The following is a 144179-nucleotide window of genomic DNA, read 5'->3' as shown; positions in this document are numbered from 1 at the left end:
GTTCAGTAGTAAAATTGGATTCATCATTTAATTTTTAACTTGGATACAGGTGGGATCAGTTGCTACACTAATGTTCTCATGGATGAAGTATTAGTTTGGGTGTAAGTATTATAGTTTATTGGTTATTAGTGGTAACCTGTCTGTCGATGCTCAACCAAACCAGTTTCCCCTAAATAAGAGTGTTTTTGATGGACACTACTGTTGAACAATAAAGCACCAATACCAACTGATGGAGACTCACAGATGACATTTTTTTTCAGCAGCATTTCTTTGATTGACCTCTGACATTCCATCTCTAGAAAGTACAATTGATCCATTTCTTGTATACTAACATCCAACGGTTGTATGTAGTGCATACCTTCTATTTTTGGCACAGCTTTTTGTTGTTGTTGTTATTGTCTATCAGAGATCAGCTGTCACTCTGTAATATTTCTCTCTGTGAGTCCAGAAGTGCCTTCATTACTTTTTCTGCCGTGAGTGCCTTTCCATTTCTTTCCTCCAATTTGAAAATCCTAGAGGAGCGCATATTCAGGCCTTGCACGGTATATGTGATTTTATGTTTAATGCATCGTCATGTACGTTCCAATGAATGGATGGGAAAGGAGAGTAAGGCTGGTGTTCATTGGTTTGATGCATCTCCCCACCTTCCTGCATTAGACCTGACTCTGTGTGTTTACATGGTCTGTGTGCTGGTATACCGTGATAGTTGGAGAATGGACTGCTGTAGTAATTACATTAAGCACAGCAGATGGATAAAAGGAGAGCCCATGGGAGCTTTACTTGATAACACTGGTGAGAGACTCTGGAGAGTCGTGCTGCTCTTTCCTCAGGAATGTCCTCCACTCCCCTACGGTGGACTACCAAGCGCCATATGGTAGCAGAATAGCATCCATTTATTCTTGTGTGTGTTACTGTGCACGGACAAGCAACCCAAATGAGGTCAAAGCATGAGACCACCCAACTGTGCTTTTCATGAAGTAGCATAAAGTAGCTCATAGCTCATATTTCCCATGAATACAGAGAAGGTTAGTTGTCACTGATGTGCAATGTGACCTCAGGGTCAAGGACCTTGAAGGGGTTCTTTCTCTATTGATATCTCTTATCTCCATTCTGCCATTTTCCCTTCATCCACACTTATCAGCTTTTCTGCTCAGCCCACCAACATATTCAGTGATAAACTACACTATACCACAGAGAGAGGATCATTCTCTGGAGGGTCATACGCAGTGAGATTAGATGCATTTGTTCCTTTTTAAATTGTAATCTCAAAGATCTGCGTTTCGTTCTCTTTGGCGACACATTTGGTGACGAGCAGAAATATACACATTCCACAGATCCAGACTTTCACCTTTCCTGTCGCCACAGAAACAAAATACAAGGGCTTTCATCAGTGGGTCAAAGGTCCAATCACCATTGTGTTAAGCCGGTACTACATGGTGACAGACTTTTATTTAAATTAAAATCTTTGATAATCTTATCTATGGGTGTATTAGACCATTATGGGCAATGTTGCAAATCAACAGAAAGCACTGATTTATGGCAATGTTATAACTTTGTGAATTTATGTGATAATGGTCCCCTCCGACTTTGTGTTTTTGTAAAAGCAGACGCCTGTCTTTCGTTGCAATTGATTCTCCGGTATATGTTTTATTCATCATGTCTCCGTTAAGTAACAGCGCCGCCCATGCCTTGAACTAATCGTGGTCCTTGTGGGGAGAGTGTTTTCTATCATTAGCTTCACCTATACCTGGGCTCTCCACAGCTACAGATGCTAATATAACACTGATGAGGTTGGAAACACAACAACCCTGCATGTATCCGTAACTGCGGGTTGAAGGATGAGACATAATCACCAAATCAAGCCTGTCATCTCCTCTGCTCTTGCCGAAGGCGAGGAAGTGCCAGGAGTCCCTAATTGCGAATCAGGCATAACTAGAGTGCTATGGCGAGGGCTCGCTCAATGTAAGAAAGTACAAAGCAGACTGGAACCTGGCTCAGACAAATGCAGGAATTCAGGCTTGGCTGAGGGGAGTGAAGAGGTGTTTGTGTTGCTCTATGTGAGGCTGAATTGAAGCACACTGTCGACGGGAGTAGCTAGGTCTCCCCCCTTATAACCATCAGACTGCCTTTGATGTCTTTTGTGCAGCGGATCTTTATGTGTGATGCAATCCCAAACAGATTCTCCTGTTTTCTCTTTGCATTTGTATGTGGGAGTTGCATCATTACATGGAATTACAGTAAGGGCTTTGGACAATAAACGCCTTAAGTGTGTGGTTTCATAGTTCTGACCATTATTCTTTTGGTTAAGTCAACACTGAACTGCAGGGGCACAGCGACATTACTACAACAGCACTACACCGACTGCTGTTGCCGACTTCTGCTGCCCATTTTCTCTGCAGCTGTATTTCCTGTTAAGCACTTTGCACAAGGACTCTTTCAGATGAGCAATGTGTAACGTTATTGTTATTATTATAATAAGACACAACACTACAACCATGTCCAGTGGGCCAAGCATCATAATAGATAATCAAAATGGTCAGACAGCTTGTTAACTCATTCGCACTCCGTCCATATTTTGTAAACCGCATCATTTGGAAGCCGTGGCTACGGTGTTGGCCGCATCCCCAAAATATGTAATGAACAGGCTGGTGATGCAAAACCTACAAAAACACAACTCGTGTGGAAAATACTTTGTCTTTAAAAGATATGGCCCATAAAATCACACTTGCACTGTAGTTTTTCATAAACATTGCTCAAACACAAGAAAATAGTGCATTTATTAGAGACTATTTTCAGCGGCGGAATAATAGCTATTTGGCATCTAATTAACTTTATGTTGGATTGACTCAATAGAAAACTACAGTGTTTTTGTTCATCATAATAAAGACACAGATGGGCTCACTGATGTGTTTCTAACAGGTTTTCATACAACAACAGAGCACAATGCCACAGAGGAATAAGATATATCAGGCTTTAGCCGAGACAAAACCTGTTGTTATTGTTGTTTTCATCATTTCCTGGGATTTGTTGACAATAATCTATACATAATCGTAAATCTGAAACTTGGCTCGGTATTCAGCTAAAACACTTCCATCTTCTAACAGCATGAATCACAACGTGGAGCTATAGAGGAGAGAAAACGATAAAACAACAACATATTTGTCTGTCCACCAACATAAGGTGACAAACGGAGAGTTGAGCAGCGATTCCAAGCGGCATTACAAACAGATATGAATTAAAACTCTCTGCAAAGTTTAAAGCACTAACTATAAACCAACCAATAGACTGAAATAGAAACCATTTTACTGAAGGCCTCACATTTCATCCATCTCTGAAATCTGTTTAAATTACAATTACAGGTCAAGTATCATGTAGTCTGTCAGCAAATGTCTTTCTAGACACAAAGGAGATTATAAAAAACAGTGAAAAGAGATTCAACAGGGTTATTCGTGGAAGCTGCCTGTGCTATGCTAATACCGCTCCCTTCCAAATACTCTAGATGAAGCTAATGTGAGGGATTAATATCCAGGTCTCATATTAAACAAGAAATGGTGTTTGGGGTGGCGAGTGGGTGGAAGGAGATCGTGAAACAACTGCCATGTTGATGGTTAACTGCACTTAGTCTTATTGGGCACTGGGATTTGGGGAATTATGGGTATTCACGTACTGCCTGAAAAATCCTATTAAGTGCTCATTATCTATTCTATTAGCGATGCAACGAGCTCTTTCCTCTCTACCTTTGACTCTTGTAAAATGATTTACATACACACTCATTTATACCTATGTTTTATAAATGTTTGTTAGTCGCTTCAAAGCACAATATATTGGTTATTATCTGCACAGTATTATTTTTTATAAAAAATAAACAAGGAATATTATTTCATTAGTATCCAACACTTCCCTCAACAACTACATACTTGCCCTAAAATTAGACATCCATGCTAGTTTGATGATGAATACTAATAACTTTAGTCATCCCCTGACTTTTCATATATATATAAATTGTGTGTGTTTGCTTCTTACTTATAGTTAGCTTATTTTTCATATTGTTTTGAACAACACCGCTCATGATATGGAATATGTAAGCTTTTTTCTTACACATCTCCCCTATCTCACACAAATTGACTGCAATACTGTAATCTTTATCTTTATGATGCATTTGTCTGGAACACTGAAATCCAAACACACCGTTAGCAAACACATTACTCCAACTCTGCTTTTTGAGTTTATCGTTCTCTGAGTTTTCTGTTCATATAGCTTTCTATAAGGCCTGTATGATTAATCAGTTATTGACTGTAAAGGTTTTTTTATTAAGTTAATATTCAATTGGTTACACTAGGCAGTGTCCATATCAACAGACACTTTATAGGTAATTGAACATAACGGGGCTCTGGTGCTTTACACTTCAAAGGCTTCTATAGATTGGCTATCACTCGGCTGTTAGCCGGCAGCTGAGATCCACTTCAGCGTATATACGACAATAGAGTGACTTCACACACATCGCCCTCAAAATCCTAAGCATTCGCTGAAAAGCAGATGCATTCATGAACATCTGTTTTTTTTATCTTTTCATCTTGGAAGTTCTTGAACTGAGAATCATAAGCAGAAAGCATGCAATGATACAAGTGTGGTGAACACATACAGCTGTGATACCAATACATAAAGCCTCCTATTATTTCAAGGACCCATAAATTATCCGGGTCGGGTCACGTTTCTAATTTTAATTGAAGCCTTTCACATAATGCCATGGCAGAGTTTGCTGTTATTGAGTTAATAACCGGTCGCTTGACTGTTAACACCGTTGAACACACACAGCGAGGTTGGGAGGTCAAACCTCCTACGTTGCCATTATGGAGAGATCCTTATAGAAGCAGAGGATGTCACTGTGGCTGAATGTATTGAATACCTATTTAGTTTAGGATGAAAGTGTCTTTGGGGGTGGAAATAAACCCACCGCTCTCACTCTCAATTATCACACTGGCTAATATTGATAAGATAGAACTTTATTAATGCCGAAGGGAATTATTGTGCGAGATGTTTCCTAAATATACAAAAACAAAGGATAGAAACATTAAAATATAAGTAAAAATACAACGATACAATAAAGTAGTATACAATAAAATTAAGATCAGTATTAAAATGATTTACACAAATATATAAAAAAGTAGTATACCGGTATATGTAAATATTATATGCTGTGCAGAAAGCAGAAGAGTTATACAGTTTGATGGCCACAGTTAGGTAAGACTTCCTGTGGCATTCTGTGGAGCTCCTCGGTTGCCTCAGGCTACGACTGAAGGTGCTCCTGACCCCAGTGTGGCATGCTGGGGCTGAGAGAGAGCTGTTGTCCATAATACTGAGAAGTTTCCTCAGCATCCTTCTCTCAGACACCTCCACCAAAGACTCCAGATCCTCTCCCAGGACAGACCTAGCTCTCCTGGTGTGCTTGTTGAGTCACTTAGCATGAGCTGCTTACACCCTGCTGCCCCAGCACACAACAGCGTAGAAGATGACGCTGGCCACCGGGTGATAAAACATCCGGAGCACGGTTCTGCAGACATTGAATTATCCGAGAATTCTGGGCGGTTCTGACCCTTGTTATACAGGGCAGACTGGGTTGAGACGGGTCCTTTTTTTCCCTTAAATCCACCTCTACCTTTATCTCTATGATGTTGAGTTGCAGGTGGTTTCGTCCATACTGCTCCATAAAACTGTCCACCACAGCCCATAACGACAGAGCCATTTTATTTTTTTACGTAGCATCATTTACCATCAACACTGATTCAACCTCCGCATAAAAGGTGGCAAATTTTCCCTTTGAAGCTACGTCGAAACAGAAATGCAGAAATATTGATTATTTGCAAATTGATTGAAAACGTTATTTCTCAAGGCTGTCATTTTACTGCAATACAGACTAACCATAGCCAAACAGGAGTATAAGATATAAGTCCAACTCTACTTTATGCTATGTTTTAGTTCTATAAAGTTCTCTTTCTTTTTGCTTCACATTTCCTCTATCCTCTCTTTCCTCTCCTCTCCTCACTTGGGACTCACTGAGCTCCAGGATTAGATTAGCTATCATTTATAGCAGGCCTGGGAGGCTGTGAAGAGCAGACTCCATCAGATGGAGAGATAATGGTGCTTTATGATAGATCCCAGCTAATGAAATGCCACTGTCTGTAATGAGATCAGTGAAAAGTGAGCTTTTGACCCTCTGAAAAGGGCAGGCAGCATGTTGAGAATATCTACTGAGGATGTTCTTACTAAGGGTGGGTAGAAATCGATTATTAGATGTATCGCGATGCGGACGTGGACGATTCTGAATCCATTCACAAATGTCAAAAATTGATTATTTTTATTCCGTATTGTTTACTGAACGCAAAAGGCGGAACTCGGAAATGCAGCTCCCAGACAGTCTGTGGCGTTGCACATAACAGAGACATGGCGAGAGAGAAATCCGACCCACCCGCTGCATTTACACCGATAATGTTTCATCACTCATGGCCAAAATAAACACTATTACTGCTTTGTACATGTTGTGGAAGTCCCAGACACACCGGGAAACTAAACTGCATTCACAGCAGCGGTCGCTATCAAAAACGACGTTGTGATTTCATTACAATTTACAGATAAAGAGTATGCTGAAGTTACGACAATTAGTAAAAAGTCCTACGTTATGGTTTGTAAGGTCTGTCCGTTAAGACGATACGAAAATTACTTTAAAAATGCTTGTTTTGGCGTTAAGCTAGGCTAACACGGTAGCGGCTACGTAAACACTGAACATAACGCTGTCTCAGCATAAATACGGCAGCGACCTTGTTGTTTGTTCCACGGACAGTCTCTGGTTTTACTCAGTTTGTTCGGTCTCTGTATTAAACATAAGATACTATCCCACAGACCGCTACACTGTGATGTGTTGAAATGCAAGCTGCATTGATTATTGCATTAGAAGCTTTTTATTTGTATATAGGCTACAGTATACTGTTTTTCTCTCGGGATATACTCATTGCCTATAACAGGAGGATTTTGTGTTCATATATTGTGACAAAGAAAAGCATTTTCTTTAATAAAATATTAGAGAAGGTAATTAACCTGCTGATTTTCTTTAATGATCATCACAAAAGTAGGACGTGACTAGCAAACTTAAAGATTTAATTTTTTTTTTTTGCATGCATGCACACAAAAAAATTGTTGCATCAAGATGCATCAATAATCAGTTCATATTTGAATCGTTGACCTCTGAATCGTAATCGAATCGTGATGTGCCAAGAGATTGCCACCCCTATTCATAACGTCTAAGATTTCTACCCTCCTGTTCACGACACAGTCCTTCTGAACTCACAGCAGAATGAAACTGTGAAAATGTCTCACAGCGATGCAGTAATGCAGAACATTGTCTGCACACTGGAGCTGAAACTCAACACAAATCACACATGCAAAAACAAACAAACAGTGGAAATACCAAAATGCTAATGCCAACATTTACCAGAGGCTGTGAGGTGGGACTGTTCAAACATTGGGCAGTGTGTAAGGTCAAGGGGGGGATTACTCATTCTCAGCGTGCCTCGGAGGGCCACACATCTGTGAAACAGCAGAAATACACAAAATAATTTCTCACAGCAGCACTGAGAACTTGAAATTAAAATCAATTTTCCAACATTGATTTATAAATGCAAACCAGCAAACTGCCCTCGTTAGTTATTGATTCATAGTTACATTGGGTTTGTGGTTTGCAGAACTGACTATTTTGCATCTCTTGCTTGTAATTAGTCACTTTCATCTATCATAACCCACAGTACCTCTTTTTGAACTGAAATGGTCTCATATGGAAAAGAATTTATAGGATTTAGTGTAAAAAAGAAGCGAACACATGAAATTACAAGTTTATGGAGTACCAACATGCAACGTTTGTTTATTTTGTCTTATACATTTGTACCTATTTCGTACAATGTTGCACGTATTTTATGTTTAATAAAATGGGGCGTTAAACTAAACTACACAAAGTAAATCGTCTCATTATTTTATCTACATTCTGACATAGTGTATATTCTGTTAAAACAGCCCCTTCCCTCCATTTTTTGATTTTTTTCTCAGTCATGATGAGCACCTCACATGAAGAAGCACCATGAATCTATGAATAAGAAACCAGCACAGCCTTCCGGTTACATAATGACAATTTTCTTGATTGCCTACACTCTCCATCTCTTTTTCCTCTTCAAAATGTTCCTCACTTTTCGCTTTGTTTTCTTCCTTTATATTTCACAGGTCATCCACCTCTCCTGTTCCCTCTCATTTCCGTCCACTTTCCTGCTTGCTCTCAGTAAGTCAAGGGGTTGTGTGACAGCAAAATGCATCTGAAAGCTGTCATCTTCGCCCTCTCTCATCATCCGGGGGAGCTCGGTTGCATGTTTGAGTCTCTGAAGAGGGTTCAGGGGTCGGGCGAAGTCATCTATAGATTCAGGAGAATTGAGAGAGCTGCTCATATGCGACTGACATGTTTTCATTTACACCTTCTCTCCTCTCACTCAAGATCATTTTTTCATCGCTGCTGTCATCCCATGGGGAACAGAACGCAATTTCTTGCACTTGAAAAAATGTGTTTTGCATCTCAGAAGGAGAATAAATTAGATTTATTTTACTCCCGTACACATTATTTTATTAAAAGCTTTTTATTGTTTATGCATTGCCTGTAGATATTTCATTATGCCGGTTACATACATTAATCCACCTGGCTCTCATTAGACATCCAGCTATTATTATTTAATGAGATCAAGTCTTTAACCACACATACACACACAGAGAATTCATTTGAAACATCTGTTTTACTTTCACAGTCTGTCTGTTACTGTGAAGAAGCTCAGAAGAAAAACCCAAACATCCTGAATCATCTCTCTTCTCTGTTTTAATAACATTTCTATTATTGCCAAGAAGTCATTTCTGTGGCTAATCTCCTTTTGAAAATGATAGAGAGAATTCACAGAGAGTATGTAATATGCTTTTTTTTTTTTTTAGAGTTTATTTTAATTGAGGAGTCATGACAGGATTACATTTTATTTGGTCCAGGGGAGCAGCCGGTCCTGCTGTGGCAACAAAGGAAATTGATTTTGTGCCCCACATCCTTTCCTGCAGCTCCTGGCTTGCGTTTGGATGGCAAGGCACAGTGCCATGTCAGGGCGGGCAGGGACACAATATAACTTCATGCATTTCTTCATCTGTGAATGTTGACTATCTTGCTGTTTGGAGGTATAAAACATGGCAACAGAGAAAGGGACAATAGAAAAAGACATTGGTTTTGAGGATTTCTTGAGGGTAGGATAGTGTCTGCCTGAGGTCTACACACTAGGGACACAAGTACACATGCATTATAAGGATATGAACATGAATGTGCCCTGAAGATATGCAAAAAATAGTAGGGGCAATCCCAAAGTGTGTATAAATGGCCAAAGGAGCTTTTTCAACTTTTTCTCCCCAGTAGCTTTCACCTACGTTTGAATCAACACTTGAAACAAATTGAATTGTATCTGGCTCTCTTCCCATAATAAACACGACCTCCAGTTTTTCTTGAAAAATTATGCAATATGGCCCCAGAACTTTCTGATCTATTTCTATTAATATTATTAATATTAATTTCCACCCAGACTATTTTAGAATTCAAACATGTGCTCACCCCTCCTTTTCCAAGTGTGTTGGAGAGCTAGAGCGTGAAAGGTCCTCACTAGAGCCAGTGTTTGGTTTGTGGGTTACTGTGGAAACATGGCAGTGCAACATGGCGGCCAGTTCCGCGAATGGGGCCCGCTACCTACCTAGACACCGCTCATTCTAAGGTAACAATAACACAACTCTTAGTTTCAGATGATTATACATTAATGAAAACCTAGTTATAAATATGAAATCAGCTGCTCTGCAGTTGAGCCATGTTCCGATTGCCAGAGGACTGGATTTGAATTTCAACTATGCCATACATCTGAGGAATCCCTTTTAGTTCCATTGAGCCTGAGGAAAGACTGGCCTGGGTGGACACCTCCGGGCAACTTGGCATACTCGTAATACCGTGGTCAGCAGTCACCTGGGGTGTTGCTGTCGGGTTAAAATGTGCTAAGCTGACCTTTAGCTTCTAATTCAAGTGTGTTTCGTGTGGCCAGATGTAGCGAAGCAGCTTGTATTGTGTCTGTGGAGAGGCACTGATTTCCTGAAGCTCCTGTTTCAGTAGCAGCACGTCTCTTTAGCTCATCTGCCTCACTGTCACCTCCTTCACACTGCGTTTTGCTGCTTTCCAATCGTGTAAAGTCCTAACACCCTGCTGAGTGCTGAACTGGGCCGCGTCCGGGAGGAACTTTAAGTGCACCAGTAACACAACTCCAACGGGACCTTGGACACAGCGATGAGTGGAAAACTGTACATTCAAATTACACACACACACATAGGACACACATTCACAAACACATGCCAAACACTCAATTTATTTTCTTCATGTCAGTGGGAGCTGTGAATTGGACACCTTCTCACCAGAGGCCCTGGCATCCTTCAAAAAGTTGTCTTAGGGAATGATCTGTGTGTTTTGGGAAAAGCACGTAAGAGTCCATGTGGATGTCGTCACCAAAAAAGAAAGGAAAAAATGGGCTTCTTCATTATTTCCTTATAAGGAAGAAATCTGATTCAAGGTCCTGGATCTATTACCCTTTCTATTAAGGGTTCAATGGTCGCATGATTGCATCAGCAGTGGCATTAGTATTAGCATTAGTACGCTCCAAGTCACTCTGAATGGAAATAATTTACAACTCTCCTCATTCTCCAAAGATATTTGCAAATCCAGTAAAAATGTCTATTTGAATAGCAATTATTGTCTTTCATGTCTCATCTTTTGACTACAAGCTGCACTTTGTGGAAAGCAAACTGTCATTATGCATACTTATATATTGAACAATAAAACTCCATTACTACTCGTTGCTGTGAAGATTAAAAACTGTAATTAAATTTGCGGAACAATAGAAACAAATGACGTTATACTGCATAAGTAAAAAGTCTGAGATGACTGCTGTTGAGACAATATTGAATAATAATAATACTATTTGGCTGGTTTTTTTTGTGGTAAAATTGCAATTCAAGCCTCTTGGCAAATAGAAGTAATTTTTTACAATGTTGAAATGAGATCTGTTTGGAGTGTGTGTGTGTGTGTGTGTGTGTGTGTGTGTGTGTGTGTGTGTGTGTGTGTGTGTGTGTGTGTGTGTGTGTGTGTGTGTGTGTGTGTGTGTGTGTGTGTGTGTGTGTGTGTGTGTGCAATTAGTAAAACAGCCTTATCATCCTGGTTGCAGGAGAAAGCAGAAAGGCTCTGGTCAGCGCTGTCTGATAGGGAAACTAGCTCATGCTTCTGACGGTGGTTGTGCTATTTGTTGGCTCTTAAAGGCGTCAGGCGAGAGAGATTACTTTTAAGAGTCCTCACACATAATACAAAGCTGTCACTGGCGAGTGTTGACAACTGATCGCTCTGTGGAAGTGTGAAGCTCAGAGAAGCAGAGGGGACTACGATAGCGGTTGTCAGAGAGGTTAAGGGTGGACACATTTTCCCACCGTATGATTATCACGATCCCTCCAGCTGTCCTCCTCCGGCAGCGCCTGAGACGGACAATGCGCTGTGACTTCACCTGCCAATAATATCCTTCCTGGATGATTGGATTATAATCGCACGAATCCCATTTTAAATTCAGGCACAAAATCACATCAGCTGATGTGATTAGCCATCATGTCCAGGGTTGGTCAGACACACACTGGCAATAGCCACTCTCTACTATCATCTCTTTTCGGGATAACCACGTCTGTTTGAAAATAGAGACATAGAGTTTTGCATAGAGTTAACTAGCAGGGTAGCTGACTGGTAGTTTTGTGTCTATAATGTGTAACATAATATTTAATGGAAAGGTGGGTCCACTACATAGTATGTGTTTGTGTGCTATCCAAACAGATACCCCTCCGCTCACCCCTCCCTTTCCAAGCGTGTCAGAGAACTACGGGGGCTTTTCTGGGATACAGTAGAAATTTGGCGATGCAACATGGAGGACCCCTGAAGAAGACACTCCCTATATAGATATAAACCGCTCATTCTAAGCTAACAAACACAATAATTCTTCATTTTAGAATTCATTCTCAGGCATTACTCCACTATACTGTATCTTTAGTTGTTTGCTGGTTAATATCATAGAGAACCTTTAATTTCCATTATTGAAGTTGACACGGTGGTGTGCCACTTACTTTTTCTGAAACCTTTATTGAACCAGAACGTACCTGAAGTGGAACATCCATGCTTTATTTTTGACCTAATGTCATACCAGGGGGACAGTCGTTAGTCTAAGTGGCCACAAGGGCCCCTCTGCTCTCTTAGCTCATGATTGGTATTATTTTCACAGCTGTTATCTGGTGTTATACCATGTATCTGGTATGGTATTGAAAGGCATTAAACTGACTTGTCTTCTAAACTCGTAAAGGGTTTTGGGACGTGAACCTTTTGCAACTCGTTTGTTTACAAAAATTAAGGCAACCTTTATCTGCATGCAAACGAGATGGCACCTTTATTTTTTCTTGTGGAGTCCATACACATTGTTGATTACCAGAATGCATTCACAAAGATGTGTTTCTTCAGTGTATCTGACACTATGGCCTCCTATGCAAGGGTTAGGAAACATTTAGGAGACATTTGATTAAACTACTGACGCTGCGAAAGGTGTTCATTACTACCAATTCTGCTTGGTAGTAATGAGTAATGATTTGTACACTAACAAGATTAACTGATTTGCTGCTCTTTAAAGAGATCACACGACTTCTTGCGTGTGCATTGAACACGTTTCTAATACGGAATTGTATAAAACGTGCTTTAGGTTTAAAGTTCATAATATGACTTTTCCTTCCACACATCTCTCTTGTCTGCATGGAAGGACTATTGTTGTATTTTTCCATCCAGGATTAAATCACTCAATCAATTTACTCATAATTAGTGCTTGCACCGTGCTTCTCTTTTTATTTGATTATTTAATTTCTTGGTTTTGCAGAGAATCAGATGGAAATGGAGCTCTGTTTATAATCACCTATACACAGCATGAACCCTCCCAGACACACACGATTACCGTGTCAGTCAACTTTTCAGTCAGTGCTGTTATTTTTCCTTGTTGTCTGCTTATGTCTCATTATCATATCACTCAACATCGCTGCTCCTACACCGGGAGTCAGCAGAGTTTAAACGGGTGAAGGCCTTTCTGTTATTATTAGCAGTAAGGTCAGAGCGAGTCGGTGTGTGGCAGCCAATGGCAGGCCGGGTCAGTGTGCCCCAGGTTGTCTGGAGGCTCGAGAGTCTGACAGGGAGAGCCAGGCAGACAGTAAGCAGAGGACAGGGCATCGCTGACTCCTACACACACACACCAAGGGGAACTGGCTACATTAACTCTGTCCATTAGCGCCTGTCTCTTGCAGACAGGAAGTGACTGATTGAGGCAGATGTGTGCGATTTATTTATATCCCCGCTTTTTTAGCTGCTTTGCTCGCTGGTTACTTGTCAGCCACCACATTTGAAATCATGTCCATGGGATCTATGACAGACGGCGGAGCAGGGAGCTTGCATGTGTGTGTCTGTGTGTCTGTGTGTATGCATGTGATTAACATGTGAATGTGTGTATTTGTATTTATGTGTGACCGTGAGCGTGCCAAGAGTACTAAATTAGCAGACACTCACTGGTTCAGTGCTCTGTTCTTACTGCTTTTCTGCATAACTTATCTATTAAGTGCCACGTCATGATTGCATTAAGAAAAGACATAGACAAAAGGATAAAGAGGAGAGTTCCACCAGATCAGCCAAAAGAATTAGAATCAGCTTCTAACATACCATTAGCAGGATTGTGTGAAAACAAAGAAAAGGCTGCCAGGCCAGTTAATTACCTAACGCTCTTTGTTACTGTGACTTTATGACTTCATGAGATCGCCTTAAAGCTAGAGTAAGACCTATTATTATATTAAATACTATCGAAAAGAACCAATTACTGACTTCTTTCCTCAAAATCCAGATTATGAAAATCATATGCATAAAACTAAACTGTAATAATCTCACAAAACTGCGTCTTGATGTGCATAACGTTCCAGCCCCGGGGGGATGAAAGTGGAAATTATGAGTCACAATTATCGCAAGGTCATGACGTATAACAGTTGACGGAGGAGTTCTAATGCGAAAGACTGAATTCAGTCCTCCCATTTCAGCTTAATGGTTCTATACGTGATCTGAAACATTTATATCCAAGTAAGGGTGCTGACATTTGAGGGCGCTCCGCTCCCCCGACCATGTACCTGTCGTCCTCTAACCGTCCACCAGATGCCCTCAGACTCTCTTGCCAGTCCGGGTCACCTGACATCCCCTCCCGCCTACACAATGTTGCCATATCCCTCATTAGCTCTGCCTGACCTTCCCCGCCCGCATCCTCCCCTGCATCTCATTCACACATCAGCCTGATAGACCAGTTCACCTCCTTTTCCTTGTAAGACCTTCTTCTCTGCTATGCTGTTTCTTATGACCTGCCTGCTACCTGTCTGGCATCTGCTACCTGTCTGCCTGCTGGGTCTGCTTCACTCACTTCCATTTGGCTCCTGATCACTCTGCTTTTGAAAATAAATCACGGAGTTCATCCTGTTGCCTCCTCATCTGCATTTGGGTCCAATCCCAGTTTCCTTGCATCACCAATGGGGGGACAGGTTTTCCCCTAAAAAACTAAGTAGACTGCAGACACTCTGCCTGGATTTTCACGCATTCTAGAGGAAGTGAAAAAGGCGGACAAAGTGCAGAAAAACAGGAATTTAGTGAGGTGGATTTGGGGTTGCCGAGCAGCTGCTGGTAAGCAACCTGACGCTTACCACAGCCAGACCACCTGGTTCTCATGAATGCATTGAACACCTCCACTGTGTGGGTGAGATGGACCAGGAAACTGACCTTAAAGAAAGCTATAATTTGAAACTGAAGGAAACGAGCAACCAGGAGAGACATAAAAAGCCATAAACAAAATATGTCATTTCACTATTTGGGGCCGAGCCTTGGGGTTTCTGTGAGTGATGGTCGGCCCACAAGACACTCGTGTGTGTGTGTGTGTGTGTGTGTGATGCTTCCCAGTTGCTCTGCTCCAGTTCAGGAACTGTTGATGTGAGAGGACTGTCCCATCTCTTGGACACACACACACACACACACACACACACACACACACACACACACAACACACACACACACACACACACACACACACGGAGCAGATAAACACATCAGATCAGACCCAGCACTGCCTCCCACTGACCCAAATACAGACTTACATCGGTCGCTCCTGCTAGACTGAAGTTTGGGGAAATAAGGTTGGTGTCTTAAAATGCAAGACAGACTATGTGCACATGGAGAAACATGTTGCCCCACCCAGCTATGAGGATCTGATACAAAGCATAGGTTGAGTTTTTGCTTTCAATTCTTATTTCTTGTTATGTATTTTTTCTAAATTAAAGTTGAAAGATGTGCGATTATCCCCAAACTCTAGGTGTGATTAGTAGAGACACATTTGTTACCAGCATATTTACATTTCCTTGATTTCCACACAATATTCTGTTTAAAGTGTTTTCATGAATGAAATGTAAGCGATGCGTTGCCACTGCAACCACAGTGGTAAATAGAAGAGCGTAAACATAAATATTTAATTTGTTGAGACATTCGTCATCAGTGTACATCATCATGTTGACAAGCATGTTAAGATGAGTTTGACATGAATTTCCAGCGGGGACGTTGCAAACAATGTTACAATCACGTTGGTGCCGCTGTTTGATATAAAACCACGTTTCACGACAGTCTGGTTGTGTTTCTTCTTCCATCTTGTTCTCTCTGTATTGACAACCATTGTGAAACACTGAAAGAAAGAATCTGTGGAAATATGACAAGCTTTTGATAATGTGCAGTTTTTTTCCCTCCTCTCTGCCCGGGGTGCTCTCTATCTCTCTCTTTCCTTTAGTCTCTCGGTCTTTCTCTGAATCCTACATCCACAACCGAGCTACAATATTCTGACAGCTTCTTTTTTTAGTTTTGTGCTCAGACTCGGCAGGAATTACCAGAGATAACGTTTCCCCTTTTTTATCTTGCTTTCTTGAACTTACACTGCAAACCTTTGTCTCTGTATCTATGAATACATTTGAATAAGGACTATTTCTTTTAGCACGCAGGGCCCTGCTCTTGTATAACAAAGTTATTCAGATTACATGTCTGGATGTTTTGGTTCTTCAAAGATGGTTTAAAATTCATGTGGAATGGTTGTCACAGCAACATGTCCTTAAACCAAAACCTGCAAAAGTGCAGACTTGTTGAACTTTAGACCGCAAACTCCACACATGAACGAAATTTCAGATAGACATGACATTTGTAACGACAGAGGGTTGATATGATTATGATTTTAGATGCAGGTTATTGTTTATAAAAGGGAATGTGCTAAGAAAACCGCTGTTAGCAGCGGCTCCAGCTGAACACTTCCTCTGAACAGAATCCATAAATCCTGCTGTTTAGTTCCATTAGCTGTTAGCTGTGTTAGCCAAACACACTGCAGGACTAACGAGTGTCTCGGTGTGTAACAGTTCGTAATCTCTAGCAGAAACAGGAGTCCAACCTGAAGCAGTTGTTGATCATTTGTGGCCCCTCCAGCTGGTTAGGAGTACTGAGAAGCCAGCAGTCAATGACGGTATTAAAAAGTCGATAAATATGTTTTCAAAGAGTGTTTCAACCAACCGTGTGTTGACGAAAATTAGATGCAAATACATACAAAGCAAACACCAATAAATACATACGGACATATGGAGTCAATCAATCAAATGCTAATGAGAAGAGGTGGGACTTCAGCAGTGGTTTAAGTGTTTTTGTGTTCTGGGCACTTTTTATGTGAATCGGTAGGTGGCTTTTTGCGTCTAGTCATGAATGCACACAGACACATGCACACACGCACACACACACACACAACTGAATACATAATCTTCTGGTGGAGGTAATAATGAGATTTATTTCCATGAATCCTGAATTTTTGATCATGGATTCCATTTGAACTTCATCCAGGATTCACAATTCAATCCTCAAACTGCCAGAACAAACATTAGTTAAGCTTCATTTCAAGACCCGGGCTCAGATCTCGTTAGATTGCCTTTGGCATAAAGGCCAACGTCTGAAAGGCTTTAAAACAAACCAAAGCTGCTTTTAACGTGAGGCTTACTTTTTAAATTCTTGCGTATCAAGTTGGTGTTACAATCACGTAATGCAATTGTGTGATTTTTAAAGGAGTTCTGGTTGGTGTGTCCTGCTCTATTTTGGCGTTGTATACTTTTTCTATCCAAAAGTGCAGCACCGATCATCCTGCACTATGTGGTCTGTGCAAAATGACATGTGATTAAGTTTGATCACAGGGTTTGGGGCTGAGCCCTTTGATGCTATAAAAGCTGCAGGTATGGCTTAGAAGTATGTATTTATTTTTTTAACAAGATCCGTCACTAAAGGCATGGCCTATAGGATGGACACTTGTCCCTCCTCTTTATTCTCCTTCTCTTCTTCCAGAATTTAAGGATGTCATTTAGTCCTGTTGTGATCTGGATTCTGTGTCTGGTAAACAGTTATATCTGATTCTGTGAGTATTGCTATTGTAAATGACTTTCATTATTACCTATTTTACTGTACCAGTTCCTTTAGAACTGAAAAATAAATAATAGATACAGTATATAATCGCTGTAAGGAGAAAGGGACATTATTTGTTCTTGAGGCCAAAAAAGCCAATTACAAAAGAAAGAGTGTGATAAATACAGTCCACTGTAGTCATATGTGAGGTAGACTAGATATAATAAGCTATGTGGGACTACATTTATTAAAAAAACAGCTTTTATGTCTCCCCATGCTCCGCCGCCCACACCCACAAATTCTTGCTTATTCTTTGATTTTCTTCCTCCAAATCGCTGTCTCTTAATACGGTCCAAGTTGTGAGAGGTGCCACAATGCCTCATTTTTATCTGTCAAACTTTAATGAACGCTTAGGCCATGAATGTTGCAGGAGAGTTAGCTTATGCATACTGAAGTCTGTCCCACGTAAGAATCACGTGATTGAGTATTTTTTATTGCAGAGTTGTGCATCCTTTATAGAATAAAGTATCTACATAACTGAGTTTACTCAAGAATATTTGGATGTTCTGAGTAACACTGATTGTATAGTATATCATGAGTTGGTAGTGTATCAACATAATTGGTCTTTACACTGTTTTATCTTAGTAGCTTGGCTTGATGTCTGATACAGTTAGCACCAGGGGAAGGCGTCTGCACACAGTGTATTAACTGTGTTTGACAGGGCTAAATGCAGGAGAGCTGCGGTTTCGCCTCTCTCCACGCGGACCTGTCAGCATCCTGTGGAAGCCGCCTCTGTTTTGCAGTGAGGCACCTTGTCAGTGACTCAAACGCTGAATTTCGCTCCCAGTGGAAACATCCTGCCAAATGAAAGTCCTCAAAAAGATGCAATAAATTAATAGTTTGTTTACTTTAATCAGGCTCTGACTTATACAGTGAATAGAACAGCACAAACGGAGACGGAGCTTGTTACCTAAAACCCGCTTTGCTAAATAGCTCTGAGCTGCTCTCGTTCCGATGTGACAGATCTACCTGATGGAAACAAATTGGACTGGTGCATATTTTGCTCCCTTAAGACACACATCTATCGAGAAGAAATGAAAAGAGCCACTCTGCACTAATGAGTCTGAGATATTCAGAGGGGTGCCTTTCCTGAGACAGAATAGAAAATGCATAGTTTCATGCCCAATGTGAAGACCCTTAGACCTTTGGAAACATGCTCTCCAATCAGTTCAGAATACCCTCCAGTGTGCACTTAGCAAACCCAGTGGAGATGTGCAGGACACAGACCTGCATGTGGCTATGAAAACATTATCACTATTTTGTTTTTTCAGAAAGTTGCTCCAAAATGTGGTCATTTGTTCGGGTTTATAGAGGTGAAGTAAAGAGATGTGCAGCATACCAATTATTCCAAAGTGTTTTTTTTAATATATGAAAATCTGTACATTTACATCCATACATCCTTCCTATACATGGAGTTTGTTGCTCTTTATACTTCCTGGTTCACAATTAAGTGGATATCATACATATTGGGAGATCAAAATTGGGTAAAAAAAAGAATCAAACAATAACAGAACAGAAACTAATGCATGTACACTGCCATTATGCTGAAATTGTTGTATGCCATTTTACTGTCTTATAATGAAGTCAGAAAATCTATAACATTCACTATTAAAGGGACTTAGGGCAGGATCAAGAAATAAGACTCAACAGTGACACGACGGCCGTTAGGGTAACTGCAGCCATCTGCCAAGCCGGCGCGGTAGCGCGCACGAACTCTTCAGTGCAGCTGATGCTGTGACACGGTTATTTATTTACTCGCTGTTCACGTGACTGTTTACTACAAGCCCTCCGCACATGCCTCCGCGGAACTACGTTGGTAGCATACATCTGCGAACCGCATCATGTCAAGCCACGAAGTAAGTAAACAAGTGTTTATTTTAGTGTAACTTTAGGATGACGAATTGCCGCTGATAAAACCTTCGTTTTCTTCTTGGTATTACTTTTTAGTGGACTTTGTGTGGTGGTGGGTCGTTTTCCGGCCGAAGCAGAGTCCATTACTACACATACAGTACTTGAGTCCACCGCGCTTGTCTTCTTCTGGTCTCCAAGCCGTCGAGTACGCGCATTCAGCGTCATTTGACGTCACGTCCGCCGGACTGCGCGGGAAATTCGGACCACGAATTGCAGTACATCATGCAGCACACAGCCTGTTCAAGGCAATGGGGAGATATGTGTGTGGTCTCATTCTTTTTGGTTTTGAACGCTTCATCACCCATTAGCATTAAAAGACTTAAAGTGAATGTTTATTTTTTCACAAATCCTGCCCTAAGTCCCTTTAAATATTACATATACATAATATTAAATTACATTTAGTCTGAGCTATCAATGTCATGTATGAGCTCAAATGTGTCCAATTAATCTGTCTCAGTTTGCATTTCTGCTCAGCCTGTCACACGAGCATCTCTAATGCAACAAAGTCTACCAGCAACAATTAACCTCCGCAAATGTAAGCTGACAGCAGCATCATCTGTTATTAATTACTTATCATGAATTAGAGTCTGTCAACTCATCAGAGGCGAAGATTAACACTAATATACATGAATCCCTTCTGACTGCGCTCAAGCTTTCAGAGAAGCTTATTAATCCTGACTGACTCGCTTTCTGCACAATATTTCCATTTGCACGATGAAAGTGGCCCCTAAATTGTTTGATGAGCTTAATAGTCACACGTAGATCATGTTCTAACTGTCTAAACAGATGCAAAATAAATGAATCTTCTAACCCTCAAAACAATTAAGAGAAATCACCGCTGAATATGAAACAGCAAATCAAAAGAATGAAAGAATTTCCACATATTAAGCAGCTGTTTTCTTGCACTCAAAGCACGGAAAGTCTATAAAAGAAGATTTTAAGAGGAGTTTTAGATGAATGTAATGATCAGGTTAACACCATATCCCCAGACAGGCATTACCAAGCTACAACAGAGCTCAATTACACTCTCTCCACATTTTTTTGGCACAACGCTTCCATTATTTTGACGGGAACATTCCGTTTTTTGGGGGAGAAACAGCGATAACAGGGAATGAAATCAACTTTCTGCAGTGTTATCTCCAATCAACTGATTTATGAAAGTGAACAAAAGCTTGTTTTCATTGCATTATGAGTACCTATCCTCACAAGGCTCATCATATGTCAAGACGGGTGTGAACGCATGTAAGTGTGCGCTTGCCGGAGTTTGTGTTTGTGTCCCTGCTGGTAAATGTCTGGCACTGAAAATGAAATGTCTGGAGAGCCATCTGTCTGTCTGCCAGACAGCAAATGTTTTCCTTGTCTCCGTAAAACACCAAAATAATCAAAAGACTGTTCCTGGGCCGAGCCAGGTGGAACCCCATCATCATTTTATCCATGGTTTTTACTTTATTTTCCTTTCAAACAGGAAGAAACGTATTCCTTTTTTGTTGTCGGGGATGTGGAACTAACCAGAAGCATAATGGCTCTGAAAGGAGTAGTGTGACTCAACATTCACTCTCACTCTTTCTTCCTTTGCTTGTTTTGCTGTGGGTCACATGAGGAATTAATCAGGAAGTGTTTTGTCCACTAACAGTGTTTGTTTTCTCATTCAGCTCGGAGACAATAAACCATGAATGTCAAAGTGTCAAAGTTTGTATATGTTAAACAAACAAGATATATGCTGTTAATTAGTGAGCCTTGGAGGTGCTGGTTGCTACATTTTGTTACTTTTGGACAAAGACAGGCAGGCAAGCCGTTCCCCTTTGTTTCCAGCCCCACGTCTCGTTTACCATGCTTGACTGTTTGCCTTGCCTTCACCATTCATCTAACCAAGATCAATCAGTTTGCTCTTAAAGTGCACCACCTTGATGCATTGTGTGTTACATTATGTGTGTTAAATTATTGTCTTTCTAAATGCACATTGGATGTTTCCAAAGTCAATGTTCTCTTGGCAAGAATGTGAATGAGATTATTTCCCAAAATGTCGCACTATTCCTTTAATGTTTTTTTTTGCTCCAATTACTGCAAGAAGAGAAAATTGAATAAGTGATGAAGTGAAATGCTTGAATCGTATGAAAGGAGTATGAAATAAAGAAAGGATTGCCTATGATACTGATAAGGCATCTATGGTGAAATCTAATTGCCATCAGGGCCCTTTTCGTACCGTTTCATTTTATTTAATCATATCTCATACATAATGCAACTAATAAAAGAAAACGTTAGCGGCAGAATCCCCCTGCAGGGATCTGTACTGTGCTTGCAGAGAATATTGTTTCCCACCTCCAACCCCAAACATGCTGCTGATATGAAAACAGAGGCAAAGATATAAAAGGTGCACATGTAGAGAGAACAATACAAAGTCTCCCACTGAGCACTAGGCCTCCTTTCAACCTCAGCTCTGTGCTTTATCTCTCATATAGACCGAGATTTAATAGACTATGTAAAACCTGGATTTAGACTATATTTTAAAAACAATTTAAAATACATAAAAATTATACATAAACTACTACATTTTCACTTTTAAACCCTGAATAACCAAATTTTAAATTTGACTTCTACAGACATATATATCTATCAAATGTATTTTAGACAACAAATTGCTCAGGGAGTTGCTCAGATAGCTAACCTGGAGTGGGCGCCCGATGCACTGAGGCTGACTCCTTAGTGCAGCGGGTCTGGATCCAACCCGTGGCCCTTGGCTACTTGTTGTCCCCTCTCTCTTCCCCCCTTTCCAGTCCTTCACTCTCTCTATGTTATGAAGGTGAAATGACCCAAAAATAATCTTAAAAACTGCTCAGCGGGACAATGCACTGTACTTCCTTTGTCATCCCTCTCTAGCTTACTATAATATGGTGCTGGTGACGGGAAGTCGCAAGTTATGAGAGGAGGGTGATTACAGATCTAACATGACATATTTTACTGACACGCTGCTGACATATTTTGTCAGTGGTGTCAACACAGTACATTTACCGTGTTGTAATGTGTCAAGGAGAGGTCAGATTACAATACAGACTGTCAAAGAGAGACAGAAGGCGCTTCTACTCTTCTGTCAAATGTCCCTTTCTGTTCCCCGGGGCTCTGAACTAAATGGGTGGCAGATCACTGGACTGAAGGCTGAGTCGTGATGAGCCAGGTGTGAAAGGAACCTGGTTCCTTAATCTCATAATAGAAGTCCAAGTCTGAAGTACTTAAGAGTAAGAGGAATTGACAGAAATGGAAATTATCACCCATTTTAATTATTCATTATTCAGTCATTACAACCAGGTCTGAAGTCCATAAAGCTAAGCTGTAAGTCAACTCCAGTATTCTACTATTAGTTTGTTTTACTGGAACATGCTGTTGCTAGTAGCATATTTAGATCTTACCTCCTAATTCCCTTTAAAAAAACAACACTAGATATAAGCCTCTGTGTGCTTATTGACGTACAACCTTCTTCAAAGCCGTGGTGCGTTGATTTTCTGATGGCCAACTTAAATGCGTTGAGAAAAGCGTCCATCGGATTAAGCTTCTGCTCATTCTCTCTTCAACAATGTTGTGTGTTTTGTCTTTGTTATTCTCACACACTGACGAGCACTACATTCCACTTCCTGTTTAGTTTACCAAAACACCAAATATAGAACGTGTGGCCCCGATGCTGCAGAGCCCACTATGAAGAGACCGGTGAGATTTAATGAACCTGCCAGTGTGCCTGAGAATATCCGGGTCTCTTTTCAACATGCGAGTTGGCAAGCTGACAGACAGGCAGATGTTCAAACAGAGCGTGCATTCTTCTTTTGTGAGGAGGGGGGTTGCCGTGTTTGGGTGCTTTTTAAAGCAGACGCAGCGTGATGGAGATTAGGAGCGAGCTGTGCAACCGGTGTGTAGTGTTTGGGTGAGACGGGCGGGGGCCCGATTTTACATATCAAAGCCAAAGAAACAGAGGGAAGAGAGTTCACATCAGACGTGGCGGTCGCGATGCATGCTCATTAATTACTTACTTCAAACTTTGTTGTTCACATTGTGGGAAAATGTCTTTGGCTTCACCACAATTCATATTGATTGTGTTGAAGGCACATTTTTTCCACATTGTGGACAATCGAGCTTTAAGTATGTAAGTAATGACATAAGAGACCAGGGGAGAGAGTCTCTGTGAGGATAATGATTGGAAATGAGACAGCGTGTGAGGAGAGCTATGATATAAGATTCACTTGTTGCAACAGATTTATGCAACAAGTGAAGTGAGCCTCTTTATCACCAGTTGACTTATTTGGATACGGTCCTTATCTTGGCTGAAACACCTTGTTTCCTGGTTACTATTGAATAGAGGTTATCTTTGTTTGTGCAGTGAGTCGAATTGGGTATTAAACTTTAACTGAGATCGAATTCAAAAACATGGTTCTGTTTGTACTTGTTGGGCATCTGAGTAATATTGGCACATATCACATGTATGCAGGTTTTGGCTGAAGGAAATGCAATTCATATTTTAACAACTAAAGTGAAATTGAGAAACTCATACCCAGTAAATATTCATGTTCAATAACCAAATATATTAAGTAATTCCTGAGTAGCAACTTTTATTTTTTTACGAGGTAAAATCGTAAAAATACATTGGGAAAAAAAAGGACAAAGTATTGGGCACTACATCACATTTTGTTGAATAGAAATACATAACTGTGTACATTTTACTTTTTACTCTCTTCTATACTTCTGTACCAAGTTTGGCAAATGTTCAGCTATTCTACTGACCGTAGATAATGATTACTTAGCTTACTTATGAAAATGCAACAACTCATGCAACAATATACCTTTTTGCGACCATTGCTGGAAATATTCCCACAGTGACAACACTGTACTATTTACGTAAACTAATGACCAGATGGACTTCCGTGACACCATTTTCTTCAGTTTTAGTGAGTCAGCTCCAGTCTCAGATCCTCTGCTACAATGACCCTGACATTGATGTCTCCACAGGTTAAAAATACCTGGAACATGAATACTTAATAACAAGACAATGCATGGAGAGGCTCATTAGGAGCCTGTCTCGCTGACTCCCCTTCGCTGTCCTCCAACCCAAATCTGCCTTTGACATCGCACATCACTCTTAACTTAATGTCAAAAAAAGAAAAAGTATAGTACATTATTGCCCGTTTCCATCAGATAGAAAGGGTTGGGGATGTTTTGATGTATAGCTCATTCACTTATAATCCACATTAAGCCATTTCTTTGGGTTGCACCAACTGGGAATGAATGACTAATAAGGCTAAAAGGGAAGTGTGTCTGACTGAACCTGCTGTGTGTGTGTGTGTGTGTGTGTGTGTGTGTGTGTGTGTGTGTGTGTGTGTGTGTGTGTGTGTGTGTGTGTGTGTGTGTGTGTGTGTGTGTGTGTGTGTGTGTGTGTGTGTGTTAGTGAGTTATTCCTTCGTACACGTGTAATGTGAGCCCCGGGGGAAACGGGCAAAAGAAAGAAAGCAAATAACACCAGCGCTCATCTTTCTGCGGAGCATTTTAATTTCAACATGTCTGCTCTACAGTGGAGACAACGACTGTTGACATGCTTTGAAAATAATGAATGGCTCGCTGCATTGATTTTTCCATGCATATATTACCATATTACTCGCCCGTGGGCCGTGTGTGGGGAGTGTGTAAATATCGCTTCTTGAAAGCTTGCGACTGGGACTACACTGAAGTGTTGGAATGAAGGGTAATCCGAGCATCCTCTGGGGACGCCGCTCCAATTGCTCCGCCTAACGTAACCAGGCTAAAGATCGAAGGGCCGATCAATACCTGTCTCACTGCTGCAACCCTACCTATGACCTGCAATGCAATGCATTGCCAAGAGGCTTGGATAATCACTGGGCTCTGCAGGGACAGCCGGTGTCAGGAGGGATTGGGAGATGGAGGTCCACCCACAGCTCCGAGAGAAGTTTGGTGCAAATGTAGCGCAATGACCTGATGTCACCTTATGAGAAATCAATAGCTGTGAGCTCTATTCATCACTCAGACACGCACCAATGTACTTTTCCTTTATGTAACGTCTTGGACAAACAGCGGGATGTGTATTTGTGCTCTGTTGTCGTGTGCGTATGTCATCACAGATCGGCATGCAGCTGTGTTTTACGATCATGTGTTTGACGAACATTTGGTCTTCTTGTGTGCAGTGAGCAAATAGAAGGAATTCATTAGCTAGCTGCAAAACACAGTTTTCAGTGTCTACTGTGATTTTTTTTTTTAATTTTTTTGTATTCAATGAACTTGATGATGAAGATGATGAAGGCTTTGGGATTCTAAAGCAACTGTTGGGGGTTTTTATTAATAAAAGTTCAAGCCAACAGCATCATTCATCAACCATCAATCATGTGTGAGTGTGTGTGGGTGTGTGTGTGTGTGTGTGTGTGTGTGTGTGTCGGTGTGTGTGTGTGTGTGTGTGTCGGTGTGTCGGTGTGTGTGTGTGTCGGTGTGTGTGTGTGTCGGTGTGTGTGTGTCGGTGTGTGTCGGTGTGTGTCGGTGTGTGTCGGTGTGTGTGTGTGTCCATTTGTCAAGGCATCTGAACAGTGAGTCCATGTCCTTCTACATCATTGGATACAGGTTTGTCTTCTCTAAATGAAAACCTGCAAACATGAGTAATGGCTTTCCTCATTCCTCCTCCATTTTTCTCCTCATCCATGTATTTCTTATTGGTCCGTTCTGCTGTTTCACCCACCCAAGTAACATTTTTTTGCCCAATGAGCACTTTTCCTCCTCGTTTGTCTGACGCTTCCTCTTCTGTGAAATTGTACTTGTCACATGCAGCCGTGCATTCTGACAAAATATGATTGCACAGAATTCAAACGCACACACATTTCAACATCAGAGGCTGCCCCCCCCCACACACACACACACACACTCACTTTGTTTCCTGCCTTTCTATTCCTCACTTCACAGCCCTCAGCCAAAGCTGGAGAAAACGTTTCGCTGAAGTATATTTGAAATCCATCTGTGGATAATGAAAAGTATTTTACTTTTTAATCATGCTCTTTCCAAGGACTTTTAATCACGCTGTTCCTGCAGTGTGCAGTGAGTGAAAGCCAAGAGAATAAAAAGAGACCCCATCATTACATGCAGCCGTTCTGTCGTTCCATTAGAAAGAACAAAAAATAGCCCTTATCACCCTGTCTTCCCTACAGAGACATGATTGGGTTTTCAGGGGGAAATTTCTTCGGACCTAAATTGCATTTGTTCCGTCTCCTTCCAGTGCTGCCCTGCTCAGCCCACCCCTGCAGCAAACAGTCCGTGTCGGCTCCACTGGAAATGATAATTCCTGTTGTCACACACTAATGGTCATTGCTGCATAACTACGTCGCCGCATGGAGAATAATGACATTAAGTCTGTGGCGATGGGTGCCGTCAATTTATATATGAGGCTAATCTCTTGGGATGTAAAGTTGGATGTGGTTGTGAAATTATTAAGAAAGTACCGAATGACCCATCAGTCTTTGGATTGCCTGATTGCTTTTTGTCCTCTGGTAAGACTTGACACTTGACATGTGGTTAATCACTTCAGTTAAAATAATTGAAGGATCCATTCATGCAAGCAGGGAGGTAATTGTGAGCACGGTTGGATTAAACTGCATAAGGGCACCAGATATAAATGAGCCACTATTGATACATTAGAGGGGCATTATTTAAACATTTAATTATATGAGACATAGACACATACTATACTGCTTAGAGCTCGAGTTCAACTGTCTTAATTCCCAAACAATTGCATACAATGGCGAAGAGCATGTGTGTGATTGACACAGCTACAATATACTACATACATCTTCAATAAATGTACATTATCTGCTCTAAGCAACCACTTATGCAGCTGCCATGTCAACTGAATGTGAGGCCTGTGGGAGACACGAATCATTCCTTTTGTTTGGCTACAGCAAAACAAAATACCCCCACAGAACCGCTGTCAGAATGACTGGCACGATGAGTGTAAACATTATTTAGTTATTGAATATACACCAATCACATGAAGAGCATGCATCAACGTGTATTTACTGGTAATTGCTTGTTTGGGGTGCAATATTGGCACTTCATCTATACATCAGGTTACATTTTACGGCTCTACGTGAAAGTGGGTGGAGCTGAGGAATATTCAATCGGTAGGTTTTTGATTGTTTTACATAATATGTGACAATATATTAGGTAATACGGCTGAACTAGTTTTCTTCTGCAACAATCTGTGTGGTATTTTGGGTGCCCAGTTATAACCCCTTATGGTTGTAGTGACACACTTTCTCAAAACACAGTTTACTGCCTGTTTTACTGGCTGCTTGTTTCCCAGTGGGAGGACAGTTCGTGGAGCGTTTTGGCTGCAAATGAAACTACCAGAACACACACTGCTGAACCTCACTCAGCTGCTGCTACACGGGCAGACATATTGGTGAATTTTATTTTGTATATGGCAATATAGTCTTTTATGATGACTTAGATCCGATTAACTGCATTCATTACAGCTCGTTTTTGATTTTGAATGAAGTTTGTTTTATGACAATAAATAACTTGGTGTCTTCGACCAATGTTTTAGCCAACTGTGTTTTGTATTCAATCACACAATACAACAGAGACACACCTGGTGGGAAGCTGCACTCTGCTGATTGCACCTTTCTAGTTGAATCTGTGAGTCTTGTAATTAAAGTAATAATTAGCTTTTGGTAGATGTATAAAACAATGGGTCACCCTCATCTTTATACACAGTTTCTTTATTAACTGTCTCTATGTTCCGTCTCTGTCTTGTAATGAGCCTATTTCTATTCAGTGTTGGGTAATTTAGCAAATCATACACAGCATGCGTGTTGTGAGTAAGTGTACAAACACACACAGGAGGCTAGAGCAGTTGTAATGTAAACTGAGAGGGTGGTCGAAGCTGCAGCTGCATAATTGGAGGGGGAGGGTCTCTGTGAGTGTGCAGTCGAACCCGGGAAAATCTCCTTCTTCCATTGATTTCCCCGTCCTTGTGCTGCTGACGTAGTGTTGGAATTAAGGCTTCAGACGTGATCCTGCTGAAGAAGCATTTTGTGGAGTGAGATTTGTAGAGTGTGGTGTGTTTATACCTGGATTTAGTTTAGCCCAGCATTAAAAATTGCCTATTAAAACTGCATTGCACTGGAATGCTGGATTACTTCTAACTGTTGCTTCTTTTTTTTTTTTTTTTTTGGTGTGACAAAAATGAAAACACAAGGGAGAGAAAGATCAAACAGCATTTATTATCATATTTCTATCATTTATATTTGGAGAAAACTAAGATCAACTATTAAGTGTAGTGATGCATACAACGATTGAGTGTATACATGCACAACTCTTGCAGAATGATAAAGTGTGCGTTAAGCATGAAGTTTGTGTTTTCTTTCTTGTTTTAGCCTGCATGAATGCCTCCGCTATGAAACACAGAAATCACAGTTATTCCAGTAAAGGTTGTGTCTTTAGAAACAAAACCAAACAATAAATTGTCAGAATTCCTACGAAAGACTCCAAGTGCATCACTGTATCAGTTTCCATGCGGGTATCCTGTCTGTCTGTAGCCAGAGGTCAGTGGGAACTTGTTGTTGTGGTCCTGTCTGGGTTTCAACGGTCAGCATTCATCCTCCGCAGTTTGGCTGGCAGGTTGTCCTCTGGCCTCCCTCCGCCTGAGAGCAGTGGGCTGTGCATCGGGACCGGAGCAGAGGAGAGTGTGGGCGTGGGCAATAGGCTGTGCTGGTACAGGTCTCCAGTAGACTGGGTCATGGGTTCAAAGCCCACCTTGAGGGACTTGAGTTGCAGTCGATCTGTCTCGGGTCCTTGCGAGGAGCTGAGGCGTTGCAGCTTTAGGGGCAGGTCTCCTGTGCTGCAGGCCTTCTCTGAGTGCTGGGAGCTGAGCAGAAGCACCTTCCTCTGCAAGTCCTCCTTCCCGGAGGAACTCATCCTCTGCAGCTTGCTCGGCAGGCGACCACCGGTCCCACCCCTCCTTTCGTCTGAAGTGTTGAGGCAATCCACGGAAAACACCCGGTCACGCCGGCCGCTGTGGCTCTCAGTCAGTGCGGGGGTGGGTGTGGATAGAGGTGACGGCAGTGAATTCTTCTCTTCATACTCCTTGACGCTGTAGGGTGGTGTAGGTACCTCGAAGTTGCTATGGAACTGAGAGTAGTCCACCCTGAAAAAGCCCTCCTCGAGGGACATCACCGGTAGGAAGCGATGGCCCCATAAAACCTCATCCTCGGTATATGACGTCCGTGCCTGGCATGTCATACCTACAAGAGAGCGACAGGGTATTATTATTATTAAATAAATGGGGTTTAGCTCCAATAAACCCATTATTGGCTGATAAGGAGGAATGTGAAAGGGCAGCATTCCTTCCCAATATCTCTTTTCTGCTCTGCTCTTCTTTATTGCTTAAGGAACGCTCCGTGCTCCTTCCTGTGGGATCTGCCACCGAGTCCCATTTAGTCGCAGTTGGAGATTGGATAAAGTGATTTACTGTATGGGAAGGATTCTTGCTGTTTCCTAAATGGTTCAGGATCCAGATACACATTATTACTATTCTATGTCTTTTCATATTTTACGCATGTCACCTCTAATGCACTAAAATAGAATAACTATATGAGATAAAGGACATCTTTATGTACCATTTTACAAAGTAATATTATCCGTCTTAAAAAAATCCTTCCTAGAGGTCAAATCAGAGCTGTTTGTTTCCATGCAATGCTGAGCGATTCCTTGTTGTGTGCCCTTAATATAGGTGAGAGGTGAGCCATGCTTGTTATCAGTGTGGCTTGTGTTGGTGGTGATAATTGCCAGGTTAAATCTGGTCAACATCACATGCAGTCCCCCAACGCCTTTCACACATCAATACATCAATGTCAAGAGCCGGGTCCTGTCTGTACACGTATGTATTGTAACTTGTAGTGTAGATTGTGAATTGCACTGGCCTGTTCATCTCAAAGACAAACTGATAGCATGTTCTTTTGACGGTTGTTAATTATTGTTTTTTTAGTAACCTTATTGTCTGCTATATACAGGATTATGACAGCCTGCACTCATCTTAAACACATTTATTCCATTTGAACTCTTAAATAATGTTCTTGATATTTGGATGTTTGTCAGAGGTCGATCAACAAGCACTTAGTCCATATTCTCTGACACATTGGCTCTGCCTACACTCCCGTAGAGGGATATGTGTAATGCTATGTCATAGCCGAATGCTATCCTAGGCTCACTACTCATCTTCATCCACAGAAAAGTCAGTTCTACATTTACACAAAGGTCATTTTTATTCCTAATTAGCCCAGAGCGTTAATCACTAGGGTGAGTCCAGGATCATTTCCAGCTGTATTCTTTTCACTTACCAGGACAATGACTATATTTCTGCTGACCGTAGATAAATAAAGCAGCAGTAATGCCGGTGCAGTGGGGCTTGTGGGTTTAGAGCCTGACAGGCATGCCCCTTTTGTTTCATCATTCAGGCGTCATATGGGTATTTAAGCAGCTGGTTAATGTTACAGCATCTTGCATAAAAATAAAAGCCCTCAGCAGAACTATATAAACTATGAGAAGTCTTTATGTAAAATTCCTGGCCGCAGCCTTACTGGAATTATTTACGGAGTGCATTATGATGCTTTGCACTTTTGTGGGACTCTATTTGAATCTGGTAATGTAAATGAAGGCATTTTAGAGAGGTGTGTGTCATCAGCATCTTGATGAAAGTGTAGCCTATAGATGAAGTTGATATGCCAGAGCAAAAAGAGTCAAGGGACTTAGACCCAAGGCATGTTGACTACCCTATACTCAATGGTTCACATTCTGTCCTGGTCTGTTTAAGTGACTCCCACAGCTTTACGAACAAAGAGGTTTTAAGTCGATACGGTGATGATGTTTTGCCTAGTTTATAGAACATACAGTGTTGAGGAAAATCAAAACTCAAACACCAGTCTCTTTCTGTTTTTATCTGACATGTAAAAACAGTATCACTGCCTCTAAGACGTGAACTAAAACTGACAAATACAAGTGTGACTGCATTATAATTTGTCTGCTTGAAAAATAATTGCCATGAGTTAGGCAGACAATTAACCAGCTGCAAAGCTGTGTCAGCAGCTGCTGGATGTGAGGGGATACCTCCAGGTTAATGGGATGCGTGTTAGTGTAAGAATGACGAAATACCGTGGCCATTGAACGTGACACTGCCGGAGCTTCCCTCCTTTACTCCTCCGAGTGCCACAGCACTGGGACACTAAACTTGTGGCTTCACCCGATTGAATGGTATTATCAGCGGAGCACAGTCTGCATGGCTCTATGCTTCCCTGCTGATCCGTCCCCTCGACTAAGCCTATTCGGCTCTGTGGTTTCTCCTACAGCAGCTGCAAAGTGAGGGTTATGGAGGATCGGTAGCAGCGGAGCTAAAAAGACAAGAGGATTCATTTATTTGTCTTGGACTTGAGGGAAGCGTCTCTCTGTTACATATACAACAGAAAGAACAGTGTTGTCACTGAGAGTACCAGCATGGCTGCCTGTAGTTTACAGCGCCGGCTGTATAACAATGTCTCACAAGCTCAGAATTACCTCTGCTCTGTTATCGTCTGAAAAATGGGAGTGGAACTTCGACTAAAACCATTCATCAAAATGACACACGCATCTATGACCATGGGCTTTTATTATGCATAGGATGGGCATAAACCGATTCTGTAGTAATAAAATATCCCTCATAATTCAATCAGGGTGTCAGTTTCATGTATGCAGTCTCACTGTTTTCGGCTGCTGTGTGTTCTTCAAATATGCCAAACTGAGAAGGCTGGGAAATGAGATTTCACAGAGTTTAGATTACGAGTATCTATTAGATAGGAGTGTTCCGTGGGTCCATATTAATATAGGAATTTACATTTAGATTGAGAGTGAGAAGACTAAAGAAAGGAAGAAATGAGAATGATTTGGAAGTAGATACAAAAAGCATAAAAGGAAAGAGGTGGAAGGAGTGATGGGAAAAGTTTAACTTTGATGAGAATCCCTCACCAGTGGTCTCCACGATGCCCTCGAGGATAACGACAATCTCAAACTGTTCGTTCATGAGAGAGCGCTGGGACAAGTCGAAAAAGGGGCTCTTGGGATTTATTTCATGGCAAATGGTGAGAGGAGACACCAAGAAGAGCTGGTCTGCACCCGTCCCAAAACCAACATCCAGTTCACACTGGTCCAGAGGCAGGAACTCGCCCTCGGGTGTCTGACGAGACTGAAAGACAGTTGAGAGAGAGAGACAGAGAGAGTGAGACGTGGACAAAGACAGAGGAAAGAGCCAAGAACGTGAAATAAATATAGAAAGAGACAGAAAAGAAAAGATTAGATTTATTTGGCACCGCATGTCTTCTTTTCATCTAATGGACGACACAAATCTTCATTCCAGTAACAAGTTCCTTGTAATAGCGCAATGTAAAATCACCCCATTACAAGTGCATTTCATCACAAATGCATCACAAAGTCTAAGTAACAAAATGGATTTAAAGTATCAAAAATAAAAGCATTATTCTCCAGAAACATGGCACATGAATGATGTATTATTCAATTGTTAATACATCATTTGCCTTTTGCTGTTGGGGTGAGGCTAAGTAAAAAATGTTGCAGAAAATAGAGCTACAGCAAGAAGTACAAGAACCTCAACATTCAGTCCAAAGGTCTGATGGGTTGATTCTCTAAAAATATATATAAACCACTCTCCTGTTAAGGTGTTGGAAGATGTTTTCTCTCTTGAATTTCTATAGAAGCCCTGTTTGCACTGGCCACAGATTTGACGCTTTCCATTGATTTCTAGAAGAACTGGCAGGCGGACGTACGGGAAAGCTGTGTTTGGACAGGACTTGCCTACAGAGTTAACTGGTGCGGAAGCATTTAATTGCCCAGATGACGTTGGAGCTCAGCACCGAGGTCCTGGATGTATTTTCTCCTTTCCTGTCGTAATCTGTCCAATCAATCCGTTCACCTTTTCTCTTCTTGTTTGCTTCCCTCACTTAGCCGTCTCTGTGTTGTCCTTTCCCGCACGCTCCCTTAAAATGACATCCTGCTGTCAGAAAAGCTTTTTGTATGTATTAATATATTTTAATAGTTACAAATAATGGTTATTTATGTGTCATTTAAAAAATAATCCGACCTTTAAAGGTCAAGATAAAGTTAACGAGGAGATAAGATTATGTTGTAACGTAGCAGTAGGTTGTCGTTTCTACTTAAAATAGCATCAAAATAATTCTGCCTACTGGGGAAACAAAAATAATGTTGAGTTGATTTACTCCTAAAGAAGTGAAAAGCAAAAAGTAATTTTTATACTTCTCTTTTTCTTCATTGTTTCAACTCCAACCAATAATTGGGCACTAGCCGCCCACCACCCACACACACACACACACACACACACACACACACACACACACACACACTATTCCTCCACCATACACAGTTTCATAATGATCTCCCACACATAAACACACACAGTCCCGCCCTCTTCACTACAACCCTTTCAGCCATTTGTGTATCTTTTGTTCTCGTTAATCTTAAAATAATCGACACATTATTTCTGCAAAGGCGGTTTCCTCTTTCAGCCTTTATCGCTGAGTCAGTGTCATCCAGGTATGTTTGTTCAGGCCCAAAATGTGATATACTAAAATATAAATTGACATCAGCACACACTGTACCTTCTATTGGTTACTGTACCTACAGTCCACCATGGTTTCAGTTGCTACGCCAGATTTGATTAGATGTAGCAAAGTGGACTAGCATCAGCTAGCTAGTGAATTGGTTGACAATGGGTCTCCATTGTAAAAAGAATCAATGCTCATGACAGCTACATCAGAGTAAATGATGCAAACAGATGAAAATAATGAAAAGGAAAGAGAAGTATGGAGGGGAAAAATATAAAATATTGTTAGCCAGACATGCTAAATTGCAGTATATGCCGCATATGATGATAGTGACCATACGTCCAGGTTTGTCTAGGATTGTCCCGGTTTCAAGCTGGGTGTTCCAAGTCCTGAAAATATCTGTAAAACACAAGAATGTCCTAGCTTTCAACAGTCAGTACCAAGTTGTTATTATTGAAATATTAATAATAATGTAATACTTTTTTCAGCTCTTGTATTGAAGTTTATCATGTATTGTCCCACTCATTGTTACCTAAGCCATTATAAAAACATAAACAATGCACCACCCGTATGAATACAACACTGATTCATCTGTATGTGTGGTAATCAATCAATCAGTGTGTCGTTGTCAAGGTTGCTATGACACAACCTGTCAGAACACTCATGGTTAGCTGTCATGCCAAACAGGAAGTCGGTCTTTTCTAAAGAGCTCCAGGAGGCTTACCGGCACATATGGCAAGAGTTCTTCACACCTGGTGGAAGTGCAGATGTGAAATATTATATTATGACAAACAAACGTATGCACTGAAATATTTGTCCCCTGTCCTGATGGTAGCATCATAATCTATTTATAAGAACTGGACGTAGTCATTGTGACATCACCCATCTCCCATTTGACTAATACAGAGCGGTGTCAGAGGCTTCTGGTGTGAATGTGGTAACAAAGTTAGCTTCCATAATTTCGAGGCAATCTTTGCAGCTAAGTGTTAAAGTAATCTTCGTAGTATTTGCATTGGTAGCCGCGGTACATGCCTTCTCTATCATCAAAACTACTCCTGCAGTGCGGCAGCTGCCAGTCACAGCTCCACTTCATCCTGACCTCCCAGTGACATCCCCCTTTCTTTTATCCCCCCAAGAAGCCAACTGTGAATGAAGTGTGAGTAAACAGGCTTTGCATTGCCAGAGAACTGTGAATATCAATCAGCTGCTCTTCTGGATTAATGTCAGAGAAGCACTTGCGTGTCATTGTTCAGGTGCTTACAGGACGCTGAATACTGTGTGGGTGGATGTGGGTTTCCTAATGTTGGCGAAGGGCAATTCTACATTTCACGTTCTGTCATTGCCACTGAAGATTAAAATGATGGATGACTGTATGCAAACATTGACAGGCAAAGCTCCTTACGCAGACCCCGTTGGCACTCTCCTACGCTTCTTCTGCGCTCAGATCCTGAGATAGCTGAGGTTGTCTACTGTTGTTTTTTTTCATGTAAATATCACACTCCAACAAACAAACAGATTTCTCTCCCTGAGCTCTGATGTATCACAACAGGGACCTTTTCTTTTTATTCAATTTCCAATGCTTTTGGGGAAATTGTGCAGCAAAAACACTTGTCGTGCACCCAAACACATCGACCTATCACATCTGACTACTCAGCAGCCCAGTAAGCTGCCTGCAATCATTAACGGGCACCGCAATTTTCTTTCATGCACACAAAAGGAGCGTTTCAGTGTTCGTGAATGATGCTTATGGATGAAGACAGGTGATAAATAAAATTGATTCGACCCAAAGTGGCTTGATCTTCCTTCCCGGCTCAACTCCATGCTCTGCCGGGTCCTCATCAATCAGCAGCAGGAGAGGGGGTTGGAGGAGCTTGTAGGCAATCAGGTCGACTGACAAGCTAGCCCAATCACACAGGCTTCCCCTCTGCCACATACTGTACCTTCTGCCTACTCAGTACATTTACAAAGTTTGTGCCATCTAACATTTCACAGGATTCAGCCAAAACTCAGGAAGACCCCCACTGCTTTTTGCGTTAGCCATTGAGCCCCTTTCTATTTCTTTGAAAAATCATAATTTTTTTTCTGGTATCGAAAGAGGCGGGACAGAATACAAGGTCTCTTTATATGCCGACGACCTTCTTCTTTATGTTACGAACCCATTAAGTTCTTTCCCTTACATCTTAGCCACTCTCGACTCTTTCGGAGCCTTCTCTGGCTATAAGTTAAATATTCAAAAAAGTGAATGTTTCCCCATTAATCAACTAGCTCAGGGAATATCTCAAGTTCATATTCCTTTTAAATTGTCTACTAGCTTTAAATATCTTGGAATTACTATTACTAAATCAATTAATTTACTTTTTGAAGAAAATTTTGAAGCTCTAACCATTAAAGTAAAAGCTGATCTACAGAGGTGGAATAACTTACCCCTCTCTCTGGCTAGCAGAGTAAATTTGATTAAAATGAATATTCTCCCCAGATATCTTTATTTATTTCAGTGTTTACCTATTTTTTTACCAAAGCAATTTTTCCGCAAATTAGATACAATCATCTCAAATTTTATATGGGCAGGTAAAACTCCAAGAGTTTGTAAAACTTTGCTACAGAGGGAACATGCAAAAGGGGGACTTGGATTGCCAAACTTTCAATGTTTTTATTGGGCTGCAAACGTACATAAAATTATCCTCTGGATGACAGGTGCAGACAATAGTTGGATCCATCTAGAAACTAACTCATGCCATGCTTCCTCTTTGAAAGCCCTTGTGTGTAGTAGCCTCCCTTCTAAACCTAGACAGTTTACTTCTAATCCAATAGTCATTGCCACTTTAAACATCTGGCAGCAAATTAGACAACAGTTTGGCTGGAGAGGTCTTCCCTTGGCCACACCTCTCTGTAATAATCATCTGTTTCAACCTGCCAGAACTGATCCAAGATTTTCTAAATGGTGTAAGTTAGGATTGTCTTCCCTGTGTGACCTTTATGTGGACGGTATATTTGCTAGTTTCACTCAACTTTCCTCCTTATTTAACCTCCAGAGTTCGGATATGTATGGTTACTTCCAAATCCGTAACTTTGCTAAGCATAACACCCCAGCTTTCCCTCATATTCCAGTAGCCTCTGGCATTGATTTTTTTAATATGACTTCTCGGCTACTAAAAGGACAGTTGTCATCTATTTACAATATATTATTAACAGCGACTCCCTCTGCCCTTTGTAAGATTAAAACAAAATGGGAATCGGAATGGGGTACTTCATTTTCAGATGAATGGTGGAATAAAGCTCTTAATACTATAAATTCATCTTCATCCTGTGCATCACTTACCCTTATCCAATTCAAGGTGCTCCACAGGACTCATTATACTAAAGAAAGATTATCAAAAATGTACCCAAGTGTATCGGATTCTTGTGACAGATGTTTTCAGGCACCTGCTCACTCAACCCATATGTTTTGGTCTTGTCAAGAATATTGGAGATTTTTTTTTACATTTCTAACAGAAGTACTGGAGTTGAACATTGAACCATCACCAGAGATAGCCATTTTTGGCACTCCAGGAATTAGGATTAAATTGAATTCAATACAGAAAAATGTAATCTCTTTTTCATCTTTGATAGCTCGCCGTCGAATTCTTTTACAGTGGAAAGACCCTTTACCACCTTCAAAAGATTCCTGGCTTAAAGACCTGATGACATTTTTGAAGCTAGAGAAAGTCAAATTTACACTTCGGGGATCCACCGACAAATTCTATGAACACTGGCAACCTCTTATATTGCATTTTGAGAATATGAATTGTACATCATTAGACTAAGATATATATTTTTCTAACTGCTTTATATATGTGCTCATGCTGATAATGTGATTTTGGATAAAAGATTTAATATTATTTTTTTCATTTTTTTATTTTTTTTTTATTATTATACATATACATTGTTACTATTATGATTGCTATTATTATTATTTTATTTATTATTGTTTATTTACTTTTCTTTTTTTTATCTCTTTGTTTGTTTTGTAAATTTGTTTGGTAGTTTCGTTTGTGGAGGAGACATCGGGTGGGATGGGAGGGGAAAAAAAAAAAAAAACCCACTTATGTACTGTTGATTTGTAAAGTGTATTCTCTGAACCAAAGTGGTATAAATAAATATTTAAAAAAAAAAAAAAAAAACTCAGGAAGATCAATTGGTCAAATCAAGAGTCAAAGGAATTAGAAAATCCAAAGTGGAGCGGACTTTCTCTTGGTTTAACATGTACCGTGCAAGACTACACACCATGTCGGGGGCTGCTGGTTGTGTACTGTTGAACAAGTTTTGTCATAAACTTAAACTAAATAAAAACAATATCCTTTAAGAGAAACTAAAACTAAACTGCGACGAAAAAAGCAGAATACAAATTCAATACAAATGAACAGAAATTAATTTAAGCTTTTTAACTATAAAATATCACTGCAGGATGAAACTGCCTGAAATGTACTTTTGATGTCTTATGCTCGGGTTTTGTTTCCTTCCATGGGAAGTGTTCTGATTCTTCGATGTGAACCTTACTGACTTACTTTAGCGGCCGTTGTGACAGAAATGGTGTCACAATGTTCTTGGCCAAAAATGTGTTTTGTTGTGACTGTGCTGCCTCTCTGAATTCTACTTGGGCATGGAATATACTGTAATATGGCTCATAGATTATTATAGTCAGAAGATGTAGTGTTTGTATAAAACAGAAAAAAAAATGCATTATTTCTGACTTCAGTCTACTGACTCCGATAAATAAATATAAAAAATAAATCACTTTCCACCTCACACTGCTTTGAATGTCCTGAAAAGAAAACTTAAGAAGATTGTGTGTGTGTGTGTGTGTGTGTGTGTGTGTGTGTGTGTGTGTGTGTGTGTGTGTGTGTGTGTGTGTGTGTGTGTGTGTGTGTGTGTGTGTATTTAGAGCATGCACACTTCTACAGAAAAAAGCCTCCCATATAGCATACAAAGGAGAGAGGAGTGTGAGCCGTCCAGAGTCTTAAGATTTTCTCCCTCTGGGATTCACTAATCAATGACTGCAGGGCTTCAAGGCCTTTCTCCAGCCCTCCACAACCTGATAGTATAATTGCATCTCTATTCTTATTAGATAAGAAATGGAAATCAATTCCAGTTGTAGTGGATACTGTATATAGTCCACCCTGCAAATCCTCCGAGGAGATATAGAATGGATATAGGCACCAGTCCCACAATGTAAATATTAAGAAAAGAAAATCTGCTGGCAATTCTTTTTATGTCTCCCTTCTGTTACTGTGGGCCTTTCTCCAGCTCTTTCACCATTTTCCATCACTTTCAATCAATTCCTTCACTCTCCCCGCCCTCCCAGTAATACCAGATTCATATTTCCAGCGAGGATGTTCCACCAGGATGCCCTCTGAGGCTGTCATGGATGCAGCCCTGCAAAGCGGCATTTCAACTGCTTATGGTGAAACTCTGTATGACAGCTTCCAATGGTCTGTCTCTCCCTTTTTTTCCCCTGATGTCTGCTGTCACCCTGTAATCATCCACGACAGTCCAGCAGAGGTCTGGTGTCCAAGCAAAGCAGCCTCAACAAGTGGCTCCATTTGAACAGGCCTTGCCTCCCGACAACGCTCCGTAGATTTCAGTTATAGTGATGGTGCGACTAAGACTGGACAAAATGAGAGGGCTCAATTATACACTTGTAGCTTTTTCACCTCCTCTGATGTGTTCCAGCTCGCAGTGAGCATGTTGCTGCAAGGTGTCCAGGACTCAACAGACTTTGAGATGTCCGTCTTTAAGATGCCAGGAATGTTGGAATTCCACTTCCATTACATTGATGACATTCTTCTTGGTTCAGATATGAAGGATCTGTCTTTTTTTCCCCCGTCCGGTTCCTCCACTCCAAGCCAACCGACCCCAGAACTGAGCTTGGTGAGCAGTGTGGCTAATAGGCAGATAATAACCAGAGGAGAATGGTATACCAAAACGTAAGAATGCCAGTTATAAGCGAAGGTCAGTGGTCCATGCTTTGAGCACTTAGGGAGTGAAAGACTTCATTACTTTTATCTTACACTGCAATGCACTAAACATCAACATCACCAACCACAGGAATGGGTTCACACCTAACCTGTTGTCAAATCACACCTACGTGAATAGTTTAGTTTTGGTTGTAGAAGAGTTTGGGTGCATCTGGTTAGATTTTATGTGAGAGAGATGTTTGTTCACTGGTTTAGATGCTTACACGCACACACACACACACACACACACACACACACACACACACACACACACACACACACACACACACACAGTTTCTATACAAATTCAAATTCTTCCTCTGCCTATTTATGCCTGAGTAATGTGTATGATATGGTATGACTTGAATAGTGCTGCAGTTCAACAGCACCACCAACATTTCTTCACAGGAAATACACTGAATATTTTCTGGGGTTTGAGGGTATTTATAAGATGTGTAATATGCAAAGGTACATTCAGCCTAAATACCGTCTTTGTTCATGCACAATGACTCATTTATTTTTTGTGTTCTCTGGCAGAGCTGCTGCAAACATTCTGTCTCAGTGAGAGTCTTTGAAGCGAAAGAATAAGGTTAAACCCCTTGAGCAAAACTGAGAAAACCTACTAAGGAGCACACAGTGGATGCTGTATTATTTGTATTTCAGAGTGAGAGGGAGTGAAAAAAGAAATGTGGGGTTGTCAGAGAGATCTTGGAATTTATGCTGATTGTATTTTTTGCAGTCCAGAAGGAAAGGCAAAAGGAGAGTGCCCTATACAGTATAATTTTTTTTTTTTTAAATCCCTGAGCCTCAGTAATTATTTTGATACGATTCATTTTAAAGTACAATAATCCTCCAGATAATTCTTTTTCTATTCTGGATGCCTATTCCTGTGCTGTGTGTGCGCTGATGGGGTAAAATTCACAATCTCAATGGTGTGTTGCACAGATGGAGGCAGTGTGATTGAGATGCTGAGAGTTAACGTGCCCGTGACATGTGTGATTGTACTTTATGCCTACGGGGCATGTTCTCTCCCTTCATGCTTGTAACTGTGGAATAGCTCGGTCCTCCCTGTCTGCATGCATCATTAAGCTGACCAACGCTGTGCTGTGGCTTTGCAAAGAAACATAAACAATCTCCAAGCACCTCACCAATGCTGTTTGTCTTATTTATGGCCCATTTTGCACATTGAACATAGATGTGGCTGAAAGGGGCTCTATTACAATAATTAAAAGAGGAGCCGGTCGATGTTGCTACTGCTTGTGGTCATTTTTTTTTTTTTGCGTTGCTGCTTGTTTTCAGAGTGTGAGGTTAATCGGCTATATTCCCCTAAAATCTTCAGTGGGTGACCAATGTGGCACAGTTGGATTCAAACACACAGCTGTGAGTAAAACAGCCGAGTTTATTGTCCTTTTTTCTGTTGTGTAATTTTATATCGCAGGGGAGAGAAATGTAAAAAAAAATACCCCTTTAAGAAAAAGAAGATAATGCATTTCTTTATGGGTGCCATAAATACTTTTTATGCCTGCATGCTTTCTCCCAGGAGTGCTGTTTTACTGACTCCAGTGATCTGTGGAAGTGTGTGAAGCTCCCGCTCACTGCTGATTAACTGAGCACAACTTTCGTCCTCAGGGGGCCATATCTCTGCCACGTCCACTTCCTGATACACACCTATCTGTCCAGGTGTCACCACTGATGCCGGACGCAGCGTCAACCATCTATACTGCAGCGCTTCTCACAGAGCCCAGCAGCCTTTATCGTCTTATCTCGGTGGTTTGGGAGCATCAGTCAGCCTCACCATCCTGCAGCTGAAGGATTATGGTAATGCTACCATAAGCCTGTTTTGTTTAACATGATGTATATTGTGTATTGGGGCCTACTTAGAATTAAGCTTTATTATTTTATTATTTAAAAATATAGTTAATCTAACCCTGTAAAATGCAACTATTGCTTTTCGTGTGGGCTCAGATGAAAGTAAGTGGAATAAAACATTTTCAGAGATGCCAGATGCCAGTCATTGTGCAGAAATGGATGTTTTTAACATTTGCAAAGGCCAACAGTATTCAATACTTTGATTTTTCCATGCAACAGTTATTATAAGCCAATTATACTACATGTTTGTTTTCATGTAACTCCGTGTAATGATTGAATCTGATTGTTTCACTGGTTAGAGTGTAGGTCTGTGAACAGCATGTGCTTCCCTTCAAGTCAGCTCCCACACTTCGGTTAGTTTTCAGGGAGTTCTCACCAGAGTTCTGGAGCGCTTACCTTTATGAGTTTGCACCTGATCTGTGCGGACACCATGTGGCTGTTACGCAGGTTGCCCACACGGAACATGAGGCACAGTTTCCCGTCTCGCTGAGAAATCACGGCGTCCTGACTGAACATCAGCGTCTCTGCGCGTTTCTTGGGTTGGGACATTTTTATGAACATGCAGCCGATGAGAAACGCGTCCACTATGGAGCCCATCAGCGACTGGAACAAGAATAGGATGATGCCTTCCGGGCACTTCTCGGTAATGTACCGGTAGCCGTAACCGATCGTGGCCTCGGTCTCGATGAAAAACAGAAAAGCTGAGGGGAAGTTGTAAACGTTGGCCACACAGGGAGTGTAGGATTCGTCGTGGCCGTGATTTATGTCTCCTCTGATATACGCGATGATCCACCACATCGATGCCATGACCAGCCAAGCGATCGTGTAAGTCAGGATGAAGATGAGGAGGTTCCATCGCCACTTTAGGTCTACCAAAGTGGTGAAGAGGTCAGACAGGTACCTGCTGGTCTCTCCACCGAGGTTTCCGTGCTGCACATTGCAACGTCCGTTCTTGTCCACGAAGCGCTGGCGTTTCTTCTTAACCGGAGCAGAAAAAGTGCTAGCCCGATTTGTGTTAACCACCTGGTAGTCTTCACCAAATTTTCTACGAAGTGCCGCCATTTGAGTTCTCCTGAAGTACACGGGAAAATGACCTGCTGTTTAATCCATGTTTTTGTTTGTTTGAGCCTCCAAAACACTATTTCTGCAGTGCGTAAAATGCGCCATGGCCACTTGAGCGCGCGTAAATCCCGATGATTAAAAAAACATGGGTAGTGCTTTTAAAGCATTGGTATTATGCGTTTGTTATAATAACAAAGAAAAAAGATCCACTATTGTCTTTTACATGGCCTGAGAAGATCGTTGACTGTAGCTGTGCGCTCAGCTCAGTCTCCACTTACTGCCTGGCGGAGCTGTCTACCATGCACAGCTTCTAGTGGGCTGTGGAGGATGGAGAGGTGAGTGTGTGTGAGGGAGAGATGCGAGGAGAGGGAGGGAAGGGGGAAGGGAGAGAGGAGTGGATAGTTACACAAGACTGCGTTTGTGTGTGTGTGTGTGTGTGTGTGTGTGTGTGTGTGTGTGTGTGTGTGTGTGTGTGTGTGTGTGTGTGTGTGTGTGTGTGTGTGTGTGTGGAGAGGGAGAGGACAATGTGACTCTTTTGTGTTCACCTGGTCATTTCACTTAATTTGTATATTCATTCATTATTTGTTGATTAATGTATTTGTTATTTTCTCAGGTGCTTACAGTGTCTAGCTCATCCTCTGTATGGTGAACAGCATGGGGGTCACACAAAGAACCTGAGTGATGAAATTGGAGGATCTGTTCTTTCAAGTTAAACTGTGCCATCTACTGGAAAGACGATCTCTGTGCATATTTGATCGAATACAGGCAAGTACAGGGGCAATATTGGGGGCATTGTCAAATTGAATTGCATATATTGGCTACAGTTATTCATTGTGCATGCTGTTAATTGGTGGCATAATACTAAAGCATATCACATTAAGGCAATAATGTTGATTAAAATAATGATAACAGCAAAAGTATCGTTTTTATTTGAAATCTTCTTGCTTTGAATGGTTTAATTGTTCCCTCTCACTGTCCAAAAGCTTTGCTCATTTTAGTCAGACATTATACCGATGCTTCTTCCTGTGAAGCCTTCGTATTGATTTAGACATATGGACTAGCGGAGGATTTCCTGGACACGTATCCTCCCAAAGGACGGGCATCCTAAAAGGGATGGTACGCCCTCAGCCCTCTCTGCCCTTGTTCGAGTCAAACAGAACACAAATGTCTGCATTGTATGTAAGTACTCCTATAATGTATAATTACAGTGGAATAATTACAGGATGAATAAAGCAGCCCTTGACTGATCTAATCAGCTGACCCTTGCTTCAAGTGCTTTTTGTTCAGACCTTTAATTGTGTGAGACGGAGGAGTATTTCTAACGTGAAAGAGGCCTTTTCTCTCCAAAATCAGTTCATTGAATCATTTGTTTTAAGGGCTCTTTAGATAATGTTTCAAGGTATTATGAGCACTTTGTCAATAAATGGTGTAATGCAATTATTTTGGATCTTGGTGTTTAAAAATCAGTATAATGTAATACTTGACATCAACTAGAGTGCATACCTGGCTTTAAAATGTATTTTCCTATATTATTTATATTATTTTCCTATATTAAGTGAACTAAATGTAGTAAAGAGAAGTAAGACAGTAAGAAAAGATGAGTTGTTGTGCAGTCAGGTTTCATACTACCACACAATTAACTTGATAGATTACACATCTTAGATCAGTAGATTTTTGCAGTATTGATGACTTACATGACCTTTCATCCTTATATCACTTGCATGTAAATTTAATACTTTTTGTCAAACCTGCAGTGAGGAGTATTTGTCTCCCCCTTCTGTCAGTGAGAGTAATTACACACACAGTTTACCACATCTCCCCCGCCCAAAGGAGCACTCTCTTCACGTTTTTCCTGTGCACGGAGTACTACCGCATGTGAAATGGTTGTATAAAATATATTTTGGCTCCAGAGCAAGCTGCACAAAATCTGATACATTTCCTCAAGTGATGTCACTTGAGTCAGTCTCAGTTGGAGCTGAAGACCATACAAGTTTGAAAATGAAAAACTGAAAGAAGAAGGAGCTTACCAGACCTCTGTAGCCCACTCCTCATCTCTGTTTATTCAGATTGATGCTACATTAGCTGCGACTAGAATAACACACACGTCTCTAACGGTCGGTGGTTATTATGTGTATTTCCAGATTTTATGCTAAACTAAGTTAACCAGGTACTTGTGGTACTGGCGTAAAAAATATAATGGTATCGCTCTTCTCATCCAATTCTTGGCGAGGAAGGAAATAACTGTATTTCCCAAAATGTGTAATTAATTTTTGCACACAAATTGTGTTTTTGTTATCCCTTTTCTGCTTTTAAATAAATGTCACAGAAAAAAACAAAACTTAAAATATAGGTTCAGAAGTTGTTTAGTCAGTCTAGTCAGTCTATTCTGAGCTAGTTGAGTAATGGGTAGACAGACTTTGTTTGATCTGTCAGGGTATAACCGTGGCCACTAAATAGGTTTACCAGCCCCTGCTAAAATGGGTGTCTCATTGACTGATTTTCTGATTTGTAACATATATGCCATCAAATAGCAACCATAAGCGGACCAAACAGAATCATCCAAATGTTATTGTATCCCAACAGCAAGGGTCTCAGCACCACAGTTTTCTAATAACTGACATGGGACTTCTATCTCAGTGGGATGGGAGGGAGGGAGGGAGGGAGGGAACTCGTACGGGGCTGTGATCCTCCTGACAATTGAGGATTAGAGTGTAGACGGTGAGGATCGCCATCTGTTATGTGTAGGCATCAGGCTTTCCTTGTAAGAGGAATCCAAAGCAGCACACACACACAGACACACATGCAACCGCCGCACCTTGGCTCTCAACTGTTTACAGTTTTCTTGGCCTCCAATATTGAATGAGCAAAGAAATGAAGGTTGGGATGGATTCGGGGGAGGAGGGAGTGGGAACAAAGCCTTGCTGCACAGGCTGCATTATTAATGAGGTGTTGGAATTGATAGCCATCTGGGTTATATGATACACAAATTGCCAAAGATTCCAGACATGAAAATATCTTAGTGTTTTTCATCATCCTTCGTAGCTGCGGTCCGTGTGCACGTATAGACATCCTCACTCCTCTGTGCATTTTGCAATAAGAGCAGATTACTCCGTTCAAAGTGGAGTCAGGGAGTGTGATGTAACTCGGAAGTGCAGGAGTCTTAATGTCTCTGACCTCAATGTCCCAAACACTCAGCTGATAGTAGAGACTGGTGGAAAGTTAAACCAAACAGTGACATTTCCTAACCTTATGAGACTCAGAACAGGACATTGAAGTAACACCACACTTACAGGACGTCCCGTCATTGTGTCTGTAAATTCACCTTTGCTTGACAGGATTTTACTCCAAGAACTGAACCGAATAATAACCAACTAACTAATTATGTAAAAAGATGCTGAAAGCAGCATGTGTGCCGTCCAGAATATCATCATTCAACTCTGTGGTTCCTAAATTGAAGTGTCTTTCAGCTCATTGTTTTGGCTTCACAGCTTGTAACTCTCATCTTTACTCTCTCATTGTGTCATTTTCCGTCGCAGCAGACAGCTGTTTTCACTGTAAAAACCTACTTAGCACCAAACAGCAGACAGACAGGGACCAGCCTGTGAACACAATGGATTATCTAAACAGGTATTTCCCTCAGAAGTTGGTGGAGACCAAAAACAGAGTTAATGAAGAGTAAATATTGGATTAACATCCATCCAGTGGACAGAAACATGACTCCAAATGAAGAATAATGTTGCTGTGTCTCCCGGATGTGTAAATTAGCAACTGTGTGCTAATTGTTAGTTAACAACATGCAAACATAAACACCTTTATTTACTTTTATACGCTATGCATGGCAGGATTTTAGAAACAAATTCCACATAAATTATGTTATTCTTTTTTCTTGTTATCTGTTTCTTGGTTTGCATTGAAAGATGATGGACATTAATAACCTTGAGCTACTTCATATTCACACATTTTAATCAGGATTTTCCTCTAGTTTCAGTATATTAGACGACCATCATACATATTTAAACACTCCACAAGATGTGAGTGATTTCAAAGATATCACTTTTAGCTGTGTGGGTTGTCATCATGGATGATATGAAAGGAGCAGGGACATCAAAAATGCACTCGCTGACCTTTTTTGCATTACTCCACTGTCTTAATTTCAATTATGCTCTGCTTTCTGAATTAATTGGTTCATTAGCAAAGGCAATTAGGAGTGGGAGGCGTGAGGCCTGACTATGATGTGCTCTTAGATGTACATATAGTCATTCATCCAGCACATCTAAGAGCTTCACTTCTGAATACATCAGTCATGACCATCTGAATGACTGCTCTGTGATCGGTTTGAACAATTCAGCCATTTGAATTTTATGGATCTTTATTCACCACCGTTGCCATCAATGTGTTTTCTTCCTCCTCTCATTAATGACTGAAATGATGCTACATTACACGTTGAAATTGAACAAACAACAAAAAAGATATAAGTTTCTACACAAACATTACTAAACACTATAACAAAACAAAGCAGTGACAAAAGTGATCATTAGTATTTCAAAGATGTTAAAGAGCATTTAAAGATATGCCAAAAACACTGCTGGATGTGATCTGCTGTAACTTGTACTGTAACATGTGCTTGGTTATGCAATTAAGTATATATACTATAATTAAGATCAAGTGTTTTTTACTTTTGGGTTATTATGTAACTACAGTACATTTCAGGGGTGAGTATTGTACTTTGTATTCTACCTTTTCAACACCTATAGCTGCAGGTTAAGTGTTTGAATAATACAATAATAAAATAATTTCATAACATTATTTAATATAGGCTATAGAATAAGACACCGCTGTCTTTAGACACACCACTGTACTGTGTATAATAACCTCAACCAGCTACAACATGAAAATGCTGCTTGTTGAGACACATATTAATAAACCAATGAAATAATCTGAAATAATGTATTACACCACTCTGAAGGAGTTATTCTGCATGATAATGAGCTCTTTTTAGTTTAGATAATTTGAGAGAATTTTGATAATCATGTGTAGCCTAATTTATACTGTATATTTTATACATGCTTTTACTCAGCCTAGCAACCTTTTGGCATTACTCTTACTTTTAAAACGTTTATAGTGGTTTATATTGTTGAGATAAAAGTAATAAATAAGCATTGTTTGGGACTCTTCCTTCAAATATGATCAAATCATTATTATAAATAATACTTTTTATGATAATTGTTTCTCATGTTTTGATTCGAAACTCTAAACGTGGCTTTTTTATTGTGTGCCTGTGTCCCTTCAGGACGCGTCCGCCGGCAGGACCCAGAATCCTCTGCGACGAGGCAAGATGGAAGAACCCAGCTGCTGCGGGAGAACAATGTTTTGGCTCTAGGTAAAGAAACGGACAGCTGAGGGTGAATTACGCGAGCCAACGCAGCGGGTCATGGTCCTGCACCGGTAAGAAAGAATCCTAAAATTGAACTTTGGGGGCAGAGCCGGTCGCGGCTGCGGTTAAACGTCCCGGTACGGGACAGACAACAAAGCGCGGCGCACTAACGTTAACCTACCCGCTAGTTAGCTGCTAAGTTAGCCGTCTCGGCTAGCCCGGGCGAGCATCATTGTTCGCTGGAGTTGTATGGGCCGTTTGTTATGGGTCACGCTTGTGTTGTCGCTCCATCACTTACAGTCGGTTCACTGTCCAGGAAACGAATCCAACAACTTGGAGAGAGGAGAAAGCAAAGCATAAGTACAAACGATGTAATTGCGTTGTTATTTTTTTCATGCGCTAACCAACATTTGCCCTTGATCTATTCTCCAGCATTTAACGTTTGCGTGCCTTGTGTGACGCTAATGTGCAGTGATATCTGCCACTAATTCTTCAATTTCAACAAAGAGAGTGCAAAACTAACTTTACTCGCGTATCTTAAAATGCACCGACTTTTCTCACGCTTTAACTCGGCTCTTCCTTTTCTGTTTATATTTGCTCCTTTTGTTGGTGTTCATCAAGCGCAGGTCTGCTGCTGTTATTGCATGGCCATATTAATTATTGCCTGATCCTGCATCACAAAGAAGGGCCCCGCAAGAGTGGTTAGCCAAATAGTTAGCTAGGTAGCTAATTGAATCGCGAACAAGCTTTGTAGTTTTCGGAAATGTGCGCAGACTGCGGGTTTCTCTCCGTGTTTAGCCGTTGAAACGCACCCGAGAAAGCCGACGTTAGTCGCAGTGATTTGAAGACTTTTTTTGGTTTATTAAAAGTTGGCTTTGTGTTAGGTGAGTAGGTTATTGCTGCTAGCTCACCATCAGGGCTGAAGGCATTTGCAGCACTCGGATAGCAATCATTAGCTGGACGTGTCGTTCATGGATGGGCCAAAGATAATCGTAGAGCATATCATTATTACTTATTAGAGATTTCAATATAACTTAATTTTTAAAAAATGCAGGGAAATTATACGTCAAAGAGACACCTTTCCAACATTTGGCTACCTTCCTAAATTGCATTCATATATCGCATTTAAAAATATCTGCGTTAAACCCTCAGCTCAGAGCTCATAAAGAATATTCATTTGTTTATGCAGCAGCTACGTAATTACACCGGCAGTTCCCTCTAATGCAGTCTGTGCACTCTCATTGGCAGATAAGCTCATGCAAATAGGATGACTGGGTCAGACATGCCCATCAAACAGATTAACACACAACTTCAATCCTCTCATTCCTCATATCATGTTGTGTCTAGCATCGCAGCTGCAGTGACCTTTTTGCCCTGTAAAACACTGTGCAACACACTGTAACCAACCAGAAAAATGTTTGTACTTAGACCCAGATTGGTCTGTTTTGCTTATATCCACTTGTCACTGAGCCAGACTGCAGTCCTTTTATTGACCCACAAGCCGTCAGTTTTAATCCGACTAAGCGCCCAGTTGTGAGATCAGAGGCTGTGACACTGGTTCCTGAAGACTGAATTTAGCTGGCTCTGTAGTTGTTTGTCTATCATTTATGTGTATTGTCACTGATTGATTACTACTTAGTTAATGCCTGCCTAAAAGTGAGCTATTACTGTTTTAACATTGACATATGGTGTTTTTTCTCCCCTCACAGGACGACACTGATTGCCACGCCGTAGTTTTTCTGCCCGCTGGCATCCACCATGAACATCATTCACGATAAACTAGGCAATGAGTACCTGCGCTCCAACGGGAGCATGGACTCCGGTTTCGGCTCTGGCATGATAATGTTCAGCCACCTCCCCCCGGTGACCAGCTTCACCCGGCTGGCTGCCCACTCTGTTATGCAGGACCTTCCGCCTCAAGAAATGATCTTGAAGAAGGAGCGTGACTCACCTGACTGCAGCATGGGCATCCATGGTGGCCCCATGGGGTGTGCGGGAGTGGGCGACTATGTTCACACCATGGGTATCAAGCAGGAGAAGCTGTCAGAGCATGATTATCGCCTGCCGGTTTACCCTGGTGGGATGGGGAAAAGCACCGATATGCTGGAGGTGACGGTCAGTAACAACCAGGGCCTGTTGGTGCATGACCTCAACATGGGCAATGTAAGTAACACTGATAAGAAAATGGCTGTGTTTGAGTTGAGAGCTGAAATAATTAGTCGATTAATTGATAAGACAGAAAGTGAATCACTATCATTCAAGTTGATTTTCACAGAAAAAACCCAGACATTCTCTTGTTTCAGTTTCCCCAGTGAGGAATCATAGTAAATAGTCATAGTAAACTGAGTATCTTTGGGGTTTTGACTGTTGGTTGCACAAAACAAGACATGTTTTTACTATTTTCTGGTATTGTAGAGACCAAACAATATGTTATATGTAAAATAATTGGCACATTATTTAATGATTAATATTATGGTAATTTACAGCCGTTATCAAGTGATTAGAAGTTTGCAGATGAAAAAATTCACATTATTTTGTGTTCCCACGCATCCCTTAAAACAGTTGACCAATTTTCCTGTCATTGAAAACGCATGGAAAATTAGAGAAAAAAATCCTGGACAATCTTGTGTTGTCCTGGTTAAGCGGTTAAGTTATATGTTTGAATGGTAGTTTATAGATCAGAGTATTTCGAATAGACTGCTTTTGGTTATGTTGTAGAAATGCTGTGAGCCAGTCACATGCTGGTTGGATGACATCACATAACGTTACGTTCTTCACAACTTGTTTTAGACAGTTGAATAATGTTAAATTCGTTATCAAGTATGGTTCAGTTGCTAATATCGTTATAATCATGTAATGATGATTCCATAGATGTGAAAGCCCCAAAGTGTTTTAATATTTCACATGAAACTATCTGTCAGCATAGGATAACAGTATGATGAAAAAATACAATCAAAGTTAATATGAACAGCTGGTATTATAAACACAGTGACAATATACGTTGATTACTGTGGGTATTAAGGACTTGTATAAACTTTATTTTTGCAGTTGCCATTCTAGTAACAATTTAGATGCAATAATAAATGCTTTTGCATGGAGGAGCCTGAGAGAGGATGGGTGCAGGGGAGGAGCCTGTCTGAAACTGTTTATGGTGAAATAAATCTACCGACGGCTTCAGATGCAAAATATAAATGGGCCCCGGGGGGGCGGGGGACTCTCATAAATGAGAAGGGTGATGTCATCAAGCCTCAGCATGAATGAAAACGTTCTGGCAAGGACACAGCTGTCTTGTTTGAGCTTGCACTTCATTTCAAATGCCTTTTGTGCTCCTAACAATAGCTAGGCTTCAGAGGTCATCAGGGCTCTAGATGCAAGTTTGTTGAAAAACCAAATTAATTATTCTCTTCACTGTGCCATATTTAAAGATAAAATAAAATGTAGCATATTATTTCAACACAGCACTTGAATCTTCCGCTTTTAAATTGCTCAGTCTGGCTCTCGTGCACATTTTTTTTTTATCTTTCAGAGATCTATATCTGATGAAATAGGCTAATTCCTACAGTCTTTTTTTGTTGTGCTCCCAAATTGTTGCACTCCTTCTCACACTGATGCCATTTTTTGGTGAATAAGTATTAGGTTGTTTTTTTTTACCAAGAAAGCCTCCTGCCTTTACCCCAAACATTTGACTGATATTGGGAACAGCAGATGGACCCACATTTACCCCTTCAGTCTCTGTATGGTACTGAGGTGCAGCATGCTCACTGGGAAAGAAAGGGCAGTGCTGGAAGGTAAACAAAAGGAATTAGGAACCAATTGTCTTCCTTCTCGAATAATGCCCCGACACAGATTGTTTGGTGATGAAGTGAAGAGTCATATTTGAATGTTTATTTTTGTATGTGTGGTGTGCAGTTAGTCTCTTTCTTTGGTCAGAATAGTGGATGAAAGACGCTCACATTGAATTACAAGCTGCTTATGCAAAGAGGAGCATTACATTTTTGACATTGTTACATTACAACCACATCTTGCACAATGAGTTTCCAACCGACAATCACTATCCGAGTGTTTTGTTTGTTTGCATGTGCAACAAACACGGGGCTTGTTAATTGTATGCAAGTTTTTAAGACTGAAGGCCCTTAACCTTCAATCAAGTAATTTCCTGGTCGTGGCTGTCTCTCACGGCCCACTCCCTTTTGTCACATTCACAGCTGCCGAGTCAGTTAGGAAAGGAGCCCACAGGGAGAAAAGGTCGAAGGTCAAATGGTGATGGACAGGAGGGCAAGCCAAGAAAGAGGAGAAGCGAGACAAAGGTTTGTCATATATATATATGAAAATGTGAATGTTGTCATTTTAAGTCCCTATACCAAATAACCATTCAAAATTGTGCATAATAATAATCGATTACTTATGAAGAAAAAAAAGAAGAAAAGTATCTTAATATATTAATATATTATATTAATATTCCAAATAAGCACCAATACTAACTGCTTTTTGTCAAATAAAAACAAAGTAAAGAGCCTTCACTTTGGAGTAATCCATTCATTATTTTCCATTAAATAGTTTTTTATATCACTAAAAATACTCAATTTAGTCTGCTCTAAATGTTAGCGTGATTTTAAAAACCACAGATAGCGCTCATCATGCATATCCATTATCCCTTAAATAGATTCAGATATATCGAAGACAGCTGACTCATTCTGACCCTTGTGTTTCTTTGTTATTGTTCCACAGCAATCAATGATGCTTGATGCAGATGGATGTAGTCTGTCGCCAGGAACCAAGCCTCACATCTGTGAGCACTGTGGTGCATCCTTCAGAAGCTCCTATCACCTCCGCAGACACGTCCTCATCCACACAGGTAGTAGCAGGCTATTTTCCACCATGATGCTCACATGTGCTTCTTGATGTGAATTAAAATTAAAATGTTTATGTAATTACTATGCCAGCTGCAGAAACTGAAACCAAATGTATCATTGCGGCTTGTATAGTTTATCCAACATTATCTTCAGGTAGTTCTACGTGTACTTGATATTTAGGGGTTTCTAACATCAGACTTCGATGTTGGATTAATAGATTTAGTCATTCAATCACCCAAGTTTTTAATTTAACCGAAATAATGTAAATGTTGATGGATTATAAAATGGTATTTCAGAAATGGGTTAGCGCTCAAATCGGTGAAATACAATACAAAGGGCAAAGTGGTTGAATTACTTTGTTGTCCAGTTGATTGTGCTATTTTATGAATAAGTGAATGGTATCTCAGACAGGTGATGCAACATTGTTACTGTATAAATCTCTATGGTTTCATTTCAGGTGAACGACCCTTCAGATGCAATCAATGCAACATGAGTTTCATTCAGAAATACCTTCTCCAGCGACACGAGAAAATCCACAGTGGTGAGTAATTAAAGGCAACACATCCATATCGCATCTTTAATCTGTGAGTTGTTGTTGTTGTGTGTCTAGTGACAATTAACCTTGAGCTTTGCTGTTTTTGTAATGCAGGAGAGAAGCCATTCAGCTGTGACCAGTGTAACATGCGTTTCATTCAGAAGTACCACATGGAGAGACACAAGAGGACACACAGCGGGGAAAAGCCGTACAGATGTGAGACCTGCCAACAGGTCAGTGAGCTGCTGAGTATCCTGATTATCATTGATACTTCACATTTCAAAACTTTAAAACATTTGGTGTTATTCCCTCCAGTATTTTTCTAGGACAGACCGACTGCTTAAGCACAAGCGAACCTGTGGAGAAGCCATAAAGAAGGGGCTGGATCCTGGGATGATGGACCTGGGTTGTGTTGACTTGGGACATGGCAGCTATGGAATCACTCAGGGAAATGTTGGGAATGCTGGGAGAAAGAGGGGGAGGTCCAAAAATTCTGGAGAGGGAGGGGAGCGCAAGAAGAAGAAAGGGGATGGAGGAGGGTTGAGAGTACCACATATTCATGGGCCTATACCTGACGGCTACAGCATCCATGATTACTCTGTGGAGAATCAAACGGTATCTTCCTCGACTGAGCCAGGACCCAGCATGCAGCAGGGCCACCACAGCCGAGCTCCAAAGATGGCATTCAAGAAGGCTAATCGCAAGAGCCTGGATAAAGCGTGTCTGGGACAGGCCAAATCAGGCTCTTTGGGGCAGAGTGAGGGCATGGATGGTCTTGGCCTCATGCACGGTAACGGGGCTAAAGTAGGCCCCACCAGCAGCAGCAACTATGATGACGCCATGCAGTTCATCAAGAAAAGACGCTACCTTAATGCAGCAAACAATGCAAACTCTTCAGGGCCATTGGTGGCTGGAGGAACCAGCAGTGAGTATGATGTTGGTGTTGGTTCCTTGTCTTCCCAGCATTCAGTCATTCAGGGTGTCGTTTCCAGTGTGATGGACAATGACGCACCTCTGAGCCTTGACAAGTCAGGAATCCCAGATGAGGTGCTACAGAGCCTCCTCGATCACTACACCCAGAAACCTGACGGCTCACACCACGACGTTCACTTTGACATCACTGACCACCATGTGGAGCTGCACCATGCCTCGGCAGACGTCGGCCACAGCACGGACAACCCCAGCCCATCAGGAGACAAGACTGTAATGATGCACGAGTACTCCCGCTTCCTGCTGCAGGCTTTGGAGCGCACCAGCCACAGTGCCAGCTTTCCTCTGGGCCCTGGGCCTCCCGCCTCAGGACCCTTCACCAGTTCCCACCCGGGAAATCCCCTCTATGCTGACAAGAACATCTACACTACATCCCCACTGGAGTGTGGGTTTGGCCAGTCGGTGGCCTCGCCTTCGTTGCCCACCTCTGTGCCAAAGTCTCACTTTGCGATGCTGACAGGATCCTCACCACAGCACAGCTTCCACCTGAGCGGCCTGGAGGCCTCCACACACCAGCAGCTCACCCCTTCTCAGGAGCTCACTGAGCAGATGGAAAAGCAGCACTCCTCCACCCCCCCTTCCTCCTACCAAATCAGCCCATCTGACCTGAGCAGCCAGAAGGACCAGCCGCCCCTCAAGAATGGTACGGTGGTCTACCCTCTGGCCCCCTCACAGGATCTGGCCTCTCTGGACTCCTCCAAGCCTTCCTACCAGATACAAAACTTTGCCCAGGCCTTTGGCTCCCAGTTCAAGTCAGATGGCCGTGGCTTGTCTTATGGCACGGACTCTAGTGGGGAGGTGGATCACAGGATACGGACAGCTGTATCTGAATTCTCAGGGTATAGTAGTTTGTTATCTGATGTCAATGAGCCAGTAAGTACAGGTTGCAAAACTACAACAAGCCAAAGCTACAGATGAGCGCCTGAGAGGAAGAGAACATTCGTTAAAGTCGATATTCTTATTTTTAATTTTTTTTTTAGTTCTCCTATTTTATTATTATTATTATTATTGTTGTTATTGTATTGTTATTTTTTTAAGTGACATCTTTCTTTTGATTATACTGATGCTCTGTTCTGTGCTCCTCTCTTTACAGTAAGCCTGCAAGGCTTTCTGCAAATGCAATTTTTTAAATATCTGTTATTTTTAAGTTAAATATGTATTCACCGTTTTTCTCTCGTCATATTAGTGGCATTAGGTCTGCTCATTAATCATAAACTGAAAGTACTTTTTCAATAAGCGTAGAGTAGCACCAGACACATTTAATTTACAATGAACTGAGGTGTTGGAGCAATCAACTTTACAATTAACTAATAATGAAAATAACCATGATGGCAGGGAATAGCCCAGAGTTGAAATAGCAAAAAAAAAAAGTTATTGTCTGTTACAAGGTTTAAAGTATTACTCAGGAAAAAGTGGAAAAGGAGAAGCCAACGAGGTGCAGTGAGCGTTCTTTTCAGAAGTTTAAGTTTGCGGCTTCAAAGAGGATTTTTGTTATGTTTTATTACTTGTTGAATGAGTGTGACATAAACAGACTGCTGCCAGCTCACCTGAGCACTGAAAACACTTTCTACTTGGCTATATAGAGATTATGGTACTTTCGTGTCAATGTGAAACTCATGTTTTCTTCAATAAGGGCCATATATATATCTATCTATATATATATATATATATTTATAAGACTATATATTAATGTAAAATAACAGATTTAATCATTCTGGAGAACTGCCAGTTGAAGTAGAGGAAGAATGAGGGCTGATTCGTGGGTTAATGTTGTCCTTGGTATATTTTTGGAGAGCAAAAGTCGTGTTAGGGCATTTCTTAGTGGTTGCTGTTGGGCAGCGATAGAATGGCCTTCCCCTTTTCCTGCCCTCCACTTCTTCCTCAGTTCTATTATTTCTTTAAAAGAATCCAATTAGCACTTTGAGCCGTTTTCTTACATTACATAAAGTACCCTATTGGATCAAGGAAGCTCAAACATCAGGAATGAACTGGCTTTTTGACAGAGACATGTTGTTGTTTGGGCATATGCAGATGGGGTTTCTGGGTTGAACATATTCTGGGTGTATACCCTTTGTTTGGGTAGCATGGTTTATATAGGGATGGTGGGTGGTGGGGCAAGGGAGGGTGTGGCAGGGTTGATATGTGAACGTGAGATTTTTTTTCATTAACGTTTTCTTTGTCCTTACTTTTAGATGGGGGGAGGGGAGTGGCTTTTAAAATTTAAGTAACATTTAATCGGGATAATGTAAATGTAATTCAAACCTCTAGTTTTAGTTTTGACTTGTTACCCAACTTAGAAGCTTTGCTTTCTTATTGAATTTGATGACAAATGTGTTAGTGATCAAGTATTTCTTCAGCTGTTACTGAGAGGCAGCCATATGCATTATTAGCAAAAAAAAGATGGCTGACCAAAAAATTTGTATGCGTTTAGATATTTCACATGTGCTGGCTGTACCATGCATATTTGTCCCATTAGAAATTGGGTGCCTATTCCTGAGAAGTGCAGGTGCAAGATATTGTCTAGTAAATGTTAAATGTAATTTCTTGCTGATTTTTAAATGTATTTATGTATAATTCTTTTTGTATAACAACAATTAGTATGCTGTCTTCCATAGCTACAACCAGCCTTGAGTGCTGGAAATGATATCACTCTGCTGAGTCTTTAAACCCCTTTATGCCCCAATGGCCTGTTGTTTTAAGCAATCATTGAACATGGCAGAGTGAATGCAATGCTGTAATATCTTAAATAATATGTTGCCATGCTGAACGGTTGAGGCATTAACAAGGACTTGCCTCACATTTACCTCATATCACAGTAAACCAGGGACAAAGGAGTGAAGGTTTGATGTATGTAGCAGAGGTGCTGATGTATGTATTTAAAAATGTCATGTTTCTGTGTGACTAGTTTTGTGTACGTGATATTTATGTGACCCACTAAGCCACTGTTGCTTAAGGGTTTCTGTAAATGTCTCATGCCAACCAGTGTTCAGTCTCTTCAGTTCAACCTCTTATCTCCTTAAGATCTAATTTTGCCATATTACTTCAATATGCTTATTGTTTACAAAAAAATGTACAAAACACTACATTTTCTTACTTAACTGAATTCTGACCCCTGTATAAATTTTATTTTACTATCTTTCTTTCCCCTTTTTCCTTTTTTTTTTATCACCGCCAAATTTTGTAGCTGATATCTTCGATTTTATGTTCTTCCAGCTTCTTGTGACATGTTTCACAAGACCATAAGTGTCCAATGAATTTAAAACTGATTAGGGAGAAAACAATAAAAAAAAATAAAAAAGATATGGATATCAAGAGCTGTTTCTATTTTGCTATGTAAGCGCTGTTAAACATATCGATTGGTAAAATGCATTTTTATGTTGAAATGAAAATGTATCGGTTATCGGAGGTGTTTGTGGGATTGTTGACTGCATGTGATTTGCCATTCATTGCCATAGTCGGCAGTCTTTGCTTATCTACTCTACATATTAGTGTTGGAAAGCACCTAAGAGGCTTAGTAGAGCTTAATGTGGCCAGATTTATTTTCACCACTGGGTGGTGATGGTGTTCTTCTAGAAGTGAGAAGCTGTAGGCCTCATTAAACAAACACCTAATGTATGTCTTCAAACATGCTTGGAGCTTATCTAATAGTTATGATTCTCCTTTAGTGGTTGTTTGGCTCTACGTTTAATTTTACTTACGGTAGTACGTTTCTAGCTTCAAATGCAGACCTGCTTTACAGTTGGGGGTGCCACCCATATGGCTCGTTCAACAGCTGAAGTAGCTGCTTTTTTATAAGATGACTGCTTAATGGACTGAATGGTTTACATGCAGTCATAAAATCACATCACATCTGTGAGCTGGTGTTTCAGGATGCAACAATAAGACTAAAACGTCTCCAAATTAGTCCTTTCCATTTCTAGGATTTTAAGAGAATATATGGTACATGCCCATTCAGTTACTTCCTTAAATATTTACACAGTAAATGTTAATAATTACGTGAACTAAAGTTATGTAAGCAAACCTTTACGAAAATATACGCATACAGTATATTATTAATTTGTGGTGAGTCTGAATTAGTCCTTCTGCGTATGAGCTCAAAAATGGAGAGCAAACATTCAAAACAAAAAAGGGAGAAGAAAAGTAGAATACAAACGCCCTGGATGAATGTAGCTATTTCAGATGATGTTAAAGAAATATAGATGCCCAAGTGTCTAAATATTTACAAGAAGCACCAAAACATTAGTCCTCCCCACCCAGGAGGAGACGCCCTTGTGAGTGCCACCACTGAAATCCTTTAATATTCTCTAATTACCATTTGATTATTTGCATTTGCAGGAAATTAGACTGCTTCCTTAAATCAGAAAGAGAAGTAGGTTGTCTTCCCGTCACCACAGGGGAAAAAAAAAACTTGCGTGAGTGTTTTCCTTGCATACATGGAAGTTGCTAATCTTTTCATACTTTATGTACTTTTGCACACACCCGAACCTCCGTGATTCAGTGCCAATCCCATCTTTTTCAGAACAGTTCAGTTAATAAATGATTGAGTTTTCTATTGAGTGAAGCAATGATGATATGAACAAGTTTCTATTGCTTTTTTTTTTTTTTACGAAATTTCTGTGCGACATCATGAGTCAGTATCGATAAGTGCATTGTACCAATTGTTCAGTGGAAAATGAGATTCAGGCCATAAAAGCAAGTATAGTGAAGGTGTGACATGATTTTATGACCTAACAAGGAGTCGGATTGCTCAGTATGGAGGAGGTGTATGAATCTGTATTCCTTATTCAGTGAGCTGAATATCAAAAGAGGGATTTTTTGTTGAACAACCGATGCAGAGTTAATTCCATAGGAGGCCGTCCAAACTACAGTTTACTAGTGAGTTCGGTCTCCTTGTTGCCACCTTTTCCTTCCAGAGGGCGCAGGTCTGTTGACAGAGGGGATGTGAGAGTGACCTGAATGATGTTCTTATCTTCAAAGCTGGGAAGAGGCAACATGGGTTGTGTACACAAGAGGTAGTGAATGGGGAACAGCTGCAATATAAATAAAGAGAAGTGAGTTTTAATAACGGCGTAACTGAGATGACTTAAATACAGAAAGCAAAAATGTATTTTTAGTAACACTGTTGTTGTTTCAAAGGTTAGCAATACATGTCCATAATGAAATATGTCATCAACTATTTGATGGCTTTTCATGAAAGTACTTTAACTGCCTAGCGTTTCCTTTTCTACCACCATGAGGTTGACATTTGTGGTTTTCAGTGAGATATCTCAACAACTATTCATGGATTGCTTTGAAATCTGGTCCCTTCAAGATAAATTCCAACAACTTTTGTTAACTTTCACTTTTCCTCTGGCGCCGACATAATGTCAACATTTTGAATTTGTCCACTACTTATAATGCCTGCAAAACTGACATGCTCTTATGTCTCATCCGTTCATAGGCCTTTTCCCCCAGCTAGAAGCTCCTCTGTGCTTCCGTACACCCTCACAGAGCTGCATTTGTATTCGTCCGAAAAGCAGGGTTAGCATGTTAACAATGGACTTCTGTGACTTTGATGTGGTCCATGTCGACATTTGGTCATCTTTAACTAATGTTATAAAGTTTTCTTGCTCTTTGTGACAAAAGAGCACCGTGTCCTCAAACCGTTTTGCTTCAGGGAACAGCTGTCATGTCAAACCTTTCCCTCAGAAGCCAGTACCTGAAGTAAGACACACTTGTGTGTGTGAACACTTAAATGAATCTTGGTGGTTGCCAGGCTGAAAATAAACAGCTATTGAAAAATGTTGCAATGTCGCCGAATATTTGCATGAGATAAGAGTGAGGTCAGCAAGGTGTACGTGATTATACGCTGCTGGACATTTGTTATGTCTCTCATGAAGCAGTGGCCCAGAGCACAGCCAAAAAAGCTATGGCAACATTGAGAATGTCAAAAGATAATTAGGAATTTGCCTGTAAAATATGAATATATTGAATAGTTGAGAGGCTGGAGTGAGATATTAACCATTTATGGCAATATCAGATTCAGTCCACTCCTTAGTTAAACAATAAAACAATCTGCCATGCAAACAGCCTCCAGAGGAAACATGCTTCTTTGTGAACTGGTCAAGTTGGTCTACTGCACATAGAGATACAGATAGTAAATGAAAACGAGGTGTTACTAAAAACTCAAAAATGTGCGTTAAGTAAGATTTTTCAGGTTCAAATTTGTAATGTTATCCGTCAAGAAAATTATGATGATGTTATTTTGTTGTGATAATAAGGAAGTAACAGTTCCATATTATTGTAATTTCTAGCTTGTTTACAGTGTGTTTATGTCCCAGAGACTGACTACTCCAGGAAACAATTATTCATACATCTCGGCTCAAGATGAAAATAAACAAAGTAGTTGCATGGCAACAAATGTGTCTTTGATAATCAGTCGGGATCTTTTTAGGTTTGACTGACATTACTGTGCCTTTCATTTATTTGTTTGGCATGTGTAATCCTCACTTGTCATCCACAATCAACTAATGTCACAACAGTTTTGTAGTAAAACAGTATGATTAAAAAAAACTGACAATGCACTCATACATCCAATTTCCAATGAAAGAGGAGAACACACCAGATAATTCATAAACGTGCCAAGACAGATCATAAATAAATGACCTATGTGTCAGTGTGTTATGACTCTAATCAACAGTTATAGTTTTGTCCTTGAAGCAGGAGTCCCTCCTACGAGGATTTGATGTGTAAAAAGTTATTAGTTCAGATTAAGCAAGTCCACACTCAGGCGTTGAACCAGGATCTTTGACCACTGCTATCCTTTAGTCATTAAAAGCTGGCACAGGTTTGGAGTTCTTGTGACAAAGCTCTGGTAATGATGTTTACTGATTAATTTTTATTCGCTTTAAAGCAAATTAACAGCACGCCAATACTAATGTAATATCATCACCCATGTTTCACTTTAGTCATGCTGAGTTGTAGACCTTCAAACGATTGTTTCAAAGGTTACATAACCACTGAAAATATAACAATGCTTTTTTAATAGTGGTCCTTTAATTTGCTTACATAGCCTATTTAGCCTGAAATGGTTAAGGCCCACTAGAAGAGGGATGGCAACGTGGAGGGTTATTATGTTTTCATTCTGAATGAGTTTGTACTTTGTGTTCTCATTTTCGGACACAAAGAGTCAAAATGTTATAAGAGATATTGATGACATACTTAGAAAAAAGATTTAAAGTAAGCTCACCACCCACTATAGGTATTTAAAATGTCCTTTTAAACAAATGCAACCCTCACTGCCAACCACATTATGCCACGTATAAAAACATTCATACCACATCAAACCCACAGAGCTCAAATTCATTTTAAAAGTCAAAGTGACCTGTTATCGTTGAGTGGTTTCTGGTGATACTGTTTATTAAAACTTCATTACAAAACAGACAAGTTAATGGTGACCTCATTCTTTATAATTATGGAATGGTAGCGTCTCGCTTTGGTCCAGATGGAAATATCTAAAAAAATATTTGATAATTTCTACGCTCAGGTTCACAGATGGTGGAGCCTATGACGCTGCTGATCATCTGACTTTTAATATTGTCACCAAGAGGTTGACAGTTGTGACTAATAGTGACGAACCTATAGGATGAATTGCCATGAATTTTGCTATTCACGTTCATGCCCCCCTCAGGATCAATTGTAATAACTAGTGAGCTTAGCTATCAGCCTCAACTGGTAAGATAACTGCAAGTATTTGACACAAATGAATTGATTGACTTCAATCTGTATTAAAACAATTTAATAAATAAAATATTCTGTTCATTTAACTAATCAGATTTTACTAATGTTAAATTAGGAGGCTTGTACGCTTTTTCCCCATTAACTTTAGCTGTAGCTCACTTTTTGTTTAAATAGCATCTTTCAGTGTGGAGACACACTAGATCTGTGAACATAACAACTGACACCAGTCAAACGTCAGCTACAGATCATACATCACATAGGCTACATCATTGTGAACATGTTAGCATGCTGACATTTAATCCAAAGTAGCAACAGCCCTGCAGAGCCGCTAGCATTAGCATCTTCTTGTTTGGTATAGAGAGGCGAAGTCACGCATCATGGCACCTTATTTAGGGGAACAAAAACACATAAATAGGTCTACGGTAGTCAATGGCAAGAGACTAATGATGATGACAATGAATTGATGAAGTTTGAATTGTGCCATGAATTCCATGTGATGTTTGTCAAGTTAAAAGCCATCCCATGTTTATATCCTCACAGAGATATAAAAATCTGATTAGTATTAAGTATTTTTTGGTTGCTGTGATACATACATAAAATCCTCTGAGATGTTTTTTTTCATGTAATACAGACTTTTCGTGTACAGCAGTTTTTAACTTCTATAAAGTAGGTCCATGGGTGGAGGCAGAGCTCCAGTACAGTAAGGATGAGTGACAGGAGAGCCGGCCAATCAGAGGAGGGACTAAAGCTTTTAATGCTGTGGGAGGCTGCAGCCTTCAGTCTGAGCCACCTGTAGCAGGCAGCGAGGAGCCTACAGCCCGGGGGAAACCGCGTCTACACAGCACCGTTAGACTACATCCACTGGCCTTCTTCACCGGCTAGTCGAGCCGCTTTACAACCGAGGACTTGAACGATGTTTCTCAGTTCTCTGCCTGTCGTGTTCCTCCTGGTTGCTGTTGGTACAGGTCAGTGAAGTTTACTTCTACACTGGTAGAAACGTGTCTGTAACTGAGCGTTTATATTGGTATATCCTACCACGCCTTTTTTCTTTTGGTCAGTTTGGAGTATGAGTTGAACCCTGGAAATACATTTTCATGTTACTTGTTCAACTGTAGCCAGCACAGATTTATAAGATATTATGACCATTGGTCATTTACTTGCAACACTGATAAAGTAATTAAAGTAAAATATCTGCTGTCAAAAGTAACCTAAGGCTATGTAAAAGCACAGATATATTTAGTATAAATATACTTCTTTGGTAAAAGTTGAAGAAATTATCATATTATTGGATATTAATTATTGAACGTGTAAGTTGTGTTGTACTTGGTCGAGGTGGAGCTAATTGTAAATAACTGTTGGCTAATTTAATCTGTAAAAATGCATTACGTTTTGTAAGATCATCATGTGTATTTTAATTTTAATTTGGTATATATGTCAGTCAGAAAATGACTTTTTTTAAATTTATCTTATTGGTATTTTGTGTATGAACAAATACATTTTCTGCTTTTTTTCAACCCATGTTGTAAGTTTTGGAGTAACCTACATCTCGAATCATGGCTCATGATTTAACCCATAGTATAGAAATGAATATCTTTTTTCTTTCCTGTCAAAAAAATCTCCATCTGCCATAATTTAATTTTTTTGTATGCAAGTTTAACTATTACAATGTTGCTAGTGACACAATCACATTGGTGGATTACAATTTATTATATTTGAAAACAATCTCAGAGCCTATATTTTACACAGAGTGATGATTGTGGCATTTTTTATTCTTTTGGTTTGGTTTCTTTCTTGGGAACTGGAGGGTCACCATTTCAAGTCCAGTGTGTTCAAGTTCCAAGTGTGTTCTTGAGTGTAGCTGGAGAGGTGGCAGTTAGCCTCCTGGTGCCCTTGAGCAAGGCACCCAACCCCCAACCTGCTCCCCGGGCTCCTTATAGTAGCGACCCACTGCTCTGAACACTAGGATGGGTTTAATGCAGAAGTTAGATTTCACTCTGTGCTGTGTTGTACAATGAGTGACACTAAAAGTTGATTTACATTTTTTATTTCTGAAAATACGACATAATGAGACTCAATCAGAAATAGAGCCATAGAATATCTGGATGTATTATTATTGTTGGCTCCAGTGGTAAACAGAATCCACCAACCTTTATCAAGACGGACACAAGTCTGGCTTTAACATATACTAGAAAAAAAGAGGTAGAGAACTAGAAATCTAGTCATATACACACACAGGTTTTAATTTCTTTTTTCCCCGACACATTCATGGGGTTTTCCCCCAAAGCGTCTTAACACTGACTCACTGCTCCATCGCTGTGACTCAAAGCTCTCTGGGCGTGGACAGATGCCAACGAGCACCGGCTCCCTAAAGCGCAGCACACTCCCCACACAAAGTTTACCCTGTGTGCGTAAGCAGACCCCCTCGACAGCATGCTGAAAGCTGCCCTGAGGAATCCTGTTGAGCTCTCCACTGTACAGACTCTTAAAGCTTAGTTGCGGTTAAATCCATTGGTCACCCATTTCTTTTTGTATTGTTTCGAGTGATTATGAAGAGCATCACTGTGTTGCAAGGAACCATGTATAGGCTGAGATTCGGTCGCTGTCATGTGCTGGAGCCTGGCTGTGAGCCTTCAGGCTGTTTGCCTGGTTCCCTTCCTGTCATGTGTCTTCTTTTATAGACACACAGGGTCTGAGGGAGACTGGAAGGTATTGGGCGCTCCAGTTTGGGGCAGTTTGCCTAAGTGTGTCTGAAGTAGTAAAGAGGTCCAGATGAAAAGACCTCCTGAGGGTGGTGATCCTCCTCCTCTTGAGTCTGGCGCCAATTTTTCTTGTGCCCTTCCAGAGAGGATGAGATCATGTTTAATGCCTTCCTCTCTTCTCTTGTGTTCTACTGTTTCCTGTCTCAGCAGCGCATCGTGTGTCATGTTGCTGGTTAGTTATTGTTAGGGCATGCAAAGTCTGCTCTGGAGTCAACGGGGCAGTTTTAGCAATGTGAAAGGACACAGGCCTCTCTTGTAGAGCTGCATTATTTTTATTATCGATTAATCTTAGCTTTATTTTCTCCACGAATCACTTAGTTCTTGAAAAGAGGCCGTAGTAATGTCTTCAGTTTGATTGGTCTTCCACAGAGTTTACCTCTCACACACACTTGTTGCTGTTTCTCCCTCTGACGCTGCGTTCCTGCTGCATGCTGTTGGATTAGACCTGCTCCAGGGCTGTAAATCTCACTCTGTAATTGGAAAGCATGTGCTGGCGGAGCTTTAATTGGATATGATATGTGCAGAGGCCCTGCGAGTGAGCCCTGCTCCTGGGAGCCATCTGTTACCTCCGAGTTACCGTATAAGAGCTCTGTTCGCTCAGAGCTCATTTCTGTCTGCCTTGTCCTATTGAGGACTCTGCTTAAACTGGAGACCGTCTGATGAGACGGGAGCGGAAGAAAGGGACCGAGTATGACATAATCAGCCGGAATACATAGAGACGGAGAAATCTGCTCAGCTTCTTTTAATTTGTCTGCCGTGCTACTCCTTTGTTTGTCCATGTGCAATAGTAATTGCAAAACAACCGTGGCTTTCTTCCAGATGCTTATATTTTATGTGTGTGTGTGTGTGTGTGTGTGTGTGTGTGTGTGTGTGTGTGTGTGTGTGTGTGTGGTGTGTGTGTGTGTGGGGTGTGTGTGTGTTGGGCTGCACGTATGTGTCAGGCATCAAGCCGACCCTGTCAGCAGCAGGAAGAGCCGACAGTCCACGTCAGGGAGAGCAAAGTCGGAAGAGAGAGCAAAGCAGGAATTAATTAATTTAGCTCGACCACATTTATGACTTTTCTGTTAATGATACACCCCACCGTCCCGGTATTTATAGATATAGATATAGATCAGATAATCTCACTCACATAGGTGATGATCTAATGTAATGTGCTGTTAATGAATATTTCCAGTACTAAAACATAATGAATTTATCTTTATTTGGGTTTAAATGGAGCAAGTCATTCATCCGCAAAACAACTGCTTATAAACTCAACACAACTAACTGCTGTAAACTCTAACAAAAATAACAGAAATAACAGAACTTTGTATCTTTTTTCTCTGTAAACAATACCCAAATAGATAATAAAAGCTATTAGAAAACTATTAAGAAATGACGGACTCAAATACAAAAAAAAAAAAAAAAAGAATACTGTGAAGACTCATTATAACACTCAAAAGACAACTCAACCGATGACTTTGATTATTGTTTATAAGACCAATACCTCCACTTATTTCTTTTTCTTTTCTACCCCCCGACCTTTGACTCTATACTTGTACTTCCATAAACTGCTACTTTATACTTCTACTCCTGCTTTTCAGGTTAGCGTTTACATTGTATGGTCCATGAAATGACAGAAAATAGTGAACAATGGGCAGCACCATGTCCTAAAGCACAAGGCGTCACCGTGTCTTGTTTTATCGGACCTATAGCCCAAACCCTAAATATATTATAGTTACTACCTTAAACCAATTTGAAAGCTGGAACTACTTTTCCTATGAAGGAAATACTTTCGTCGATTGTCAAAAACGGCTGTTTTTTATATGAAGCTTCAATGTATCTTCTGGTCAGAACTGTTGACACAAGACACTGAGCAAGTTGATGGACTGTTGGTCGATGAAATGAAGCGCTTCCTCTCAGTCTTTTGAGGGTCGCCCCTGGTGACCTGTGTCACTTTGATGTGGCCGCCCTCAGGCTTGGCTTACCCCTCAAGTAAACCGACCTCTGTGTATCTGTTGGTGTACCATGGAGTTTTTGTAATGCGGGGACGGGCACCTTTAAATGCCAGGAGGTCATAAAGCAGTTTGTAAGAAATGTTGACTCTCATTAGCTGGCAAAGGGACCCAAAGTGCGACCAATAATTAGCTGCGAGCTGTAGTCCAGTATGCCTCCAAGCATTTTTCTCTTTAATCAGCTTGTTTCAGATGTCATACTGCATGATTTCTGAGACGCAGGCAACACACACACACACACACACACACACACACACACACACACACACACACACACATACATAGGTCAGCTCTCCACATGACTCGGTCTCCTAATGAGATGCTGCCCCAGGCTCTTCCTGACTGTTGGGTCACAACTTGTCAGTTCGTCTCATCCTACTTGCAGTGCTGCTGAACGTGATGAAGAACTACTCCAGGAATGCACTTTCCCCCAATCCCGTTAATAAACTGGAAATACTTTACATCAACATTAGGAAACCAAGACAATGTTTATATGCAGCTCTCTGGACTGCTCACAAATCCTTGTGTAATGATTAGAGATGTATTCTTAGGGAGTGGCGGTTTGGACAGGAAGTAGAGGACGTGCGTTCGGGGAACTTGATCTGACAGTAAGTTTGTGAGCAGGTACTTCACATACAGAGTGCTTTTGTCCTGCATGAACAGAAATCCCCTGAAGTGGAGCGCTCGCGCTGAAACTCAAGCATCAACACTGACGTCTGCCTCTCCGTCTCTGTTACTGTTAGTGATTTGAAGTGAGGCAAAGCTTTGACAGCTGGAAGCAGACATCTCCTTGGCAACAGATACACTCCCCCACTGCACTTGTTTGATTTCAAAGTAGAGGAACATAGAGGTGGATAGGCGAGGCATGGCCTATTTGAAAAGGCTTCAGTACAGTTTGAAAAGGCTTCAGTACAGTTATAGTTTGTCAAATGAAGAAGAAGCTTGGACCAAAGGACTCAGTGGGTTGAGCCGGACCTTCTTATCCACATCCTCCTGAACATGTGTAGCAGGCCGACCTTAGACCCAGTTGTCACTCTGCCTGACCCAGTCAGCCCTTTTGTGTCTGCAGGGGATTATCTGGCTGTAGATTAAATCCTTAGAGACAAGGCTTTCTGTTAGACGGGCAACGCAGAGTACGCTCTTAATTGTGTATTGCACTTCTGTGTATTACGGACACGTATTACTGTGTGACAAAGTCAGACAAACAAAGGTGTTGGGCCGCTAAGAAATACTGTGGTGAAGGTTGTTGTATAAGACTTTGACTATGATGTCATTGATGTTCTGTGAAACCTGCCACAGTTTCTGTGTACTATTTATTTATGGCTGACATTTACATGTAAATGGAAATACAGAAGCAGCTCTGAGCTTTGAAGGTGGAAGTACTCATCACTATGAAAATGACAGCGGAAGCAGAACAACAACAACAGTGTTTGTTTGTGTGAAACCATGCACGCTCTTATTCTTGTTGGTGACAATTTACCTTTTGTCTTTCACTTCCCCACTTCTATTATTAGACAGTGTACTTATTAGACTATAACAACTTCTTGGTATCGGGATTATGTAGGATTATATAAGGAGTTATCAGAAATACTTCACCATGTCAGAAGCCATTGTTGAGCCTCTCTCTGTTAGCAGCATCAGACCTTAATCAGACAGTAATCTTTGCATTTCAAGGCTACGAGAAAAAAAAACTGAGCCTTTATAAACGCATTGCGGTAATGCAGACATATTGTAAATGATGCTGTAATCTCTACTATTTTCATCAGATGCATCACAACAATCAAGGGAACTTTCCAAATGTCATCACACCCAGAAAACCCTTCTCATATTTGTTTTTCCACTGGCAGAACTGACATGGTCAGACTCCAAACAAAAGCCTTTCTTTCTCTCTGTCGTGCTCCACTTGTAATCGTCTCAGCTGTAGATCTAGTAAGTGATGAGGATGAGTTTACTGATTGGGACCTTTATAGGGTCATATAAATTGCACCACTGGATTCCGTAGTGCATCACCTCTGCCAAGAATTTTATCTTTGCATTTCCTAATGCTCAAACAGAGACTCCTTTCATGTCATGGTTATCAAATCTGGCATTTATGCCACATCACAGACCATGTGACAACCTGAGGTCACCAAATCAGGTGAGCCAACATCCAATCTATCAATGGGTTGGATTCTTTTTGAGAATATAGTCATTTTAGAAGTAATTTGGGTGAACTGACCCCTAAAATGACCTGGGAGAAGAGAGGGGGAAAGTCAACCTCCATGTAGCTTGATGTCCAACAACACATTAATACTCCTGTTTGATGATTTTTTTTCTTTCTATCTAATATTAGTAAACATAGATCAGTTTTCAGATTATTTAATTCACATAAAATTGGCAGAAATGTAAGAAGATGAAATAAAGAATGATGCATTGTGTCAGATAGGCCAACTCACAGATTTCTACGCCTTGATGATGGGGAAATCATTAGTTTTGCAGATAGCTGGTCACATTTGTTCTCACATTATGACAAGTTATTATGAAAATTGAAAATGTTATTTTGTTATGAAAGTTTGAAATGAACATTATAATTGTATTCAAGCATCCTCCAGGTACAACTTGTCCTTTTTAAAACTCTGACCTCAACTAATAATGATCATGCCTTCAGTGTTCGAATAATGAATGTGTCCATAGTGATTCATTTTAGTGTATCATTCGTCAAGATACACAGAGAGACTGGTACAGTGTACATTTTCCATTCTAACAATAATGGGAGACGTTGATAAGAAAGTGGTTTCTCCAAACACACACAGCTGATAAGGCTCTTTGGTAGAGTCCACAACGTCAGAGTTATTGGTGCTCTTTTACTTCTTAACATCTACCCCAGGGTTGATTGTGTGTTGATTGTTAGTGTGTGTTAAAATCTGTATCTCTAAAATGTTGAGGACTTCCACTGCCTGTCTTTCAGCCTGCAGATCTACCTACTGGCAAACCCAGATACTGTAGTCACACACACCTGTCTAATCTCCCGATTGGAGAATAAACTGAAACTGGCTGCCCAGTTTCAATAAAGCAATAGGAATCTGAAAAACTGCTAAAATGTGAGGATTGTCAATACCAGCAGATAAATATTTGACCTTTGAGATTTTATAGAATGTAAGACATGCAGGAATGAGGTGAAATGCTTAACCTTCAACTCGTTCGTTCATGGAAACACCTAAATTCTTGCTATTGATACAATGTAACACAGGGCTAATCTAGACAGGGTAAGCTGGATCTGATTTAAGAGGTTTTTCCATTAATCTTGAATCTCTCTGGTCCTCCAGTAAGATTAGTCCATTGTCCTTAAATCTTAAACTAAACAAGCCAGTCACACATCGATGAGTGTTTTACATCAGGGATCCCACGCTATGCTACTTCACATAGAGATCTAGCTCTGCTTAACTGTGCCACTCCTTGACTTTATGACCATTAAAACCATCATCTGAGACTTTATATGTGTTTCCCACCTTCCGTCACTTCCTCATCTATCATTGTTGATTGCCGGTCTGCTTATTCCACTCCCTGAATACTTTTTGAATGTGGGTATGTATGTGTCTATGTGTGTGTGTGTGTACATCGAGCTCATCATATTCATTACAGCTTGCCGTCACAGGGTGTGTGGAGCCTGTGGTTTTTCATCTCTAATTGAGTCTTGGTAACCAAGTGATAACGACATTAGGTCACACAGAGCCTTGTTCACAGAAAATAATCTAATCATACACAGGATCTGATAGTATTCTTGTTTTTCTAACCATTTCCTTGTGCTTTTGAGACGACTGACCGGAGAAAACTGTTTGTGCAAGGCGTCCACCGATCAGGAATAGTTTCACTGCTGCTTGACAGGTGTTTTGAATGTAAGAGTTCATTACAACACAGATGAAGACCTGAGGTAAAAAGGCTAAGCCATTATCAAAGACCTCCTATACTGTTTGTGCCATTCCTCAAGCTGCCCTTTGGCTTCCTCCATCCCCCATAAACACAGTGAGGGTGGGAGAGGGCGTCACACTGAACAAATAGGAGTTAGCTCTTGCCTTTGAGATATGAAGTTAATTCGGCAGCACTTGTTGCTAACACAACTGTGTTGTAAACAGCCGTCACTTGTGGTAGTTCCTATCTGCTGAGTCACAGCTTTTTGTCAACTTTTTGCAACTCAGTGTGTTGAATGTTTATTTAAGACCCCTGTGATTTCAGCCTAAACTGTCTTGTCGTTGTGGTGGACAGAGTGTAAGACCGTATCGCGTTATGTTGGCATCTGTTTGTTCGTCAACCTATTTTGCAAGCTTCCTGTGGAAAGTAGACCATCTAATTAGATTCTGAACACTGAGTTAATATTCAGAGCTCCGATTTACTGTGAACATGCAAATATACAGTCAAATTAACATGAAAATGTGTGTCTTTTCCCTTAGTAATTTGCATGCATAATTAAGCTGATTATCTCTGATGTGGACATTATACAGTCAGCTTCTCTAATCAATATTTATATGTATTAAAAATGCAACATATGACTACTTGTGTGTGAAAGGTGTCACTTACAGTATTTTAACATCTTCTAACTGATTGTTTTGGTTTCGTGGCCCTCGTGTCCAATAACAGCAGTCCGCAAAAAAGCTCCAATAACCAATCTGCCCAAGTGATTGACAACATACATTTAGCTTTTTCAAATGAATGCTAATATTGCTGTATAGCACACTTGATTATTTTTTGTGCTTTTGTTTTGACGGTAGGAATGACGGAGCTCGTCACACAGAATGTCACCACCGATGGGGGAATGACCAATGAAACATACAGCACTCCTGCAGCTGCAACCAGCAGTTTTACAATGTTACCATCAACAACCACGGAGCCCTTCACAGCCTCAGTGGTTACTACAACTATAGAAAATGCCACAGCAGAACCTACAACAACAAAACAACCCACCACCCATCCAGAGACGACCTTCTCCCAGCCCAGTCCCGAGTCCAACACCATCACAGCAGCAGTCAACAGCACTGTCACTCTGTCGGCTCCAGCCAGCAGTACAATGGTGCCCAATGCAAGCCGACCCACCAACACTAGTGAGACTTCAAATCCAACCACCACACCTGCTCCAGACCCCGCACTGATTACAAGTACACCCGTCACACACACCGGCAACCACACAACTACAACTGCTCTGGTCACACAGACCAGCAACCACACAGCCACAACTGCTCCGATCACACACACCGGCAACCACACAGCCACAACTGCTCCGATCACACACACCGGCAACCACACAGCCACAACTGCTCCGATCACACACACCGGCAACCACACAACTACAACTGCTCTGGTCACACACACCAGCAATGACACAGCAACAACTGCTTCCATCACACACACCGGCAACCACACAACTACAACTGCTCCCATCCCACACACCAGCAACTACACAACTACAACTGCTCCGATCACACACACCAGCAACTACACAGCCCCAACTGCGTCAATCACGCACACCAGCAACGACACAGCCACAACTTTGGCAATCACACACACCAGCAACTACACAACCCCAACTGCTGCGATCACACACACCAGCAACGACACAGCCACAACTGCTCCGATCACACACACCAGCAACGACACAGTTACAACTGTTCCAATCACACACACCAGCAACTACACAACCCCAACTGCGTCGATCACACACACCAGCAACGACACAGCCACAACTTTGGCAATCACACACACCAGCAACTACACAACCCCAACTGCGTCGATCACACACACCAGCAACGACACAGCCACAACTATGGCAATCACACACACCAGCAACTACACAACCCCAACTGCTCCGATCACACACACCAGCAACGACACAGCCACAACTTCGGCAATCACACACACCAGCAACTACACAACCCCAACTGCGTCGATCACACACACCAGCAACGACACAGCCACAACTATGGCAATTACACACACCAGCAACTACACAACCCCTACTGCGTCGATCACACACACCAGCAACGACACAGCCACAACTATGGCAATTACACACACCAGCAACTACACAACCCCTACTGCGTCGATCACACACACCGGCAACGACACAGCCACAACTATGGCAATTACACACACCAGCAACTACACAACCCCTACTGCGTCGATCACACACACCGGCAACGACACAGCCACAACTATGGCAATCACACACACCAGCAACTACACAACCCCAACTGCGTCGATCACACACACCGGCAACGACACAGCCACAACTATGGCAATTACACACACCAGCAACTACACAACCCCAACTGCGTCGATCACACACACCGGCAACGACACAGCCACAACTATGGCAATTACACACACCAGCAACTACACAACCCCTACTGCGTCGATCACACACACCGGCAACGACACAGCCACAACTATGGCAATCACACACACCAGCAACTACACAACCCCTACTGCGTCGATCACACACACCAGCAACGACACAGCCACAACTATGGCAATCACACACACCAGCAACTCCACAACCCCAACTGCTCTGGTCAGCAACGCTGTAACAAGTTCTAACTCTACTAACACCTCTCCTGAGAATCCCATGTCCACCACCTCACCCTCATCCTCCACTATCATCACAAACACAACACTCACAGAAGGACCCCAACCCTCTTCACCTACCTCCATCTTCACCTCCAGCTCTCTCCCAGCAAATACCTCCCCAGGCAGTAGCACCGCACCCCCTACTGGAAATACCACTACCCTTAGTCCCTCAACAGCAACCTCGGGAGGTAGGACTAACAGAATGTTAAGTGTTGATGTGTGTTCTCAAAAAATAATACAATATAACACGCAGGTGAGTAGGAATTCAGCGAGCACCCATGTGTTTAAAGTTTCATCAGTCCATTTATCAAGTGGGATGCTGTTTGAAATATTTTGGAGTAAATCCAAGTCACAATTCCTCAAAAGCAAATTCCAAGTTTTTTCAGGTCTCTGAAAACATTTGAATGGCACAACCTTCGAACCATTTTTCTTTAAATAACTTAAGAGTGCGTTAAGTTCAATCCCAACATCAGCATGCTGAGAATGTTCATAATGACAATGGGAGGGTATAATGTTCACCATCTTAGTTTAGTGTACTAACATTTGCTTAGTAGCTCTATTGATTGGACAGATGTTTACATATTTGTTGATGTTGCAGTGACCGGCAACACCACCACCACTACTCTAGCCTCCACCACTGCCATTATCAGTACGGGTACCACCATCACTGGCACCACCCAGCGACCAACAGGCATCACCACCAACAACTCCACCACAACTCCAACCTCTACCACCTCCATTATCAGTACGGGTACCACCATCACTGGCACCACCCAGCGACCAACCGGCATCACCACCAACAACTCCACCACATCTCCAACCTCCACCACCACCATCATCAGTACGGGTACCACTATCACTGGCACCACCCAGCAACCAACAGGCACCACCACCACAACTCCATCCTCCACCACCACCATCAGCAGTACGGGTACCACTATCACTGGCACCACCCAGCCACCAACAGACACCACCACCACCACTCCATCCTCCACCACCACCATCAGCAGTACGGGTACCACTATCACTGGCACCACCCAGCCACCAACAGGCACCACCACCACAACTCCATCCTCCACCACCACCATCAGCAGTACGGGTACCACTATCACTGGCACCACCCAGCCATCAACAGGCATCACCACCACAACTCCAACCGCCACCACAGCAGCCCCAATCATCCCTCCAGTCATAGGTTTGTACTTTTCTCCATGTTCCAGGTGAATGATTTCCTTGATCAACTCAATGAGGAAAAATCCTTGCATACACAAGGACCCACACCGCAGGAGATAATTACTTTAATGTTGCTAAAATGGATTATAATGAGGGAAAAAAGGGGGATTTGTTGCATTGGCTAAAATTGATTTATTTTTACAATAATAAACATTAAATAATAAGTACATTAATTTCAATTGTCATATACATACAGCAACATAAATAAAATATAACCCATCCTAAGCACTGAGGAGCAGTGGGCCGCTATAAAGGAGAGCAACTTGGGGTTTAGACACTTCCACATGTAGGAACAGTAGGAAACCACTATTGTCCCACCAACCTTGTGGTTAAAGGGCGGGCCTCTTTACCTAATGAGCGTCACCACCTCAAACAACAAATCAAATGATAATAATTACTACTTTATTACTTACTTTGAAACAGGAAGTGATTGATTTACCAGATAATTATAATCAGAATCTCAAGCTCCCCTCCCTTGATTTTACAGAGCTTTATAGTTGGTTTCATTGTTCTGCTGTCTGGCTATCAACTGTATTGTTTTGGTTCACGCTCGCTGCTCTCACCGTCTTCGGCCGCAGCAGGCAACTGCAAGCCCACAGTACACTACCTGCTCAGAGTCAGCAGAGCTAGACACACTTTGCATGTAGCTGGTGAACACAATGCCACATTTCACAGATACTTCCTGCTTGCTGGAAGTGTTAATAAGCAGTTTGTTTGCTGCCAAGTTTCAAATATCAACGCAAAAGCTATATATGTCAACAATGTTGACTTGTTGCCACTGGGAAAAAAAATAAAAGGTTACTGTAGATTTGACTAATTCAGTTCAGATGGCCAGTTGTTTAACATGTTTTTTCTTCCACCCCTCATCAGTGTGTCCTTCCATCCCGTGCCCACTTGAAAGCATCTGTCTTAATGGCACCTGCCAGTGTCTCTCTGGTAACTTCCTGTTGGATGGCCGCTGTGTACCCGGTAAGAACATCAACAATACTTCATTTCTGTTCACACGAGAACAGAAATCATGACAGGATGGCGGCGGGGCGATTTAGACCTTATTCTTTCATCTGCTCCTCTTCATTCAGGCCAAGTGTTCCCAGGCCAGCTTCATCTCACCTCCTTGCAGTTTGAAAAGGAAATGAGCGACAGGTCCTCTGCAATTTTCCAGAAGACGGCGGCAGACATCTCGGCAGCGGTAGGTTGTGATAGTATTTTTAATTTCTCTAATAAATGCTCTCTCTCTCAGTCCTTAAACCACATGCTGATACTGTTTCACAGCTCAGAGATGCTCTCAAAGATCAGCCGGGGTATAAGCAGTCGGATGTTGTGAAACTCGAGTGAGTATTTTGTCCTACTGCAGAAAGATAATAAGCCACATGTAACTAAAGAGCTTTTAACTTTTTTTTGGTGCGTCTCTATAACTCCCTAGACCAGGAAGTGTACGAGCAACTGTGAATAACATATTTGAAAACACCAACGCCACTCAGGATTCTGTTAATCAGGCCATTGATGAGGCTATAAACAAAACAGGGAAAGGAGTGTTCGCTAATGCTACATTTTCAGGTAAGTAATTGCTTTTGGATCATAACCTGACATTTATGAGCAACTGGCTACATAATTTCAAGAATTTCTAATGCACATATTTTGCATCTTCTCTGTCTTAGATAGAGAACTGTGTTTGCTGGAGCCATTACCTTGTGATGCCGCCACGACAATGTGCAGCGATAGAAACGGCCGGGCTGTTTGTTCCTGTATTGAGGGCTACATCTCCCTCATGTACTCCAACACCAGCTGCAGAGGTAAAAGCAACTGTATAATATAGTCTCCTTTAAGACTAACATTAAATTTGTATAACTGGCTGGAAAATGATCTAGTGTAGTCTTTTATGTTAAAAAATGTAGCCTGGCACTACTGATTATTAAACCTCTGATAGAAGAACTGACAACCTACAGTGTCTCAAGTGAATTTTTCCCAGCTGATATACAGTTAAGAGACCTGTAACAGAACCTTCTTATGCTCAGTGAAATAATGTGTGAGAATGAGGGAGAGAAACAACAGGGAGCTAGACTCGGAGACAAGGTCAAGAGCTGTAGCCTTTTCTCCATGCCGACCCTTGACCCACACTTCATTTATCTCTCTAATTTATTTATTTTTTAACGGGGGGTTGTTTCCCTGGAAACACGTGGAAGAATCAAGCTTTTTCTCTCACTGTGTAGCGTTTTGACCAAGGAGATCAGCTATAGGAAGAGTAGAAATACAGACAAATGCTGCATGCAGCTCCTTTAACATGACCATTATGTGCTTGTTTGTAATGGTTATCAAGCAGCCTCCATATGAACAGACTTTGATTGTGCTCATGGCTTCACAGGCTTCACATTGTGTGTGCAACCAGGCATGCTGTCCGTCTGCATCTCCTGTGACTGAAACTGTAGCTTGTTACGTTCTTATATCTGTCTCTATCTGTTCCACACACTGTGTTTGCGTGAATGATTGTGTTTTTCTTTGTAGCGTGTCCAAGTGGGCGGAGGGCAGTAGGAGACACGTGCCAACCGTGAGTACATAGACTTTTTATTTTGTTTACAGGTTTGGTATTCCTGTGTGTGAGGTAAATGTTGATGTGAGGTTGGCTCCCCCGTGTGGATTCAGACTCCATCAATGTTTATTAAAAGCAAATATCACTGGTTTTAACCACTCTGCCTTTCAGATGTGCATTTGGATATGCTGGCTTCAACTGCAATGACTGTGAGTAACAGCGCTGATTTCAAAGGCAAAAATAATGCAGTAGCAGTAATACCAGTTATGTCATGACCCTTAATAATTAAAATATGCGTTTACAGCGGCGTTGCTGGCGGTGGTGGTCATCTCTTGTGTACTGGGAGGAGTTCTTCTTATCCTTGTCCTGGCTTTGATTGTATACTTCTGCTGGTGAGGAAATAAAAAAAACTCCCATACTCACACTTTGACCCACATTAGCCCTGTAAATACTAAGCAAATATCTGGCTGTAGTTATTTACAGGTCAAACAACGTAAAACTAGGGTCCATCTATCATCAACTGTTGGGCACTTTAGTATGTAGCGTTTTAAGAATAAATAAGGCATGAGTTGTGGACTTTTCTCAGCTACTGATTCATATCATTTGATGTGTTAGTAAGGTGTTTGATAGATCGACTACAGTTACCATGTTCATGGTAAAGAAACCTACTTTGTGTGTTTTTCATAGTTTTTGGACAAAATTCTGTTTTATTCTTGAGGATTTTTTTTTTTTTTTAAGTTAAATTAGGCTTTAGATATATAGTCAGCACTTGTTAGGAAGATCAATTTGTTGTTGGATTTGAAAAAAAAAAAGAAAAGAAAAAAAATGCATGAAAATTTTACATCACCTGTTGTTAGGAGGAGATGTTCAAAGAGCAAGCCAGACTACAACAACAGCCCATACTCATCAGATGACCAGCCCTGGCCCACTGGCATCACCCCCATTCCCCGGGCCTCCGCTAACATTGATGCAGCTCCTCCCATAGAGATGTCAGAAGGGGGCAGCACTCTCGTACTGGTGGACAAAAAGCATCAAACCAATGGAATGGTAAGTTATCACTGGTCCGTCTGTTGTCTCTCGTCGTCTGAATGACTTACTAATAATCGTCAGACTCACAGTCTTGCATATCGTTGATCATCCATTAAATCAGCCTTTAGTTTGTTCAATGTTTCCCCACCGAACTGCTTATTAACACTAAACCCACCCGGTGCACATGGATTTGATCATTTGCAGGTGAAAAATACATCTAGGTGTAGGTTAAAATCGGTCTGAATTAGGTTGAAAAGTGAGATTTTTTCAGACCCTCCATATAACTCTTCCATATAGCTGTTGTTTGGGCATCATTTCAATGACTGGAACCAACTATATACTATATACTCCTGGACACTATTTGACCTGCAAATCAACAAATCCGTGTTCACTGGTTCACATGATCATCTTGTATCTTTCAGAGACATACTGATGATGTTTTCAATCCTATGCACACCAGTATGTTTAACCCAATCATCCAGAATGTTAATATCGAGTAGCTCCCTCCCATGCTCCCTGCTTTGCCTGACTCCCAGTGTGTTGCTTGGTTTCAGCAGAAGCACAAAGGACGGAAAAAGGTAAGGCATGGGCTTTGCTTGTAGTTTTAATTTGCCTTGATGCCCCCTGATGATGATTTAGACAGACAGTGAAAATTAAGGTGGCAGGATTTCCAGGTGATGGGGAGCTTCATGAGGAATCTCAGATTGGTGTGGAAAGCCGTGTGCTTTCATCTACGTGTAAGTGTGGCGAGTGACGGTTCACAGAAGCACGGCTGATGCTAGTTTGGGAGTAGTCGTTTTCACGTCACATGACTGTGGTTACTTGTGTACGTGTGCTTGGCTTTTGTTGGGTTTTGGGCTGGTTGAAGTCTCTACATGTAAAAGATTCTAATATCTGACTGTTTCCACACATTTCATTAGGGATCATACGATCTCAATCCAGATGGAATGAACACCTTCAAAGGTAAAAATCCATCCCGTTACTCCTATCTGGTCCAAGGCCACGAGAACCCCTACTTCTTACCAGGAGAAGACAGGAAAAACTGACGAGATCCATGTAGAAATGAAGAAAATGGGATCAAAACGAAGCCACTAATTTAAAACTCCGGGTCTTCAGGCACATTTCCGGAGCAGGGCCAGGTTATTTATATTTGTGAACTTGTTTGGATTCATGAAAAATCACATTGAAAAGGATATTTCTTCACTGGGAAACAGCCACCAAAGAGATTCACTGACGTGAGCAAGGATATGTGAACTTCTCACGTGTGCATCATGTCTGTTCTTTGAAAAGAGCTAAATGTTGCTGATAACCAGTAGATGTCACTGTTGCTGAGAATAATTATCCTACTGGTTTACAGTACATTTGGGTTTTTAATGCTTTTAACAAATCATCCTGTGTTTTTTTTAAATGAAGCTTCTTATATTACTAATTGCACTAAAGCGTGTGTTAAGTTTACCACCATTTTCCCTCTTAAATCAAATTCAAACTGAAGATGGACGTTCAGGGGCTAGATGTTTTTCTTATGGGTATAATTCTTTTTTAGAAAATAAATTGTGTACGACTAAAGGGGCTGGATCCCTGGTTATTCCTGGGGTATTTTCAAAGGGATTTATATTGTAGCTGTCTAAAGCTGTTTTCTTTGTATTTGTTGAAGCTGAATTTGCAAAATGTGCCTGTTGTGAGCGTCTGTTTGATGAACAGGAAACATGCAACTCCGGTGATAAAGCCTGTCTCCTGGATGTGCCAATCGTCACTTGTATACATTTATTTTGAAACTCTTATATATATTTATCCTCTTGTGTCTGAGATGGTGCACTTTTTCATAAGTGTGTAAAGGTTTTGTGAATAATTGACACAGAATGTGTGTATGAGTGTGTATGCATTGGAAATAAATTAATTTAAACAGTCTGTTAAACAGTCTCATCATTGAACTGAAAGCTTTATACCCATCTTTGTGAGTTTGTGAGTCCTCTACAGACTCTTTGTGTTTCACAAACCACATCTGTGTGAAGTTGGAAGTTCCTTTGATTAATAAGTCTCTTTTTGGTATCTGAAGAGTTGGACTACGTTACGTGTTTGTGTTTGCTAAACATTGTTTTCTTAAGTTGATACTAAATTACTTTTCCCATGGCATTATCTGGTTAGTTCACTATAGACTTTTGTTTTTACAATACATTTTTTCTTTTGTCCATATACAATATAAAACATGACATATTGCCTTATTTGGTGTCATAACAATGGACACTCGTTTTGATCAACAGGTGGCAGTAACACGCCATGATGTCCCAGTCAAGACAGAGAAGAAGACGACACGCTAGTAAACGTGATGCAAACTATTCTGGAGTTTACATATATATATATCGGTATATATCGGTTTTGCGAATATTTTATGACGAAGGAAATACTTCCGGAAATACTTGGATCTCAAGGATGCATTTGGTGAGTAACACGGGACTGTAGACATAACTGGAGAGGGCATATTTACAGTAATCTTCAATTATACTACTTAAAATTACTGAGGGGTTTATAATTCACTTCTTTAGAATTCTTTAGTATCTTTTTATGTATGATTTCTCCATCACGTCCTGTCCAGGGTGTACCCTGCCTTCGACCAATGACAGCTGGGATTGGCTCCAACGTAATAAAAACTTTTTTTTTTTAATTCAATGTATCTGAAAATATGCATATGCAAAGTTCAACTTGCAGAAAGACGCCATCTCCCAGCCTGCAGTGCAGACACAGAGGTGTCTGAAGCCCGTAGAGGTTTTATGATGCTGTTTGTATAAGACTTGTCTGGCAGAGAGTTTTCATTACAGTCCAGGAGGCTGCTCCCCGCAGGCTCTGTGTGTGTGTGTGTGTGTGTGTGTGTGTGTGTGTGTGTGTTTGTGTTTGTGTGTGTGTGTGTTTTATTTGAACAATTACACTTTCATGAGCCTTCAATTTGGCATTATTAGAAGAGCTCGTCCCCACAGTAATGCATAGAGGGCGAGAGCCATACTTCAAGACATATTTTTCTACCATTTAAAATGCAATTATGTATACAGATATATGGTGTCAATGACATAAATAATAATATATGAAATATTATCAAAGTAGTAATTACCAAGGTGGTCACTGGTGTAACCATGTAACAAAAATCTCACTGATGACGTAACTTGACTTTCTTTTATGGCCCTTCTGTTATTAGCAGCAGCTGAAATTGCTGGTTGTTGATGCATTTTCTCAAAATTATTGATTAATGTGAAGCTCACTCATGTTCACACAAGCAGAGACTCGTGTAGCATTCGCACATTTTAAAGATATAATAACTCGATAAAATATGATCCTCAAGATCTCTGGCTTTGGTTTAAATTGCAGACAGCTCGTCTAAGAGCAATATGAAATGAAAACCATTTTATTTCCTGCTTTCCTCCTTTTTTCCTATTTTTAGTGGACCTGATTTGGATATAGCCAGACATTATATCGTCCAAACCCTCAGTAGCCTACCTGCTGTGTCACATCAACCTGGTTCTCAAAAAAAACAAAAACAATATTTCCCAATTTCAATTTATAAACTGTGTGAAAAACAGAATTCCTCAATAACTTGAATTCTACTTGATTTCCTACTTAGTCTGTAATGGACTACTTTCTCTGTCAGCCAAGGTGGCGGTTCTCAGCTGTGGAGGAATGCATCGTATATTGTTCCCATTACCAACCTGCCAACTCCTGGCTCTGTCTGATGCAGCACACCCCTTCAGCCCACAGGCTCAGCTGACTGATCGATAGACCACTTAGTGGCCGCGAGCTACACATCCCAGTCATTTGACCCGCTGGAGCTGTGGGAATGGGTACGCAATCCAATAAGCATCGAGCCAACGAGACAAGCGAGTCGGACTGCCAACTTAAGGGAACTTCCCCCTCCCTGAGAGGCTGTTCTCGGGATGGGAGGATGCAGGACTATGCAGGTCAGGCCTGGTTCAAGTATTCTCACACACTTATGGTGAGATTAAGATGTTGCTTCTCATTGATTCCGCCTCCCACTTAATACAATTCTTAACATTTTTGGATAGAATAATGAGAAAGTGACAAACACAGACTTATCACCCACTTGTGCAGTTACTCTCAGCTTTATGGCACTTTTTATTTATCTTTAAGCTCTTAAGTTTTCCAACAAACTTAAAGGGTAACTGGAGGTACGCGCTAGAATGAGCTCCTTCCTTCATAATCGATCTAAAACTCAAGTAAAACTGCAACAGCTACTGAGAAAATAGAATTTAATGATGTTATTTTCCAAGTGAATAAAAGTGAAAAGCCTCGTGTCTGAGGATATTACGTTGGCGTGATGCTTTGCTCAGAACCAAATAACAGACGGCAGCATATGAAGCCTCACACAAAGATTAGAAAAGTTCTTTCTGCAGCAGATGGAGACAATAGTCTGCACTTTAGTTTACAGTCCACTATTGCCAACAAAACAATCTTAATAAATCCCTGCCAAAAGGCCCACAAAGGAAGCTGAAGCCACCTGCTCTACTTTTTTACTGCTGTGAGTGCAAACACGCCCATATCGTTCGCCTCCTTCTCTCCCTCCCTTCTTCTGTCTCTATTAAGTCACACAGAAGGCTATAATTCACTTTGGCTCTGCAGCAATGTGAAGTGCAGAAAATGATGAAACATTTCCCAGCAGCCTCATAGATCTTGACTATAAGATGCCCAAAAAACCCTCCACAGTCTTTGCAGGCCTTACACCTGCTCCATAGAGTTATAACCAGAGATGTAATGAACCGTGAAGCCATTTTCACTTCACTTACCAATCATTTTCATTCTCACACACACTCGTTTTTATTTCTGTCATGAATCCATCATGTATTAGATATATTTTATAAAGAGTGTAAATTACAGGACGTTTCAATATAACTTTTTACTGTAAGGGACAATGAGAATGTTTGTTTGTCTGAAATTATAACATTTTGTATTTATATTGTGTTGTTATTTTTCCTATATATACATGAATGTGCAAAATTGTGACTTAATTGGTTATTGCTCGTCTTTTGCGTTTTTTTTTTTTTTTTGTAATTTTGCATGTAATTTGTGGTGATTTTGTCTCGCACTGTGGTTTTTGCCCATTTTGTGTCTCTTGTGGTTGTTTTGGCGACTAGTTCTGGTTATTCTGTGCATGTTTGCTGTCATTGTGCTCCCCTTCGTGGTCGTTGTGTGTCTCTTGGTGGTCGTTTTGCATGTCTTTGTGGTCAATTAAGTCTCTCTGTAATTGACTTTGCGACTACAAATATTAACAGTCACTTCATACAGAGCTTCTGATGCTAACAAGCAAACACCTGCCACTGGTAGTGGAGGCATCCCCCCGTGGCCCTGTCCCTGCTGGTGGGACTGTCTTAGGCTTCTATTAGGAAAATATCATCAGTTATCATGAAGTAAGAAGCAGGCTTAACTATTCCCGAAATATGGACTCGAGCTTCTTTTAGATACATCACTCTATTTGGCTCTGTAATCTGATTGGCAACAACCTGATTTGTTATCCTCCCATCTCCACCTCATGTTCTCAGACGGAGGCCTTGGAGGAGTCGGAGTGCCAGTAGATAGTGCAGTGAAGGCCAGACAGACAATCATATTGATGACTCCTGGAGGCTGAGAGAATGGTGAGAACGTCTTGGCGCCAGGCGGACATTAGTCTGAGAGGACATTAAGCCTCCTACTTATAGAAAAACAGCACCGATGTGATGAAAGCGAGAAGAGTAAATGTGATTGTAGTTACTATCCTACAGAGAAGTGATACCTTCTGCTTCTCTCTGTTAATCCTCCTCCATCTGCAGGATGAGCTTCCCCCTGAATATCCACAAATGTGGGGTGGCCAAAATAGTAGGAACAGGTTACAGTCGACTCTAAATTATGGAGCTCAATTAAACTCAGCAGAGGTGGATCTACAAGTTTTCTTTCCTTCATTCATCAAAGTATAGATTAACCTGAAAGTACAATTTTATTTATCAGGCAACTCATTCTGCGATTTATCGGATGCCTCCCTTAATGCAAGTGTCCAGTGTCTGTGATGTAAGCATAGTAACGAGTGTAGAAATAAATAGTTTTGCACGAAGTAATTACATTTTAGCCTTCGCTGTTTTGTGGTCGTGCTTACAGGATCAATGAGGGAAGAGATGCCAGAGGGACCGACATGAAACAAAGTCAATGAGACAGACTTACTTCACCAGGGGCCATGTCTGGCTTCTGCTGCACTTTGATTGTAAGTAAATGCTTGGCTTTGTCGTTACAGCATCATTTTGTAGTGCTATCTGCAGAATAATGGCTCCCGGGTTCTCCAGCCCGAGCCCTATCATCTGATGCCGACTCCTACTGAACACACAAAGACCCAGTTTATGACCTATTTGTGGGGTCACAAGACAGCCTGGGCCTCCTACTCCACCCCTCACCGTGGCCATCAGGCCGGCCTTTCCTTCTCCCCGGAGGAGAGGTTAGCAGATGCCTCTGAATCAATTTGACCAAAGACCCATAACAACCTCTGCTGTAATTAGTGGAGATGTTTGGAGTGTATACTCCCTCTGTCCAGCTGATGGTCAGAGAGCACTGCTGTCACGGCACGACCATGGCTGTAGGTCGAACTCAAAGGTTTTCATATTTGTTGATAAGTTGATTTTACGTGGACAGTACATAACTGAATCTGAAATGCAAAATAATCAATTAATAAGTAAAATAATAGGTAAGATAATCGATTCATGTTTTTGTGTTGTCACACTCTCCGCAATCATAGATGAGCCTTAAAAACCTTCCAATGATAGAAATACAGTGAAATGACTAGAGTTCTCATCAATAATACATCAAATACTGGTTTCAAAAACCAAACACATATTAACAAATATCTTAACACATAATAACACACATGCATTTACTTTATTAATGACAATATCTATAGCACTGCTACAAAACTATGTATCCCACTAAGAGAAAATATAAAAAATATTGTTACGGTTCCTACAAAGCCATTATCTGAACAGTTTGGCCTTTCCTTATTTTACCATTGAGTTACAGCATGAAGAACAACACATGTGGATTGTCTTTGAATTCACTTTAATTCATTGCTGTCTCATGTGTTTGCATGTTCAGCGTTGTTTGTGCAGTTCACTTCTTTGTATCCTGAGGGGGGCACCCCGGCACAAAGACAGGCTGGACACACCCACAATTACCATGTGAATGAAGGGCTGGAGTGGAGGTGTGTGTGTGTGTGTGTGCGTGTGCGTGCATATAGGGGGATGTTAACCCATCATTAAGATGCTGTGTGTCTGCTGCATGAGTACATGCATGCAGACAAAGAGAGAGCTGGAGGTCAGCTGGCTTCGGTCCTTCCAGGCTCAGGAGGGGGGTGGGCTCTCTATCAGAGGCAGCCGATCCGATCCAATTAGCCACCACAACATGTTGTCATTAAATCTGAGTTACAGAGCTTACAATCAATGTTATTACAAGGAAAGCTCTAATCTTTGAAAGAAAAACAACAACAACAACAAAAAACAAAAAAACAGGAAGGCCATAGCATTTAACTATCTGAATAAAAAATATAATTGTTAACGTGTTTTCAAAGATGCAACTCTATTCCCAAACTCAAACAAACACCATAAGAGAAGGGTCTGTTGGAATCTGTTTCTGGAATATTTTTTTTGGCCACTTGGTGGCAGCAGAACAAGCTTTTAGCACAACATTGATCTATTATCACATTATAAAGCTCTATTAGTAAAGGTCTTTGCAGACAGTTGCTTATTTACTAATCAAACAGACCCAGCATTGTTAGGTTTCATGTTGAGTTGTGTTTCTAGCTGCCTACCAAATGTAAATCTTATAATAAATGAAATATTCACATTCTTCTTCAGTCTCCACGACTCCTTGGGGGTAATGTCTTTCTCTTTAGCAGTTAAATACTAATACTAACTAACTAGGCGCCAACTTTGTGTTTATCAGCTTATCTCTATAGGTTCACAAAAGTAGTCAGAGATTATATACATGAGATGTACAATATGGGGCTACAGCCTCTCATAGGCAGCAAAATGCCATTTTTATTTCATATTTCATCCACTGATGTTGTAGCCAGAGGGAGCGTCAGAGATGTAAAGGCAGGAGGGGGATTAGGGGAGTGGCTGAGAGATGGAGAAAGAGGGGAGGAGGCGGACACTCAGCGGCAGCAGGTTTGTGAGAGCAGCAGAATAGAGGAAGAGGAAGAAAGAAGGAGGAGGAGGAGGAATCAGAGCGAGAGAAACAGTGTGGCTGCCGGCGGGAGGGACACAAACACAGAGACAGAGAGAGAGAGAAAGAGGAGGAGATACGCAGAGAAGAGAAGGTAAGAAGGCCACATTTGTCTGCTTAACGCCTTTTATTTCCAGTGTGAAGATGAGGTGTCGGACGCGCTGCTATTCAATGTGTTTTCCCGTTTCTTCCTCCGTCTGCCAGCTGACGGCATAGTGTATGTGGGGAGTGCAGAGCGCTGTAGCACTGCGGAGTGATGCAGGGAGATGGAGAGAGAAGGAGGGAGGGATGGAGGGATGGAGGGCCGGCTTTATGCTCTACAGACATGAGGGGGTAAGGATAGAGAGGAGGGGAAGCAGAGGAGAATAAACATCTGCCTGTGCTTTGCTGTGTAGCAGCGAGGGGCTGGCTGTATGGGGACTGGGGAGGCGGGTGTAGCATTTGAGTGTGCAGGAGTGTGTCGGCTGTCAACATCAGTAGATTTCCCTCCATGTTGGAGATGATACAAGTTTTTGCTGGACCACACCCTCTGAGATGATATGATGGTGGTTTTGTGGTTGCATCTGATGAGTGTGTGAGTCTGGGAAGTGTGTGTATGTGTGTGTGTTTGTGTGTGTGTGTGTGTGTGTGTGTGTGTGTGTGTGTGTGTGTGTGTGTGTGCATCTGAAAGGCATGTTGGATGCTGGCCAAACATGCTTAGGGTTGCCTCCCATTATTGTCAGTGGATTAGCTGTGTGTCAGCGGTGTTCAATCTCAAGGCGGCAAGGAGTCGAGCCAAGATGCTCCATCATGTCCTTACCGAGATGTTGTCGAACTCAGCTGTGTGTGTGTGTTTGTGTGTGTGTATACGTACGTACATATACCGTCCACCAGTGTGTGTTTTTGTGCCTGTGTTGTACATGCATGTGAGGAACGAGGCTTCAGTGCTAAGTACTCATCCAGCCTTCTGCTCCTGGCATCAATCCGTGGTTAAAAATTTCATCATTTGGTGAACGATACAGACATCATTTCCTCCAACATAAAAGCATGTCGTCGGGCAGGAGCAGGGTTGACAGTCGTCATCTGGTGAGATGAAATCGTCTCCGAAAGGCAGACTGCTTAGAACAGCTTGGCCGAGCATTTGTTGTTATAGCGTTTCGATGCCAAGGCTTTTTCACAGCATTGTGGCTGATGCGTTCTCATAAAGAGCTGTTATGATTAAGAGTGTTTCTAATAACCCACATACCCTCACAGGCATCACTATAACCGACCCAGATGGCATATTTTGTGTTGAAACATCTTTTAGATGTACATAGACAGCTGAGGCATATTCTAGCAGCGCATAAACACTGGAGAAGAACAATGACTGCATCAGTTTTTTCACAACAACTACGTCGACATATGTTTACGTTCAAGTGACCATGCCTCTAGTGGCTGAGTTGATTAGAATGGGAGAGCAGTGAGTCCGGTTAATATGGGAGACTGCTGTTTTTTTCCTGTTTCAAACCCAAACCCATGATCTTACCAAGGCCTTTAATCAAGTCTTTTTTTGTGCCTACATTTGATATTCACAACATATAGTGGAGTATGCTGACCTGAGCAGAGAATTAATTAGCTTTCCCGCTGTGTGTGTTGTTATTTGGCATGGGACAATGAAAATGTCAAATCACGATTATTCTGGCCAAAAGAATATGCAGGATATGCAACGTTATCATCAAAATGTGCTTAAAACTCTTAAAATTACACTATAAACACTTAACATTTTGTTTTTCATTGTCTCACATATAAGACACACCTTTTTATGTTAACAATGAAATAATCTTGAATCTTGAAAGATTGTCATGAATCATAAGGTCCCCCTGCATAGATACAGGATACACACATTTTAAAATGTATTTTTCAAAACATTTTTCACTTCTCTATGGTGTCGAGCGAGACAACTTCTTCAATTCACGTGACATTGATTTGTAACGATTTTTAAAGGGACTCATGATTGCTGTTGTCCGACATTTACGGTAGTAGCCCTCTCTGTTTCCACCTCAGTGACGTTCAATTGGATGATTGTCACTACTTTCCAAATCGAATCATTCATAAGATGATTTTTTTCATCTTCCATCTCTGTGGTTTGTTAAAGTTTGGGCAAATTTTTACATCTAATTAAATATATGTTGAATACAATGTATATATATTGAATATATAATAAAGACGACCACAGAGGCAGAACTAACCATGTCTGAAAAATGATTGATTAATTAGATAACTCACCAATTTTCCCTCACATATCCCCATAGCGCCGCCAGATGAACTCAAGAACACCTTTACCCTTTTTAACCATTTGTTCTACCAGCACTTGGAGTGGCAGAAACTGGATGTCTTTTCCATTACCTTTAGTCAATTCACCATATACGATCGTTAGTCAACGGTTTAAACGTTTTATCCCTTTGAAGCCAAACGTTATAAATACATGATTGAAATAGACCGCTAACCATTTGGTCTGCTTATATTTCTTCTATTTCCTAAATTTTTTTTTTTAGTTAGTTGAACTACTTTCTACAATCTTGCTACATATACTCCCATGCAACAGAAGTAGCCCCTGGGCTCCAACCTGTGACTGGAAATCATTAAATTACTCAGTAAACAGAAAATTAATCAAACTCTTTTGATAATAACTTCATTTAAGTTTCATTTTTGGGACATTTTCCAACTTTTTTCTGAAATTACATCACATATCAGATGGATAGATTTAATTCTAATTGATTTAATTGCAAGGATTAATGAGGGGAAGAGTCATTAATTGCCGCCCTAAAGCCAACACGATTCTTTGAGGAAAGAGGACACACTCAGTTTCGGCCTACAGCAGAGGCTGCTCTGGTATCTTCAGAAGCTCTTACGGCTCAGGTCTTACTGAGACATCAAAGGGACTCCAGGAGACCTGATGAAACTCTTGGCAGTGTGCTGATCACTGTGAGGGCTGACCGCCTCCAGACCTTGTTCCCAAAAAGCTGGAGATAAAGCTCATGGTTGTGAGTAGAAACACGGGGAAAAGGAGAGTAGGATGAAGTAGGAGTCTGTTGGTTGTGAGTCCAAACTATTTATGTATGAATGAACACCTCACACATGGATGAACAACAATGATAATTAAATTCAGTGTTGGTTTACAAATTGCTCAGCTAACACAGTAGATGTTATTAATGCAGTGGTACTGATCCGCCTGCATTTGAGCTAAATGTGTCTGGATGAACGTCATGTTATCTGATCAGCTGACTTCTGACCTCATCGGGGTTCCATCATGTTTGTGTGATCTGAAGCTAAGCTCATAACTAGATTTTGCCTGGATGTAATGCAAAAAGTGTCATGTCTGAGTCTATTTCTGGATCAGTGACATTTCAGTGATTTGATGTCGGTCGTCGTGTTTTTGCAGCGATGTGAGGTAACAGGCGTGTGGTGCTGTTTGAAGGCCGGTGTGAGCCAGGATCATCTGTTCATAATCTTATAGGTGCAGTCAGGGGGCGCAAACTAAAACACTCAGCTAACTGTGGATTCTCAGTGCGAGGAGTATTTAGCATGACATCTCCTGTTAAAATAATATTTCTAATGGAGCTTATTTCTCAACTTAATATTCACTATCAGATGTTTTCATTAAAGTCGGTGTTAATATTCAAAATGAGCTTTACATTTAAAATATATAAACACACTTAGCAACCATGACCAAGGGCACAGATGCACCAGCATTTATAACAGCAGCATTTCAGAACATAGTAAAAGATTATGGTTTGTATTGGACTCCTGTGGTTTTATTGCAGCATTGCAGGTGACTGTATTACCCATAATGCAACTCTGTCATCGACTCTTTGGTCCGAGATTGGGGTGTGTTATGCTAGTAGAGGCTAATGTAGCACTGGCCTCAAACAGAGATGAGCAGCAGGCTGCATAGATCTGGCTAACTCACTCCGTTCTAACTCCACACCCCAGATCTTCTCTTGTTTTCAAACTGTTATACAACTTATTTCACAAAAAGAAAGTGGAGCTTTTGTGTGGATTTCTACTTTGGTGAACTTTGGCACAGGCATGCTGATTAATTACAAACTGTCTTGAGTTAAACTATTATCTCCCAGTAGCTGTGTTGTGATATCCAATTTTCTATAACCCTTTTGCTTTGGCATTGTTTGTTCCAATTAATCCCCTCCTCCCATGTATCTTCAACCCCCGGGTGACCCTTAGAGGTGCTCCCACAATGCCTCTTTCTGATGACCTCACCATGTTGAGCAGCTCAGAGGATGATGTAATTCTCCTACTGTTAACTAATATGCTGCAGAGTGCAGCAAACACTTTTGATTGTTTAATTACTGATGGACATTACAAAGGAGCTGAGGATCTAAAGGATATTTAATGAGGATTCTTCATTCTCATATCCCTTCGGATTTGTGTAAAATATCCTCATTAACTACAAAAAAATCTGTTTTTCAATAAACAGTCCATGCTTTCTTTACTTATTTGAAGACCTGACTATAGATTAGACAGTACATTGAAGTGTGGGTTATAGTGTTTTTTTTTTTTCATTTTGGCAAATTATCCCCAATTAAAGTATGCCGAATTAGCAGTTTACGGTTAAAATGCACCCATGGATATACATACAGCTGTCAGGATTGGATTACATTAATTCTGAAAGTCTAATGGTAATTGTTGTTAGAAATAAATAAAAAAAATAATTGGGCTTTCTATAATTAGAACAGAAAGTCCAGAATCCAAGAATTTCGGTACATTCCTTGAGAAGACCAATCCATTCACACCATGTCCTTTCTGTAATATAAATCTGTACTTTGCACATCACGGTGGGAACCATTACATTTTAATTTGTCCATTCATTCTACTTCTACTCTACAAGCTCATAAGACGGTTGGGGGGAGATGGGAGGAAACCTTTAAATGAAGATGGCTGCTGGTGACATAAAACACCATCAGTGAATATTGTTATACAGAGTGAAGCACTTTACCAGACTCTGTATTGATAATTATATTTTTCCCAGCTTTTCTGAGTTAAATATAGTGAGGTTATGTGGAGAAAATCCCAGTTGACACTTGGGAATGAAGAGTCTCATGTGTGTTGTTCTCACTGATTCTCCTGATTGTTCTACCTCCTCATCCCTCTTTCTAGCTCTGTCATATCCTCTCTGTTCATTATTCATGAGCTCATTGCTGTCTCTGGCTGTATCTCCTGCGGTTAATCATATTCTGATTCTGTACCATCAAAGCAAAAAAATACATTTTACAAATGCTATAGAAGGAGGGAGAAAATTGCCATCTTGCAATATAGAAACATTAAAGTCAAATTTATGGATGCTATACTGTGGGTTTCTCATGAACAGTCTCATATAGATGCAACCTTTGCATTGAAGTTAAAGTATCTATGCATTTCTGCCTTCCACAGACTCATCAGTTCCAGTCACTTAACTTGATGGACTGTTTGGGATATTCTATCTTCATCTGCTCTGTCATCCTCTTCTAACTCCTCTTCCCCTGTTTGTTTAGTTTGTCTGCATTTCTAATCCCAGCCCTGCTATTCCTCACCGGTCCTCTCGCTGCCACTGCCTTGTCTGCAAATCATCTGTCTGTACAGCTGCTTCATGTTAGCCCCACAGTGAACTGGATATTCTTTGTCCGTAGTTTCCAGCCTTGTTCCTGTCCTGGTCATCTCTCTGCCTTTTGGTCTCATGTCCGATCTTACTCATGTTGCTGACTGTAAGCTACTTTTACCTGCACTGATATACACACTGTTTCTCCAGTCTGTACATTAGTCCATAGCTTGTGATAATAAACAGTGGTTAACACACTGTTTGAACAGTTCACAAGCCTCCTCAAGGTTACCTTGAATATCATCTCGTCTGTTAGGCTCATTGTCTCTTTTGTATCAACCGGTCTCTATGAAAAGCTGCTGAAGTGCCCACTATAAATGTACAGATTTGTAAAAATGATTGCGATGAACTCTACAGTCTCTGTGCGAGGTAATACACTATACACCATGGCTCCATGGCAGACACGGTGACATGAACAGCCCTGTACTGAAGGCATCCCTCATAAAGCTTATGTTTATTTCACACATGCAAAGCAGACGAGCACACTACTGCCAGACATGGTAAGCCTCTTTTCCAAACAGTCTGGATACAATCTGTGTCAATATTTCAGCAGAGTTAATAAGTCGATGGCGTGTGATTATGTAACGTTGTGCGTAAATGTCAAATATTTAAAAAATGATCTTAGACAAGCCCATATTTACCTTCTCATGTGTTCCATGTTTCCTGACACAACCACATAAAAAACCCTAGTGGGTAGAAAGTCACATTGACCCCAAAAATGTCAACATTTTTGTAAACCCAAACTGTTTATTGTTCATGTTTAATATAACTTAAGTGAACATGGTAATGCTCCTTTTTGCAACTTTGTTGTGTTGAATTTTTTTTCTTATCTCATCATTGTGTGATATGATGAAGTCTGTGTGTTTTTATGTTATTGACTTGTGTTTCCAGTGGCAGGAAGTATTGAGAATATGGAGTGGAGTGACAGGGATATTGATTGCTACGGGGCTGCAATAATCCTGCAGACTGCAGTACTTCAGCTGACTGAGTCACTTGTAGATCCGTCAGCATATGAGCATAGATGTATAGAGAAAGGAATTGTCCAGTATATAAAAAAACACTATTTTCTCCATTATGGAGATCTACAATAATGTTCTGACTCAATACTGTATGCTATATAGTTGCTGGTGAGATGGCATAAATCCTACAAATGAATGAGATGTCTGTTATACCGAAGTCCTCGGTTCCTTCATACCGGCGTTCCTCAGCGGTTTCCATCAGTCAAAGCTGTGTGACAGAGTGTTTTAGTTATTTCACACAGGTTTGTGCCAGATGATCCCACTCTCCTGATCTCTTTCACACCAACACAACGCTCACAGGGCCTGGTGAGACTCTGTGATTAATAGTAGCAGCAGTGGCTGTTTATCTTACGAGAACGGCTCTATAATGCCAGCAGACTTACGCATACACGCCCACATGTTTACAGACGAGGGAACTGCACTGCAAAATGGAAAAAACGCAGCCTGGATTTACAGCACGAAGCCGACAAGGACATGATATATGGCTATAATTATTGCACATGGGTCTCCGTGTGCCTTTACACCGCCTGCACACGCTCGCACAAGCATAAACATCTGTGAGAATATCCTTTCAGAAAGTGAAAGGAACTGAATGGAAAGATTGATAATCATTTTTCTTTCTCCTCCTCCCAGGTTTCCTCCCCTCCTCACCTCACTGACCCATGAAAGAAGCCATGCCGGTCCTCACAGCAGGAGCGGGTGAGTTGAGTTGGCACAGATGCACGACACATACGGTCCCATACTACTTGACGCATGCGATGCTCCATCTGTTCACATTAATATACATGCTGGTATTCCCCTACTCTATAGGGCTACATGAAACGTTGGCCCTGCTGACCTCTCAGCTACGGCCCGATGCCAATCACAAAGAGGAAATGGTTTTCCTCAAAGATGTGTTCAGTGAGAGGAGCCTGGGATACCTCATGAAGGTGAGGAGTCTGATTCCACAAGTAACATTATTTACATTTACATATAGACAGACCATTTGAATTGATGTACACAATTTTAAAATATACTCACAAAGTTTCTTTTCAGAGATGTAGAGTGAATTAAATTGACCAAAGAGAAAAAACACTATTATTTTGAATAAACTGAAATTAAAATGATTCACTGATTTGAATCCCCTGCTAGGATTCAGATTTGGTGAAATGTAGGCAACTAAAACAGAACTTGGTTATTGTTGAAAAGTGAAAACAGAATGCAAACAGCAGCGTCTCTGCTGACCCGTCTGTCCATCTTCAACAACTTACTCTAAGATATTCATTGCCGCTCCATCAATAACATAGTGCTTCGAGGAGAAGTCGTCTTCTAGAAGCATTATAAGAAACAACCAATGGAAAGTTGGATCAGGCGACTGTTTGATAATGCATGATACTGGAAAAAGAGCGGCCTTGTGGTAATACAAGTCCTTTGAAGGCTTTGTTGTATTTCCTGTGTATTCATCCACCGTGCCCGCCATTTTTAGTGTAAATATAGTCTTTATTAGTATAAGATAATTTGAAGTATGTTTGTGTCTGCTTTGTTTATTTGCCTTTTTAGTCACTTCTTGCTACTACTGGGATATAGCAAGAACGGATGATTTCAGTGATATTTGTAGAAAATAAGCCCAAATACCAACTTTTATTTAGATTTGATTGAAAACAATTCCATATTTTCTCATGAACTATATGACTTATTATAAATACATTTTCACTGCATAATATACACAAAATAACAGTCTTAATGGAGACATGCACCCCTTTTTTCTGTACATAAGAAACATTGTTTTTATGCATGTGTACCGTATCATTTCTGAAGTGCTATGGGCAGTTTCTTTTTCATGAGGGCATTTTTGTTGATTGATATTTTTGTCAATGGTTTCATACAACTCCATTGATCTTTAGATGGTGTCAAGACACCAAGAGCAATGCACATGGCACATAGCAATTCTGCAGGGAAGACGGAGACTTGTAGCTAGTAAACACTGAGGTCCAACAAATCCTGCATTGTTTACATCAAAGATCCACTTAATCCAATTTAATGAGTAACACTGCATGCAAACACATCTTGTCCTGTGCATTCTTTCTGAAACCCTCTAATCTAATAAACACCTTGTGTTTGTGTTACAGATTCATGAGAAGTTGAGACAGTATGAGAGACAGAGTCCAACGCCTGTCCTCCACAGTGCCTCTTCTCTGGCCGAGGATGTAAGTTCATCACACACACACACACACACACACACGCACACACACACACACACACACACACACACACACACACACACACACACACACACACACACACACACACACACTTTTCCACTTGGGCACAGCAGTCAGTCACAATGAGTTAGCTCCGAACAGAAAAGCAATGCAGGTACCAAAAGTGAATCTTAATGTTCTCAAAGTGCTGAATCATCCCTCATCTAATGAACCTCCACTTCCTGCTGCTCTCTCACTCTCACCGGTTATCATTGGGGGAAACTGCTGACCATAGCTGCTCGCTACTTATCTACCCCCGTGTGCATGTCTGTTGTGTATCTGCCGGCAGTAAACTGCAGCGTACATTACCGTTCTACACATGCACGGGTTCATACTAGGTCAGGACTCATGTGTGCGTTGTGATTGGCAGGTGGCAGAGGAGCTGCAGAGTGGACCAATGAGCACCGAGGAGAAGGAGCTCCTGCACCTGCTCACGTCACCACATCTCAAGGTAAACACACTTTTACTTTTTGTTCTGTGATTGTCCTTATAACAGTATAATTATGAGAAGATGCAGCACTAGTATACTGTATGTATTTATGCGGGCAATTTTTCCACTCAGACATTTTGCATGCCCTGAAATCCGTCTCTGAAACTGTTTACTGATTCTGGTAGATGTCAGCCGGCTCTCTGTGAGCACCAGCAGCTCAGCGTCAGCAGTGTCTTTACAGCACGTCTGTTTCCTGTCCCACCAGGCCGTTCTCTCGGTGCATGACACTGTGGCACAGAAGAACTTTGATCCCGTGCTGCCGCCGCTGCCGGACGACTTTGAGGACGAGCTGGAGGAAGAGTCGGTCAAGATCGTCAGGCTAGTGAAGAACAAGGAGCCTCTGGTGAGTTGTGAAGGATGTGAGTGGAGAACCTAAGAGAGAACTGGATGGAAGAGGAAGAGATTATGGGACTGAGACCTTTCTGCTCTTTTCTTGTTCTCTTGTCTTGTATTATATGTCTGAACTCCAGGGAGCCACCATCAGGCGGGATGAAGCCACTGGCATGGTGATCGTGGCTCGGATCATGAGAGGAGGTGCAGCTGACCGAAGTGGTAAATTGTGCTTCTTCTCCTTTTGTCACTGTGGGCTTTCTAAAAGCTGTGCACCAGTACCTTATAGGCGAGCACCCTATGACAAGCGGTCACAAGTATTGCTTTGTATTAAGGTGTCACAAGTAAAAGAAGGTCAGGGACCAATCACCTGACCCGTCTTTAGTTTCAAAATCAATTTTAATGGGAACTGCTAATGTTAAAGATATATTTCCATATACATTTTTAGTAGTGGTGAATAGTTAAAGAGATAGGAAAGATTCAGAGATGACTTGCAGAAAATCATCTGCATGTAAGACAGCCAGGACATTGCAGTAATGGTGCACAACCATCAGGCAGCTGAGCGACGCCTCAGGAGAGATTTTTACAGCATCGTGACGGGATTTATCTTCTTACAACCAGCGAAATTTAGAGAAACTGTTTCACAAAAAAAAACATCTGTACGGGACAACAAATCAAAACCCGATACTGTTATGAGAGATCAAAGCCACAACCAGAGAAATGCAGCAGGAGGAGAAACATGAGAACGATAGTGCGGCTGTTGCTGAAACCCAACGCTCTCCACGAGTCCCTAGGGAATCCATCACATGAAATATACCCAGCAAACGCCCTTTCATGGGTGTTACCATGGACATATCAGCCAGATGCAGGTGTGCGTGTGTCAGCATTGGACACATATGTATCTGGGGAAAGCTGGGAAAGTAAACCAATCAGTGTTTCCATTAATCATTTATGTCATCCTCCTCTTTCTTGCTGGGTCAGGTGATGGAAAAAGCTCTCTTCAGTGTGGAGACAGAAGCTGTAGAGAGTCAGAATTAAACCTCGGGTCTCTTTGTAGATCCATACACTATATATGAGTATTATAGCTCAATAGTGTGTCTGCAATATGTGTTTCTCTGTCCCGAGGGGGAATGTGTTGACTTCTCTCAGCCTTTGATTTCATTGTTTGTAGCTGCAGCTAAAAAGATGACAGCTGATGGTTGACGTGGTTTCTGTCCTTGGATCTGGCAACGATACTGATGATAAGATGCAAATCATAAACCCCAAAGACCCAGTGAAGACTCTTTGATGGTTGATGATGTGTCCGTGTCTTCATACTGTCTCTCGTCCTCACAGGTTTGGTCCATGTGGGAGATGAACTCAGGGAGGTGAACGGAGTCTCTGTGATCCACAAGAGGCCTGATGAGATCAGCCAGCTGCTGGTAAGACACAAAAAAAAGACATGATTAATCATGATTTTCTTTTGAAGGATTCCATTTTCTGTGCTTAAGTTGTAAACTGTAAATAAAATGTTCCTTTTTTGCTTTTGGTCTATAATATTACGGTATAATGAAATGTTTGTACAATTTAGCCTGTCATTTGCACCTTCAAGAGATGAAAATTAATGAGATATTCAGAAAATAATTAGTGTGTTTTGCACCCAATTAGTTCTATAATCTTTGCTATGATACAGTATTTTGATCAGTATTAAATGTAAATGTTCATGCATGCAAAAATGCTCTGCCTATGTTTTGTTTATTCACATTTAGGGTTATTTGTTTCAGTCAGTCAGTAAATATAGTGATGGGTAAACTATAATCTCAAAAGAGCCTTGAGGATCACGATAGAAGTGAATCATCACCTTAAATGTCACGTCCATCTTTTTATAAACGAGGTCCATTAAAAGCAAATCCACCACAGGGAGCCTTGTTAGGTGAAATATTAGGTGAGTGTTTGTCTTTAATTTGAGTTTGCCGTCGCTCTCCTCTCCCCTACTTCCTTGTCTATTTGTGATCTAGTCCCAGTCCCAGGGCTCCATCACTCTAAAGATAATCCCTGCCATTAAAGAAGAGGACCGACTGAAGGACAGCAAGGTGAGATGAAGTGTGACTTAGCATGCTCACATGAGGAAACAGTCTGGATATTTTGAAAGGAAAAAAGACTAATTGCAGTCTGTTTCTTGTTCTGCCTGCAGGTGTACATGAGAGCCTTGTTTGACTACATCCCGTTGGAGGACAGGGCAACGCCTTGCCAAGAAGCGGGACTTCCCTTCAAGCGTGGAGACATCCTGCAAGTCGTGACCCAAGACGACCACACGTGGTGGCAGGCCAAGCGCGTGGGAGACAGCAACCTGCGGGCCGGACTCATCCCATCCAAACTGTTCCAAGAGAGGTAAGAGCATCCAGGAGGAAATGGGATTCTGAAACAACCTGTAGCGTAAACCGATGCCAGGACTGTATGTTTCACCCAAACGGTGCTGATATTGACTTTATCTAGCCGTTTGTAATCTGTCAAATCCACATTTGCGTGTTCCACATTGAAGGGTCAACTGTGATTAGATGGAGCATCAAAGCAGCGTTGAAAAAAAAAAAATCGAAAACACAGCCTTGAATAGGCGCATGCTGATACTGTTAGTGTCATAATCCGTCAGTAAGATGATCTCAGCTGGCTGGGAGATCCCTGCCAAACACTGCAGCGTCTGTTGGATTAATAACCACAGCTTAAACACAGAGAAAGGCGCAGTTCAGAGGGTATCTGAGCTCTGAAAAGCCTGCATGCTCTGTTTTATAGGTTAAATAAATGTTATGGATGAAATGGCAAATTTCTGCTGATGCTGCACTCTGCTGTGAATCTATGATGAATAAGAATCTGTTAAATGAATCGGTATGATTGGAAAAAGTAGTGTATGCTCAGGTCTGCTTATTAAAAGAAAATATGTTGTGGTTTATGGACAGAGCCTCTCCTTAATGTCACTGTTTATATTTAAAAAAAGGGATGTAAAACTTCCACAAAGAGACACAAAATAACGGTGAAGAAGGTTCACAAAACGATGCAAAATCACCTAAAAGTACCGTCACATTGTAGTTGTTTTGTGTCTCCCTCAGTTTGGATATCTTCCTCTTAGTGGATGTAAGAGGTAAACGTGTGCCCAGGGGCTCTTTGTCTCATAGTCTGTTCATAAGTGTTGTATGTCCCACTCTTATTCATGTTTAAATCTTCTGTTCAACCTCTCTGACATCCCCTCCTCACCTGCTGCTTACTGTGTATTTCTGACCTGATGAATCTCTTCCTGCCTCCATCCTCTCTGGCTCTTTGTTCTGCTGCACATTGTTCCAGACGACTGGCCTACAGGATGAAAATGGGCACACTTCCGAATCCAAAATCCCCTAAAAATCCTGTCTGTAAGTGTCAGCTTCCCAGGATTCCACTGCATCTTCAGCATCATTTCATAATCACAGTTAACTCCCTGCTTACTCGTTCACCAACGTACTCTGTCACTGTCATTATACAACTAACATCTCTGCTGGATAAATGCAGCAATGTTTTCATTGCTGCATTTATTGACCTTTGCGCTGGTAATTGGCATTCTGAGAGGCATTAGTATGCGTTGCCCGTCCTCTCCTTGCTGCTATGTAGACATGTTTTTAAAAAAAGATGAGGGAGAGATGGAGGGGCACAGAGGCGGAGGGATGGATCACGTAATATGAATTAATCTCTTTCATGTTCGGGCCATCTGGCCAGCGAGCAGCTTAAGCGTTACAAGCTATGCCCACTGAGAAACAAAAGCCTCGACACTACATACACTTCTCACTTTCTCACTTAATTCTATATACGCGCGTGTTAACTGCCAGGTGAGTGGGTAATGGGAGTGGTGGCTCTTCGTGGTGCGTAAGCTGCAGGCGATCCGATTAGGCTTGAGCCACGGGGAGAAAACAAGAGCTTACCAGTATGACAGCCAGCCCTGCTTCGCCACGCAGCAGCAGGCCTGCAGGGAGACTCTTGTGTCTCGGCTTCCCTCCACGCTCCTCCGGCCCTCTGATTAATTCCCCTAAATCCCAGCAGGGGCACTCTTTGTCTGTGACGTCATGGACGACGGCAATAAATCTCCTCAAATGTTAAATCCTCATTTCATAAATTTCCAAATCTCATTCTCTTATCTGCCATTTACACCAAAATTACCTTTAGTTTTCCTGACGCTAATGTTTGACACTCTGTTTTTCCTTGTTGCAAACTTCGCCAGATGACCAAGGATGTGATAAAGGTGGGTATGTGTGCCAGACAAACATGATTCACCGAGACACACAATGACAAATGTTCAGAGGCCAGAGAGAGAGAAAGAGAGAGATTGTATGGGTGTGTGTGGGTGTGTGTTTGGGGAGAGAGCTTGCATGTGTTTTAGTAGGGTGTCCATTTGGGATTTCTACTGCGTCCAGCTTAATTCCTCCCCTCCTGCTGTTAGTGCACCAGACCAGAATAGAGATTCTTTGCTGTGTGTGTGTGTGTGTGTGTGTGTGTGTGTGTGTGTGCACCTTTAGCCCACAACAGAGGTTGTCAAAGATAACAAAAGCTCCTCGTTTCTTTTGCGTCATCCTCAGTCTCTATGATCTTTTGTTCTGTTTTCCCTCAACACCTTTAATCTGCTGCAGTGCTATTTTCAATGTTTTCACATTTTCTAAAACCACTGCATATTATACGTGCAATTTGATGAAAGGAATTCTTGCATAGATGAGTAAAAGAAGACATTTTTATTTTGTTTTGGAGTTGCACATTTGTATGTTTCTGTATGTGAGACAGTTCGTACCTCAGCTGTGAATGTGTGGGGAGGTGTGTGTGTGTGTGTGTGTGTGTGTGTGTGTGTGTGTGTGGGGGGGGGGGGGGGGGGGGGGGGGTCAGAGACTCACAACTGGATCCTTTCCAGATGGAGAACCATCTCTCTCCTCTCGTGACGTCGAATCAAGCCTTCGTTAGTGGCTGTTGCCTCCGACAGCGCTCCTTCATCATCTCTCTGCTACCCCTGCGTTCTCGCCTCTATCTGCCTGCCTGCTGCCTGTCTGCCCCGCCTGCCCTCTCCAATGCCCCATGGCCCGCCCCCCTCTTTAACTCTTCCACCTCCCCCCAACTCCTCTTCCAGGTCTCTTACCCTGTGCTTACCCCCTCTTTTCCCTGCTTGCCTCCCTACAGAGGACTGTGACTGTGAGGGCTATTTCAATGGACAGTACATAGGTGAGAGTGTGCACATCTTTCTCCACCTCCTTCTCCCTATCTGCTCTTTGCCTGCTGCAGCCTGGCTGTGCGCTGGTTCCCTGGGTGCTTCGGGGCTGGGGGGGTCAATACGACTGCTTGTGTAGGGGTGACCTGTCCGGGGCCGAGGGTTGAGGGATTAGAGGAAGTGTTTGTATCAAACGTAAAAGAAAAGACGTCAGTTAACAGTATAGAAGCAAAAAAAAGTGATGAATGAGTTGAATTTGTGCTGGTTTATATTTTTGTAATTATTTCTTAGGAAGTTTCCTTTGGTACTCATTATAGGGTAAATGGAGACAGTGTTTGATTGGTACAGTTGTTTTTGTACACTTAATACAATGAATTCCCAAATCATTGCATATTTTACCAAGTGCACAGCATGAATATGAATACATGGATATTTACTTGGAGAGAAATGGAGCTGCTCTTTCAAGGTAATTCCAGGAAACCTTCTTGTCTTGTTATTAGGATGGGAAATGTTGGCAGTTATTGCATTTAAAGCAACATAAAATGGATAAAGTAGTTATCCATTTTATGTTGCAATATCAGGCTTTAAGTTGAAATTGGAGTGGGTGGAATACATCAGTCCCCCTCTCTCTAGCCTTCCACTGGCCTCCCCTCCCTCACCCTTCTTCAGCCCAATCCGACCCACATTTACTCCCCCACATCTTGTGAGCTGCTGGAATGATGATGAGCGCAAGGAGCGATCTAAACAGGGAGAAGGAGCTTATCAGCACCTTCTCCCTGCTACACATAAATCATTACTAAATCAGTACTTGTGCTTCCTATCATGCACTCTGCTTGGAGCTGTAAACCTTCCCCTTCATCCCCTCCGCCAGCCCCCCCTTCCTCCACCGTGCAGTGTTCGGATCCTCCTAAACCTCCCTCCCACCTGCCCTGCATCTAACTAACTGCCCCTGCTACTGTGCTGTGGTGCACTGCTTCCCCCCTTCCCCAAAACACCCTCCCCGTCCCCTCCATGAGAGCCCTGCTGGGTTGGACGCATTGCACACTCACCCAGGCACGTTTGCTGCTCGTTCACCCTGTGTGGAGGTGTGAGGCTGGGTTGTGTGATGCTCTAACGCCAGTTATAGTCTCTCCTAAGTGTAAAGCAGTGGCGCCCTCCTGTGGCCAGGTGTTTTCCTGGGAATTTTATTCAGGTACAGTGGCCGGCTCATTCCCTCAGGTACACACCACTGACGGGGGATACAGACAGTCCTGGCCTTGGGAGACCCTGATTTGCAGTCACTCTCTGCTATTGACGCGGTGTTTCTCAGGGCCAGGCTGTCCTGTCTGTCCTGCCTCAGCACTGTAGCCTCGTTCAGAGCAGCATGCCTTGTTTGGACTACAATGTCAGAAAATAGTGTATATTTTGGGTCACTGAACTCTGTTTTGTACTACTGAAAGTGTTTACTCACTTTTAAAAATGGATTTAAGGAATGGTTTGCATTAACAGTCTGCTTCACCTGATGTTTTTACTATCAGCCGCATGTATTCCAATGTGTAGTTGAAGCATGACGTCTTATTGGCTCAGCTGATATCTCACACTATCAAGTATTTACACTTCAGATAAGAGTGAGCTATTTTCATCCCTGTGCACTATGTACAAATGTTTTTAATGCATGGTTATCAATGGGTTGGTCTTGACTTTATTGGAACCATTGCTTTTGCACTTGCTCACTTATCTAATTTTGTTAATGGTGTTGTTTTTAAAATGCAGAAAGATTGTATATGTGTCATGGCAGTGAAGTAGTGTATTAATGTCGTCTGATCTCGTGTCAATAATTTAGTGGTCCGTGACATCTGACAAAATACCTTTTTCTTTCTGCTCCCTCTTCCCTCCCATCTCTGGCCTCGCTGTAGCTGGTTTACGGAGGAGCTTCCGGCTGAGTCGCAAGGACAGGCAAGGATCCTCCGGAGAAGGCTCTGATCCCGGAGACGGCGACTACCTGACGTATGAAGAGGTGACCCGCTACCAGCAGAGGCCCCATGAGAGACCCCGTCTGGTGGTTCTAATCGGTAAGACTGAGCCACGAAGTGGCACAAATGTTTTCCTGTGATGATAGTGACTCCTAGTGGATCAAAGCATGCATTGCAAGCTACCACTGCCCCATTTCTTGCAGCCTTTTTAACATGATGATGCATGTGAAGTCATTTCTCTCTCTCTCAATCTTGTGAAGGATCTCTTGGAGCTCGGATCAATGAACTCAAACAGAGAGTTATTGCTGAAAACCCACATCGTTTTGCAGTGGCCGTCCCACGTGAGTCACAAGTTATTCACACCGTGCTTATCAATGAACCGACATTCTCGACACACACATACAAGTACATATTTCTCTTTTGTGTTCCCAAAGATACCACCAGGCCCAAGAAGACTCATGAGAAGGAAGGTGTGGAGTACCACTTTGTCACCAAACAGCAATTTGATGCAGATGCTTTAAACAACAAGTATGTTCACATTGATATTATGTTGCTTTTGTGTAAAGGTATTATTTGTTCCCTGCTCACGTTAAGGTTGTGCTGTTTCTGCGCAGGTTCATAGAGCATGGGGAATACAAGGAGAACCAGTATGGCACAAGTATAGAGGCTATCCGCTCGGTACAGGCCAAGAATAAGATGTGTGTAGTGGATGTGCAGCCGGAGGTAGGTCAGGTTTCAACCACTGAGCACATCTCGTTTAATGTACATCCAAAAGTATCACACTATCATAACATGTCATGCGCTCCAGATCCTGCAGGCAGCAGTAGTTTGCAGAGTTACAGATGGAGTGTAATGCAGTGAATATTTTTTCCAGTAGAGCCACACTTACAAGGCAAAGTACAGAGGAGAGCCACATACTACACTGTGAACTTTTCATCACAATTTGCGACATACTGTACTATAACTATACTATGACTTTTTTTGATCACTTTTTTTGACATACTTGTATGTCCAAAATTCATAGAATATTGTTAAAAATAGATTAAAAAGTCACAAAAACGCCTCATGTCGTATGTCAAGCAAAGTCTGAGTGTAGTGAATCCAAAACAGGCATAAAAAGATTAAACATTTTCAGGGGAAAAAATGTAGTGTAGTATGTCTTATCTGATTTTTCTGGTTTGTGACCTCTATTATGTGTACATATTAAATCCTTCCAGGCTCTGAAGAGACTGAGGACAGCAGAGTTCAAGCCCTATGTCATATTTGTCAAACCGCGTGTTCCTGAGAGCAGACGTCGCCGCAGTGCTGCCACTTCACCAGGAGGGGGAGAGCATGGCCGCATTACAGTGAGTCCTGCATGTTCCCTTGGCAAGCTGTCCCAGTTCAGTGGCTCAGGAGGAGAACATATTGTGTATCTTTTGAAGTTCTTCGTATTCATTAGTCTATTGTGCACGAGTAAATTATGTCTTCTGTTAGATGGAGCAGTCGGATGATTCAGATTCGCCTCAATGGTCAACTATTGTACATAAGGAATCAGTTTTGCTCGTAATGCAAATACACAGAACAATTGACAGGATGATAGGAATAGACATACAGTGAAAAACAAGGATGCCAAAGCTCAACATATAAGGTAAAAATAACATTGGTCTTAAATGGTTTAGCACCATTATACCTCTCCAAGTTTTTATCTGAGTATGTTCCAAACATCCCTAAGGTCGTCCAGCACTGGCTTGGTTAATATATCAAAAATTACTCACAATATGGTGAAGCATTCTTCTATTATGTGGCATGTATTTGGAACAAGCTTCCATCAAAAATAAAACAAGCAAAATTGTGCTCATACAACACACTTTTACTTAAGTAAAGAATTAAATGCAGGACTTTCACTTATAGCTGAGTATTTTCACAGTGTGGTATTAGTACATTTAATCAAGTAAAGGATCTGAATACTTCTTCCAATGACAGTCATGGCTAGCTTTTGTGAAATGGACTGGCTTAGTTCCTGAACTGGTCTCACTTTCTGTATACATTGTTTTGCTTTCTGCAACAGGACGAAGACCTCCAGGAGATGCGTCAGTCTGCTGCTCAGATTGATCAGCAGTATGGACACCTGGTGGACCGGGTCCTCATCAAGGAGGACTCAGCCAGTGCCTGTGCAGAACTGCGGGGTATTTTAGAAAGGCTGGAGCGAGAGTCCTTCTGGGTCCCTCTGTGTTGGGTGCGACCCTAAATTTATCCCCCTACATCTACAAGAATGCCCCCCCCCTCCCCCCCTCTATTTCCCTTCCCCTGTTGGCCATATGGCCAGACAGCCATAAACTGACGCACCTCAGGGAGAGGATGATGTCAGAGGAATATCTCGTTGTCTGGGGTGTTGCAGCAGATCGAACGCTCTCTTGGGCCAGAAGACAATGTCATTTTAAGTCATATTTATTCAGATTTGGTTGAATTTATTTATTGACTTCAAAAACAAGGTACAGATGCTTGTCTGTAGTTCAAGAAGTGTTTGATTCCTCACACTGTCTCTCTTTCTAGCTGCATCGTTCATGAGAGTTCGGCAGGTTTGGGATCCCACTCAGAGGATTGCTCAGTCAGTCAGCTTTATTGTGACTCTTGTTGGAGTAACTATAGTAACAGTTTTTTTTTTGATTTGCAGTTTTATTCAACTCAATACCAATCACACATTTCTTCTTGTTAATTCTTACTGCTCATGCATCCTGTACAGTATAAGAACCAATCATACGTTCAGCAGAACAGGAGAAGTTAATATATAAAGTTAAGTGAATGCCATTTGAAACTAATGTGTTTGTTTTCTTTTCGCTAAATTTAATTTCCATATGTGGACAGAAACGGAATGATATCCAAATGGAATGTGAGAATTTTATTTTCTAAAAAAAAAATTGTTTGTTTTTAGGAAACGCATGAAAACTGATTCAATTTTCAATGTAAATATTGTACATGTCAACTCTACGTGTGCCAACGAAATATCTCGTAGCACTTCAATGCAATCTGTTTACCTTGGATCCCTGGGAACCCTAATCTGTTTGTTAATAATGCAGTGCACAAAGTATGTGTGGATGGATGTTACAGTGGACGTTCACATACGCCAACCCGAGATGCTCCTTTTACCTACAGGAATGGGTTTTGTACAGTTTCCTTGCACATATCTGTATTTTTGACTACAGAAGAAGAAGCGGGTACTACATGTCTGTTTTCTTTCATAATCATGAGTTTGCTTTAGTGACGTCAGAAACGGTGTGGAGATGTAATATCCACATATTTCAAATTAGAGTTGGAACAATTCCTTGATACATTAATTGAATTAATCTGCTAGTATCAGGAAATAGTTTTGATAATTTAGTAATATTTTGATTTATTTATCAAGCAAATGCATTCCCTGGTTACAGCTTTTCAGTTACAACGATTGGCAAGTGATGGCAAACTGAAAGTTTTAGTGTTAAATTGTAATGGACATTTCTCACTATTTTGAAATTTTATATAGAAAACAATCATGAAAGAGAGAAAAAAATATTGGCAGATTAATAAATTCTGAAAATAATTGTTAGTTGCAACCCTTTTACAAATCAAAAGCCTGACATTGAGATGATATACATTTTACATGTCCTTGCATTAACTGGCAAACATTTTTGATTTGGGGAAATACAGGCCTATATGTATATTAAAGGAGATTTGTGGTTGCAGGAAATGTTCCTTTTCTCTCATAATACACTAAAAAGTTTAGGCCAAGTTAATATAAGTTGGTACTGTGTTCTGCTGCTACAATAAACATTTTAAATGTGAGTTGTATGACTGGACTGCAATCCGGAGCTTTTCACAACCATGAATGAGACAAATAACTCTTTCAAGGTACACATTGGCAAGTATCACATCAAGGTAGACTTGGAAAAATGGTTCGCATTTCAAAGTTAAGTATGTCTTCCATAATGACATTTTCTTTTATGTGTAGTTAAAATAAAGCAGCTTCCAACTCCTTTCTTTTTGAAAAACATTTTAAACATTGATCTCTTCATGCAACCCAGAATTTTGAGTTTGTCATGTGACCTGTACAAAGTGCCATAATAAAATCAGTCAAATGTTTGATCTTAGTTTTTGATTTATAATGCCAATGCCACGATGTTTCAGTTTAGTAATTTAGTTATAGTATGTCGAAAATTCATGAAAGAGTCAGTCGACAAAATTCATAGAATATTATGAAAAAAATATTAAAACGTCATAAAAACCCCTCATATCGTATGTCAAGCAAAGTCTGAGCGTCGTCAGTCCAAAACAGTCATAAAAAGCCATAGTCAAATTCTCAGAAAAAAAGTCATAGTATAGTATGTCGAAAAACAGTCCAAAAAAACGGCTCAATGTCCTTGACGTGGTGGTTCTGGGTTCGACTCTAGCCCAGGATGCATTCTGCATGTCACATAACAGTCATAAAAAGCCATAGTCAAATTTTTTTCAGAAAAAAAGGTCATAGTGTAGTATGTCGAAAATTCACGAAAAAAGTCAGTCGACAAAATTCATAAAATATTATGAAAAAATATAAAAACGTCGTAAAAACCTGTCGTATCGTATGTCAAGCAAAGTCTGAGTGTAGTGAGGCCAAAACAGTCATAAAAAGCCATAGTACATTTTTTTCGGAAAAAAAAGTCATAGTATAGTATGTCGAAAATTCGCGAAAAAAGTCACTCGACAGCATTCATAGAATATTGTTAAAAGGGACGGCTGTTGGCGCAGTGGTTAGAGTAGTTGCCTCATGTACAGAGGCTCAATGTCCTTGACGTGGTGGTCCTGGGTTTGACTCCCGCCCAGGATGCATTCTGCATGTCACCTCCCTTTCTCTCCCCCTGTTTGCATACTGTCTGAAAAATGAATAAGAAGGCTTCAATGGTGCTCTAGCCAAAAATATAATCTTTAAAAAATGTATGTATGTTAAAACGTCATAAAACCCCCTCGTATCGTATGTCAAGCAAAGTCTGAACGTAGTGAGTCCAAAACAGTCATAAAAAGCCATAGTCAAATTTTTTTCAGAAAAAAAGGTCATAGTATAGTATGTCGAAAATTCACGAAAAAAGTCAGTCGACAAAATTCATAAAATATTATGAAAAAATATAAAAACGTCGTTAAAACCTGTCGTATCGTATGTCAAGCAAAGTCTGAGTGTAGTGAGGCCAAAACAGTCATAAAAAGCCATAGTACATTTTTTTCGGAAAAAAAAGTCATAGTATAGTATGTCGAAAATTCGCGAAAAAAGTCAGTCGACAAAATTCATAGAATATTAAGAAAAAATATTAAAACGTCATAAAAACCCCTCATATGGTATGTCAAGTAAAGTCTGAGCGTCGTCAGTCCAAAACAGTCATAAAAAGCCATAGTCAAATTTTTTTCAGAAAAAAAGGTCATAGTATAGTATGTCGAAAATTCACGAAAAAAGTCAGTCGACAAAATTCATAAAATATTATGAAAAAATATAAAAACGTTGTAAAAACCTGTCGTATCGTATGTCAAGCAAAGTCTGAGTGTAGTGAGTCCAAAACAGTCATAAAAAGCCATAGTACATTTTTTTCGGAAAAAAAAGTCATAGTATAGTATGTCGAAAATTCGCGAAAAAAGTCAGTTGACAGCATTCATAGAATATTGTTAAAAGGGACGGCTGTTGGCGCAGTGGTTAGAGTAGTTGCCTCATGTACAGAGGCTCAATGTCCTTGACGTGGTGGTCCTGGGTTCGACTCCCGCCCAGGATGCATTCTGCATGTCACCTCCCTTTCTCTCCAGGGGTTTGCATACTGTCTGAAAAATGAATAAGAAGGCTTCAATGGTGCTCTAGCCAAAAAAATAATCTTTAAAAAATGTATGTATGTTAAAACGTCATAAAACCCCCTCGTATCGTATGTCAAGCAAAGTCTGAACGTAGTGAGTCCAAAACAGTCAGAAAAAGCCATAGCCAAATTTTCAGAAAAAAAGTCATAGTATAGTATGTCGAAAATTCGCGAAAAAAGTCAGTCGACAAAATTCATAGAATATTAAGAAAAAATATTAAAACGTCATAAAAACCCCTCATATGGTATGTCAAGTAAAGTCTGAGCGTCGTCAGTCCAAAACAGTCAGAAAAAGCCATAGTCAAGTTTTTTTTCAGAAAAAAAGGTCATAGTATAGTCTGTTGAAAATTCGCGAAAAAGGTCAGTCGACACAATTCGTAAAATATTATTAAAAAATATATTAAAACTACTGGACCGATGGTCTTGTTGAAATAAATCTCTGGTCCGGTCTGGGAAACCATATTTACTGTAACTGTATGTGATATGGTACAGTAATTCAATGCATTTCAGACAGCATGCAGCACAACAGCTACAGTACAGGACTCCAAAGTTACGGTAGAGAGTATGTAAATTATTTACCCATTTCCCTGCATTTTCTGAATGTCCGTATTACAGAGACTACTGTTAAGCGGCTAATGTTCGGCTGCTATCTTTGCCCAACCTCTCTCATCGACATCCCATGGACAAGAACGTGGTTAACAAGTGGTGCACCAATTTCATCTGAAACTATTTGTCTCCTTGCTCTTCCACCTCTCCTGTGTCCTCGTCTTCTCCGTTCTGATTGGTGTGTGACTCCTAGTCATCCACCTGGGTAAATGTGTGCTAATTGTGTTCAAGTTGTGATGACTTGAGTTGATGATATCGAATGTCAGTGCAGTGCAGATGGCAGACAAGCTGGCAAACAAGTGAATAACATATCATCATTACCATCATGTCCAAAGGAAATTCCTGAAACAAAAAAGTAACTTCCAGGTCTTAGGGGTGTTTTACTGGCTGGAGTACTGAGCTACTAAAATGAAGCTTGTGGCCCTCCTGCTCTGGGAGACGGAGGAGTAATGAAGGCCTTTTACTCTTCAAAGTCTTAGCTCAGGGCGATCAGTGTTCATTCCTTGTTTCGGTATTTTTTTTAGACTGTAGGTTGTTAGCATGCAACATTTTGGACAATTCAGTCCTATATCAACTGATTTCAAAAATCAAGGATGTATTATTAAAGAGTGTTGAACAATTAATCTCAAGTAACTGTATTTTCAGTTTTATTTTAACGGTTATTATCATGAGGACCTGAATTAATGAACATCCTCATTAAAAATAAGATCACTGAAAACCAGGACACAAAAACATGTAGTTCCCTACAGTTTTTTATTATAAGTAACTTTACAATTTTTGACTGTAAAATGAAAAAACGTGGAAAGGTTTATGTACAATGATTTAAACTACTTTTAAACAAGTATAGAAATTAATAATGTTGGAAAATATCTATGACTGTTCTAATAACACAAGACCAATAAAATATCAGTCGCAGCCTCAGCTTCAAATAATGCTAAATGAAGTACATTTTATTTTTGTCCTTTTTAGTACATAGTCATTTCAGAAACATAAGACTTCTCAAGCAAATATCTACCCAGAACAAACATATTTACAAACATAAGTTGGGAGGTTGAAATGTACAAAACACTTAGTGCGACCTGGTAGGGAAATTGAATGACCAGTTATATATAAAAATAAAATAATAAAAAAAACACACAGTTTTCATAAGTAAAATGTGAACTGGACTGTGAACAACAACATGTTTCCCAGGTCTGATCCAAACAGTAGCTGAGTCTATAGTGAACAGGATAAAACAAAGAATGAAAGATAAACTCTATGACACAACTAGGGACAGTGTTAGGTCACCACAAAAGTAGTAGCTAGGAGTGGTGGCCTACTAATTTCTGCTCATGATGTCGCAAGATGAAAATGCAATGGTTATTTACTCAAATCTCTACTACTATCAGCTGACTTTATGCTAAAATGTCCACAGAACGTTAAGGAGAGGATGACCTCTATCCTAAACACTCGGGTCATGTGGGGGGGTGAAGAGTTGGTCATTACACAAGGTGTTAGCTGGACGACTGGGAGTGTCATCAAAGAATGTTGCAAGAAGTTTAAAGGCGCAGCACTACATAGTAGTGTTCTTTCCTTCAGTCTCTTCTAATGATCATCTTAAGATGCATCTCCGCTGGCCTTGGACTGGGAGCTACTGTAGATGCAGAGGAAGTGTCCCACTGCATGCCGTAAAACACCTCCCTGAGGAGTGACAGGGCAAAAGCAGTCACAGCCCAGCAGCCACACCCTCACACTGACCACTACTCCACCACAGACAGACACTACCAGAGACCGGGCCAGAGTGTCAACGAGACCTCGTCTGCCACAGATAGTCCGGGGAATGTTTCCATGCAGTCCAGTGAAGGACAAGGGCTCGACAAATTCAACTTCTACCCGTCATCTGGTTCTACTTTTTTTTTGTTGGATGCTGCTGAGAGGCCCAGCAACCAGACTAAACAGGGTAGGCAAAATGTAGGAATGTTTGCAGGGAAGAGTGATATAAAATAGCAGCTGATAAGCATAGCTTAGTACATCTGAAGTGATGTTAAAAAAAAAAAAGGTATCCATGGTTTTCACAAATATACAGAGTATAAAACAAAAGGAACAAACAAACAAAAATAACCTAAAAAGGGCAGTGAGAGGCTGATTTTAAAGACGAAACGATACAGGTGTCAGGGCTGACAGCGGAACTGGAGGTAAGAGTCCTGTATGTACAGTCAGTGAGATATGGCAGCATTACACCTAAACCATTACTCCAATGATTTATCATAAAAGTTCATAGGGAAAATTACCATGGATTAAATGCCACCCATATATTATAAATATCCATTGCAGTTAAATGTTGTATAGACCCACACTTGCCCTTCGAGGCAGGTCATTTGAAGTGCTTCAGAGACACTCATCTACATTCTTATTCATAATACTCATATAAAACGTAATCAATAACCACAATTCAATAAAATCCGAACATATCACTACTGCTGATCAACTCTTAATATATATATCTGCTAGAACCAGTTTCTCATCTTTGTCAGTTGTTGTTGGCCTAAATAAATATCAGTCAAGAGAGGTGGACATTCCTCCGTCTGTTAACTGGTCTGATGATGAATTATATTCCTTTACCGTCACGTGCCACACTGGCTAAATAGAAATGTAGGCGGCCCATATAAAATAGGAGGGGGTGACATTATGTGAGAAGCTAGAACAGAAAGAGGGTGAAAACACCTTAAAAGGCAATTCAGAGAGATAAAAACAATAAATAAAAATAAATGAATTCCCTTCAACATTTTACTTTTTTCTCTTATCTACTTTTTAAATGTTTGTTAGTTTCCAGGAGAGCATCCCTAAGTCTTTGAAATGAAAGACTTGGTTTTCTTCATATACTTTTTTTTTTATAATAAAAAACAAGTCCATCTGTGACAGAATTACTTCATTAATTTGTCTGCTGTTTTTTCAGACAACACACATTTCCCTTTACTTTATTTCTCTGCAAGAATCACTAGCAGACGGTCCTCGTGATAATCATAGTCAATCCAAATCCAATGAAAATCTTGGAAACAGGCTGACACATATAAACAGACAGGCCCAAGAGCCAGTCCACAAATTATTTTACCCCAGGTCCCTTTTCAAGCAGAGGCCATTAGATCTTTATGCAAACACCTGCATCTTGCCATTGGCCTCTGGGATTTGAGTAATTTGGGTCTGGGCAGGGCCAGCAACTGCTGGGCTGGGCGTCGAATCTGACCAATCAGAGACACAGTGAGGAGAGGGGCTGGACCAGGGCTCTGGAGACTCTGGGGAGGGGGTCAGGTAGGGGTGCTCACTGGGCAAATGGAGGTAATGCTTGGGCGTGGCATCGAGTGCGGAGGAGTAGCTGTGCTGAGAGGGAGGGGTTGGGTAATCCTCCGTTCCTGCAGTGCTGCCACCAGGCTGGGAGGGCAGAGCCTGGCTGGTCTGGGCTGCTGGTGTGGCTGCCTGTGGGGGCTGAGCAGGAGGCAGGGGTTGTGAAGACTGCTGAGGCATCTGCTGCTGGAAGAAGGATGGCGGAGGCTGGGAGGTCTGGGGTGTCGGTGGGGTGGAGGTGCCCATGCGGGCCATGCTCTGCTGGCTGGCGATGGAGTGGTTCATGAGCTGCTGCTGCTGCTGTTGCTGCTGTTGCTGCTGCTGCTGCTGCTGCTCAGCAATGGAGGGCAGCTTGACTGGGCTGATCGTGGGTGTGGAGGTAACAGGTGTGGGCTGCAGCATGGTATTACGGTAAAGCTGCTGTTGGTGCATCAGCATGCTCTGCTGCTGCATGGCTGGGCTCTGAGGGTGCATGCCCGCCTGGCTACTCTGCACAAGATTCACCACCTGCTGACCACACTGGGAGGAGGCCATCCGGCTGTGCCAGTCAAAGGGCACACTGACAGGACTGACCAAGCCCATGTTGATCCCCATCTGGCTTGGACTCAGCACATATCCATGGTTGACATCTGAAGCCATGGAGACGCGTCCCTGCAAGGACATTCCTGCAGCTCCCAGGTCATTGAGTTGGGCTAGAGACACAGCAAAGGGGCCACCCCCCTCCAACATGCTACTATGTACCATCGGGGTGTTTGGGACAGACATGGAAGAATGGTAGAGCCCTGGTGACTGCATGGCCACAGGGGAAGTGGGGTTGGTGATGTAGCCAGCATTGTTAGCTCCCCCATGGGGTGAGTCTAGTGAGTCGACTGGGGACAGGGTAACTGAGCTGTCCAGTAAGGCACTCTGCATGTCCAGGGTGAGTTTCTTATTACGGGCCTTGACTGACTCCTTCATACTGGTAGTATGTTGGCCTCCCAGACTAGAACCCTTGACCCCAGGCCGACGGTTCTTCTTGCCCTGTGGGGTGTTCTTCAGACTAGGCATGAAGGCGCTGGGAGGGCACATGAGAGGAGACAGAGTATGTACCCCAGCGAGGTGGTGTCCACCCCCTCCATGGCCCTGGGGACTCCTGACTGTGTTGTATTCATCAAGAAGCTGCACAATGTCGTGGTGCATACGCTCCTGAGCAATGTCCCGGGGCAACCTGTCCATATGATCGGTGATCTCTCTGTTTGCAAAGTGAGCCAGCAGCACCTTCACAGCCTCCAAGCTGCCCTCACGGGCTGCAAGGAACAGAGGGGTCTCCTCCTGAAAATAAAAAACAGAGACTGTGTTAGATACAAACATATCTCTATTTAAGCCACATTGATGCAAAAGTCTACGTGGCTGTTATACCTTGAGATCTTGCATGTCTTTGTTTGCACTATTCTTCAGCAGAGCAATGGTGGCGTCCACATTGTTAACGGCAGCAGCCCAGTGCAAGGACGATTTACCTGAAAGAGGAGACAAACCATGATGTTACAAATCTATAGTTTCAGTGAATATCATCACAAAACAGGAACATCACGACAAGATTACACACTTACCCAATTCATCTACTGCATTGACATCAGCATGGCAAGTGATGAGCTCCTCTACCATGCCCTCTACTGCCAGCCGTGCTGCCAGGATCAGCGCAGTGGAGCCGTCATACATACGGGAGTCGAGATCAGTGGCCCGATTTCTGATCAGAATCTGGCAGGGTAGAAAAGAATGGGATAAACATTATGATTCATCCAATGCTAAAATAAGTTGTAGACATTTCGACCACCGATGTGGTCAATAAACAGAATACGTTGATGTTCGTTTACCTGGAAAACGCCCTGTGCATCTGCAGCCACGGCAGCATGTAGCGGTGTACGTCCTGTGTTATCCTGAGCGTTGGCGTCTGCCCCGGCGTCCAGCAGCCTCTTAGCAGCATCGGCGCGGGCGTAGCGCGCAGCCAGGTGGAGGGCTGTCTCACCAGTGCGGTCTGTTTGGGCAGCCAGGGAGGCTCCCTGGTAGATTAGGTCGGAGATGATGTTGGCCGAACACTCCTCATTTTCCTCCTCCTCGGTTACCTCCGGCTCTAAGCCGCCTCCACAGAACGATGCCAGCATCAGAGGTGTAAAACCATCTGGCAGCAGATGAAAACAGGGTCAATTTATGTCTATTCAAGTGCTAAACATGACAGATCATATAAAGACAGTATAAAAAAATGTGCATATCACGCATATCTTAAAAGTTGGACTCACTACCTGGGCCTCGGACGTTAACGTCCATGCAGTCACTTTCAAACTCTCCTTGAGGCGGGGTGAGGGCCATGGTGGGAGGCACACGGATGTCTGCGGCTGCAAGGTGATGCTGTGTCCACTGCCTGCTGTCCACGGCATCTTCACTGTCTGAGAGCATACTGGGCTCCTCAACCTGAAAACACACACACAACTCTATTTTGTTACTACTGCAGACTTAAATACAGGCTGAAATAATGTTGTAAACTTTACGTAGACACTGTGCTTGGGTGTAAATTGATGAGGTACATTAGGTAAGTTTCACTGACCTTGAGCCTTTTTGGCTCCGGGCAGTCTGTGTCCATCCACTGGTCACTGTGATCTCCAAGGAGAGATTCCTCCACAGTTTTTGGCATGTGTCTGTTTGTAGATGAATATGTTAAACAATGTAAGCACAAATCGTATTGCTAAAGCAATTCAGTTAACATTTCCACACAAATAACTTACTTCATTCCCAAAGCATCCTGACCCACAGGTTCCCTGCGGTTCTTGTTGCTGCTGGGTTCCTTTTTGAGGAAGAAGCCCTCTGGGAACCAAAGGGTACTGTGTTCTCTCTTTCGACGAGCAATCAACATGCCGATGACGAGGATGACCAAAATGAAAAGAGAGGCTATGCCCACCAGCATCAGCTTGGCCCATTGAGGGATGGGGTCAGCTTCAAAAATAATCTTCTTTTCACCTGTGGTGAGAAGGCAAAGTAGAATTCATACATGTGTGCCTAATTAGTTTTACGTTTATTTTGGGTTCTTGAAGTATTACTACTCACCACGGGCTTCCTTGAGTGGGTAAGGGAACCGGAGCATTTCTACAGCTGACAGGGCTCCCAGGTAGTCTGCAGCACTGTCAGCTGTAGGGAAACAATCCTCCGAGCCCTGAGAGCACAGGCGGTTGTCTATTTCCAGGTACACTATAGATCTACAGGGATAGCAGAGAGAAAGGTATTTAGTGTAATGTACGATCTACAGGAAAGGCTTCAGCTTTTATGTTTACTGTAGGAAGGCTTGACTGACCCGATGACCTCCTGCTGAGGCTGCAGTTCCCGCTTGAGGCGCGCCTCTCGACGGGTGTAGGGGCGGATCATGGCTTCTCCGTTTTCGTCCAGTCGGAAGCGGAGTGTAGTGTGTAGGATAGCACTTAATTTCTGCAGGAAAGCTCTGCTAGTGCGGACAAGCTCCTCCGGAGGCAGTAGGACTACCAAAACCAAGACACCTTCAGCGAGGTCTTCTGGAACCTTCGCTGCACAGTCCAATCCATCCCATCCGCACTCCTCTGTGTTGCAGCCCTGGTCACACTCTCCATCAGCATGGTGGTCTATACAGTAGGCTTCGTATATTGGACTGGAGATGACATGAACAAAAGGATGAGCTCAGGTTTTCTTAGTACAGTACAGAGTAAATGTGTGGGGGGTCCCCTTTACAGTAAAAGTGAACTCACTTGCAAACTTTCTCCTTGTTCTTGCAGTCAAAGTTGTCATAGAGACATTCAACGTTGTTGCAGGACTCATCACACTGGCTGTTGTTGAAGACACGCCAGCAGTCGGTACAACGAGCCCAGGGGTTCACTGTGAGAGAGCAGTCGCCGCCGTCCCAGCTGCAAAGGAATGTGTTGCATTCCTTGTCGCAAACCCCGTCGTTGGCTTTGCCATGGCAGTCTGCGAGAGGGCACGAAGGTGTTGGAACCTCGGCGGCTCTGCTGCTCTGCTCGCACCGTTTACCTGTCCAGCCACTGGGACACTGGCAGTGGAAGTACGGGAAGCTGGTCTCTTCGGTGCACAACCCTCCATTCCGGCAGGGCTGGGAGGAGCAGCCTTCATTGCTGCGATGCTGACACTGGGGCCCGCCGTAACCCGGCAGGCAGGTGCAACGTGCCCCTCTCATGGTAAGTGCACAGCTCCCTCCATTGTAGCAGGACAGCTCCCGACAGGACATGCTTCTTTCACAATTTGGCCCAGCGTAACCCTAAAGATAGACATCAAACGTGCACATAGTTTGTGAACTTTCAATACACAAATCAGAAAAGCTACAATGAATAAACAAAATAGCATGAGGTGTTTCATCTTAATGTGAATGTGCACTCACAAGCTGACACGTGCAGCTGTATCCCAGAGAAGAGCTGCCGGAGACAGAACAGACTCCTCCGCTCTGACAAGGCTGGGACTCGCACACACTGAACCTGCTTTGACACCGCCGGCCGGTGAAGCCGGGCTTGCAGACGCATTGGTAGTCATTGGGCAGCTGGATACAGTCAAGGCTGTTGGAGGGACTGCAGGGGTTAGAGAGACACTCGTTTATGTCTCCCTCGCATCTTTCCCCTGTGAATCCGGGGGGACAATTGCAGCGGTATCCACCAACTCTGTCGACACAGGTGCCATTGTTAAGGCACTTGGGAGGAGCACTGCGCGGCCTTAAAGGTGCAGCACAGTCATCTTCGTTGATCTCACAGAGGACACCTTTGAAAGGAGAGAGGATTATTAAATACAAGCTGATATGTATTATACGTTAGTCACATTACAGTCACAATGTAGTTCATATAGTGTAATGTCTTTAGAGATTAGGTTTCTCTTTAACTTGCTTGCATACCCAGTGTGCCAGGGGGGCAGGAGCAGATGTAATGTCCCACCAGATCAATGCAAGTGCCTCCGTTCTGGCAAGGATGAGACTGGCACTCATTGATCTCTATCTCGCAGTTCTGTCCAGTAAAGCCTGGCATACACTGTAATGACATGCAGAGGACAATATTATTAGTATCTCCATGATTGGGACAAAGCACTGTGTAAATACTGACTCTGCTGAAATATGACACAGTACCACATAATATTGACAAAGCAATGTACTCACGTCACACTGGTATCCTCCCACATATCCCCTGCAGGTGGCACCATTGCGGCAGGGTTTGTCTTCACAGTGGTCCACTTGGCTTTCGCAATAGCTTCCAGTGTAATCGGCAGGACACTTACAATAGTGGGCATTCCCAGTGTTCACACAGTGACCACCGTGGTGGCAAAGCTCGTCTGTCTGGAGGCCTGGTTGGAGAGATGCAGGAGGAAATGTTACTCTACTCAGTTACACCACGAATACAGGCCTCAGAGTTACATTTCATATAATATTCACATACCTCTCTGGCGAGCAGCTGTCTCACAAGAGACCCTGGAGATGTCACAGTAACGTCCAGACCAGCCGTTATTACAGTCACAGATGAAAGAAGCATCCTTCTGGCGACAGCGTCCTCCATTTTGACAGGAAGATGAGCGTCTGCACCAGTCGACTGGTGTCTGGGTGGGCAAGAGGCACACGGGACAATTCTCAGTATTTATTAGTCTAAAAACATAAAGTCACGAAGACACAAGGCCATAAGGAGACCATTCAAGAAGTGTCATTGAGTGTGTGTGTACCTGGCAGCGGTTGCCAGTGTAGCCCTTGGGGCAGGAGCAACGGAACGACTCCAGGGCATCTTGACAGATGCCTCCATTGAGGCAGGGCTGGGAGTCACACTCGTTGACCTCGTATTGGCAGTGGGAGCCAGTGAAGCCTGAGCGGCAGGTACAGGAATAGCCATTGATCTTATCTGTGCACGTCCCTCCATTGAAGCAGGAGCTGCAGACACAAGGGAACACGTGTGTTTAAGTTTTATTGTCACATATAAACACGTGTATAAATATGCAGATAGATAAAGCACAGAGATATTTCTACAACTTGAACACAAGCACTTACCTTTCAGTACAATCGGGGATGTTGGTTTCACAGTGGATGCCGGTAAAGCCAGGCCTACAGGTGCAAGTGTAGGAGTTAACATAGTCTGTGCATGTGCCTCCGTTTTTGCAGGGGGAACTCTGACATTCATTGATCTCTAAGGCACAGCGGGGTCCTGTGAAGCCTGCCAGGCAGCTACAGTGGAAGGAGTTCACACCATCTGTGCAGGAACCTCCACTTAGGCAAGGGTCTGATGGCACAAAAGGAAAGGACGACTATGGTCAAGAACAGAAGACAAGGACCTGGCATTGTGTTTGACGCCAACAGACAATTACAGTCATTCAGAACACTATGTTTACATGGCTACTCACTAGGGGAACAGTCATTGATGTCTGTTTCACACGTCAGCCCAGTAAACCCAGCTCTGCAGGAGCACACAAAGCCTCCAAGCGTGTTAGTGCAGGTCCCGCGGTTCTTGCAGGGGTTTGAGATGCATTCATTTACATCCACGTTACACAACTGACCTGAAAAATGCAGCAGAAGGGTACAATAAGGTTAAGATCATAAACATTTATGCATTAAGAATTTCTCTAAGATTCAAGACTATCAATATGAACAATATGAACAAAGAGGAGGCGGTGCAAAATGAACTTACCTTGCCACCCTGACTGGCAGTTACATTGGTAGCCCATATAGTCTGGTGTGTGTGTGCAGAGGGCGTGATTGGCACAGGGGTTAGGTGAACAAGGGGTGAGAACATCAGCGCAAGTGGGTCCACTGTAAGGAAGCTCACACAGACAGGTGAAACTGGCCACACCGTCCACACAGGTGCCCTTGTTCAGACAGGGACTGGATGAACATTCGTTGATGTTCACCTGGCAGAGGTTACCTGTCGGAGGGGCAGAGAAGACATGAACACATATTACAGAACTGAAAATGATGAGCCCGAGACTTGGCCAAACACTGAATGTATCGGCACATTTTTAACACACCACTAGGGGGAGGTAGATGTCTGGAAAATGATGAGAGGACATAGTAGGAGTCTTTTAGACTACAAGTCAAGTCTATAAGCTACTCAGTTACGACTTCATTTATTGCATGTGCTGTAATTCCTCTCTTTGTGCTGTACTTTTTGATGTTGATGACTCCAGTGGTTACTGTGTGTTGCGAAACCATGCCATCCTCTTACCTCTGAAGCCTTGGCGACACTTGCACATGAAGCCATTGAGCTGGTCGATGCACGTGCCAGCATTCTGGCAGGGACTCGGCAAACAGTCGTTCCTGTCCAGGTCACAGTTCTTCCCCACCCATCCAGGTTCACAGTCACAGCGATAACTGGAATTAAGGATTATGATCGGTAAATCCAAAAGATGTCAAGTTGTAAATGTACATATGCTTGGTCAAAGTCTGGAATAGAGCATACCCGTTGATGTCATCCCTGCATGAGCCATGGACACATGGGCTGCTGCCACACTCGTCCACCTGGGAGTAACAGTAAGGGGGCTTGAAGCCCTCCGGACACTGGCAGTGAAATCCATTTTCTTCATCCACACATGTCCCCCCATTTCTACAGGGGCTGGATGCACACTCGTCTATCTCTACATTGCACTTGGGACCTGGCGGGAGAGATGTTTGACACAATCAGAAGTGTGTTTGTAAACGTTTCATATGAGGATATATTTTTCATCTCAAATTTGTGCTTTCACTTTCAGCGGGCCTTACCAGTGAAGCCTGGTTTGCAAACACAGTCGTAACGGTTAATGCCATCTTTGCAGATGCCATAGTCGCATGGGTTGCTGGCACAATCATCAAAGTTGATTTCACAATTTGTACCTGTGTTTGACAAAGAGTTAGTTGGAGAGAGAGTTTTACAATTTATTAACATTTGATCAAAGGTCATACATACCGAAGCGGAATATGCTTCGGTATGTATGAGCATACAACATGATTTAGCCTAGAGTTTCAGTAAATGTTGGCAAGATCTTTTTTTAAATTTTTTTTAGGATTGATTCAAAGATTTGAGTTAGCAAGTCAGACTATGTGATTTTGGTGTTGTTCCTCTTACCTGAGGTTCCATGTTGGCACTGGCAGATATACTTGTTGACCAGGTCCACACACTTGCCCCCATTCTGACAAGGGTTGCTGTGGCACTCATTGAGCTGGTTCTCACAGCGATAGCCAGTGTAGCCAGCATCACAGTTACAGGTGTAGCTGGCAATGCCATCTACACAAGTACCATGGTGGCATGGGTCAGGCTGACAGTTGTTGATGTTACTCTCGCAAAGTGTCCCTTCATAACCTAAAGAGAAACAAAGCATAAATGGAGATCGATGTTGAGGCAAGAATGAAAGCTGTTTTAATTCTAATCTCAATCTTCCTCCTTTTCTGAGTGAACTTCCTCTGTCTGTTTCCTACTTTTTCTTTCTAAAAGCTTCTAAGGTTTTTGGTTGTGATTACTGTGGTTTTCATGTCGACAGTGTCTGGGCATTGGGCAAGCAAGTGTTGATTTGTGTGGTATGTGTGTAGTGCAGTGCTGAGTTGGGCAAAGCAGTAAAGAAGGGCCCTACACAGGCCTCCCAGTCCTGCTTTTGTTCTCAGTGGCGGAGGGAACAATAGACTGCGCCACGTCAAACAGGGCCACTTCACTCAACAGAAGGGGCCCACAAACACAGGGAATACCAAGCAGCTGGCCACTGAAACAATGAAGCAGGCTCCTCCGTAGACTTAGGTCCAAGCAAACATTAAACATTAAATATCAATGTATACACACACAGTTAGCTCATACACGGAGCCTCTGTGACCAACTTGTAGCTAACTGTATCTGGGCTTGTTTTAAAACATGCAAATGACCGAATGTCATGGAACGAAAGTGAGGACGCAGCATGAGGTGGTGTGTGGGGGTTCAACAGATGAACAGATGTTGGGGTGATGACCAAGGCTCTTTTCTTGGCAACTGCTGGTCCTCAGTGACCCCATGATCCTGAGAGCCGGCGAGGGAAAGAGGGGGATTAGGGGCCTCAAGTCAGTCTGCTTGGCCAGCAGACATCCAGAGAAATAGCTGACCCCCCCCCCCAAACACTGAACACTTAACAAAGACAAGTGGTTAAGGTACACCTGCTCTTCTGTCTGGGAAGACATGTTAAGCCGTGTAGTTTCTAACAATTATTCACAGACAACTACTAGGTACAGAAGGCCTTACCTTCAGCACAGCGGCACTCGAAGCCATTGGGCCGGTCGTAGCATTTCGCTCCATTCTGGCAGGGTGTGCTGGCGCACTCATCTATGTCGATCTGACACATGGTGCCGGTAAACCCTGGGACATGCAAACACAGAGTTGAAGGGTCAGAAAGAAAGTCCAGTGGAAAGGTCCACGCTCAGGTCAGAGGGCAGTTCTGTCTCTTCTTAGAAGGCCAGAGGTCTTTGGCTAGGTTGGTAACGTCTGGCTAAGGTTGGGTTTGAGAGCGTCTCGGCTGGTTAAGGACATGTCATCTGTGCACTTGAACCAATGCTAAGATGATGACTACAGAAAACGGAAGGCCTGTGACCTTGATAATGTTTTTTTGGGGAGGCACTTACAATCTATTGCATACAAAGGTGGATCTGAAAATAAAAGAATTTTGTGGGAAAAAAAGATCCATTGTGTGCAGCTTGAGCTGACTTCATTATGATTTCATTATGTCTGGTTTCTGTGGTAAATAAAACCATATGGAATGTGCGGAGAAACAGAATATTTCCTCAACAACAACTGCAATAATATGAACAACAACGATAATAACATCAGTTTTAATATCTCAAATCTACTGGTTTGAAAAGCTTGAGAAACTGAGCCTGGCCTGAAAGCAGTGGGCACAGTGCCCAGACAGGGGTGAATTGGTAGCACACTGCTCAGTTGATTAACAGTGTCAGGACGGTCTGTGTGTTGGTGCTTGGGCTGCTAAAGGGGGGGTTAGAGGAGACGGTGGGATTGTTTTCTCTTGTAGGGACCCCCCCATCCCCTTCCTGCATCAGCTCCACCGGCTCAATAGCTAGATGGGGGGTGGAGAGGGGACGTCTGTCCCAGATGTAAATTGAGGACCTGGAAAAGAATCTCATTAGCAGGACTGCTGTTCCCCACCACCACCAGGGCAGGATGAGGGAGACTGCTGTCCCTTCCACATTCCAGCGGGGGTCACAATAGTGTCTTTGTTCAGGCAGGAGGAGAGGACAGGCAGCCTTGTGGGCCTGCCTTTTTATATGAGTGGTAGCTCTGAGCACCAGCAGGCAGAAGTAGCAAACTGACCCTCCCTCCTCTGGTTCTGTGGACATTTAAACTTTGGCTCTCGGCTCTTAATACCGCTGTCACTGAGTTGGAATTGTTACCAGAGATATAAAAAATAAAACACAGGGAATAGAAATAACGGTTAGTCAGAAAAGTCTTACCTGGCTGGCAGGTGCATGTGAAGCCATTGACCATGTCCCGACAGATGCCATCATTCACACATGGGTTGCTCTCGCAGTCATCTACATCAACCTCACAGTAAGTCCCCATGTAGCCTGGAAGATAGAGGTTCACACTGAATTCACTTGTGTTTTTGCAGTTTTTGTTGCGTTCATGTCCACGTATGTCAGTTCAAGTCAGCGTGGCACACATGATTGTGTGTACTCTTAGCAATAGGGAAAAAGGATCTGTGGGAAACTTTCCTCTCACGAGAGGCCTCAGAGATTTTGACATTGGTCTCTGCTGACCCACGGGAAGGATTAAAAGATCCCTAGAGCATCCCAAGTGTTCCCAGCCGACTGACCTGAAAACACCACACCCTACTGTCCAAAGATCACTACCCCTCCCTGGGTCAGTGTCCCATTCAACAAACGCATGTTATACATTCTGCGTTGAGGTGAAACAGAGTGCTGGGGAAGAGGCTAGCGTGGAATCAGAAATAATCAGCAGCTCCACATGAGCCTTTGCCAGGCTGGCTGATGATGAGGAGGGTGAAGAGGAAGGTCCTGTCTCTGGAAAAGAAGGGGGAGGGGGAGAGGCTCTGGGAAAAGGCCTCTTTCCCTCTCTGTGTATGAGGGGTGCAAAGTGGAGCACAGAGGGGCCCTATTGTTCCGCTCCATTCCCACCACTCTACCACTCATTAGTATTCACAGCACACTCCTCCCCCTAACTGCTCGCCCTCTCTCACATACAGTCCTATAGACCCGACTCCCGGCTCTAATTTGTATAGTTCCCAAAACCCCAGGATGCATGTAGGACTGTGCGTGAGAGTTTCACTGTGTTTTTGTCACCCAGTGTCCAAACCATCACTTAGTCCAAACTAATACCCTGTCTGGCTGGATAATGTAGTGAGAGTAGAGCCGTGCTTGCACACCCCCAACGTCAATGGGAATGCATTACATAACAGTCTACACTGGTAGTCGGTATGGCACAACTGTAGATGATGCTTCAACAAGTTTAAATAATCAGGTGTGCCACTCTGCTATGGGTTTGCGGCGGTTCTAGTTAGATGACAGGCTCAACCGAGGTGTTCTATTTTTATATCGGCAGTGCTGACATACAAGTTAACAGGCCGGAATACCTGGCATGCAGATGCAGGTGAACTCTCCGATGCGGTCCAAGCAAGTGGCGTCATTCTGGCAGGGCATGGACAGGCATTCATTGATGTCAATCTCACATCGCGGGCCAGCATATCCCCGGCCGCACTGACACTGGAAGGAGCCTTCCGTGTTCACACATTTCCCAAAATGCTCACAAGGGTTGGCGCCTGTGGGGAGAAGGCTGAGGTTAAGTATATGAAACACACTCAAACAAAAAGACAAAGCAGAGAGCCTATGACGACAGTACTGTTAAATGTTTTTTTTTTTTTTTTAAAGGGTTAGACTTACCAATCGAACACTCGTCCATGTCCTGGTTGCAGGCACCTCCTACAAAGCCGGCAGGACATGTGCAAATGGCACGGCCGTTCAGCGGGTTGGTGTCGCACACTGCCCCCTCGTTGCAAGGGTTACTCACACATGCATCATCAAGGTGGCACAGCAAACCTGTGGAGACAGGGGGGGAGAAAGAAAACACATGAAGCCAACAGTTTAGCCGCCAGGACTGAGAGGGGCATAGAGACACCTTGACAAACTCACTTACCGGTCTTTCCAACTGGGCACTCGCAGAAGAAGGATGCTACGCGGTCATGGCAGGTAGCTCCATTGAAGCAAACGGCTATGGCACAGTCATCTATGTTCTCGCTGCAGTCGTCTCCAGTCCAGCCGTTAACACAGACACAGGTGTGACCACCGATGGTGTTGAAGCAAGTTCCCCCATTATGGCAGGCGTTTGGCTGCATGAGACACTCGTTGACATCCTCAGCACAGTATTGCCCTAGTGTGATCAGAAGACGTATGAGCTCACACATACTAACCATGATACATGTACAAAACATTTATTTCAAATATGATGTAAATAGAGTGTTACCTGTCCATTCTGGTGGGCACTGGCAATTGTATGTGTTCACTCCATCCACACATATTCCTCCGTTCATACACTTGTGACCTGGACAGTCGTCCACATTATTCTCACAGTTGTGGCCCTCAAACCCTGAGGCAGATGGAGAGAAGAATGAGTTATGATACACAGTAACACACACCAACGCAGAGTTTATTAAACATCAGTGGTTCCTGTTCCACTCTACTCGTGACCTTCAGTCATATTTCCCACACTAGCAGAGGTGTGGGGCAATGTGGGTAGTAAAAAGGTTCAGAGGGTGTCTGATTGTTTACATCTTCTCATGATGGTTCCCACACGATGCCAGCAAGAGCCGTGACTCCTGCCTGCATCAGAGGTCCGCACTCCCCACAGTGTTTGCTTGTTTTATAATCTCTCACAGTTTCAATGACTTCCTCTCTGGCAAGAGACATTTCCTGTCAGTTCCCCAGTGGGAAACCAGAGGGCCCATAAAATAAATTCCTTCTGTTGTGGAAAGACCAGAGTGGAGTAGAGTGACGGCGGGCCGCCTCTTCAACTCTCCCACCATCCCCTCTCCCATCATCAGTAGCTATTAATAGCAGACAGGAAGCTGACCTGGGAGCAGAGGAGTAAATCCCAGCAACAGCACCAACTACGTACTAGCTACGTCATCAGGCTGGGGAAATCTGTATGTCTGTAGCACTGTGTTGAGGCTCTAGGAAAACAAAGGGGAGAGCTATTCTACCTGGTAGGCAAGCACACTCGTAGGAATGGTCGCTGGTCTGTCGACATGTGCCCCCATTAAGGCACTGAGACGGAGCGCACGGAAGGGTGGACACCTCGCATGTGCGGCCGCTGTATCCAGGTTTGCACTGACAGCGGAAGGATCCATGGGTGTTAATGCAGAGGCCCCCGTTGAGGCACACGCCAGGCTTGCGGCACTCGTCAATGTCATTGCGGCAGTTCTTTCCCTGGAAGCCAGGTGGGCAGGAACAGTTGTAGTGGTTATTCCAATTGGCACAACGGGCCCCATTGGCACAGGGACTTGTGGCACAGGCATCAATGAGGGAGCAGTCTTGGCCTGGAAAGTGAATTGCATTCAGTTAAAATTCAGTCTCCCGTGTCAGATCTGATCTTTCCAATGAAGACACATTCTGATGGATGTACCTCTGAACCCTCTCTGGCACACGCAGGTGTATTGTGGAATACCGTTGACCACTTGGCTCTTGCAAGCTGCTCCGTTCAGACATGGCGAGCGATGACAGGGATCCAGGTGCTGACAGACAGGACCAATGAATCCCGGCCGACATCTGGACAAACAAATTCACACAGACAGAGACACACATTAGGATGTCTTTGGCCTGGAGGTCAAAGCAGGTCACAAGATGACAAGCTAAGGTATTTAACAAAGAACTGTGACACTCAGTGTAGCCTAATTCCCATTAAGTTCTGGGTTTGGCTTTCAGACCATGACACCTTGGCAAGACTTGTTGCCTGACTCACACATTGGCTTTAGAAATACTTCTGCAACCTGAAACGAATTTGTCAAAACATAGTTTACTCCATAAGTTCTTATCATGCAGTACAAACACAGACAGTCTGGAGCAGTCTGGAATCAGGACAATTGCCAACAAATACTGACATGAGAAAAAAACGAGGACTATAACACGGCACATATTAACCGAAAAAGAGAAGCAGCTGTGGTATTGAATGAAACACCGGTGACCAGCTTGATGAAACATTCACGCCTTTTAGACACACAAAGCTTTTCCGACACACATCCTTCTCACATGTGCCTGGTGGAGCAGACAGGTTTCTATTTTAATCAATACAGCTGCTTTTTTCCCCACGTAATGGCTCCCGTTTCACATGCATAACACTATGCAAAGAGCATTTTTACATTCCAAGTCTATTTTCTTGCATTTATGTGTGCAGCGATTGACTGTTGAGTTCTGAGTACTGCCAAAATGCAGGTGATCTATACTCAAAAATGTGCATATATGTAGACACAAGGTGAGCTGAAGATCCTCCTCCTGCTGCTCTGGCAACTTGCTGTGTTCACGACGTGGGCTTTGTAGACATTGTGTAAGCTTGATCTAAACCTGCTCAACTAAGAGATAAACAGAAGAAATTGCTTCCTACAGCACTCTGCAGAGGTCCTATGGGAGTTTAGACAAGGTTTGGACTTACTAAGGAGTCCAGTTTGAGCTGGTAACTCTACACCCACAATGGAGCCCCTGGCTAGGGACCAGCCCCCTCTTCAAACAGGCTGTTTGATGCTGATGACAGGGCAGTGACGGCTGGGTTTTGGCCTGCCCTTGGGCTCTGCCTTCTCTTTCATTGTAGAGGAACCACTGGGCTGGATCAATAATGGATTTTATCTATTCTCTTTTACAGAAGCATCCCCCCCCCTTAATAAACTTTAACAAAGACTAACAATTTTGTGGCTCTTGTCGCTGGTTAGGAAACTAAAGCTGATCCGGATCTAGACATTCACTGAAATTGCCTGGTTTCTTTCTGGCTTTTATGCTCAGTTTCAGAAAAACTGGAGACAAAGACAATAGAAAATTGAAAACATGAAGAAGACAGGCACACAGGCATTTCCACAAGAGCGTGCATACAGGAACAGTGCAGAAAAAGTAATAGGTTTTCAAAGTAGCAGTGCATTGGGCTATTCAAAAAATAATCAATTATCTGAGCGGAACAACTATTTATGCTGTAGGGAATGAACATGAGCACCAATATGGCACTGTAACTTTGTGTGGAATTTAAAGTGAAGCCACACTGGAGCGCCACTGTTGAGTTATTCAGACAGTTATCACAGCTACTCTTCCATCTCCAAAAGCCACAATAAACGCCAGCTTGGCTTTCTCCCCCAACAACCCCCTCCTCTCAAGCGCTGAGAGGTCAAATGTCAGAGGTCCCCCGTCTAATTGTGATGATAATGTCACTCAGGCTGCAGGGAGTGGGATGGGGCTGCTCTGCAGGAGAGAATGTCTTTAGAAGGTGGAAATGGTGGAGAGGGCGACGAAGAGGACGAGAGAGTGGTCTGGTCACGCAAGAATGTCATGTCATATTTCCTGTAATCCTTCGTCCCTTGCTACGAAAACACTGCGCTCGCTCCGAATGCACGATCCCTGTTGCCCCAGCAACCTCACAGACGAACAAGCAAGCCTGACACCCAACCAAACACCCCTGCCCACCCCCCACTTTTGGTCCCCATGGCTATTTGTCATGGCTTGGCTGGGTTTATTTAGAGGCAAATTGACTATGTCTGGAATCTCGGGTGTCACAAAAAATGACACCCAAATGTGGCACAAAGAGGGCTTTGAAAGGGCCGAGGAAGAAAGTTGCTTATAGAGCTGAAAAGTACAACACAGACTGACAGTCAAATTCCTCTGGAGCCACTCTATACTGTGGGCATTTGACTGCTTGTGAAAACCACCGAGCTGCAGTCTTAACTGGATGTTGTTCTCCGAAGACCATTGTGACTCTCTGTGGACAGAAATGAACTTACAACTCATTCCAGGAAGTATTGGATGTCCAAGAGCATGCTGATGCCGCGCCACAGAGTCTCACATAGGTATTTGGGATAAAGTGAGTTCAGCTATGAGAATGAAGTGCATTGGTGTTTATTTTTGTCTTAGTGTATAAGTGTGTATGTGTTGGTGTGTAAGAATGACGATAGTAGTTATGCTTGATTGTCCTCCCTTAAAAACTACACACTGAACTGAGTAGCCAAAACACACATTCTTTTGTCTCGATCTGACTCATTGCCAGCATGCTACTCCCATAACACACAAATCAGTGCGCTATCAGTGCAGAGACTGTGAGAGACATGCAACTTTGTCCTGCTGCACCTGAGAGTCTCCTTATCAGGCTCTTTACAACCTTGTGGATTCCACTACTTCTGGGAACAGCAGGGCAGGAACCGTGCCTACGCTTGGGCCCAGCCTTATATGTGGCGGAAGCGGGGGGCAGGTGCAGGCCACCTCTGTGCAATGGGCCCGAGTCATATTAAGTGAGAGTTGACTTCTGACCTTTGGGGAAAAGTGTACAGCAGATGAGGAGGAGGTCTTCGAGTGCAGCGGAGGAATGGCCAAAATGGGTAATCCCCCCCATGTCAACACATTTGAGGACTTTTGCCAGCTGCAGCTCCGTCACCGTGCATCTGTCCACATCTGTCATTGTACCTCTGGCTGTCTGGCATCTACGTCTCCTGCCAGACTTTAAGCCAAAACAACTGTACTGTTTTACTCATGGGAAATGCACATACGCACACACACACACACACACACAAACTTGCACACACACACACAAACAGAAGCTATTTCACAACACTCAAGAGATAGGGTCATTGTTCACAAACACGTGCATTAACAGTTCCTCTTAACAGACTTTAAAGATTGTTACACCACTGCACCAAAAGCAAACACATGCACCGATCACTACACACCCAAACACAAAGAAAAGAAACTTACAACCAGCCTCAGCTTCTGAGGAAAGGTAGTATCGTGAACCCGTAAAAGAGAAGATCCACAGAGAAAGGAATACAGGAAGGAAGAAAGAATAGCAATTGTTAAACATTTAATGATGAAGGCTTTAAAATGTCTTCACAACACATTTCTGTAATTTGAAATATGACGTTACAGCAGTACACTGCGAGTTCTCAGTTCTATGATGATCATCTGACGAAACATCCGTCACCTATACTTGTGTAACACAATGCCAGTTTTCCTGCTTTCTGGGTCACTGAAGCAGGGTAACCTGAGCTCATCCTCTCATATACAATAGCAGCTCCTCTGCCAGAGGTCAGAGGGTGGCTCACCTGTGAACAAAGAGGCTGTAATCTCTGACACGGTTCATACACACAGTCATGCTCCACAAAGCAAGAAGTATAAAGGAGTCTTCCTATCTCAGAGCACATTTCCTAAAACTATTGGAGAGGAAGAGGAAAAAACAACAGAACTACCATCTTTTGACTTGGGGCATGATTTCAACTTCTATATTGCATGTGAAGTGTTAATCAAAGTTTTATGAATTTGTTTGAGCCTAAGTTTGCTGGAACAAAATATTAGTCATTGGGAAAACTACAACAGTGTCTTCTTCTCTCAACCCAGACCTCCCACCCCCTCCTCTCCGCAAGCAAGCAGGAACCAACTCTGCTTCTTTATGCAAGTCCATACTGACACCACACTGCCAACAGGAGCCCATCCACACACCCCCCCTCTTTGCAACAACCTCTTCTGCTCTGCTCTCCCCAGCTTGGCTCTCCCTTTCTCAGCAAAGAGCCAGATTGGGGGTTGGGGAGTGTTTTGTGGCCCAAATAAAAGAGCTAAAGTAGTCAGAACTCCTTTGTATGAAAGTGCTGGGGGGGAGGGGGGGGGGCAGTGACCCAAACAGCTAGTCTTTCAGGCCTGGGCTTACATGGACCAACAGGCCTGGGCTGTAGCCTGGCAACAGTAACCCATGGTGAGAGAGAGTCGGAGTGAGAAAAAAGGGGTGTCGGGAGACAGGGTTTCGTAAGGACAGTTGGGGCACTTCAGAGGACTGATCCCCTTCATATGCAGGTAGCACCAATTCCATCTGGTAGTTAGGTATGGTCATGTCTAAACAGGATTCCTGTTTTACGGTTTAAAGTGCAAAGTTTGTTTCAACAATTGTGCTAAGACACACAATGGATGTATTGAAATCTCCAGAAGGAGATTTCCAGAGCACCCCCAGACCATGAATATTTAACATGTGAATATGAGGACATTTAACTTTCTCTTGAGGGAAAGCAGTAATGAATCTGACTAGAAAGGTAGGAAGGCTGTCAATTAGTCTCGCTCACATCCGATAGTCCCTCAACACTCAGATTTACATGTATAAAAATATAAAAGTCTGGCATATCCTTGGCAGTGGGGACTGATAGTCTGCAACAAGAGAATAAAAAAACTCTCTTGTTGCTAAGTGTTCTATTATGCTGCTATAAAAACCTCAACAAGAGATCATCTTTTTTTACACTTTTTGTCCATAAACTATCGGAACAAATTTGCCTCAAGTGTCACCAGATTATTGGAAGAATCCTCCCTGACATTTTTCAAATAGCAACACGTTTGCCCATAACCACATTGCATGAATCCCAGGGTCGAGTTCTTTCAAAGCATTCTCCACTGAACTCAACCACATAAACCCCACCCAACCACCTAAACTGAACCAGATTCCATTAAACTTTGAAACTGAAATTTAAATAATACCCTACCCCCCAACCTTGGATGAAGGATCAACTTCAATGCCTTGTCCAATGTTTTGTCTCACATAAGCCTTCATAGTAAAAACATGACGTGACAAAAGATATCTGAGACCTTCTAATGGCCTGCATCGCTACTAATTTCAGGGCAAACATTTGCTGCACAATTAAAGAAGCTTAAATAGAACTACAACTGATAAACTGTTGCACTGATTAATATTAACCTGCAGACTCTCACATGCTTATAGTCCTGAAAGAATGAGATTTGTTTACAGTGCAATAGAATAGGCTCCTAATGATAAGCAACAGAGAACAGCCAATCTCAAGTTAAAGAGTTGGGTCATTCATAACTAATTTTATAAAACTACAACACATTACAATTATTTAGCAAGTTCAATTTATATCCATATGGCACAGCATTTAAGCCCCAGAAACGTGGATAAATCTCAAATTACAAGAAGATGGTGAACATTGAAATCAAGATGTCAGATGGAAAATGTGTTTAGTGGAAAAATGAATGCCTTTCCTGAATCATTTAATGATGGACCCATCCCTTCCTCTTCTGAAGGGGAGGGAGAGACTAGGGAACTTTTGCTGGCAGACCTCAGTTATTCCAATCAGGCCTGCCTGAATGTCTCTTCAGAAGTCATTTTCTCCTGGATAAGAACAAACAACCAGGGGACTGGGGATGAGACTTCAGAGGCACGCTTATCCCTACATAAGCATGTGGTTCAGACACACATCGACTCCAAAAACAATACTAATGCCCAAATCCCGACTGGATGTTCCCGTGCCAACTCAGAGAAATGTAAAACTGACATTAACTGAGAGTTTTCTTCATGTGTACTTGTGAGTGAGCAAACTATTTTACATGTCCACATACGCAGACATAAGTAATAATGCAAGTAACACACGATGAAACAGGTTCGGCATGATGTAGCCATGTGGGGAGGATGACGTAAAATGAGGCAAAAGATGAAAAAGGAGCACGGAGACCTGGGTAGGCTGAGTAAGCTGCTAAAGCTTCTCTGATAAGACAGGATGTGTGTAGCAGGGAGGTCAGAAGGCACCACTTCCTGGGACAGGGCCTGGGAAACCACAGCTCCCAGTCTCTAGTCATGACCCAGAGAGAAGAAGGCACAACAAACCCCAAATCTTTCTCCCTATGATGGCGTAACCTTTTGGTCAGATAGTACTCATCCCCTCATAGATAAGACAACTGTTCTCTTTAAGTAATTTCAAACGATTGGGTCTGTATTGCATTAGTGACATGACAATGGCTCCATCTGCCTGTCAGGACAGCGTGAGTGATATGGGCTATATGGTGCTCTCAAAATTGCAAATCAAACAAGTCATTCCAAACATCCCATTTTCAATGAGACCAGGCTGACTGTATTGTTAAAGGCATTCCTGAAGGGGCTACCAGGGTGAATGGATGGGAGGTATGGACAATAACCTGAAAGCACCAGAGGGACAGGAGGAATCTTACTAAGCATTCCTTTCTAATCCACCATAAAGATGCCAAAGAAAACACTAGCCCTGAGGTGCTCCGAACTAAGCCAACAATATAATCTGTCTCTTTGCTACGGTCTGTCAGTAAATATGTGACTTGGCATGTGTGTATATTTCCACTTCTTTGTCAATTGCGTTCCTCAAAAATGCATTTTTGGGGTAAATTAACTTTTAGATACCCCATTTCACGTTTGGAAAGGTTGTGGCCTACTCTGAGAAAATTGAATTAGTCTTCAGTGGGTAAAAAAGGAGAAAGGATATGTATCCCTTTTTTCAAAGACATGTATAGTTCCTGCTAGTTTCCAAAAGGGAAATAAAGTAGGCAGATATAAGCGCTTGACTAGAGAAACAGCACTCCCACCTCGCTGGACAGTCTGCTCCCAATCAAAGTCAAAGATGTTCTCTTTTATCATGTTCTAAGAGGTTGGGAGTAGCAGGGTCATAACAAAACACTCACAATTTATATCCCAACTCTGCTACTGTGGCCAAGGGCAAACCATTAATAACATAAAGGGGACCACAGTATCCATCCTTTGACCTCATGCAGCAGAGAAGCCACACAATTTATTTCCATTGAGCTGAGAGGAAAGCGATGGTCGTAATCTGTGATCTGCCACTGTGTTGAGAGACAGAGGCAGAGGATGAGCCGCCAGAGCTGGGACGACACGCAGAGACAGAAAGAGTGGACCCGGTTGCCATTACGCTGTGAGAGAGGCAACATGTGCTAGAGGGACTGTGAGCTACCGGCTTCATTCCTCCACGAGCTTGTCTCTCACAGTATGGGGGCGGCTGACTGCTCAATGGCAGCACCTGGCCCTATGCTTCCCCTTTGTCAAGATCTGACTTCACTGGATTACCATCACAACATCCACCAGCTGTCCTCTACGCAGCCCACCCCTCCCCCCACTCCCCCCCCTTCAACCCAGCCTCCCTCTACCCATTCCCTACCCCCAGTCCGATCCCTCCAGCTGGATCCTCTCTGAAAGACACCCTCTCAATCTGCCTAATTATCTGTCCTCCGGCCACGCTACTGTGGCCCTCTCAAGGCGGCACATTCTGCTCACAGGGCGGAGCTGAGGGGCCAAAGGCTCTTCAACTGGACTTCCTGACTGCTCACCTCGAAGGCTGCATTTTCTGTGACACTATCAAGCCTCCACTGTCAAGGTCAACACTCTGGGCCACAGTAAGTCAGGGAAGGAATACTTATTGTACACTGCTAAGTATTAATTCTGAAGGAGAACAGTGGGTTAGATAAAACTCCACAGTAGTGTCATTTAGAACTTAGTGAAAGTAAAAAATCTCAGGAACAGTGCATGTCAATGGGAATCATCTTCCTCAAAACCTTTACTGAGCCACCTGAGGAGGAAGCCAGCACACAGAGACACAAAGAAATTAACAAGGTAGAGAGTTGTTCTTGCATGCTTGAGCTATAGTGTGGTTGTGTTCGCCAACAAGACAGAGGATACATCGGTATTTGGGACAGGAACTATGGTAGCTGCCACTCAGTTAGTATCAATTGAGAAGCTACTTGCTAAATAACCAAGTGGCTAGACAACAAAAAAGGAACAGGTGAACCACACAGACCAATGTGTTGCGTTAAGTTATTTTCTATTGGTTCTCCAAACTCCTTTTAAAATGCCAAACATTAAGGTCTATCTATCTGTCTCTGCATTTTTGATTCTGTTTTTCTACTCTGTATATTGGCTTCACTTTGCTGTGGCTTTTCTTCTCTCCCTCTCGACGCCCTGTTCTGATGGTGCCAGGTTACAGACAGGTATCTGGTAGAAGAAAGGATCTTTTCTGCTGTTTTGGATCTCCTGTTTCGGTAGGCTCCCAGGGGAAGGGGTGGGGTGGCTCCACCACTCACCTCTGGTCTGACCACTCTCATGTGTCCACGCTCCGCTCCGCTGCTCTGCCCTGCTCTGCCCTGCTATGGGACTCTTTCTACACTGTGTGGTATATTTGATGTCTCCTTCCATTAGAAATCCTTTCCCTTTGCAATTTAAGTGCTTCTTTTTTGTTGGCCCTGAACCAGCATAGTGATTACACATGCCCAAGTCCTTCACCCCTAATGCATGTACACAGCACAAAGGGACTAAAGGAGCACAAAGGATGAATGAATGGTGTCTTCCAAAATAACACACAGTACATCTGGAGATTAATATTGAAGCTAGGCAACAGTTAATTGCTATGTAAGTCCAAATGCTGCTTGGTGTTGAAAAGTAATGATGTTGGATATGCTGGAACAAAAGGCTCTGGCTGCAGACAATTATACATTGACTCACTTAATGACACTCACCCATCGTGGCTCCAGCTAATGATTGCAAAAAATGTGGGAGGTAGTTACTTGTTCCACATGCAGTCGAGTTACACATTGTCTAGTGTGCAATGGCGACTACTGGCAGAATAATCACTTTACAGAAGTATGTAGTTACTTTCACGTGATGAAAGAAGATGAAAGAATATTTGCTCTATTGTTTCTGAGAAGTGAATTCCTTGTGTTGGCTCAACTTTGACCCCTGCAGTATTGTAAAGTCCACTCCAATAAAATAATAAATGTACTGTTTTGTAGGGAAGCAGCTGGCAACCAAGGAGTTTTTGTTCTATCAATGAAAGTATCTCCTCCATCTGAAACACTCAGGCATGTTTCCTAAGCTAAAGGGTTCTCAAAAAGGACAAATGACCCCCGGGCAAGACACTGTAGGCTATTTAACTTTACTATTGTTATAGGTTCCCACACAACCCCAACCCCCCCCCTCACAAATTTGAAAAACAAAGGCCTTATCACTGTCTAAAGATGTGAGGGCTCAAAAATGCCCACAGCATGCAGGGAACAAAGACACATAATGAGAAAACACAGAAGGAAAACTTGATTGGCATTGTGCAGCGTAATGCTGTGATGTATGTGTGACTAAGCTCTTTAACAGGTGAAAAAGACAAGTGTAGCAGCCAAACATGTAGAGGCTTGATAGTGCTCATCTGTGTAGGCCTAATCAATACACTGTTTAAGACTAAGAATTAGACTGGAAATCAATCTTTCCATGAACCTTTGAAGAAGCAACTGGCAGATAACAGCCTGTCAATTTACACACAAGGCAGGCGGTTTGAATGCCTTTCAAAAAAAGTAATAAAAGTAAAAAGTATTGAGGCAGGAGAAAAGTCAGATCTTTGCGTATGTTCCACTTACATGCACCGCGAGGATGAATCTATGCATGTCCCTCCGTTTTCACACGGTCTGTATTTATCCACGCAACGGAAACCTGTGGAAATTGGAGAAATTTGTTATAGAAGCACACAACTAACTAATGACTTTATGTCACCCACGTAAACCATAGAGGAAAGGAGGAGCATGTCATTGAAGTAATAAAAATCACTGCAGAACAGAATTCCAGTCTTAGGTAGGAAAGCTCCTTCTAAAGCAGCTTGTCATGGAGAAACTCCTCTTCCAAACTCAGTGATACAGATTTCGAGCATTGTCTATAGGAAACCTTTGCCACTTGTTGCATCCTGCACACACACACACACACACACACACACACACACACACACACACACACACACACACACACACACACAAATATAATAATAATAAAAAAGCATAAACACTGTTGTGTTCCCTTCCCCTGATAGACTTGCATGCTGACATAGTGAGAGTGTTTCTGCTTGGAGAAATGTTCATTTATCATTCCTCATATCTCAGTTTCATGTTCAGCCAGACCTGCTCACGCTTTTAGGTTTTTGGAAGATGATCATGTTCTGCATCAGTGCACAAGCCGACGCGTTTAAAGTGCTGCTGATGTTACAGGAGCCACTTGTGCGCTTAACCCGGGTTGTCTTAACCCGGCGGAGCAGCAGCGCTCATCCAGAAGGCAGCTTCGCAACCATCACAAGAAAGACAACCAACACACAAAAATACAACCATTTCCCCATACAGACGTGGGAGCTATATTCACATAAAAACTATTGTGCTGATGATATTTTCAGATGCATGTAAACCTATTCTGCTATGTTACCATTGTCCCATCTGTTGCGCTTCAATTGGGCTAGGCTATTCGAAATGGCTTTGGACATGTTTGCAGACTATCTGTCGTCATAGTAATAAAATACTAAATAAAAGTTTAACCTTTTTCGCACACACGCATGTCATAGGTCATTGGTCGGATAGCGCTGGTTTGATTAGGAAGCGTACGGTCTTTGTTGTCCAGACATGTTCAAACTACCTCTGGATATCTACGGAAATTAATTGTTAATTAATCGGACTTACCATCGCAGATATGCATAAACAATAAAAATGAAAAAATAATCCATGGAATATTCCCTTCCATTTCGGTGGAAAACGTTCCAGCGTTTCAAGTTGGTCTTTTAGTAGAAATACATCCTTTATAAAGTTCACATAAAAATAAAGGCTCCAAAATCGAGGGGGACTTTTTCATAAAGACAGCCGAAGAGCGTTACGTCCCAATCCCGTATTATCCTTCGCAGCTCGGCCACGGCTGCTGTGATTCTCCGTTAACCTCCTGAAACTTTTGAAAAACTTTTGCTTCCCGATCTGTCCCACAGTCTGGTATTACTCCGCCTCCTCTCTCTCTCTCTCTCTCTCTCTCTCTCTCTCTCTCTCTCTCTCTCTCTCTCTCTCTCTCTCATGCGAGATAGTCCGTGCGGAGAGCAACCCCCCCCCTTACACACACACACGTGTACAACAAACATAGTTTGACTTATTTCACTAAAATGAGAGACAGAAAATAGATGTATATGAGTTAAAACCATTAAAACCAAAGTTAAGGCAGATGGACTCCCAACACTTTAAAAGCCACTTAGAACTAAACTACACACATTTTTAGTGTAAATATATTAAGGTGATACACTTCATATCCATTTTGTCTTCTGCAAACCCAGAAGCTAAACATATCTGTTTTGAAAAAAATGAAAAAGTAAATACATTAAATACAACAAGTAAATAAAATAATTCAGGCGTTTGGACGATGGAGTTTGCAAAATAACGACTGGAACCGTAAGTGATATGAGCTGAAAGAGATTTTTAAATATCAAAATCTTAGACTTGTGCACTGTGAATTGCTGCTAATGCATTGACTAGATGTTTGCTTATTGTTAGTTTTTAACTCCTATTTATGTATGGAGTAGCCTCTGTATTGTAGCAGCCGTCTATGTGTCCAGTGTTGTTGTGCAGGCTTACTTGTTTGTTTGTGTGTTTACAGTCGCAGATAAGAGAGTGAATTGCATTTACATGATAGCAGAGAGTGCAGACATTCCTGTTATCCCCACGGCCCATATTACTGAGATGCAGTGCTGTTGTCTCGGCCTGCGCCTCCTCAGTCTATGGCAGTGGACTCATTTTCTGCAGCCGGCGTATAGTGCCTTGGTTGTTCTGCGGCACAGAGCGGAGCCGGTCGCTTACAGAGACAATAGTCTTGATTTGAATCATAAAAGGAGTTCGGCATTATGACACAGTTTCTCTCTGCAGGGGAGGGCAGCACACTAATATTCAAGCACACTGCCCCTGCACCACCGTCTCCCCCTCTCCATCACACTACTCCTGCTCCTGGCCTTGAATAAATTACAGGCATGGGTAGGGCCATGAATGTAGCAAGCTGGTTTGGAGTGAAGTTCGTTAGTGCATGTGACGTCATCTATAGGGGTCAGTGAAAAGAGCTTGTTAGGCCTCACAGACACCTGCTTCATTTGGCACCCACCATGTGATGAAAGTTGGGCAGTGCAAAGTTTTCAATAGCTGGATTCAGCTTTTTGTGCACAATGCCTCTATTACTTAGTGCTTTGTTCTTCATTAGCACTTGGATACTCCTGCAACTGATTATAAATCCTCTTTAAATTCTCACCCGATCATGCCATCGTAATGCAGGCTCGTATCCAAGATATGCTCGCATGTGTTTCCGAATGTGTCTCCAGCTGCAAGAGAAAACTAGATAGAGACACGGAGGGAGGTGAAATATGGCTTTATGTATATTACAAGTTGGTGTAATAAGCTGTGTTTTTGTGTTTTCATCTGGCTGTGAAATATCTCTTTCACCCTCTGGGGATGTGCACTCGCAGCTCGTACTGGCAGGTGTCGGCAGTATTTTGACTGGCTTCCAGTTGGAGAAGGTCCCAGAGAGGGATTTCTCAGTGCGCTCGGCAACAGAGAGTTGTATTTACAGTACGTTGCTATCGACATGTGCCTCGGCTCTGAAAAACCAAAGGGCCTTGATCGTTTTATGGCTTCTTCATATCTGACAATGTTGTCACAACAAAAATATCACAAGTCATGGCTGTTATCAGTCAACATATTATTGTAACAAGAATGCATTAAACATCCTTAAAGAGGATCATTTAAAGTGAACAAAACAAAAAAAGAAAGAGAAAAAAAGCAATCACATCCAACAGGCATTGAAGAATAAAAACATTTTGACTGAACTTTTGTTCTGCAACATATATTTTAATGATCAGGTCAGATATTTTCAGCAATGCTGCATTCTCCTATTAATCATTTCTCAAACCCCCATGCGTGATCACGCTTGCTGCAGCAAACTTTGAAAGAATACTGTTGAAAGGTCCACTTCCAGTGTGCGTTACTCACAAGCTAAAATGCTTTGTCCGAGAGGATTACAATCTGCACTGCTTGACTCCAGAAAATCCAGAGCCAATGAGAAAATTCCAGTTTGTCTTCTTTCTCTCTGATCTCATTAGGTGGCTCCTCCATCCCTTCCTTCTGGAAATATTACCTTTCCTTGATGGTTTCAGAAACATAAGAGAACTGTGAACTAAGTCTCATGAGAACAACAGCAGAAGAACAGCTTCTTTGTGGGACATTTTCCACACTCATTTTTCAATTACTAAATTGTAATTTTAATGAATGCTTGATGTTTGTCTCGTAATTGCTTCTGTCTCTCACCCTCTTTCTCTCTCTCTCTCTCCACACACACACACACACACACACCCACACAGAGGAAATAAGTCCGTGTTTTGTTTATACTGGAGAGAGAGTGTGAGAGTGGAAGCCCTGGTGACAAAGTTCTCGCGCAGGACTCAGAGAGAAACTCCAATCACACAAACACAGATGAGACAGGTCAGGATTTATAGCTCTGTTCTCGGTTGGGAAGAGGGGGGCACTCCCCTTTGAACAGTTGTGAGCATTGCTCAAAGTTAATAGCTGTACATTTGAGGAAATTGCAGGACTGCCTTTAATCAGGCCACCTTAGTGTAGCCTATGCATTTACTGCAGAACCTGTCTGCCTGTTCACTCTCTTTCTGCGTTTGTGTACAAAGCTGTACAAAGTGCTCCGTAATTCCTCCCATTGAGCATTTGATACCTTGGGATAACAAGCGCTATTGTGACGCACATTGCTAACACACAGGCTTTTATCCTGACCTGCATGTGAATGATACTGTACGTTTGTGGTGTCAAAAGGGAAAGCTGACCAAAGCCTGTTAAGTGAAGACCACCCATGGGTGAAAGGCAAAAAGGTATAGAGTGCATGCTATCACTGTCCTTAACCCAGCCTTGCCTTGCAATTTTGGCTTTTTGTGTGCTCCGGATGTCAGGTGGCACAAAATGTCCCTTAAAAGCACAAAGATAAAGCTAAGGGCAGCTGTGGATTTGGGAACTTTAAAACATTTATCTTAGAGTGACAAGTACTCTTCCATTACAGCAGTACAATGTCAAATGGAGTTACTAGTAATACAGTATAGTGTGGTCAGCCTGTGCCCTCCTTTCACGCTTGGTGGCCTTTCAGAGCTAGCACGCTCCATGTGATAGGGGTGCTAACAGGCAGTGTTTGTGGACACAGTGGACGTGATGACTTTACCACCCAGGCCAGACTGATTTATGTGGGAAAAGCCCTAAGAGCACCCACAGAGAGTGTGGAGAGGATTAGAAGCCCCTCTACAAAACCGGTCATGGCCAATCAGCAGCTGAGACCCCCTACAGACGGACGTCAGGGCCAATTGCAGCGCAGCGTTCAGGTTGATGATCTGCATTGTCTCCTTTATCGCTGCTTCATAATTGTATGATCTCTTTATCACTCGGGGTTTGGTAAGTGCTTCAGCTTCAAGTGTAGTGGGCTTCTGAGGTTTAAAGAGATAGTAGGCACACTTCTGATGTTGTAGCAGTGTGACTGGCGCAAGCAGCCTCCATGGAAACACAAAACACACATAACTGTATCCCACAGTGATGAGATAACTTATCTTTGTGGGAAGGGATGTTGGGATCCAAATGAAAGACCCTACACTTTCGGCTGTCTAGCCCCCCTTCCCCCACTCATGTCAGGGCTTCAAGGAAATCCACATCAAAGACACAACAAAGACATTCCTGTGTCCATGTCGGTTTTTATCATCTAATTTTTAATACTAATTGAATGTAGCCAGGAAGTATTTGGATTATTGCCTACATTTATATATCTTGGTTTTGTTTAGCCCTAATTGTTAAATAAAATGTTTTGAACAAACCGTTTGAAAACATTGTGCTAGTCCTTGATTCATTTGTCGCCATGTGCACAAAAACAGAGGTTTCTGCTGGAGTTGTGTCTGTACTTTCTGTATCCTCTTTGATTCTTTTCTTCTTTCCTTCCACACACACACACACACACACACACACACACACACACACACACACACACACACACACACACACACACACACACACACACACACACACACACAGTCTGACTTAGAGACTGGGGCTTTTTGCCTAAAGTAAACACATGTGAATGATGGATCTTTCTTTGGATTGTGGGAAAAAGTGTTTGACTTTCACACAAGCTCTCTAAACGGCCATTAAACCTTGTATGTGTACCCATGAATTGTCTCAGCGGAGGACAGGGACAGAGAGAAGGAAGGACATTTTTTTACCTATGGGAATCTTTTGTTTTCCGAAGCCCCCGTCCCAGCACTGTCCCATGTAAATTGTTGTCCCAGAAGACAGGGGGACAACTTATGGAATGTGAAATCCTTCAATCTGCCATTAATCAAGATGGGAGAATTATTGTCTCTTTCATTTGAGATATAAATCTACAGAGGGCTGGACAGTGGATTGAGACTCAGTGGAAGGTCGGCAGGCATTCGCATCCACAGAGCAGTGAGAATTGAGGGCAAAGAGTGCAAAGGCATCTCTGTGCGGGAATGTTGTTCAGACCAAGCCGGAGACTAACCAGCTGGAGGAATTTAGAAAGCTATGACTCTGTTTCCGTGTGAAATAGCTACTTAAGACCACTGTGAGCAGCTGCCGGACAGTACCCCCCCCCTTTCCGCCTCCTCTATCCCTCCGCAGGGCTGTAAATCTGGAAGGAGAACGGAGGTGCTGGCAACTTGCTGAAAGGGATCCAGGGAGGATCCCGGGGTTTAGTGCAAAAGGTCAGGTCTGAGTTAGCAGGACCCGATGCTGAGACTTTATGCTGATACCCACTGATGACCTGACACACACGCTTGAGGCCAAGGCACTGTCCACCCTGGAGGTACCATGGATCTCCACTCTCTTGTCAGGATTAATTGAACTGGTGTAAGGACGAGGGCACTGAAGAGCCGCTGCGACAAGAGGGCTTATCTTAACGAAAGGGAACGGGTCCTTTGAGCCATTTGACAAAACCGTGTTCAAACCCATGTAATCTGAAGAATAAAGCAGAACATAACTTGAGTTTGTCTGCAGAATTATTGCAGTGACAGCCTTGAAAAGTGTTTAGAGTGGCATATGCTCCACTAAAAATGTCAAATAAAAGACATATTGAGAAAAATGACTGAATTATAACTGCGACTGATCCCACATTTGCCTCTGAAAACCAGAGGAGAAAGACGTGGAGGGGTCCCGAGCTCTCTGTTCATCCTCTGTCCCTCCTGAGTCAATTGTTGGGGAAGCATGGTGTCAACCCTGCGCCATCAATCACCCCCTTTCAGAGGAGGGCAGACAAGGCGGGGACCCGCCCCCCAGGACAGGGGGGTGGCAGTTCTCATGCCCTCCCCGCCTCCTGAAGCCCTGCGCCCCTACAGACAGAACTCCGACAGCTGGTCTGGCCATTAGGGGTAGGCCGAGACCTGAGGGCCCCCGCACACCAGCAACAGCTGCCAGCCCACTGCCCCCAACCGCCCCACCAACATAGCTCTATAAAATCTGTATTAGAACAGCAATTTATTGTCATTCCTTTACATTCCTTCACAGCGATGGCCACATTTCAGAGCAAAATGTATTATCTTTCCTTGAGAACAGAATGTGAATGTTTGTAAAAATGTATGTATATTCTATTCATTTTGGGAAACTTAGCGATAGACAAGTCATTTTGTTCTGCGTGGGTGGCTGAGTTTTTGTTTTGATTCCATATTTCAGCACTCTTCCAAGAACTGAATATGAAACCTCATAGGATTTATTTATGAATCAGTTGTTTTAATCTCC

At 42.2% G+C, this 144179-nt stretch overlaps 5 protein-coding genes and 1 long non-coding RNA gene across 12 annotated transcripts; 4 read left to right on the top strand and 2 right to left on the bottom strand.

The window, feature by feature from the left end:
• Positions 1-29224: 29224 nt before the first annotated feature.
• On the bottom strand, positions 29225-43367 carry kcnj19a (potassium inwardly rectifying channel subfamily J member 19a). Its single transcript, XM_084036499.1, has 3 exons — positions 42510-43367; positions 32642-32858; positions 29225-29889 (listed from the first exon to the last, which is right to left on the bottom strand). Exons 1-3 carry the CDS (start codon positions 43173-43175, stop codon positions 29228-29230), a joined length of 1545 nt encoding a protein of 514 aa, XP_083892625.1. The 5' UTR covers positions 43176-43367; the 3' UTR covers positions 29225-29227.
• On the top strand, positions 42617-44114 carry LOC311030617. The gene is made up of 3 exons (XR_014599002.1): positions 42617-42756; positions 43409-43510; positions 43789-44114. It is a non-coding gene; the product is annotated as an uncharacterized lncRNA (long non-coding RNA).
• A 4363-nt stretch (positions 44115-48477) lies between these two features.
• Positions 48478-58232, top strand: znf281a (zinc finger protein 281a). The gene is made up of 7 exons (XM_084037627.1): positions 48478-48620; positions 50259-50712; positions 52755-52856; positions 53278-53404; positions 53860-53943; positions 54052-54170; positions 54253-58232. Exons 2-7 carry the CDS (start codon positions 50308-50310, stop codon positions 55843-55845), a joined length of 2430 nt encoding a protein of 809 aa, XP_083893753.1. The 5' UTR covers positions 48478-48620; positions 50259-50307; the 3' UTR covers positions 55846-58232.
• A 5209-nt stretch (positions 58233-63441) lies between these two features.
• LOC311030498 (uncharacterized protein) lies at positions 63442-80693 on the top strand. 5 transcript variants are annotated; one of them, XM_084036265.1, is made up of 14 exons: positions 63442-63611; positions 72145-72474; positions 74595-75191; positions 76100-76198; positions 76309-76418; positions 76502-76560; positions 76653-76786; positions 76888-77022; positions 77732-77774; positions 77928-77965; positions 78061-78148; positions 78614-78804; positions 79332-79363; positions 79706-80693. In XM_084036265.1, the coding sequence occupies exons 1-14, from the start codon at positions 63560-63562 to the stop codon at positions 79829-79831; spliced, it is 2034 nt and encodes a 677-aa protein (XP_083892391.1). In that variant the 5' UTR covers positions 63442-63559; the 3' UTR covers positions 79832-80693. The 5 variants fall into 5 exon arrangements, with proteins under 5 accessions (XP_083892391.1, XP_083892389.1, XP_083892388.1 ...); XM_084036263.1 differs by having other exon boundaries at positions 72145-74184; positions 78614-78803; positions 79343-79363; XM_084036262.1 differs by having other exon boundaries at positions 72145-74184; positions 78614-78803; positions 79340-79363.
• Positions 80694-86987: 6294 nt separating this feature from the next.
• LOC311031682 (MAGUK p55 subfamily member 3-like) lies at positions 86988-107505 on the top strand. 3 transcript variants are annotated; one of them, XM_084038095.1, is made up of 20 exons: positions 86988-87117; positions 94287-94352; positions 94464-94582; positions 95762-95839; positions 96264-96344; positions 96589-96726; positions 96854-96935; positions 98049-98134; positions 98711-98785; positions 98887-99083; positions 100029-100093; positions 100933-100953; positions 101874-101915; positions 103028-103093; positions 103797-103952; positions 104114-104194; positions 104288-104381; positions 104468-104576; positions 105071-105199; positions 105904-107505. In XM_084038095.1, exons 2-20 carry the CDS (start codon positions 94316-94318, stop codon positions 106081-106083), a joined length of 1836 nt encoding a protein of 611 aa, XP_083894221.1. In that variant the 5' UTR covers positions 86988-87117; positions 94287-94315; the 3' UTR covers positions 106084-107505. The 3 variants fall into 3 exon arrangements, with proteins under 3 accessions (XP_083894221.1, XP_083894222.1, XP_083894223.1); XM_084038096.1 differs by lacking the exon at positions 103028-103093; XM_084038097.1 differs by lacking the exons at positions 101874-101915; positions 103028-103093.
• Positions 107506-111207: 3702 nt separating this feature from the next.
• Positions 111208-138326, bottom strand: notch3 (notch receptor 3). The gene is made up of 32 exons (XM_084038085.1): positions 138051-138326; positions 136974-137046; positions 127210-127352; positions 126788-127123; positions 126052-126174; positions 125725-125958; positions 125472-125627; positions 125165-125350; positions 124026-124139; positions 122806-122919; positions 121672-121905; positions 121329-121439; positions 121030-121222; positions 120796-120941; positions 120262-120495; positions 119978-120130; positions 119628-119856; positions 119309-119510; positions 119032-119188; positions 118755-118939; positions 118497-118629; positions 117996-118366; positions 117352-117875; positions 116928-117254; positions 116684-116832; positions 116365-116596; positions 116187-116277; positions 115885-116053; positions 115459-115763; positions 115195-115342; positions 115004-115101; positions 111208-114916 (listed from the first exon to the last, which is right to left on the bottom strand). Exons 1-32 carry the CDS (start codon positions 138109-138111, stop codon positions 113411-113413), a joined length of 7437 nt encoding a protein of 2478 aa, XP_083894211.1. The 5' UTR covers positions 138112-138326; the 3' UTR covers positions 111208-113410.
• Between the last annotated feature and the right edge of the window lie 5853 nt (positions 138327-144179).

The sequence above is a fragment of the Eutrigla gurnardus genome (assembly GCF_963514095.1).
Source record: "Eutrigla gurnardus genome assembly, chromosome: 20".
Taxonomy (NCBI): domain Eukaryota; kingdom Metazoa; phylum Chordata; class Actinopteri; order Perciformes; family Triglidae; genus Eutrigla; species Eutrigla gurnardus.
This window is presented reverse-complemented; position numbering and strand designations above follow the sequence as displayed.

What these genes read in the sequence shown, in the direction of transcription:
- kcnj19a (XM_084036499.1), bottom strand. Translation starts at nt 43,175, where the DNA reads ATGGCGGCACTTCGTAGAAAATTTGGTGAAGACTACCAGGTGGTTAAC. An exon ending in TCAGGTGCAAACTCATAAAG is followed by an intron (nt 32,859 to 42,509) that starts GTAAGCGCTCCA and finishes ACTGTCTTTCAG; the next exon opens with TCTCGTCAGACACCCGAGGG. An exon ending in GGGCATCGTGGAGACCACTG is followed by an intron (nt 29,890 to 32,641) that starts GTGAGGGATTCT and finishes GCTCTCTTGTAG; the next exon opens with GTATGACATGCCAGGCACGG.
- znf281a (XM_084037627.1), top strand. Translation starts at nt 50,308, where the DNA reads ATGAACATCATTCACGATAAACTAGGCAATGAGTACCTGCGCTCCAAC. An exon ending in ATGACCTCAACATGGGCAAT is followed by an intron (nt 50,713 to 52,754) that starts GTAAGTAACACT and finishes TCACATTCACAG; the next exon opens with CTGCCGAGTCAGTTAGGAAA. An exon ending in ACACGTCCTCATCCACACAG is followed by an intron (nt 53,405 to 53,859) that starts GTAGTAGCAGGC and finishes GTTTCATTTCAG; the next exon opens with GTGAACGACCCTTCAGATGC.
- LOC311030498 (XM_084036261.1), top strand. Translation starts at nt 63,560, where the DNA reads ATGTTTCTCAGTTCTCTGCCTGTCGTGTTCCTCCTGGTTGCTGTTGGT. An exon ending in CTCAACAGCAACCTCGGGAG is followed by an intron (nt 74,185 to 74,594) that starts GTAGGACTAACA and finishes TTGATGTTGCAG; the next exon opens with TGACCGGCAACACCACCACC. An exon ending in CGGCAGACATCTCGGCAGCG is followed by an intron (nt 76,419 to 76,501) that starts GTAGGTTGTGAT and finishes ACTGTTTCACAG; the next exon opens with CTCAGAGATGCTCTCAAAGA.
- LOC311031682 (XM_084038095.1), top strand. Translation starts at nt 94,316, where the DNA reads ATGAAAGAAGCCATGCCGGTCCTCACAGCAGGAGCGG. An exon ending in GCCTGGGATACCTCATGAAG is followed by an intron (nt 94,583 to 95,761) that starts GTGAGGAGTCTG and finishes TTTGTGTTACAG; the next exon opens with ATTCATGAGAAGTTGAGACA. An exon ending in TTCCTGGGAATTTTATTCAG is followed by an intron (nt 103,094 to 103,796) that starts GTACAGTGGCCG and finishes GCCTCGCTGTAG; the next exon opens with CTGGTTTACGGAGGAGCTTC.
- notch3 (XM_084038085.1), bottom strand. Translation starts at nt 138,111, where the DNA reads ATGGAAGGGAATATTCCATGGATTATTTTTTCATTTTTATTGTTTATG. An exon ending in CGAGTGCCGCTGTGCTGAAG is followed by an intron (nt 121,906 to 122,805) that starts GTAAGGCCTTCT and finishes GTTTCTCTTTAG; the next exon opens with GTTATGAAGGGACACTTTGC. An exon ending in CTGCCCCCCTGGCACACTGG is followed by an intron (nt 118,367 to 118,496) that starts GTATGCAAGCAA and finishes CTCCTTTCAAAG; the next exon opens with GTGTCCTCTGTGAGATCAAC.